This window comes from Rhineura floridana, chromosome 6, assembly GCF_030035675.1.
Source record: "Rhineura floridana isolate rRhiFlo1 chromosome 6, rRhiFlo1.hap2, whole genome shotgun sequence".
NCBI classification, from domain to species: Eukaryota; Metazoa; Chordata; class Lepidosauria; order Squamata; family Rhineuridae; genus Rhineura; species Rhineura floridana.
Window position 1 is genome coordinate 115190180 of NC_084485.1, and position 123946 is coordinate 115314125.

General features: G+C 42.1%; 3 protein-coding genes and 1 long non-coding RNA gene across 6 annotated transcripts; 1 reads left to right on the forward strand and 3 right to left on the reverse strand.

Moving 5' to 3' along the window:
• Positions 1-2790: 2790 nt before the first annotated feature.
• SYDE2 (synapse defective Rho GTPase homolog 2) lies at positions 2791-63779 on the reverse strand. Of its 3 annotated transcripts, XM_061633528.1 has the most exons (8): positions 61878-63779; positions 49503-50210; positions 37989-39085; positions 36798-36924; positions 19406-19587; positions 14249-14480; positions 8350-8406; positions 7703-7784 (listed from the first exon to the last, which is right to left on the reverse strand). In XM_061633528.1, exons 1-7 carry the CDS (start codon positions 63427-63429, stop codon positions 8396-8398), a joined length of 3909 nt encoding a protein of 1302 aa, XP_061489512.1. In that variant the 5' UTR covers positions 63430-63779; the 3' UTR covers positions 7703-7784; positions 8350-8395. The 3 variants fall into 3 exon arrangements, with proteins under 3 accessions (XP_061489511.1, XP_061489510.1, XP_061489512.1); XM_061633527.1 differs by lacking the exon at positions 8350-8406 and having other exon boundaries at positions 2791-7784; positions 49515-50210; XM_061633526.1 differs by lacking the exon at positions 8350-8406 and having other exon boundaries at positions 2792-7784.
• Positions 63780-98206: 34427 nt separating this feature from the next.
• Positions 98207-105842, reverse strand: C6H1orf52 (chromosome 6 C1orf52 homolog). The gene is made up of 4 exons (XM_061633529.1): positions 105766-105842; positions 103504-103901; positions 101482-101695; positions 98207-98797 (listed from the first exon to the last, which is right to left on the reverse strand). The coding sequence occupies exons 1-4, from the start codon at positions 105839-105841 to the stop codon at positions 98715-98717; spliced, it is 771 nt and encodes a 256-aa protein (XP_061489513.1). The 5' UTR covers position 105842; the 3' UTR covers positions 98207-98714.
• Positions 105843-106407: 565 nt separating this feature from the next.
• On the reverse strand, positions 106408-114718 carry BCL10 (BCL10 immune signaling adaptor). Its single transcript, XM_061633541.1, has 3 exons — positions 114503-114718; positions 110543-110831; positions 106408-109391 (listed from the first exon to the last, which is right to left on the reverse strand). The coding sequence occupies exons 1-3, from the start codon at positions 114572-114574 to the stop codon at positions 109033-109035; spliced, it is 720 nt and encodes a 239-aa protein (XP_061489525.1). The 5' UTR covers positions 114575-114718; the 3' UTR covers positions 106408-109032.
• LOC133387850 (uncharacterized) lies at positions 114478-117154 on the forward strand. The gene is made up of 2 exons (XR_009763587.1): positions 114478-114750; positions 115176-117154. It is a non-coding gene; the product is annotated as an uncharacterized LOC133387850 (long non-coding RNA).
• Positions 117155-123946: the final 6792 nt, after the last annotated feature.

Consider the following 123946-nt stretch of genomic DNA (forward strand, 5'->3'; position numbering starts at 1 on the left):
ATTTCTCTGCAACATCTGAACGGGAAGAGGCTGTGCAAGCCCTGGGCCACTGCCTGGACTTAGTGGTGGGCTGGATGAGAGCCAATAAATTGAGTCTGAATCCTAGCAAGACAGAGGTGCTCTACGTTGGAGGTTCCAGAGTTTGGATAATTGATCAATTGCCTGCTTTGTACTCCCTCTGAAAGAGCAGGTTTGTAGTCTGGAGTGCTCCTGCATCTAGAGGCCCAGGTGACCTCAGCGGCTAGGAGTGCCTTTTACTAGCTTTGGCTGGTAAGACATCTGTGGACATTTCTGGGCTAGGATAGCCTGACCACTGTTGTCCTTGTACTGGTACAGGCTGGATTACTGTAATGCGCTCTATGTGGAGCTTCCCTTGAGATTGGTCCAAAAGCTGCAGCTGGTGCAAAATGCAGCAGTGTGACCGCTCACTATGGCAGGGTATTGCCAACATGTTATCCTACTGCTGAAAGAATTCACTTGCTGCCCATTAGCTGCCAGGCCAAGTTCAAGGTCCTGGCTTTGGTGTACAAACCTTTATGCAGCTGGGGACCAGGATACTTGAAATACTGCCTTCCCCCTTATATACCCAGTTCATCACTGCACCCTGCAGGTGAGGACCTCCAGCAGATACTATCTTATCAGGAGGTCCTGCATAACATAAGAAGTAGATCTTTAGTGTTGTGGTCCTTTAGAATTCTCTCTCCTACTGACGATCTTCCTCTTTCAACCAGCCTTGAGACCTTATCCCAGTTTGCATCTGTTTTGGAAATGCTTTTTAAGAAATTTGTATAGATTTTTAAAAAATATGGTTTTTAAGATGTTATTATTATTATTATTTATTATTTATTTCATTTATACCCCACCTTTCTTTTCACAATTGAAACCCAAGGTGGCTTACATACGGTCCCCAAGCAGTCTCCCATCCAGGCACTGACCAGAACTAACCCTGCTTAGCTTCAGCAGGGAGCTGGCCTTATGTGCCTTCAGACCATAGCCTGGGACCTGGGATGTGTTGTTTTGGGGATGTTTTAAGATGTTTTTGCTGCTTTTATTCTTTGTTTGCCACCCTGGGCTCCTTCTGGAAGGGTTGGATAGAAGTTTAGATAATAATAATAATTTTTCAGCGATGTACTGAAAAGAATGGGCCACGAACCATTCATTTACACTGTTGCAGAAACCTAGAAATAGGGCCATTGAAGAAACCAAATGTTTAAAGCATGATTTCCCCAAAGAATCCTTGGAGGAGCTGTAGTATGTTAAGCGTGCTGGGAATTCAGCTTTGTGAGGGGTAAACTACAGTTCCCAGGATTCTTTGTGGAAAATCATGTGCTTTACATGTGCTTTAATTTTTAAGGTGTGTACGCAGCCACAGATTAGCTCTGCTGGCATGTTTGCAGCATGTTGACCTCTCCATTGCGCCCGTCCCCTTCTCTGGCCCGGGATACTTCAGCGGCACAGGCAGAGGATGCTTAGGTGAGCGATGCAGCTTCACCATGCCATCCATTGCTGACTGACCTAGAATGTCCTCTTGAACAACAGAAAATCCTAAACTTGTCTGTACAAGAACATTGTTTCCACTTTCCTGCAGCAAGCTGGTGTAATCCCTACATTTATTGTTGTTTGTATGCAACATGAATCCTAATCATACTCTTTAGGAAGAACCTGTTACAAACCTCTGCCTGACTATTATATAAACTGTTATATAAAATAACTAAGAACAGATTACACAAATATCACCAATATAGGTATAGCATTTTGAGGCACTTTTACAACAGACAGAAAGATGAAATGTGGTGCACAGCAATCTAAGACACCCTTATTATGAAAAAAGCTTATACATGGAGCATACAGAGATGTTGGGTCCTTTTGCATTCATATTTAACCAGCCGCGTTAGTGAGGGGTTGCACTACCAGCCAGCAATATCTTTACGTTGGCAGAATGCAAGCTGTATTAAACTAGGACTGAATCCCAACATTCCTCTGTTTTTAAATAAGACCAAGGAGAGTTTACATGGGATAGATCATTCTAAAAAAGCAAATAAGCACATTGAACAACGTGGGTCATCACAAACCTAAATTTCCACCCATCCAATTTTCAATCATGTAGGCACACAGTCTACCCCTAAGCAGGGATGTACTGATGCTATTAATTTAAAACAGATTTGAAGTCATTTAATACAGGCTATCAAGATTATTGCAGTTCAATTTAACAAATACATTGTTATATTGTATCCTGACAGATTATGTTTCAGGAGACACGTTTTCAAATTTTACTTTTTTAAAAATATAATGTTTCCATCTTTATTGAAACAAGCACAATTAAATTCACTTCAAAAATATTTTTCTTCCTGAAAATGTGTGTCTCCCAAATGGTAAAGAACAATCACTATGAACAAAAGATATAAATACCTCCAGCACTTAACAGACAGCACCACACCACTAGGATTAGGTTCGGTTAGGATTCTGTTCAGGTTTAGGTTCCTGATTAGCGTTATGTTCTGTATCCTCCCTATCAGAGTACATTGAATTACTACATAGCCCTTAAAATACTAGGGGGGGGGATCTATTATTATCCCAGTAGTTTTTGTGCAGGGAAAGCTTTTAAGTGTATTATTTGAAACCAGAAATATATTATACAGAAATATGTACAAGTCACAAAAGCTTCTCTCTTTAAAGAATGGCAACCTTTTACAAAATATAATCCATTTTTATTCTAAATCCAGATTTTATTCAGAATTAACATTTGTATTTCAAAAATAATCCACTTCCTATACATATACTTTAAAAAAATACATCAGCTTATCAATAAATGCTTCAGGTTAAAATTTTCAAACAGTACCATTGTTATTGAGTTGCAATGACTGTATTGTGTATGGCGACACCAACAATAATAAATTAATAAAAATGAGACTGGGAAAAATGCGGTGATATTTCAAAAACATATGGTGAAAACCATGCACCAAATTCAGTCATCCTATTGTAAATAAATAACTAAAAAAATTATAGTAGCCAGACAATATATAAGGAGAACACAAACAAGTTAAAATAGCATTTACACCAGGTCCATAGGCCAAGACGGGCCAATGACACAATAAAGAAGTAAAACAGTATGTTGAGTATGTAAGATACAAAACACTCTTTAACAAACCCTTTGCTAACTCATATTTTTATAAAGTATTTCCATTTAAAAGCTTAAATAATCTACATTACTAAGCCCCCGGCCTTTGTTTTTTAGGAGGCAATTGGTTGTATAATTTTTATTGCCTGGGTCTTATTGCTAGACAGAGGATAGAAGTTCACTTTTAGTTTAGACTTTTAGTTTTAGTTTAGATTTGCATAAGACTTGCATTTGCTTTGGTTAACTACTAAGATATCAAACTTTTGAGGATAAGTTTAAAAAAGGTTTGTCGCATTCATCCTTCCAAAGGCAGGGCTGAGGAGTTGCCAATATCAGCCTAACATAACTGGCAGGATAAAAAGTAAACTGATATGTCTTTTTTGAATATTTCTGGTATTAAAGCAAATATCAAAAACTTCAAAATGTTTTCAGGACTTTAGACATATTATTTTAAAGAGGCACTCTTTCCATTCACATGTCAACCTTTTTTACAAAAAGTGAGCTGGGGGGGAGGCCTAAAGTGGTGTAAGTATCAACAAAGCTTTAAGAACACCTGAAATATCCCACTTAGACCAATATGACTACCTTTTCCTCCCTTCACCCTCTCTCTGTTCATACATCTTTGCATAAGATACCCAAGAGCTGTCTTATTCAGTACAGGAGTAGACCCAGGAGGCTATATTCTGGGGCACTCTTATGTGGACTCCTTCCAATCATTTGCATGCAAATGAAGAGCCACTTGACACCAGAATTTACATGCACCAGGGCATGGGGACCTTGGGCTTATGTATATTTCTTACACACGTAGAATATTTTATTACTACTTACTTTATTATTACATTTATATCACACCTTTCCTCCACGGAGCTCAAGGTGGCATACAAACATGGTTCTCCCCCTCTCAATTTTATCCTCACAACAACCCTGTGAGGTAGGTTAGGCTGAGAGACAGTGACTGGCCCAAGGTCACCCAGTGAGCTTCCTGGCTAAGTCACCCAGTGAGCTCTCTGGAATCTGAACCCCTTGACTGAGTGGGGACCTGGGTCTCCCAGGTCCCAGTCCAACACTAACCACTACATCATATTAGCTCTCCAATGTGTATTGCAATTTGACACATACATTATGTATCCCCTAAATACATACACCCATCCCCTACAATCTGTACACCGATTTTCAAAGTGTACAGACTACTTGGGTAAGATGTGCACAAGCATGTGTTTGATCATAAGGCCTGTTCTACATGCATGTGGGGGTAGGGGCACATACACCATCACAAGACTCCACTCTTTGTACCACCTACAAGTTGTAAACCAGCCTTATAATTTCAGAGAACCTGAACTGTCTGATCTCCTAACTAGTCCATGTCAGCAACTTTGAACACAAAGGTAGACCTGAATTGGCTATGTATAGCACTGTCGCTGCAATCCTAAACTTACTCAACTGAACTCAGCAAGACTCAACTTCTGAATAAATATGTTAAGGATCACGCTGCTAGTAAGCTATAGAATACAATCACAGCACAATTACGGCCCCCCTACAGTAGTATAAATTAATTATATATTTTTATGGGGAGGGAGGGAGAGATGGAGATTCTGTCTTACTTGATCATGCCACGGTCTCTTTTAAAGTCCCATGCAACTCAGTACATAATGGCTGACATTTGACACAGTTTATGGGAGTAATGACCACATCCCCAACTATGGGGGCACTATATAGGGACATCCCCAACTAGCAGCCAGCCTGGTTAGCATGAAATATTGGCAAAACTCTCTGTTTAGGTCAGCCTTCCTCAACCTGGCACCCTACAGATGTTGTTGGATTCGGACTCTGAACAGATGCAGCTAGCATAGCCAATGGCCAAGGATTATGCAAGTTGTAGTCTAAAACATCTCGATTACAGATGTGGGGAAGGTTGATTTAGGGCAAGGCAAGGGAATCGGTGGCCCTCCAGATGTCGCTGGACTACATCTCCTATCATCCCTGATCATTGGCCAGGCTGGTTGGGACTGATGGGAGCTGGAGCCCAACAACATCTGAAGGACCACAATTCCTTAGCCCTGATTTAGGACAAAAATAGTAATATACAGAGTTAGGGCTCTAAATTTGCAATCAAAGGGTACTGACATACAGACCTACCATACATGATTCGGCATAGAGATCTACACTTTTGAATTAAGTCTACTGTATGAGGCTCAAACAAAAAGCAACATAAGTCTTCAAATTCAGCCTAATTTATATCTCATGGGGTTTTTTTGCACACATATGTTCTGAACTTTTGACATTAATAAAGCGATGACCTTCAAACCCGCATGAAATACTACTTGGTCCAGTGTTAGAATCTGGTTGAACTTTGGACAAGTTACAAGTATCTGTATTTGGGGTGGTGTACCTTTCAAACAATATGGGTGGTATTCAACTAAACAGAAGCGTTAGTGCATGGGGATTTCTTCCCCTCCTCCCTGTATGTACCCCATGCTGTCCCCAATCAGTTCCAGAGGGTTGGGGGAACCCCCAGAACAGTTTTAGGGGGCACATAGGGGAAGGAGAGGGGGAGAACACTCAATTGCGCAATATGCTGAATACAATCCTATGCATATTTGTATTAAACCTGGGCAATCATTCTCATTTCTAAAAGCTTGTCTAGAAATTTTAAGAATGTGTAGTATCAAAATAGAAAGCGCACAACTGGCAAAATGATGCAACAAACGCACCATATTATCTGGGCAATAAGACATCAGTGTCAGCTGTCACCCTCAAACGCTTCACAGCTGTACAGCAAGTCTCCTCTGGTCCAGTACATGCCCACCACCGCTTATCTGGTTACTTATTTTGGCATCACACAATGCAGGTCTCTTTTAGAACAGTGTTCTTCAACCTTGGGTCCCCAGGTGTTGTTGGATTACAACTCCCATAATCCCTGATCATTGGCTAAGGTGACTGGGGCATGATGGGAACTGTAGTTCAACAACAACTGGGAAGCCAAGGTTGAAGAGTACTGTTTTAGAAGCTACGTGTGTATTCATTTCTAATATGCCCCTTTTCCAAAATACCTATGCACAAAGGGTTTGACCTAGGCAGCCACAGGCTCTCCCATAGGGCATAACAGAGCTTCCCCTGTCCTGTAAGGTTCTACTTCTTGACTTGAGGTGGGGAAAGGGGAAGGCTGGACACAATATGGGATGCATGGCGTGCCCAATCCTTCTGTTTCCAACAATGGCCTATTATGCTGCCTGCATGAGGTGTTGTCCGCATTTTATGCTCTATTACAGGGGAGGGGAACCCTTGGGCCACACTTGGCCTGCAGCTGGATTTGATCTGGCCCCTTTCTGCTTATCAGCTGGTCAGTGGGAAACAGCTTAGCATGGCCAAAACAGAGGAGAGAGCAGGAAGGAGAGAGAGGGGGCCTATGGTGAACTCTCCACATACAGGCACTGTACCCAAAATGGAGTGGATTGAGCCCAATGCTTTTAAAATATAAATATGTATAAAACAAAAAGTTAGAAAAATATTTATTTTTTTCACGTTTAAATAATTGCAGGAAAGCGTTAATACAGGAATACATTAATATTTGTACAATTAACGTTTTCATATATAGCTATATAGATATATATAAAAAGCATTTAATTTTCATAGCAGCCTTTGCATTGCAAGTGAAGAAGGTGTCAAATATGGTAGAACATGATCTACCTGCAGTTTGTGCTGCAAATTATCACGTAAGCAGCAACATTAATCCTCCCTTCTGGAAGAACATCCGTATCAGGGGTAAAATTTCAGGAACAAGTGACCGTTGTTCCTGTGTAATATAGACAGAGATGATGCCTTGCATATCTTGCATAAATTGTCCAAACTTCATAAGTGCATAGTACCTTGAAGGGGAAAAGGAAATTCTAGAATTATCTCACAAAAAGGAACATTTTTTTTCAAACCCAGAAGGTCAAGCCGATACCTTCTTCAAATGAGAAGGGGGGACGGGGAGAGAAAGGAGGAATGACAAAGCAGAACAGACTGTGTAATATGAATGCACTAACCCTATGGTGAATCAAAACCACTGCACAATGCCATGAAAATATCTGCACCCCCACCAAGGCTGGGCGTTCTCTGCCTCCCCTCTTTTGAGGAAGAAACAGGAAAAAGGTGACAGCAAACAGGAAGTTGTTGCAGAGGGAGATTAATCATTAATAACTGATATTAAGCTTGTTTTTATTGAGTTCCCGTTCCAGGTTTCCTATCAGAGTATCAATGCTTTCCTGCAGATCTTTGAGGTTTACTCTGTGGTCCACTGCAGAATCCATTGTCTGCACTCTCAAATAGGCCTGAAATGTATGTTCTTTGGACATGCAGTGGGGTCGTTCAGTCAGCTTATCTGGACCAACAACTCTGCTGCCATCATCCCCACTTTCTGCATCTTCTGAAGGAACCTCATCGTAGTCTGCTTCATTCAGAGCCTCTTTGGGGCTTATGAAGTATCTCTCCCCACAATCACTCCAGTCTCCAGCATAGCGGTTACTTGAAGGGCTATCCAGTCTGGCTGGCCTGGACCTCAGGATGCCTGACATCTCAGTACTGCTCAAGTTCAACATTTGAGGCCGTTGCTTCTTAGGTCTCAGATAAGTCACAGAAGACTGCTGTTCAGGCAATGCAGATTCTTTGACAGCTGAATGTTGCACTAAGACAAAGAACATTTTTATTACATGTTAGCTGAACTGTACATATCAAAAGAAACTAACACAAGACTTGCATTGCTTCTCTCTGCTTCTAGAATTGGAACATGCATTTATGCATGCATACAACAGCCAATACATTCTACTATTTGGGTTTGGTGCTAGCTACTAATCTTATATTAGGAAGGGAAAGCCTGGTAGAAAAAGTTCCATATCAAAACTATCATGCCTTAGTTTAGCTGCAACTGCAGGAGTCTGTTAAACTTGGAAGTGCCTTGATTAACTTTGCAAGTTAATCACAATCCACGAACACAATACAGTTCAAGTAAGAGCTGAAAAGCTTCCATCTGCCATCCACATTCAGCTGTGTAAGAGAAAGCAAGCCCAGCAATATATTAAACTGCTTGCAAACATAGTCACCACTCTAGAAAGCTGTCTGTTCAAATGGATCCAAATGTGTGCAAAGCCAGCCGAAGCTTTCCAATGGTTTTCTTCCCTAAGCAGCCATTAATTCCAGCTCAGAGGGAGGAAAAAAATACACTCCACATATATTTGGTAATTTTTTATTACCTGAACTCATGATTTTACAGCTCAACAGACTAAGACTTTCCTCTCGTTACCAGCCTCCTATGGTTAAATAGCACAAATGTTTTACTGACCATTAACTCTGCATATTTCAACTGTCAAATGTCTTTGTCCCATGTATATTACTAGTGCTTCTACCACCATGCAATTTTTGTTTAATTTCAACAATGTGCTGGTTGCAATATGGAACACGGAAGGGGCACCATCCCTGCCCAAAATGCTTAAATACTTGCCTAGGAAATTGGGGGGGGGAGGACAGCACAGAATATTGAGAATCATGATCTGAATCATGATCCAGAATCATGATCCAGAAGGAACTTTGGGGCCTTGAAGCAGTGTTTGAATTGAAGGTGGCAAAGGGGGGCTGTCCCTCTTACATTTTGTGCTATTTTTAGAAGGCAACCAGGGCAGGGCATATATGAGCACTGTGGATTTCATTAAGGGCCCCACTACCTTTCCCCCACGTAATTCAAGAGCTGGGAGGGGTGGACTGGTCCAAGCCTAGGATACAGCTTGTTAAAAGGCATGGATATCGAAGAGAATGTGATGAAGAAAAAGGGGAGGCAAAGGTCTTGGATGGCACAGAGGACCCAGGACAGGGAAAAGGGGGAGAGAGAGAGAGACTGGCTGTGTGTGGAGAGTTTTGAGAGACAGAACAGGCCGCCACACTCAGCATTTAGAACAACAGTTTGAGACTCTCAAAAGGATGCAGAAGATAAAACATTCTAGCAAGTGTAGGTTTGGCAATCATATTATACAGAAAGCAGCAGTACAAGAAGCACTTCAACCTCTTCTGTGAAAAGAGTTGGTAGCTTGAATGTGAACAAGCTCCATTTGGGGAGGGGCCATTGCTCAGTGACAGGGCACATATGTTCATGCAGAAGATCCCAGCTTCACTCCCTGGCATCACCAAGTAAGGTGAGAAAAGACCCCAAAGAGCTGCTGCCAGTCAGCATAGATGGACCACTGGCCTGACTCTCTTTAAGGCAACTTCCTAGGTTTCAACTGACAGCGAATGTTACTACTTAGGAACGCAACATGCACATACAGAGAAAGAGGGAAGAAATCCAACTCAGCTCTTCTTTAATGACTGCCCACTTAACTAAAGCATCAAACAGAATTCACAAGCATTCTTTACGTGAGACAGAAATGGGTAAAGCACTAGGACAGCCTGCATAGGCTAATAGCTGAATGCCAAGTAATAGCTAGAGGCTGAAGAGATGTGGTTGGTATGTCATTGGATAGGTGGCATAGAAAGGAGTAGGAGATAGCGTTAGTAGAAAAATTGCCACAAAAAGTAAAGTAGCTCCTGGGATGAAAAAGGACACCTTTACAATTTGTTGGCAGCCATTTTTTTATATACTGCACAGGTAGAGGGAGGTAGACAAGTTCTAGCCCCTTTTGCAAAACTTTGGGCTGCATAATTATGGTTGATTATCACTGTTTTTTCAGAACTTTCCCTGGCTATATAGATGCATATGTTTTATGAGGATTTGGAAGTTCGGAGTGAGCTGGGTGGGTGGGATACACAAAGACTGTAATGATTTATTTGATTACACTGCACTTAGTATGAAAAATAAAATAAAATGAAAAGACATGGGTAAAGCACTAGGACAGCCTGCATAGGTTTGGGAGCCAGGTGGGTACAATTACTGCCAGGTGTAAGATTCTATTTATGACACATCATTGCAAATCAGCAGCTACTTTTCTACTAGAAGGATCCAAAGTTGCATCCAGCATAAAACAACTCAAGGGGCTTTCTTTCCAGTATTGGTGCCACACCTGTGGAACTACTGCCAAGCCCTGCCCCCCCATTTCTAGTCTGATGCTGTTTTTAATTTTGTACTGACTTTTTTTTTTGCATTTATTCTATATCCATAAGGCATTGAGTGAGTTCTAACTGAACTCAACTGAAGGGCAAGATATTTTTTTAAAAAAATAAAGAAAATGTTATAGAAAGTCTGATGGGGGAAGCAACATTTGCAGTAGTATGCCAACAGCCAATTCCTGCCCATAACCATCATGTCACAAGCTGAGAGATCAACATATGCAAACATTTAATGAGACTACCACTATCCTAGACGATCATAAGAACAAGGCAGCTCTTCTTCAAGCTCAAATTCCTCCCTTCAGAAGTGAGCCTTATCATAGGGGGCATGTCTCTTATTAGCCTTTAACAATTCTGCTTTTTTTAAAAAACAGAAAGCCCTGCACCACAACAAAAACTCTTCTGTTTAAGCGTTGCTCTCTTAAGGCAAAGGGGTCAAGTGTTAAACCTTAAGTGCCAGCTTTGTTGTGCTTTCCAACTGAACAAGGAGCATGTGTTCTCCATTAAAAAAAATGTGGAGCTGAACTTGGGCACAAACATGGTTATCAAGTTTTCCAAATCCATTGGAGGATTAATGTTTGAGAGTCCGTGCTCTGGCTTTGGCTCCTCCAGTAGAACAGAGTTCACTCCACAACGTTTCATTAAATTCTTCAAGAGCTGAAGGACACTGTACGACATCATGCTCCTTCTAAAAGATTTGAAACCCTCTGGAAGCCCGTTTGCTTCCTTGGCAATAATCACAACAAAAAATAAACGTTGTACAGAAAAGCGTTCTCTGTACATTTTGATTTTTCATAACTCCCAGTTTCAGTCAGGGACCCATAAATTCTAGCAAACCAGCCACAGCTATCATTTCCTAGGTATTTTACCTGAGGGAGAAGTGGTGATTTGAGACACTCGCAGCACTGTTACATTAACAGCACAGCCATCATGGTTGCAACAGACTTTGAAAGTATGGCTGCAGGCTAGAGTGTGCCTTGTCAAATGCTGGCATTATATATGTGACCACCAGAAGCTGCTGTTGCCAAGGCAGACACATTACTCTGAAAAGCACTTTCTTCTTTCAGATTGGCCTACCACAGCAGTTTGGAAAGTTGGTTGTCTTGAGCGGATACTAGGCTGAATAATGTTCATAAGGGGCTCTGCCTTGAGAGGATTCAGGAATAGCAGTTGGGGAAAAGGTGGTGAAACAACATGTGGAGCAATAAGAGAGTGGTAATAGCTCTCACTAGCAAGGAAAAAAGCAAAGCAAAGAGGGCCCAGGAACAGGGACCTTTTCAAAAGATGCGCTTTGGACTTATAATAACAAAGAGCACAGCTCATGGGCGAGTATCAACAGGGATATTTCATGACACATGGATAGTGAGCAGATGCTTCTAAGTGTTTTGGACCAGTACACTTTATTATCTTCATTGCATTCATGCAATATGGTCCTCTGTCCCTAACCCAGTAAAAATTAATGACAGATCTATACAGTATCCTGCATGCTGGAATGTTAATACACACATCCAGATAGAAAAACTGTTAGGCATCTGATGGATTCGCTGGTGGATAAAGAATAATCCACATAATGCATAAATTGGCAGTGGAGAGGCTGTTATATAAACACTGGAACACCAATCAAGAAATGGAGTATTAAGCACTGGCATCATTATTAATAAAATACCAGTTTCTAAGATATTCCTCCTACTGGGAGGAAGGGGAGGCATTCTGTGCATTACCAATCTTTAACCTACTGTTTCAACCTGTTTTGTTCCACACACCTTTCCTACCATCAGGGTTGATAACAATAGTTGGGATGTGGGCAGATGAAAACTATTTCTAAACATCGTCCAGGGGCCCAAAGGCCAGTTGAAGTAGACCTGCCCCATACAGCAAGGGGTTCCATATCAACATCCAGACAGGAAAAGTGGGTAGCAACAGAGAATTCTCCATCTCCTTAGAGATTCCAATGACTCATCTGATCTGGTGACACAACAAACCTATCATGAAATGGATTTGGTAATATTTCATACACCACAGACATACAGTAAAATTGGAAATTACTAGTAAACTTGCTACCACCCAAAGTCACCCTGCAACAGCTTCACCATGGTAATTACCCTGTGTGAATTCACCTTCTGTGGAGCTTTGAAGTGATACCCTATTCTCATTGCTTTTAAAGTTGTAAATCTAAAGCTGTTTTTATAATACCAGACACAGACCAGAGTTATTACAGCTACCTGGAATGGGTGCAGAACAGAAAGGATACAATTTTATCATTGAAAAATAAAAAGCAAGATGCTTTTAATGCTTGTGTTAATCAAACACACTTAGTGAAGTATCTTACTTTAAAGAAACACAATGAAGATATTTAATGAAAGTACAAAGATGCTGTGCTGTTTCAAATTGGAATAATGTGGTCACAGTTAATTCAGGAAGAAGGGCAGGATATAAACTGAAATAAATAAAAGATTTTAATTTGCCATTAGGCAAACCTCATGATTGGGGCCATGCCTTCTTAATAAGCATGGCTCATTCAGAACTACAAAAGGCAAACCATCAAAAACACACTTATGCAAAAATGAGACTATCCTCCAATACACAGCCGTTCATAGAGTTGCCTAGTTTATTTGCTGTGATCATCAACTTTATTCTTGACTGTTGTAGCAGTTCTGCTTGAAATTGGATTAAGCTCGATATCAAATATTTTTGGCTTCAGCAAGCATTCTGAAAATATTTTTAGGGCATCAGTTATTTGCTGAGACATCAGTAACTGGCAAAGGGGAAAAAGACAGGAAGAAAGAGATTCTCCCACCACTGCCATCCCAGCTATATGGTGATCAGTATACTCAAAAACAACAAGCAAGCTCTGGGTTCATTCCATAAATGGGCATTCTTATTATGTTTTTTCCAGGAAGCGGACAGGAGGAACAATGCTTGAGCCTTCACCTTCTGTTTATTCACTTCTTCTACTGTAGCTTGCAGCCAAAAAAATTAGGAGACATTATTACTATCAGCACTTTTTATTTAAAGTATTTTGCCCCATCTTTCTCACAAAAACTCAAGAACAGTATGCAATAAATAGTGCAAACGAAAGTTAGAACATTTCAACCTTCCCAGGAAACTGTTACTGACCTTAAAGTAGCCATGACCAAGCAAAGGAACTTCAAAAGGGAGACTTACAACTTATTAAGAAGTTCAGTTCTGTCAGCGGAGGCCTGAATCGAGATAACACCTCTCCAGGTGTCATAAGCTTACTAATACCTGGATGTATATTTGTGTTTTCCTCAACACTGCTTTGTGAATTGTTACTGTTTCAGCTCTACATAATATAAACTTTAACATAGTTGTCACACACTATTCTTTTACGAGTTTCATTTACTTTCAACCTCCTTGCTTACAATAGTGTCTTCCGCTCTACAACATTGCCGCCCTAGGCTCCTGTCTGGAGGAAGGGCGGGATATAAATTAAATAATAAATAAATAATGTATACATATGTGCATGTGTGTATTTATATGTATGTGCGTATATGTATACACACACACACTACACCTGCTGAAGTTGACTCTAAGTCTGCAACAGCTTATGCTATAACACATTTGCTAAGATGCCAAAAGACTCTTTGTTGTTGCTGCAGTAACAGGCTAAGACTGCAATCCAAATTTGTCGCTGCCACAATCGAGGCTCTGTGGAGCCACTGCTGCAACCACAGTCCAGCCAGCTACTCACAGTCATGGCAGATGGGGGAAGGAGGCTGACAGATGGGGTCTGATCCCTGCAAAAGCTTCAGGCTGCTTCAGCAATCAGACCTGAATCAGACCTGATGCTGGCCAGCAATTAGGCCCAGGCCAGCTCAGCCTCACCCCTACCCTTGAAATGCCCCATTATGGGGGTGTCTGCCGGGCTCTGGTAGCAGAGATACTATAGAAGCAAGCAGAGGGAAAGTTCCAATCAATCCAGCCCCCCTCCCAACCTGTCATGAGGGGGGATGTTGGATTGTAGCCTAACATGGCTACCCCTCTGTAAATGCAAGTTAAATTCTCTCCACACACACGCTCCTTTAAGACTTTTACCTGGCCACAGCTGGAGTAGGTAATGTAAAACTTCTATGTGTTTTTTGAAGTCCAAGGCACTGGCAAGCTCTTCTGAATCAGTGAAAACTCTGTTGTTATGATTGGTGGTTTCCTGCCGCTGGCTCAGTAACACAGGCCCAAAACATACAGCTAAGTTCTGGCATGTCATTCTGTTTACTTCATGGTATGAAGCCACCAATTTCAGATGGTCCAACAGCATCTTTAGTGTTGCCTAAAATAATTTTTTTTGGAGGGGAAAAAACAGTTGGGGTTAGTGAGCTGCGGGGAACAGGAGAGAGAGACGGGTTTTAGAATCTTCGTCAATGACCGATCCTTTTAACATCATCACAATATTGTCATTTACGCATGATGTCAATAGTCAAGACAAGATAACCTTTTGACAGTAACTTTTGGTGTGTTGCGCATAACTGCACAGAGAACTGGCTTTTTGCAGCTGCTTAGTGCTCTGCAATTCCTTTTTCAGGAAAATTTGCCAGAGGCACTAAGGTGCAATCCTAAACACACTTGCTTTGAAATAAGATTCACCGAATACAGTGGGATTGACATCCATGTAAACATGTATATTACACAATTATGCCGCATGATATATTTGGGGCATTTTAGCTACGGTTTATAAAACCTTTAGAATGGGAGGTATTCAATACTAGCCCTCTCAGGATAAACCCACTGAAGTTAATAGACATATCTACCTTAGGTTCCTTAAGTTCAATGGGTCTGCTCTGAGTAGGACAGTTGAATACAACTCTATGTTTCACATTTCCTGTTTTTTCTCTTTGGAAGTAATATAAAAACACATTGAGCCTTAGAGAGAGGCTTGAACCATTAGCCCCTAATTCCAGGAAATGTGCTACTGGCACAGTAGCCCAAAGGACAAAGAGCAGAATTACAACCATAATGCCAGCAGAGAGATGCCACCTTCACCTCACAACCAGCACTGCCCCCTTTGCCCCAGAACTCATCTCTTTTAGCAGTGGGCACTGCAGCAGCAAAAGCCAGAGCAACTGCTCCGGAGCAGCAGGCACGGTTTCCTTTTGCAGCTGTATGTGCCTCTTGGTATCCTGGCCAAGCCTCCTTTTCTTAATGGGTACTAGTGAATAATTTTCTGCTGTGCCATTGCCAGCAGTGTGCATGGCCTTCTAGATGTTGTTGCGACTCCAACTCCCATCATTCCTCACCATTGGGCATGCTGGCTGGGGATGATGAGAGTTGGAGTCCAACAACATCTGGAGCATTACAAATCCCCTCTCCCTGGTCTACACTGATTGGTAGACATTCTCCGAGGTTTCAGGCAAGGTCTTTCCCTGACCTATCTGGAGATGCCTGGCTCTGAACATGCAATCTTTTGCATGCAAAACATGTACTCTTATCACTGAGCTATGGCATTTCGCTGTCCCTGCCGCAGTTATGGTGGACTTGCAATATCACCATGCAAATTTATTTATTATTTTATTTATACCCCACCCTTCCTTCTAGCAGGAGCCCAGGGCGGCAAACAGAAACACTAAAAACACTATAAAACATCATAAAAAGACCTTAAAATACATTAAAACAAAACAACGTTAACTTGCATTTACAGAGGGGTAGCCATGTTAGGCTGCAATCCAACGTTAAAAACATTTTAAAAACTTTAAAAACATCTTTTAAAAAAGGGTTAAAGATATTAAAAGACATATTAAAAGCAATGCTAACACAGACGCAGAATGGGATATGAAATGTTACACCTTTTTCTTTAAGACGCCTATCCAAGCTGTTTAATGCAAATTTAAAATCCACATGACAAACCCATTGCAAAGCAATGGGGAAAGTAATTTGGTGCTAGTTAAACTAAGCTAGCCTTTTAACCTATACATGCTGAAATCAAAGGGTAATAACTTATGATTTATTTATTTATTAGATTTATATCCTGCCCTTTCTCCCAGTCGGCGCCTAGGGTGGCAATTAACAGCCCAAACGTAGCCACGTTTCCTTGGAAGCGATTCCCATTGATTGCAGCGGATTTTACTGTCAAGAAAGTGTGTTTAGGATTGAAGCCAAAGCAGAGGGATGAGGAAAGGATAAGATGCTGGTGAAAAACATAAGCAGCCCTTTTTATAAGGGCTAAGTAACTCAGCTTAGAAAAAAAGTTGCCTCTCTCTAGCTGCCTGAATGTACAACGGCACAGCTGGTTCTCTTCACAGGCATCCTCCTTGACAGAAGATTAGAATTCCATACTGCGATCAAGCATGTGCTGACTGTATGTGAAATTAATTAAACAGCCGTTTTCATTAGGTAACTGAAAAGTATAGTTGCGCAGTGAGAAAAAGTCACCATATGGCAGCTTATCAAGTCAATAAAGTTACTGTTCCCTGAGATGTTCGCAACAGGCACATATATAATTGTTGAATGATGGTTAAATATTCACCATGTTCTACTTTGCTCAAAATCAATGTGTGCTTCCATCAACATAGTCGAATTATATCCTTTTTTCTTTTTAGTCATTCACATTTTTACAGAAGCTGTACCGTCTCATTCAATTCCATAATCGAAAAGCAACATTTGACCATTCATTGCTTACTATTTGAAAGTGATCATACAATACCGGCCAAAGCTGTTTTGCCCCACAGCGTTTTAAAAGGGGTCATGAATTTCTGAGAGAGAACTGTTGGAGGTTTGCATTTTATTTTCTGCTCCTGAAAGGGCAAGCCACAGTTCTGCTTTTAAAGAAATGGTTTCTCTCTTTGATAGTGGGAACTGTATAAAACAACAACTTAAAAGCAGAGCTCTAGCTGCATGTGTTGTTTGCTACCATGAACATACATTCTCTCATTAGCTCCTTGACCCTCTATTTACATGGGAATAATCTGCAACCAGACAATGCATATGTTGCTGCTCTTAGCGGATTGCTTCAAATATCTACAGTCTAAAGTTCACTTTGCTCCAGTACTGTAGTGGCAAATTCAGAAGTGCAGGGTCCCTTCATGATAGTCATGCCACACACCCCTCACATCCATACCCTCTTTTCTACTTTCCCTTGTCTCCCTTGCTCTTCCTGTCTTCTTCTGAGCCAATCAGCATGAAAGGAGAGGCTGTGTGTTAGCTGTTGAGAAGAGTCTTCTGAGTGGTTGACTCACCTCCTTTCATTCTGATTTGCTCAATCAGCATGAAAGGACAACGACTCTTCTCAGTGGCTAACATGCTCCCTTTTCATGATGATTGGCTTTGGCTCTGGCTCATACATAGGGACCTGGCTAGGACTCTGCTCCCAAAAAAGTAATGGGTCTATGACCCTGTGTCCCTGGACAAGTACACCCTTGCTTTGCTCACTACTGGACATGGTGACAGTAACAGAACACGATTCTTCTTGCAGTGCATAGCAATCTTACACTTTGTTTATATTATCTGTATTTCAAGTCTGTTCCATGACCTAGGGAAGGGGTGGGACAGTGCCTGTCCAATTTTTAAGGGGAGGGAATTCCACAGGGTAGGTGCCACAGCACTAAAGGCCCAATTCCTGTATTTTGTGGAATGGATCACCTTATAAGATGGTATCTGCTGGAGGCCCTCACCTGCAGAGCTCAGTGATCAATGCGTATATAAGGGGTGACACGATCTTTCAGATATTTTGGTCCCAAGCTGTTTAGGACTTTATACAACTAAGCCAGCACCTTGAACTTAGCCAGGTAGCTAACTGGAAGGCAGTGGCAACCAAGGGTTGTGTTCCCTTCTGGACAATCTTCTGAGGGCCACATGCCAGTGGTGGGTAGAAATATGAATTTTTCCTACCAAGAGAGATAGCCCTCTCTATCTTCTGTCCATGAAAGTAAGAAGCATTATCAAAGTCCAAGGACACATTGAAGCCAGGCAAAGACACACAAGGAGGGTGCAAAGCAGGCCAGGGTGTGGCTGGTGAAGGGGAATGGCCTGAGGAGAGTCCTGAGGGCCAGATAGATAGAAAGGGCCACATTTGGCTCCTGTACCTGAGGTTCCCTATTTCTGCCCTAGGGGTTAGAGAGATACGACACATTTTATAAAAGTTATAGCGAACCAAATTATTTTCTCAGCATCAGAATTTAGATCATTCAATAAAGTAACTTCAGGACAAAAAAAGAAGACAGATCTTCAATCAACACATAATTAATAATACTTTGGATTGCTGCAGCATTTCATCAGGTGTCCAAAGCATTTCACATACATTAGCTCTGTCATCATTATAACAGTCTGAAAGTAACGTCCAAGGCCAGAAGCAGTGGTTTGCTCAAAACCAACTTCACGACTGAGCTAATATTTGAAGCACAGACTTCCATTTCATGTGTTTAAACAGTAAACTATAACAAATGAGAACTTACATAAATTCTTTACTGCAGAACATAGTGATGGCCACCGGATTTTAAGAAAGTATCAGATCCATTATCCTTGACAAGGTAGCTAAAATGGAACCTACACTGCTCAGAGACTTGAAGCTCTACAAATGTTGTGAACAAATAAAAGGTAATGGGGCTGCCTCTAGGAGGGATCAGGGGACAGCACCATGTACTGAAAGAACGCAGGAGGGCAGCTGCAAGGCCATTTGGGCTGGTTATACTTCCTGGCACCTGTGTGTCTAAATAACTTAGGAAGGTGCCATGGTACCCCCCTCATACAGAGAAGCTCTATGCACATGCATTGGTACATGTGTACAATACACACATCCCTTCACATGCCAGCTACCATGTAGATGGCAGGGGTGGGGCTAGCCCACATTTTTTTCAGAGTGTGGATGGGTTTGTCATGCTGTATTTATGAGCTGCACAGGGGCATCCTGATTGCTACTTCTCAAGGCAGAATATAGCTTGCAAGCAAGTGCTGAGAATGAGCTAGATTGACATAAATGTGGATAGAAGTGTCAGCCAATACCATTCAGTATTAGAGAAACCCAGCAATACAGAAATGAAAGCACCCTAGTATTACCATGAGTAAGGGTGGATTCACTAGTCTGATCTAACTACAGCCTGTAGCAATATTTTCTGCTACCCTGTTGTACAATTAATGCAGTCCAACATCTTATGAAAGAGCCCCCTTGTCTCAGGTCATGATACAATTTCATGCAAACTTCTTTTCTTTTTTAAACAGATTCAACATTTTATAAGCCATCCACATAGGGCCAATAATAATACTTACCCTTTCAACTTCTGGCAGGCAATCCAAGAGAGTCACTGTATGCTCAGAATCACTAGGGTCATTATCACATCCATTTGCTGTCATTTTCAAGGGTTTTTTTACCATGGCATCCAATACTGCTTCATAGAGTTGTTTGGTTATCAAGGGAGAAGGCAGCTCTCTTAAATAGTCCTTGAGGACACCTTCAGAAGAGATGGAGACAAGGTGCAATGAACAAACTGCAAACACCAGCAGGCAACTCCATGTGCACATTTGGGGCATATGTACAAAGCATAAGGGTGCCATTCTGTGCACTTACAGGAGCATCACAAGATCTCAAATCATGTACAAGAGAATACATATAACAAATGGTCCTTCTTGCATATTATCAAACCATGAAAATAATGCTTGATTCTCAGATCTGATTATTCCTAAATCTGACTTTAACCCTCCCCCCTTGAATTTTATATTCAGTGTTTGCTAATTGACAAATTGCCAACATGAAAATAATATAATATCTAATAATTAATTAATCTGGGTCATAACACTGGACACTGCTCCACGAGCTAGAGGGAGCCCCCAGCTGATGAAGCGTCAAGGTGAGTTAAGCAGCAGAGCGAGAAGAGGGTAAGTAGCACCCATTTATTTCATTATTTAATTGAATTAAAACAGCTCAGAGTAATAAGTAATAAGGGCAGCCTAGGGTCACCCTGAGCTAGGAGCCAAATCCTGAAAGAACCTACATCTTAGGAGACAGATCCTAGGGGTAGGAAGCCTATAGAAAGCTAGTTTTCAACACCACCCTAGCAGGAAAGCTTCAGGGGACACTGTAAACAAGGCTAAATTCCAGTTGGAGAGAAGGGGAAAAAGGAAACTCCACCAATACAGACAGGGAGAGAGTCAGCTCAGTCTTTGCTAGAAAGGGCAGCTTTAGGCTTCCTTAAACACAACCACAAGCTCTGTTTCCCTAGGTTAAAGAAAGGTCAGGCTGTTCTGGGTGGGAAAACAAAAAACAGAAAAGACTCGCCTGGAAGTCACAGCCCCTTGCTTAGATTAAAAGCAGCCAAAAGCTAGTCTAGTTTGTCCAGGCCAGTGTGCAAGGCATCACTTAAAACTACAGGGGAACTTGCACTGATAAAAGTGGTTGTTGTCAGCAAATAAAATAAAAATAGAGTAAAAGCTAGTTAACCTTTCTTAGTACCACTAGTCAAAGTCCTTAAACACACAACCCCCTCGCTAAGGAAGGAAGCCTGCCTTCCTGCCTTCAAAGGAAGGAAGCCTGAGATAATACTAAGGAATTAAGCCCCAGCTGATAGTTGAGCCATCAGCCTCAATTAACACATCATTGGCTGGCAGCAGTAGCTGGGACGGAACAGCCACAAATTCAGAGCATCCTAGCGAGGGAGCCTGCTCCACGAGCTAGAGGGAGCCCCCAGCTGACGAAGCGTCAAGGCCCTAGCTGACAAAGCGTCAAGGCGAGTTCGGCAGCAGGGTGAGGAAGCCAGGGCCCCCCACTCTGCCTGTCTGTTCCCTGACCTCAACTAAACCACAGTCTCCAACCCATTAACGTAATAAACCTTAAACAAAATTATGCAAGTAAGAAGCCAGCAGGGGTGTGGGGGCTTTCCAGTGTTTTGCACTGCCTGCAGCATGTATGACTATCTGCCTGTTGAACAGAAGTCGTGGGTGTGCTCTCGGTGCAATGAGCTCCTGGGTCTCCGGGAACGACTTCATTTCCTTGAGGCCAAGGTGGCTGACCTGGAAAAGCTGAGAGAGGCAGAGAGGTGTGTGGATGAGGCCTTCAGGGACACTATAGCTGTGTCCCACTCCAAGGATGATAGCTCTCCTGCTATCATGCAGAACGATGGTCTCGGGGAAGGAGAGCATCCAGCTGAGGAAGAGGGAAATGATCCCTTAGAAGGGACCCATTCCTTGGGGGATGAGCAGCTATCCTCTTGTGCTGAGGATATATCTCTGGGGGGTGGAGGGATCCTTGTAGTGGGCAATTCGATCATTAAGAATATAGACAGTGGGGTGTGTGATGGGCGTGTAGACCGCAAAGTGATTTGCCTGCCTGGTGCGAAGGTTGCGGATACCGTCCGTCATTTAGATAGTTTGGTAGACAGTAATGGGGAGGAGGCAGTGGTCGTGGTGCACGTTGGCACCAATGACATGGGGAACTGCAGCTGTGAGGTCCTGGAAGCAAAATTTAGGTTGTTAGGTAGGGTGCTGAAAGCCAGGACCTCCAAGGTGGCTTTCTCTGAAATGCTACCGGTTCCATGTGCAGGACCAGCCAGACAGGCACAGTTGTAGTCTCAATGTGTGGATGAGACAATGGTGTTGGGAGGAGAGGTTTGGATTTGTTAGGCACTGTGGAACATTTTGGGACAAGCTGGGCCTGTACAAAAGGGACGGGCTCCACTTGAACCAGAATGGAACCAGACTGCTGGCACTTAAAATTAAAAAGGTGGCAGAGCAGCTTTTAAACTGACTGAGGGGAGAAACCCGACAGGAGCTGAGGAATGTCCGGTTCGGAATAAACCTCCCCCCTGGGATAAAGACCAAAGAAATGATGAAATTTTAAAAGGGGTAGGCCTAGAAGTAGGCATTGTGACAGCAGGGGCACAGGATATTAATTCAAAAGGGCAAAATTACCACAGGCCAAACCAAAAGTGCCAAAGACACTTGAAGAGAGACACTGCTTACAAGTGCCTGTATGCTAATGCTAGGAGCCTCCAAACCAAGATGGGAGAACTGGAGTGCTTGGTCTTACAGGAGAGCATTGATATAGTGAGCATAACGGAGACCTGGTGGAATGGAGAAAACCAGTGGGATACGGTTATCCCTGGATATAAACTATATCGGAAGGACAGGGAAGGACGTATTGGTGGCGATGTCGCTCTATATGTGAAAGAAGGCATTGAATCCAGCAAGCTCGAAACCCCAAAAGCGGCGGACTCCTCCACAGAATCATTGTGGGTGGTGATACCATGCCCCAGGAGGGATTTAATACTAGGAACGATCTATTGTCCCCCTGATCAAAATGCTCAGGGATACTTTGAGAAGAGATAATAAACTGAGGAAGCATCCAAACTAGGAAATGTGGTACTAATGGGTGACTTCAACTACCCGGACATAGACTGGCCGCATATGTGTTCCAGTCACGACAAAGAAGCAAAATTTCTAGATATTCTAAATGACTATGCCCTAGACCAGTTGGTCATGGAACCAACCAAAGGGACAGCAACCCTGGACTTAATCCTCAGTGGGGACCAGGACTTGGTGCGAGATGTAAGTGTTGTTGAACCGATTGGGAGCAGTGACCATAGTGCAAAAGAAACGCAAGAAGACAATAAGGGATGCTAAAAAGGAATTTGAGGAGCACATTGCTAAGAACATAAAAACCAACAACAAAAAATTCTATAAATACATTCAAAGCAGGAGACCATCTAGGGAGGCAATTGGATCCTTGGATGATAAGGGAATCAAAGGTGTACTAAAGAACGATAAGGAAATTGCAGAGAAGCTAAATGAATTCTTTGCATCTGTCTTCACAGTGGAAGATATAGGGCAGATCCCTGAACCTGAACTAACATTTGCAGGAAGGGATTCTGAGGAACTGAGATAAATAGTGGTTACGAGAGAGGAAGTTCTAGGCTTAATAGACAATATAAAAACTGACAAATCACCGGGCCCGGATGGCATCCACCCGAGAGTTCTCAAAGAACTCAAAGGTGAAATTGCTGATCTGCTAACTAAAATATGTAACTTGTCCCTCGGATCCTCCTCCGTGCCTGAGGACTGGAAAGTGGCAAATGTAATGCCAATCTTCAAAAAGGGATCCAGGGGGGATCCCGGAAATGACAGGCCAGTTAGCTTAATTTCTATCCCTGGAAAACTGGTAGAAAGTATTATTAAAGCTAGATTAACTAAGCACATAGAAGAACAAGCCTTGCTGAAGCAGAGCCAGCATGGCTTCTGCAAGGGAAAGTCCTGTCTAAGCAACCTATTAGAATTCTTTGAGAGTGTCAACAAGCATATAGATAGAGGTGATCCAGTGGACATAGTGTACTTAGACTTTCAAAAAGCTTTTGACAAGGTACCTTACCAAAGACTTCTGAGGAAGCTTAGCAGTCATGGAATAAGAGGAGAGGTCCTCTTGTGGATAAGGAATTGGTTAAGAAGCAGAAAGCAGAGAGTAGGAATAAACGGACAGTTCTCCCAATGGAGGGCTGTAGAAAGTGGAGTCCCTCAAGGATCAGTATTGGGACCTGTACTTTTCAACTTGTTCATTAATGACCTAGAATTAGGAGTGAGCAGTGGCCAAGTTTGCTGACAATATTAAATTGTTCAGGGTTGTTAAAACAAAAAGGGATTGCGAAGAGCTCCAAAAGGACCTCTCCAAACTGAGTGAATGGGCAGAAAAATGGCAAATGCAATTCAATATAAACAAGTGTAAAATTATGCATATTGGAGCAAAAAATCTTAATTTCACATATACGCTCATGGGATCTGAACTGGCGGTGACCGACCAGGAGAGAGACCTCGGGGTTGTAGTGGACAGCACGATGAAAATGTCGACCCAGTGTGCGGCAGCTGTGAAAAAGGCAAATTCCATGCTAGGGATAATTAGGAAAGGTATTGAAAATAAAACAGCCGATACCATAATGCCATTGTATAAATCTATGGTGCGGCTGCAGTTGGAATACTGTGTACAGTTCTGGTCGCCTCATCTCAAAAAGGATATTATAGAGTTGGAAAAGGTTCAGAAGAGGGCAACCAAAATGATCAAGGGGATGGAGCGACTCCCTTATGAGGAAAGGTTGCAGCATTTGGGGCTTTTTAGTTTAGAGAAAAGGCGGGTCAGAGGAGACATGATAGAAGTGTATAAAATTATGCATGGCATTGAGAAAGTGGATAGAGAAAAGTTTTTCTCCCTCTCTCATAATACTAGAACTTGTGGACATTCAAAGAAGCTGAATGTTGGAAGATTCAGGACAGACAAAAGGAAGTACTTCTTTACTCAGCACATAGTTAAACTATGGAATTTGCTCCCACAAGACGCAGTAATGGCCACCAGCTTGGACGGCTTTAAAAGAAGATTAGACAAATTCATGGAGAACAGGGCTATCAATGGCTACTAGCCGTGATGGCTGTGCTCTGCCACCCTAGTCAGAGGCAGCATGCTTCTGAAAACCAGTTGCCGGAAGCCTCAGGAGGGGAGAGTGTTCTTGCACTCGGATCTGCTTGCGGGCTTCCCCCAGGCACCTGGTTGGCCACTGTGAGAACAGAATGCTGGCCTAGATGGGCCACTGGCCTGATCCAGCAGGCTCTTCTTATGTTCTTATGTTCTTACCTTCCATTTTAACATCTACGTTTCATCAGTCATAGTATTCTAAGGACAGTCCTGTGCAACAAATATCACCATTAATGAGTGCAAATTTTACTTTTTCGTTATTCAGATCACTCTGCTAGAGGCATCCTACCAAACCTCACATATTCATTCCATAGAGTTATGTCATATAGTAACAGAATTCAAGTAACTTTAGAATTGGGCATTAAGGGTAGAATGGAACAGTTATGACCACATGTTCTCCTTTCCTTTCTCCATATTCCTTTTTCCTGTTTTGCTCTATCCTTTTCGATACTACTAGACAGACTACGTTCTTATGGAACACAGAATGCTACCTTATACTGAGTCAGACCATTGGGCCATGTAGCTCAGCATTGTCCGCAAAGCAACTTTCTAGGTTTTCAGAGCAGGGACCTTCACAAGCCAACCAAGAGATGCCAAGAATTGAACTTGGGACCTTCTGCATGCAAACCAGATGCTCTCCCATTGAGCTACGACCCTTTCAAGATTACTATTTACCATATCATGTGTTGTACTCATTTTTGAAAACTGCCAGAAGAAAGAACAAGTACTGTGTAGCTTCACAGTTGTGACAGTATTTAAAGCCAAAGAATTGGCGCACACGCACGCACACACATACAAATATCACCCACCCACACCCCAGGGGGAAAATGCTTTGTTGTTCTCAGACCTGAACAGTACAGGGAGGATCAATCAGGATGAAAGGAACAAGATGAAGTAAAACTTTTATACAGGGCTGGGTCTATACCTATGGCAGTATGTGGCAGAACGGACTATACTGCTTCAAGCTAGAAGTGCAGCATAACATTTTTGACTGCTCCTCTACCAAAAACAGCAGCAAAAATTATTCTCCATGGAAAAAGAAAACTAAAACAACTGGGAGAACGATTGTAGTCTCTCTTTTTGCCTACTATGCTGATTTTTTTATTTGAAGAAAGTTCCTGACATAGGGGAACATTAAAAAATGTGCTTCCTTCACCCCCATCCCCTGAAACCTCCAGGCTGAAATGATTGCATCGATTCTACCACCCCATCCTGTTGCATCAGAGCTTGGAAAAGTTACTTTTTTGAACTACAACTCCCATCAGCCCCAGCCAGCATGGCCACTGGATCGGGCTGATGGGAGTTGTAGTTCAAATAAGTAACTTTTCCAAGCTTAGCATCTATTGGTCAGACCTAAGATTCCATCTGCCACAGGAAAACAGAGTGTGTCGTGGCTGTGGGAGAGATGCTGGATCAAGGAACTACCAGACACATCACCCACAAACCCACTATTGAAAGGGAGACAAACTTTTAGATGCAGCTGAATTCCTCTGCTACAATTCAGAATGGTTCATTGTCTATAGTTCTCTTCAAATATGATGAGGGTTTTAAGCCTGGTGACAGAAGTTGCAGGGCTATGCATTTAGTTCTGCCCCAAAATCACACAGCACCTCATGCTCCCCCCCGCACACACACTGTTGCTGTGATTGCCATAGCTTCCACAGTAAGAGAACCTTCTCCATGCGCAGGCTATAGAACCCCAACTGCCTAGGTTCTACATTGCATGGGGAGCCTTCACACTTACAACTGGTCCCTGCTGTGTAAGTTATGGCAAACATAGTGAAGGCAGGAGTAGTAGTGTACTGGCAAATTCTGAAGTGCAGGGTCCTTTCAAGATAGTCATGCCAGAGCCCCTCACAGCCACACCCCCTTTTCCACTTCCCGTCATCTCTCTTGCTCGCCCTGTTGTCCCATGAGCCCACAGTCCATTACAACAGATGTCCCTAAGGAGCCCATTGGCATGAAAGGGGAAAGTGTGTATTAGTTACTGAGAAGAGTCTTCTCAGTGGCTGACTCTCCTCCTTTTACTCCAATTGGCTCAAGTCAGCACAAAAGGACAAGGACATTTCTCAGTGGCTAACACACTCTGTTTTCGTACTGATTGGCTCATACATAGCGGCCTGGCTGGGATCCTGGTCCCCCAAAAGGGGCCTATGACTCTCCATAACCCTGAACAACTACACCGTTGGGCAGGAGGGACCCATGCAAATTTAGAAGAACGGCTACGCACTCACCCCTACAGATCCTTTCACCAACTTGCCCTCTTCACTTGCCCTTTGAAGACGTGTTTAAATTTGTACCTCTCATGCCAGCACTAGCACTGTTCTGTCACACTAGGTTAGTCCCCTTCTAATTTAAAGCTAAGACAGGAAACATATAATGATGTGTGTAAATGAAAATATAATGGGTACTCATGTAAAAATAAAACCCAGGTAGATGAATGGTTTATAGAATAGTATCACATGCCTATGCAAAAATATTTCATACTAGCAGAAAGCACCCAGCGTTGCTTGGGAATTCTAAGGAAAAAAATCAATACCATTTTGAAAGGTTCAGCCTGCCTCCTTCATTCAAAATGGCATTCAATTGTACCCAAACACAGACAAAAACCCGCTCCTTGATCTCAGGAACCATCATGCAAAATTTGGTTATGATATCTTAAGAGATGTCCAAATGCATAGTGAACAGACAAAACAACAAACAGCTTTCCAAAATATACAGTAGTTCTCAGACACTTCGTATATGTGTCTCGATTTAAGAAACTCAAATCTAGCATCCAGGTTAGAACAAACTATATGCCCTGGCAGAACCAACATAAAACTCTACAACTATACCATTTTAAACTACTTCATCCTGTTTATTTTAGGAACATCCAAAATCATAAGCAGCACCTATGTTTTGTGCTACAAAATATCTATGCACAGAAATCTAAGCACCTAACTTTATAAACTTAAAATATCCACTCAGTTATCTTGCTTTTTCTTGTACTGTTCTGTAACTTTTTGTATTGTTTATCACTCATGAACCGACTAGGTAAGCACAGCACGCACTTCACTAAATAGCACAACTTAATGTAGAGTGAAAACAAAGAGCTAAAAGTAGGAAGCTGAGATACCAGTTTAAGTATCTGCCAAATAAAGGCCTTGCTAATCCTCGAACCATGACAGAAATACCACTGCTGAGTGTTCCTTAACAAAGCAAAACTTGTTGCAAGCCTTAGTGTGCTACCACAAATCCTGCCCTATGACCCATCTGTAATGTGAACTGTGTTAATGGGAGACTTTGTTAAGAGTAAAATCCTTAAGAGTAAAGCAAGGGATTCCATCTTCACTCTTTATTGAAGGGGTGGTGGTGAAAAAGCCCTGAAGACTACATAATTTCAATGTCAAAGAATACTGAAACCAGTCAGAATGTAAGGGCTAATTGTATAATGATCATGTGATACTAAAGAGCTCTTTATGAATTCCACAGCTACTAAGAGGCCCATCCAACAGTGCATCTCAAAACCCTGCTGGTAAGCGAGAAGAGTTTGATAGTTATTTGCAGACCAAAGGGCTGCATTTTGCACAATTATTTTGAGTCAAGGTAGACCATAAATTAACAACCTAAAGAAACACTGGAACAAAACTGACAGAAACCGGTCCTTGTAAATTATGGGTTTGGGAATGTAGTAAAACTGGAAAAGGTATCTCAAAAGAGTTCCACCATAATGCTGGTAAAAAAAAAACCCAAAAACCCAAAACAAAGTTGTTTTGCAGACAACTCTGGCATCAAATATATAAGCAGGAAGAAAGGAATCTGCCCGATATTTTAAATACAGAGGCACCACTTGGAAGGTCTCTTAATGGCATCAGCATTGAGCTATGCAACAGAGTCACCTGGTATTTCCTTCTCAAAACACTTTCTCTGGCTTAATTCCTGAGCAGGATAACTTGTGAGCCCTCTGACCCCCCCCCACCTCCAAACCTTTCACTAGCTGAGCTGGGTAAGAGAGGGCAGCTACATTTATGGATTTGCCTCTCTTTACAGCTGCGTTTTTCTTGCTACGCCACTGTCCACACAGAACTAATTTAGAAGACACATCATTATTTTTTTCATTTTTCTGACCCACTGAACTATTAACTGTATGGCATGCTTTACTCCAAGGTGAGAATTCACATAGCTGGAAGCAGACAACACGCAGCAATAGTAGAAACCAGCCAGCTTCCAAATCCAGCAGGGCATATTATTCTGAATCACATGTGCATTTAATGACATGCCAGCCAGAGGAGCATTTCTGTCAAGGTTTAATAATTAAGTGTGCATTCCTTGACCAACTGGAGAGTTTTCAAGGTAAGAGAGTGTCTTTTAGAATCTTGGAGGGGGGGGGGAACAGACAGTGACAACCCACATTTAATTAAAAAATAGGAAAGCAGCATGAAATATCAAACGTAAGAGCCAAAAATGTCCCTGAAGCCAGCAGTGCACTTGCACACTTTTCACTCATACAGTGTTTGCACCTCTCAAGTCAGTAAATACACCTACTAAGAACAGAATTTGCTCTTTGGTGTAGGACCCAAGGGATCACAACCTTCAATTTTGCAAAGCAAGCTTCAAGCCCTCATGGTTACAACAGCTTGTAAATGCCTGGAAAGTGTCTGCTGACAGCTAAGAACTCTGAGGAGAGTTGAACTCTCTTGACCTTTGAAAGAGTTAACTCTTGAAGAAGTCACAGGATGAGCTTTAATGAAACATAAGAGTCCCTGTTCCATTCTACTAGTCCTACTTGTCGTGGCTCACCAAAGGGCAATGTCACACTTATTGTGGCAAGCAAGATGGTTGAGATCTGTTTTATTGTGTCTGACTTTGTTAACAATAATAATCTTTAAAAACGCAACTGATGGAAGCAGAATCATAAGCACCCTTTATTCCAAGAATTTTGATCTGCGTAAGAAGCTTCCAGGTTGGGTTTTTGTTACAATGTACAGACAGCCATAATTACTCTCATTCATTGCCACAATACTAAGTTCTGTGCTTGGATGTTGCAACCTCTAATACACACATCCTTGCCTACTATGTCTGCAGAATAAATCACACGCAATGGGCTTTGAAGACTTAACAATTTAGTGGTCACATACACAACGTAATCCACATATTACTGGAAATAACAACAACAACAACTATTATTATTATTATTATTATTAATTAGTTGGGGGCAACTTTTTAAAGGCTGCCTCCTGAATGAAGGATATAGGCATGGCAATGTGTGCTGAAGAAGTGAAGTAACTGTTATTTTTACTAATCTTCAAATACAAAAGCATATTTTAAATGTAATTTATAAACATGTTACAGCCACTAGCCTAGATGGTTATTTTAAAAGTAGTATAACACCAGGCATGGGGAACCTGTGGGCCCTCCAGATATTGTGAATTTATTTATTTATTTATTTATTTATTTATTTATTTTATTCAGCTTATATCCCGCCCGACTAGCAAACAGCTCTCTGGGCGGCAAACATAGAAACATATACAATAATAAAATTACAAGATCAATATAACAAATATAAAAGTACATCATCTAAAATACCAATTACAACATTTACATAAATAACTTAGATTAAAATGCCTCAGAGAAGAGAAAGGTTTTAACCTGGCGCCGAAAAGATAATAGTGTCGGCGCCAGGCGTACCTCCTCGGGGAAACTATTCCACAATTCGGCGGCCACCACTGAGAAGGCCCTAGATCTTGTTACTACCCTCCGGGCCTCCCTATGGGTCGGGACCCGGAGGAGGGCCTTCGTAGTAGACCGTAGTGTACGAGCCGGTTCATAACAGGAGAGGCGTTCCTGCAGGTATCGTGGTCCCGCGCCGTATAAGGCTTTATAGGTTAATACCAACACTTTGAATCTGGCCCGGTAGCATATTGGAAGCCAGTGCAGGTGAGCCAGAACAGGTGTTATATGCTCAGACCGCTTAGTTCTTGTTAGCAGTCTGGCCGCCGTATTTTGCACTAGCTGTAGCTTCCGAACCGTCTTCAGAGGTAGCCCTACGTAGAGCGCGTTGCAGTAGTCCAAACGTGAGGTTACCAGAGCATGAATCACTGATGTAAGGTCCTCCTTACTCAGATAGGGACGTAGCTGGGCTACCAACCGAAGTTGGTAAAACGCATTCCGTGCCACCGAGGCTACATGGGCCTTGAGTGATAGGGAAGAGTCTAAAACGACTCCCAAACTACGAACCTGATCCTTTAGGGGGAGTGTAACCCCATCCAGGACAGGGTATGTATCCACCATCTGACCAGAGAAACCATCCACCAGCAGCATCTCAGTCTTATCCGGATTGAGTCTCAGTTTGTTAGTTCTCATCCAGTCCATTGTCGTGTCCAGACAACGGTTCAGCACATTGACCGCCTCACCTGAAGAAGATGAAAAGGAGAAGTAGAGCTGCGTGTCATCAGCGTACTGATGACAACGCACTCCAAAACTCCGGATGACTGCACCCAACGGCTTCATATAGTTATTAAAGAGCATGGGAGACAAGACCGAACCCTGCGGGACCCCATATTGGAGAACCCACGGGGTCAAGCAATGTTCCCCAAGTATTATCTTCTGGAGACGGCCTGCCAAGTAGGAGCGGAACCACTGCCAAGCAGTGCCTCCAACACCCAACTCCGCAAGTCTCTCCAGAAGGATACCATGGTCGATGGTATCAAAAGCCGCTGAGAGATCAAGGAGAATCAACAGAGTTACACTCCCTCTGTCTCTCTCCCGATATAGGTCATCACACAGGGCGACCAAGGCCGTCTCAGTGCCAAAACCAGGTCTGAAACCCGACTGAAATGGATCTAGATAATCGGTTTCATCCAATAGCGCCTGGAGCTGGTCAGCAACCACTCGTTCCAAGACCTTGCCCAAGAATGGAACATTTGCCACTGGTCTATAGTTGTTAAAGTCCTCTGGGTCCAAGGAAGGTTTTTTCAGGAGTGGTCTCACCGCCGCTTCTTTCAGACAGCCAGGGACCACTCCCTCTCGTAAAGAGGCATTAATCACTTCCTTGGCCCAGCCAGCTGTTCCATCCTTGCTAGTTTTTATAAGCCAAGAGGGGCAAGGATCAAGTACCGAAGTGGTTGCACGTACCTGTCCAAGCACCTTGTCCACGTCCTCGAACTGAACCGACTGAAACTCATCCAACAAAACATGACTAGACTGTGTTCCAGACACCTCATTAGGACTAACTGTCATAAAATGGGAATCTAGGTCCCGACGAATGCATGAGATCTTATGCTGGAAGTGCTTAGCAAACTCATTACAGCGGGCTACCAATGTATCTACCATGTCCTGTGGGCCAGGGTGGAGTAGCCCTCGGACAACTCTAAAAAGCTCCGCTGGGCGGGAGAGAGATGACTTAATAGTGGCGGCGAAATGTTGTTTCTTCGCCGCCCTCACCGCACCTACATACCGCTTGGTAGAAGCACAAACCAGCGCATAATTGCATTCGTCGGGAGTTCGTCTCCAACTCCGCTCAAGCCGTCTCCTATCTTGCTTCATCGCTCTTAGCTCCGGAGTATACCAAGGAGCTGTATGAGCTCTACAAAGGAGAGGGCGCGCAGGAGCGATCGTGTCCACTGCCCGGGTCATCTCTGCATTCCACAGATTAGCCAGGGCTTCAACAGGAGCACCAGTCCTATCAGCCGGAAAATCCCCCAGAGCCCTTTGAAAAGCATCAGGATTCATTAGTTTCCGGGGTCGGACCATTTTAATAGGTCCCCCACCCTTGCAGAGGGAAAAGGCCACTGAAAGTCTAAACTTCAGCAAGCAGTGATCTGACCATGACAAAGGGAGAGATGTAAGACTCCCCACATCCAGATTACTATCCCCATCTCCAGTAGTAAAAACAAGGTCGAGAGTATGCCCAGATGTATGTGTTGGGCCACAAACATGTTGAGACAGCCCCATGGTTGTCATGGCGTCCATGAAATCCTGAGCCGCCCCAGACAAAGAAGCCTCGGCATGGATGTTGACATCCCCCAGTACTAATAGTCTGGGGGATCTCAACAATACCTCCGAGACCACTTCCGTCAGCTTAGTTAGGGAAGCCATTGGGCAGCAAGGTGGGCGGTACACCAAAAGAATTCCCAGTCTGTCCCTCTGGCCCAACACAAGGTGCAAACACTCCAGACCCGTAACTGCATGGACATGGTGCTTGGTGAGTGAGATGGAACTCTTATAGACCACAGCAACCCCACCTCCCCGACCCTCAGATCTCCCATGATGCTGAACCAAATACCCCGGTGGGCAGAGCTGGGAGAGACTAACTCCACCCTGCTCGCTTACCCAGGTCTCGGTTATGCATGCCAGATCGGCTGCCTCATCCATAATCAAATCATGGATGAGGGAGGTTTTATTTTGTACCGATCTGGCATTAAGAAGCAGCAACTGGAGATCTGAGGGTTGGCTGAGAGGACAACCAACAACCCTGCGGATATTAGAGGGACCGGAACAAGGCACAGCCACTACATGTCTGGGCCGTGTTCCCCTTACCTGGCATGTCCCTCTCATAACACCATACCTCCCTCTGCCCATCACTACGGCAATTGGGGCCCCCTCTAGTCTCCCCACTTGATAGAAAGATCTCTTCCCCAGGCACATTGTAAACTATAATACAAAAATACAAACAACCATATATACAAACATACACACTCACACACAACACACACTCACTATCATCCCTAAGCAATAGGCAACAACATCTGGAGGGCCACAGGTTCCCCATCCTTGTATTAGGATCCTTGAGCCGCCCTGGGCTCCTGCTGGGAGGAAGGGCGGGCTATAAATCAAACAATAAATAAATAAATCTGTCAAATTAAGGGAGGATAAATCTATTAACAGCTATTTGCCATGATTGCTAAATTAAACCTCCATGTTCAGAGGTAGCATACATCTGAATACTAAATGCCAGGGACACACAATAGGAAAGATCTATTTATTATCATAATCATCACTACTTTTATATCCCAAATTTCCTCCAAGAAGTTCAAGGTGGTGTACAAACATGATTGTCCCTCTCTCCATTTTATCCTCACAACAACCCTGTAAGGTAAGATTAGGCTGAGAGACAATGACTGGCCCAAGGTCACCCAGTGAGTTTCACAGCCAAGTGGGGATTTGAATCCTGGTCTCCCAGGTCTCTGTCCAACACTCTAACCACTACACCACCCTGGCTGTCTATTGCTTTCATGCCCTCCTTGTAGGCTTCCAAGAGACTTCTGTCTCACCATGTTGGAAATAAAACACTGGACTAGATGGACTCTTAGCCTAAGGCAGGAAGGCTCTTCTATGTTCTCATTACTGCAGGGACCATAAAGCAAAGCCTGTGCATACAAATAAAAGCAGCTGCAGCAGCTCAAATTAAAAGAGACAAAATTACAAGAGACATTCTATTCTCAAAATGGCTATAATTCAAATGGTGTTGCTTGAAATTGTTCATCCCACAGGAAATTCCACTCTTGAGATTTGCTGTCATCCAAAACGGAAAAGGAGCACAAGAATGAATTTTCCATAAAATGAATTCTGTGAACATTTTTAATCAGCTGAGGGAAAGCTTAACTGGAATGAAATTTTAAGACATGAATCAAGAGTTCTAAGCAAGGTATTCCAGTTCATCAACATCGGAGAAGGTGTTTAGAATTGCTATCCTTTATTTGAATAATTTATGTTGAGCTAAGAATGTATGTTTTCTTGGGACAGATGCACTACCGCCTAGACTCAGAAATGCAACATATTCCAAGAGGCCCCTGTAAACACACACTTTGACCCTGATGAGGGCACCGCTTGGAGGTGAAGTGGTAAGATTATAGATGAGGAAAAGGCTAAGTGCTCCCTCTTTCACACACACCCTTCTCTGATCTAAATTCCCCTCTTCCATTTTGCTGTTTTAAACAAGACGTACTATCAACAGGCATTAGCATGCAATGGACTGTTAGACACCAAGATAAGACACAAAGATGTCATAAATGTTGTCCCTGATGCAAAATTGTAAAACAGTTCTAAAATCTCCTCTGGTATTTACATTGATTCATGATACCAAGAGCTACTTAGGGCTCATCCAGACGACTGCAAAATGTGTGACACGCCCGCTATGTGTGTTCATTATTTTTCAGTCGTCCAAATGACGTCTCACGCTGTTATTCATATTCATGGGTTAAATCTGCTCCTTGCAATACCGGCAAAAATGCGATTTGCTGTTAAAAATCGGGAATCATCTGCTGTGCCTTCAGGAGTTAGGATGCAATACCGTGGACTTTACAGCTGATGGGCGGTTTGGGGGCGTTTCCCCTTGCCCCTTCTCCTCATTCCAGCCAATCACGTATCTGCACTTTTGCGCATGTGCGAGAATAAGCCCGGGAAAATTGAACCAATCATCGCAATGGTGGGGTGTTGGGGGGGAGCTGCAACTACTGCGCAGATGCATTTTATTTTTTGCCAGCCTGCAAACTGGGCAGCTGCTCTGGGTGAGATCTGCAATGCACAGCAAGCGAGAAGGGGGGGTCAGTTTCAGTCTGCCTCCGGAAAGCTTTGTCAATTTCATTGTACTTGCTGGGGTTTTTGCTTCAAATCAGAAAAGCATACATTCATTTAAGTGTAATATCGCAAATGCAAACAAGAAAAGGGCTTCTAGTCAGTTTCAAGCCTGCTCTGGAAAGCTTTGTCAATTTCATTCTCGTGGGAAGGAAAGGGAAAAGGAGGGGGGGTGACACGTTTCTTGCTTTTTTGGAGAAATAAGTGCAATTGCCAGTGTGTATATCTCCTTAAATATCAATAAAGGCAGAAAAGCATACATTCGTTTAAGTGTAATATGGCAAATGCAAACAAGAAAAGCCTGCTCCAGAAAGCTTTGTCAATTTCATTCTCTGTGGGAAGGAAAGGGAGAATACAAACAAGGCAGGCGTGAAACCGACCAGCAGCCTTTCCTTCTGAGGTGAGAACTCCTTTACAGCCATATTGTGCTTCGTTGTAAAGGGGGAGAGGAGCATACGTAATTTTTTTGCTGACCAATTGGCTGATAGGGGGAGATTTTAGAGGCAGAGATTGGAAAAAGCGAAAAGAATGTAGGGGTCTTACGCTGCGTGTGTGGGTGCAAAAAAGCATTTTTTTAATTGGGAAAGAGCGAACTAAAAGGCAAAGTGAGGACTATCAGATGACAAACTGAATATGGAAACCATGGATTATCCCGCTCCGTTTGGATAAGCCCTTAGAGAGGACAATTCCAGATGCAAAAAAGCCAAAATGCAAAAGTGCATAAACCTTCCCTATGCATGCAGAGGTCAGCATAACATGGAGTCTTCTTCCTTCCAACCCCCTTCTAAGCTGGCCCTCAGTATGCACTGGTCAGAGAAGTTAGAGGGCTCTGTTGAACCCTAGCTCAATGGATCATGCCCTGAAAATTTTTGGTTTCTTCAAAAACAAAAAGCATACTGTTCATTAAAATGTTAACTTCATCTCCAGTTCACAACAGCCAATTCACCTTTACCCTCAATGTGTGAAACCTACTTGCTCAAGACATTTTCCATTTCTCTAATAAAGTATGAACACATGCATACACAGAGTGGTGTGAGAGAAGCCCACACTCTTCAGGAAAGAGGAACTGGCCCTGAGCAAGAATCCCTAAGCAGCTACTGTCCAAGCTGAAGACCCAAAATTCCATGAAAGTTTAGCTTGGATATCAGGTGACCAATCCAACATTACAGAAAATTGATCTCTTCTGTCTTTGCCAGTTTCTTTGCACAGGACTCCACTTGCGATGGATCAAAGTGTAAACCTGTATGAGAGATTTCACACAGATGGACCATCTATTTCACTTTCAAGAGAGTGAAGAAAATGGACAATATAATATGCTGAAAAAGCAAACATTCCAGGTAGACATCATTTTTGAAATGTTATGTGCTCACAGTTGTTCTCCTCCGCTGAGATGCCACAGAAAGTTATGATATCATCTTTAAGGGACAAACATATCCTTAACTTTCAAGCAAAGAAAGGGTTACTGTAGCAGACAGTCTGAAGGCAAAAAATACTAATTGTTTGGACAGTATTTCCTAAACACTACTTCTGGGTCTTGTTTAGACATGATGATATCTATGGCTCCACTTCTACCATCAAAATGAAAAAGTATTTTCACATTGAGATTCTGCATATTTAAGCATGTATTCACTTCTTCCTTTTAAAAAATCACTTTTTTTTTACCTGTTATCACATTTATATCTGGGTATTGGGTTTCATAGAGAGTAACAGCTTTGCTATCCTTCTCAAATGCCTCTCGGAGCTCTTTCTTGACAGCTGCTGAGCCACATAAACGGTACAGACCTACAACCTAGAAGCAAAATTATAACTTTACCACATGGCACACATTTGCCACCTAAGGAATACTAAGAATGTCAACCAAATATCAAGCATTGATACAGTTTTCAATAAGCCCAGTAGAAGTATCAAGATGTTCATGAAAGATCCCAAAATGAGCTGGGAGACATGCAGACTGTATCATTAGCATACAGTAAAAAAAATTCACTAGAAAAAGAAACAATTGTTAACAATATTGTCTCTTCTACTGTACAATTAAGTACTCAAAGTGCGTAACATCTCTGGAAGCTCTATTAGCTTGGTGGTGGTGTTTCTCTGGAGGCAATGATTGCCTCCTACAAACAGGCGAAGACTACCAATCTGTAGCCCTCAGGCAATAATCTTTAAACTGTTTGCAACAAAGTTGTTTAAATAAAAGCCAAAACGGTTCCTTTTATTGGGAACCCATAAAAGGCTTAATAAATAAGCCACAGGGGAAAAAAATCTCTCTCCACTTCTGGAAATTCAATAATCCCATTATGACTAGAGGATGCAATATATCTGATAGCAGTTACATGCTCTCAGCTTATCATGTGACGACTGCAACTCCCACAGAAGCGATAAAACATGTAAGCTTGCCCTATGAGGAATGTATCCATCAAAACTGTTTACTGCAACTTCAGCTTCCACACTGAAACCGTAAAAACTGGCTGTTCAGTTTGGTCTAGATAAGCACAAGAACGAGGAATTTCACCACCACCACCACATTCCAGGCTTGGAAGCCCCTGAGGCCATAAGAAACAGCAGCGCAACAGATTTGGTGGCATCCCAGAGGGTGCAGATTGCTCTTATTCCTCCACTTTTTGTACCATAACATCATGCTTCCATGACAATGCAGAGCAGGAGAGTGCAGCCACATTCTGTTACAGTGCAGGTAATGACAGCTAACTACTCAAACTAAGGAAGTAAAGGGATGTATGGTGTATCCAAAGGCAACATAATATTATTCATAGCAAAAACCAATAAGGCTACTGCTCCAAACATCAAAAATGAAATGCAGAAAAATACAGTAATCTTTCATTTTTAAATGTACTCTACCTGGCAGCCTCTTTTTTCAATCTCTATAATGCACTTCTTCATCAACAGGGGCACCATCAAGCCTATATTTTCCTTCTCAACAACTTTCCAGGCATCCACCCCAAACATTACTGGTTCTCGTTCTCCATTTAATCCATTGAGAGAGTTCTCCCACTGTTCCAGAAGGGTCAGCTTGACATAAATAATACCTCTAGGCTCCAGCTTTACTGCCAACTGATGAGTCTTTGTCACTCGGAAAAGTGCAGGGAGAACCACCGTACCATGGCAGCAGACCCGATTTTTCCTTGGTGTGGGCTCCCAACTGAAAACCACTAATTTTAAATGTTGGGCATTTTCTATTTCTATATTGAAAGTATGGTCCATGTCTAAAAAAGTTGTTCTGCACGTCAGCAAGGCAGTCCTGGCTTTATTTACTGAATCCACCTGAATTGCACAGAAGACATCTTTTGAGTCCATCCGTGGTGGTTTCAGATCCTCCGCACCATAGAAATGAATGCTCATGAGTCCAGATATGTATTGGGAACATTTGGGTTGGTCAACAAAACTGTAGTGTCTAAAAGCATCAATGTCTATTTCTGTCTTATTACCATTGTTGCTTGGAAATGCTTCTTTTTCTTTCCCAGCCTGGCTTTCAATGCTGTGTTTTCCTGATTTTGTTATAAGCTCAGGAGAGTCTCCATCACTGAGGTAGCCCCCTTTGCTGGATGATTTGGAACTTCCACCGCTTTTCTTTTTGCAGTTGTGTTGGGAGGACACACTGCTATCAAGATGGTACCGGCTTATAACGTTCCTGCTAGCTGCTGCCATAATGTTCCCAGAAGAGGGTAAGGGTCCATGACCTATAACCTGGCAATTATTTTTAAGCAGCGAAGAATTGTCTGTGCTACTATGGCTCGAATTTCCTTTGACACTCAGCTTCCTACTCAGCTCTGGCAATTTTTTCATCTTAATGGAAAGTTTCCTCACCGTTCTCGGGGATTTTATTTTATCAGGGAAAGGCCAGTTTATTGAACCACCTTTTTTCAAAGGGTTAGGACTTGGAGGAGAATATTCTGCTGCTCCCGTCTCAGGCTTGCTTGCAGGCAAGATTCCAGGCCCTTTGAGGAAAAGAGAAGAAAGGAACATATTACAAATGGTGGGAAGGGGAGGAGGGAGAATTTTAAAATAAGAAGCTGCAGCTTTGCCAGGATCTGAAAAAAGATGTGCTTGGCATTCAATAAGATGCTGAGCATCAGCTACACCCTGACACACACTCCTCCCTGCACACTGTACTCTTCTGCCTTGTGCTGCCAAAATCAGAAACACCAGGAGCCTGTCCCATCCTTCCCTTAAGAACCTGCACAAGAGAAAAAAGAAGCAGGCACAATCTAGGAACAATTAACCAACTCTTGCCCAGTTATGTACTACAGTAGGGCCCTGCTTTTCGGCAGCCTGCTTTTTGACATTCCGCTAATACGGTGGTTTTCAGTTACAGTAAGGCCCCACATACAGCACTTGTTCTGTTTTTACGACATTTTTCAGGCGTTGGGCACCACTTTATTGACAGAGTTCAGCTTTTTGGCAGGTTTTGCTTTTAGGCGGGGGTCTGGAACATAACCCGCCATATGAGTGGGGCCCTAATGTATTCTGTTTGTCTGCATTGTCTTTTCGCACATGTTCTTTTGGAGGAAGAGACCCTTGAATGCAACTGCTCTGTCTGAGCAAGTCTTTTGAACACAGAATTCTATGCCTTGTCTGTAGTCCAAACTACTGGAACAGAATGGAAAATTAAGAGGACTCATTTTTGCTTTGTAGTACCCATCTCTTTTAACAGTTGTGCCCTGGCCTTTTTACCGTCCATTCAAAAATATATCCCAAATGTTTCCTCTAATTTCTCTAAATTCCTCTAACTTGTTTCCTCTTGGCAAACTACCATGTACCCCTCTGCTTATTATGGCAGGGTGGAGGTGGTATGCTTTTTGAATTTATCCCTCTCAACAGTTCCAACTTGTCTTGCCTCTTCAAGCCCCAAAATGTTTCCTTCCTTTCTTGCACAATGCCCTTTTATGTGTGCCAATGAAAGTTGCCTGCTCCCAGGTGATAGCCACCTAGGAAATAAGAAAGTATCCAGGGGATTCAGCAAAGCATTACCAGCATGTGTGCTGATCCAGGATAAGTTTTTTAAAAAAACATTAATAAGAGAAAAACTGAAGGTATTCATCAGAAGTCTTGAACAGAGTGGCTGCATGAGGTTATCATGATAAACCATATTTTATTATACTCGGAATAAGCATAGGTGAGCTTTCAGGAGGCGATTAATAGCTTTAGTTTCCATTTTTAACTAACTACAGGGTTTGGATAACCTCAATTCTAAACTGTGGTTAATCTTAATTATGGTTTTCTGAAACAAGCTAGTTACATATTGGAGAAACTATTTTTAATCTGTTTTAGGGAGCTTCCAAATGACCTTTTTATTCAGCATTCATTCTGATTTGTTTGCAGGGAAATTAAACTATGTTGGCTATTTAATGAACATTCACTCTGATTTGTTTGAAAGGAGCCTAGATGACATTGCATCAAAGCAAGTATTATCCCACAGTTTCTATCGTGTTTTGCTTATCTCAAAAAGTCAGATTTTGGGGCGAAGCAGGTTGGTTGTGCAAAGCTCCAAGAGCTTTAATTGCACAGCCTCAGTTTGCCAGTATGTAACTGAATCTAACTAGAAGCCTGGAAGCGCAGTTATTTATTGTTGTAAATTGTTATATTTGCTAGTGTTTAGAAGTCTGTAAATTTTCCAAACAAATAAAATAAATAAATATGGTTGGAAGTTACTTTGTTTCAAACAAACCATGATTTGTTGGGTTCAGACAAAACAGCAAGCTACAGTGAATCAAAAACAAGTGTCTGATCTTGTAGCTTAACTACAGCTTAGTGAGATATCTAACTGGCAAACTAAGGTTTGAGATCAGTCAGCAAACTGGAATCAGAAGCCACAGAATTAGTTTGTGCTAACCATGGTTTAGTGAAATGTTTGAACTGACCATATTTACAGCTGTTGCTCTGCCTCTGGAAGCTCTTGCACCTAGAAACATGACTTCTGAGAAGATGGAAAGCAAAAACAAATATGCATTTCTATACCACAGATGGCCTGTATGTTGGAAAGCTGAAACCACAATTTGGGTTCTAAACTATGGTTTGTGCAAGCCACTATTTGGTATGATGTCTGAATTGAGACAAAAACACTGGCTTTATTCTGATTTTCTTTTAGGTACACTGGGGAGTAACAGAATTACTCCAAAAACATAATGCACAGTTCTATAATTCACAGCAGGTGGTGAATTCATAGTTCCACAATACATAGAAACTGGGCAGGTGAGTTTCTAGAATATATTAGCAATATTTTTCTAACCATTTCTCTTTAGCATCAGTTGTTACCATCTGCTTTCTACTTTTTGATATCAAAGCAGCCTCTACTGAAGCTTCTATTTCATAAAAAGCTGCTAACAGGCGAGTTGCTCTAATGCAAAGTTATCTCCATCAGTCTTTTAGGAAATCTTTTGGACCGGCAGCTCATAAGTGAATACGGTGTTAAGTTACAAAGAATCCTTCCCTTATCACTGTCCCAGTCCAAAAGTCCCAAGTACTTCTGAGGACAATATACTCCTGAAGCCAACAAAATTATCTTATGAACTTGCATCTCCTACTTTCACAGACCAATGGGTTATCAAATGCCTATTTATCTAATATGAGTAAGGCCCATGTTTTGAACAGAACAAGAGCTGAAGATCCAACAACATTAGCAATGCTCAACACACTCTCATGCAAACTGAGACACAGGTGAAATATTCTTTAATTTATTCCTTTACCTATGATGTATATCTACTGCTCACTCCCAACACACATGCAAAGGTCATTAGAAAACATCTCGCATACATGGTCGGGAGAGTGTTCTTAGCATCCTGGGCTGTGCAAGGGACAAGTCCCAGGGGCCAGCCTCAGCCTCAAGGCCATCGCGTGCTCATTCCTGTCCTAGGCCTATAATGAACATACAGACTGTAAAAAGTCTGGCAACAAGCTCAAATAGACAGCATTCCCATTTTTGGTGACATAAATTATATAAACAAAAGTGCACCCCCCCTTTTTAAAATCACATTCTCAAATATTCCTACAAGTAATTATACACTTTTTTATGACACTTTACTTGGGAACTAGTTGCCTATTCACAGAACTAAGCAGACACGATTCTACAGCATGATTATACAATACCCCATCACTTTTCCAGTTACAAATTGAAGCTCAAAAAGTTAAAGCTCATCAAAATCCTGCAGGATCTAGTCATTTGCCCTTTATTTACTGAAAGCTGAATAACTTAGAAATACACATTCACAAGGAGCTTCATAAGGAGCTTCAATTAAAAAAAAAGTCTAGGAAGGCAATCCTGCACAAAGTCTGTTTTCCAAAAGCCTCAATGAATTTTCTTGTTTCTCCCAGTTGCTACGTTTCTATTGAAGCTGCTTCCTTGCAGGGAATAGACTATTTCTAGCACGCCTGCTGTGCTTTTCTGGCGAGCAGCTCGTAAGAAATGCGGTGTTTGATAAAACTGGACAAAGGCTTCCCTTGTACTGCAAATCACAGCATAGTCCCACTGGTGGGCTGCTCTGAAGCATTCTATAGTAATCAGTGCCATGCTTTAGCTTGCTAACATTAATCTTCCCTTTCTGTCAGAAGCCTCTGGCAAAGGCTTAGAAAAGCCAGCCAAGATATTAAAAACTTTCCTCGGCTCCATTACAAGTAAGAAGTCAATCTAACATTCTTGACATTTTGCGACTAACTTCCGGTGACTTCAGCGCTTTCCTTTTTTCTTTTTTCCCCTTTCTTAAGTGTTAGAATGATAAATGATATTGAAAGGGCAATGGGATCCTTCCTGGCAGTGTGGCATCCATTTATTACATACGTAGATGGTGGAGACTTCTCTGCTGCTAAACTATCAAAGTTGGTTTTACCTTTTCTATATATATTAGAGGAGGTTCAGGCTTTCTTAAGGCCTACATGCATGTTCAAGCTGTTATATAAGACTGATTTTATCACTATCTCACAGCATGCATGTACACGCATACAGTCAAGTGTGCTTGGTATTTGTTTTATTTTGCTACTTTTTACTTTATTTTTTACTGGGACATGTAGTGTTTCCTCCACCTTTGAACTATCCTTTCCTTATTTTATTGTAAAACGTCATTCAATTATTGTAAAACCTCAAGAAAAATAGTATGTGTCTGAGTAAAAGGGAACAGAATAGTGATAAATGATATGTGACTGTATGACAGTCTCAATATAAACATAAGAAGGTATTTCTCCCATGAGTTGCAAACTATATGGTTGTTCTGAGTCAATCAAGAAAATCTGCTTAAAGCATGAGTGTTCATTTTGAATACAGTACATTGAACATCACTTAACAAAAATGCAAAATGTAACTTCAGTAAAGATCTTCATTGCACTCACTCAACAGAAACCTTATTCCTGAAACCCTATTCCTAGTGCCCCTAATATGGTGCCTGCAAGGCTCTTGCTGTCCCACCCAGACATCCTCACCTGAGCAGGCAGCAGCACTTCTGTATGAGAGTCATTCGTCTCTCATCCTCATGAAGCATTGGCCATTTTGAAATGGCTTCCACTTCAACAGGATGAGAGTCTCCAGCTGCTTGAGAAAGGATGGGAGTAAAGAGGGACACCATCCTCAGCCAAGGACATTGGGGACCCAACTCAATGGAGACTTGAATGGGGGAAGAAAGGGTGCATGCCTGAAAACATCTGGGGGGGGAGCCTGAAATCCACCCCCCATCAAGAACCCAAGGCACAACAGGGTCCCTCAATCCTCTAAAGCAAATTTTTGGGAGGTACAGGGAGTGCAGGGGAAAGAAGGATTTGGCAGCAATTGACCTCCCCTCCTCTCTCCAGCAGGAGTGCCCTATAAGCAAGAGTTTTGCTCATGGGAACTCTTGACTCAGCTCCCCTATTTTTAAAATTTTTGTTTTTGCAATATAGTGTCCCTAAAGCACATTGCTGTAAAGGTGAGGGGGAAAACATTAAGGAGGAATATACTGGAGAATTCTCCTATGCCACTTCCACTGGGACAAAGAGAAACACCACTGTGCTTTTTCCTCCATCTTGTGTTTTCTTTCAGTGAGGCTTAAGTGCAATATCAGAAATTTGTAATGAAAAGCGAGCTCTTCAAATATTCTTACAAGTCAGCTTTTGTGGCTTTTTGCCTTCATAAATACATGCACAGGCACTCATACACAAGGAACCAATAAAAACAGGTTTTATGGTTAGTTTAAATTCATAATTTTGGCACAGAAATGTTTGCAAGCTTTCCTAGATGGCATTAAATGAGGGGAAACAATACACAAGATTATAAACTGCCTTCTGCATTTAACACAAAAGGTAAAGATACGCGTGTAGGCCTACAAGTGTTATATAGTGTTTTAAAAGTTGTAGAGCTTCTGCAATAAGGTAATTGCATGCACATACACTTTTTTCATAACTGAAAGCCAACAAGCATCACATGGGAATCATTGTACTTCAAACATTCATATCTGGTCTCCTCTACTGAAGCTTCACCTACTCAGTCTATGTCTATTTAATCCATCAAGTCAATCCTAATTAAATTAACATGCACACAACTCTGCTCAGAGGAAGAGAGAGACTTGCTCCAATTAACCCCAGAAGTCAGTACTCAAAAGTCCTCAATATATTTCTCCTCCCCCCCCAACCCCCACCCCGACTCCTGGTGATATGAAACTGACACATCTATTGTCTTGCCCAGAACACTTACATTTGGCATAACACAAATGGGCAATATAAAGTTGTGATCAAAAGCACCAGCCCAACAAGTTTTTCTGTTTTTTTAAAGGGACTTCCACTGACATTTTTTATCTTTTTGTCCTCTTATTGTAAGCAACATATTGATACAAACAGAGCCTTACAAACTCAGAACCTACAATTCTTATATTAAAAAAGCAACACATTCAGATAAGAACAGAAACCACTTTATCTAAATATGGACTACTTGAATTCAGGATGGAAAACAAATGATGTTCCTTTCAGTCCTCCCTGAACTAAAAATACTATTTTTCCTTCAAAAACTTTTTTTAAGAAAGTCTCAAGGATGCTAGGTATAATTCAGTAAATATCTCTGAAAACCTGAAAATTAGACACTATAGTTAAGATAGAAATAGCAATACCAATGAAGAGGCATACTTATTTTCAAAAGGCTTGCAATTGTCTAAAAAAAGGACTTTCCTCTAGGGCAAGCAGTTGTTAACTTTCTTCCACAAGAAAGGCCTGTGCTTAATTCTGGAATGTTTAAAAAAATATGGCACAGCATACAGGAGAAATCTGTACCAAGAAAATAAAACAGTAAAATTTAAGTGACTTAAGAATGAAGTGTATTAAATAGTTTGATATCTGCTGAGAATCCAACTCATAAAGGTTTTCTGTGATCACACAGTTCAAGACCTGTTTTTCAGTAGTCCTTCCAGAAGGAATGGTTAAGTTGCCAGGGTTAGAAATACACATGCAAAGTTGGAAGAGAAAGCTGCATTCTTTAAAAAGACGAGTCAGTACACTATTTGCCTCTCGTTGGTTTTAAGTCAGGGAGAAGAGTAGAATGGAAAATGGGCAAAGCATGTCACTATGAACAGCATCCTTGTGTCACATTCATCCCCTGCCCTGGGTAGCAAACGTATCCCATGTCCTAACATAATCACATTTTGTGCCTCTCCCCCAGCAATGATGTGGCACAGTGGCAGCAAAACATACAACATGATGGCATCATAACCTGGGGTAGGTTTCCCAATCTGTTGCAGTGGAGGAGAACATGATATAGAATGCCATATTTGATGGCAGCCCCAACATATAGCTCTACCCTGATATGCAGGAAACTTAAAATAAAGAATGTACTTCGTGCAAATCAGAATCCGGAAAAGAGATTAAAGACATTTACTAGAGAGTAAGTCGCCCTGAACATGCATGAAATGCAAGTATGTACACAAAAGTTAAGCAGCTGAGGACAAGAAGAGATATTCCAGAAAGCTGTATCCACTGTCTATTTTCCAACTATGGCTAACACTCTTCTATCATTTAAAGCAGTGGTTCCCAACCTGGGGGCCAGGACCCCCAGGGGGGCCGTGAAGTAATCCAGAGGGGGCCGTGAACAGTAAAGAAATGAATTGTTTATTAATTTTTTTAAAAAAGTCTTCACTCCTTCGACACTGTCCGCTTTCCACTGGCGCTGCAGATGACACCTCCCCCTTGCTCCAAATGAGAGGGGAGGCCTTTTGCTGAAGCGCCAGAGCGTCTTTCAGGCGCACCGAGGGCAGGCATCTGCCTATAAAATACATGGCAGATGCCAAAGGAGGCTGAGGGTGGAGCTACTAGGAAGAAGAGGGGATTACTATCACTGATTCCCGTCTCCTTGCACTGCCGCTACTGGCAACAGCCTTACTTAGAATGAGAGGAGAGGGCTTTTTGTGAAGCAAAAAGAAGCAAGCCTGCAAAGAAAAGCTGCTTTCCCCCTTCCTTCCTGGCAGCCAGCCTGCCTCCCTGGGGGGAGGGGGTCACAAAATTTTTTTCAGCTTATAAAGGGGGTCCCGTGCTCATAAAGGTTGGGAACCACTGATTTAAAGCTTTTCTGGGCAGTATAGCAGCCATGCCTATTCTACTACAATGGGCAGAGGTAAAGTAGGACTGGGAAAATGTTTCAAAATCATAAGACACTTAGCATAAAAATGCAACTGCATTTTCCCCCCAGACCAGGGTGGGTGGTGGAGGTTGTTTAGAAAATCACTAGGGGGCAAACAAGAATTACTAATTATGATTCAATCCATAAAGACATATAGAAACTTTTCATAGCAACTGCGAGTGCTATCTAGTACCACACATTCATATAAACACAGCTAATTTGTCCTGCTGCCCTTTATGCAGTAGTTTTGTCTGGATGAGCTGTCATTTTAGCTTAGACTGAAATTAAGTGTAGACACCTTAACAGGATTAAAAGAATCCCCAAGTACCCCTTAGCAATAAAGCCAATTACTTAACAGCAGGGACTCTCCTCACCAATTATTGCTTTCAATGTGATCATTATTCAATGCACACCGTAAACACAGAGGCAAAGCTGCATTTCAAATAGCTACATTAACTTAATACACAAGGAACAGTATACGAAAAATTCACTATCAATTTCACCAGGGTTCATTATAGGCACACAGCCATGGACCAATCCCAATTTAGTTAAGCAAAGATTTTCCTCTGGGACTTGGAAGTCTCTACATAATTTCCCTGAATACAAGAACAAATTTACTACACCACAACCCCTTTGTTAATACTAGTGCGAGCTATATATGTATTAAGAAATTAATCCATGCAACAAGATACAAAATGTACGTAGCTTTCCTACAATGATCATGCTTACACTTTCTCAGCTGGCAAATAAAATATATTATCAGCAATTCAGTAGAAGGTACAAGAAATAACTAGAATTTCTCAAGAAAAGTGTAAGCTCCCAAGGATACAAAAAATGGAATGCACCCTCCCCACTCCAATTTTTTTAAAAATCCCTAAGCAGCCAAAGCCAATTGAGAAATGTTAGGCATATCCCTATTGACAGCACTATTAAGAAAAATATGTTCAGTAAGTAGCAAAGGGTTATTTGTATTATACAGATTGTTCTAAGAACTAGACAAAGGATAAAACATTGTTAATGCTAGCCAAACAAAAATCAATGGTGGATGTATTATTGTATGTTATGTTTAATTCCCGATAAAAGAGACTGAAAAATCACAAGATGCTGTAAGTGATTTTATTTGGAAAGAAACCCAGTGCATTATAGCCTGCATACACTCTAGGCATTCAGTGGTTAGTTCAAAGCGAAAACACAAATTTCAGAGATCTCTGGCAATACTTTAAATCCTTGATAATGTGTTTTTTTCACTCTCTTTTATTGGTTTTGCTTGGATACTCACCTTTTTTTTTTGCATTTCATATGTTTAATTCCCAAGCATGACTGAAAATATACAATTGGTTCAGAAAACCTACCAGAACTCTTGGGGAGATTTTTCCAAATGAAAGTTTTAGAGTTCTTTACAGAAGAAACACAGAGAAGCCAGGTGAAAATAAATCTCAGACATCAATACAGTGATACTAAATGAAAAATTTAAATCACTTAGATACAGCAATAGCACAATACATGCAAAAGGGATTCAATCTTACCAATGTTTTGACCAATTTATATTATACACTGCTTTATGAACACATGCATCACTAAAGAATGGGATAAAACTGACTGGTGTCATTTTAGCTTAGACTGGGAAAACTTGGGTTGAAAACTTCATACAGCAGATCTCTAAAAAGTCACCATCTTTCAGCCTAACCAACCTGACCGTGAACACAACATGGAGAAAAAACTATGCAAGTTGCCCTGAGCACCTTAATGGAGATATAGCATATTCTATTCTAAAACATTAGGATAAAATGTAAGGCACATATACGCTTCCTGTCAAAGCCATAAGTTCACAGATATAGCTATCAGCACTGTCCTTCATCAGTGATATATCTTCATGGTTTTTGTTTATTTTGTACTACTTTTTCAGTTGAGGATATATTTTAGGACCGTAGAATAAGATTATTCTCTGGCACCAAAATATTCAAACTTGGATGTCCAAAGTTAATCACCAGTAAAAGGAATAAGTAACTAAACTTTTGGTTGGATTACCACCTTACCAGCAGTCTCGGCCATGTAAATGGGTATAAATCATCATTCAGTGAGTTGGTTTCCATGTCATGCCAAATCATGGCTATGGAACCTTTGGCCCTTCAGATGATGTTGGAACCTCAATTCCAATTAGCCCCAGCCAGCAAAGTCATTTCTATCCATTGCCCATACTGGCTGGGGCTGACGGGAACTGGAGCCCAACAACACCTAGAGAACCACAGATTCCCCTGCTTTGTGACAAATCACAGTTTAGCATGACAAGCACAAGCTGGAAAGCAAGCTTTAGCGCCACACACTCACAATAGCTGTCATCCAGCCCCAAAACTATGGTTAAATGAGCCAGATTCAGAAGACACAGCTTGAAGTTGCCTTGTTTTAAACTAACCATAGTTAATTATTTGTCTTTCTGGACAACATGCCAAATCACAGTTAACTAAAAAGGAAGCAAAAGCTTTTGACCTTCTCCCTATGGCTGCATGGGAGAAGGAGAGTAGAGGGAGGAGCACACAAGGCCAAGGCTTACTCAATGATCATGCTGTATGAGTGGATTAATATGTTACTAAAAGTGCAAATAATTGCTTATGCGTGTGCTACTCACATAAGCAGACATTTGCACATTTAACAGCATATTAATTGGCTCCAAGTAAGACTTGAACTTTCAGAGAAACTCACTTTCAACACATTAAAATGATAGCTGGATGACTTTGGCATGAATACTAAGTGTAATAACATAATCACTATAGGTGAAACCTTTACACTCTCCTTACCTCCCAAAGTACCTTTTAATGTAGGACTATCTTCCATTGCAAACCCAGTTTGAATACTGCATGCAGGCTTTTGCTTGTGTACTTGCAAATGTTCCATGGAATGTATACAATCTATGTGATTAATTTCCCTGGGTAGAGCATTTCCAACAAGGTCTGAGAAGCATGGAGGGCCTTCATTATGTCCTATGACTTTAACCAAGTCATTCCCAGAGGGCATCTTGTAATTCATGGCTTGAGAGTCCAAACGATCAGCATTACCATGAATAAAACAAGGGAAATCAGGCTCATCATCTTCAGGGATAGGATTGTACCATATTTCTCCTTCATCATCTGCATCATTATCATCACCAAAATCTAACGTACAGTTTCGCAGTGCCAAAGAGCTCGTCCCATTCTCAGCAGCATGTACAGAGCCAACTCTTCTTTTAGGGCTTTCATGCCCTAGAAGTTTGGAAAAAGTCTGAGACATCTTCGGCTCAAGCAAGGGACTAGGAGATTTCAGTGTCTGGTGTATTTCCCTTGACATTTTCTTATAGGAGTTTCCTTTTTCCAAATTAGGCACTCTTGGGGAACTTTGATGTAACCAGTTACGTTTCTTGGATACTGTGATGCTAGCAATCCTAGGCCTGCATTCAGAAAGTTCAGTGGATTTAAAGTTCTTAAGTTCTCTTCTGCTCACAGAGGGTATGTAAACAGTTTCAATCAAATCTGTAAAAGGGGGGGGAGAGAGAGAGCATTATTACAGATTTCAAGCATGCATTGTTAGAATCAAGCTTACATTCAATGCTTTAAAAAAAGTTACAATGTGCCACAATGCAATCAGCTTTCAGCTATCAAGGTTGTAAAAGACCAGTTGCAAAATGGAAGGTCAAACTTATTCTATAATTGTAACGGCAGTATACACTGTGCATAAACACTGATGTGAGAGGATCGTTATCGCTCAGAGCCATAATCTTTTACAATTCAGTAAATACAAAATATAAAAAATACATATAAAAACACAGGTCAGCTTCAAATACTTCCTCAAGTGTATTTCATCAAACATAGAACATACAAAAATACTAAATGTGAATGTTTTGCTTAATAAATATATCAGACAATAGCTATTTTTTATTCTGATAATGCACTGCGGGCATCAGGCTAATGTGATTGTGCCACCTGGTTTTTACTGCTGCTGCTGCTGCTGCTACCAACAACAACAACAACAACATCCCACCCTCCTTCCTGACAAGCCCAGGACAGTGAAACTAGCTTTTTTCTTATTTAGGTCCGAGCAGCCCTCCACGTGTTTTGGACTATAACTTCCATAGGCTTCAGCCATCATGACCAACAGTCAGGGATGACGGGAGTAAGTTGTCCAAACTATCTGGAAGGCACAACACTGACTGCCCCTCATTTAGGTACACATTTTTTCCCTGCCCATGTGACTCACCAGCTCTGGTTTGTAGCAAGATACCCCATAAAACAGGGCTACTCTGAAAATGCAGCATTGTGTGGTGCCATTCCATTTTGGTGTGTGTGTAGAACTGTATCAGGAACAGAGGCAACACATCCCAAACCTAGGCCACCATGACGCACAACAGCAGTGTGTAAAACTTGCAGCCTGCCATGGGCAATACCAGAACAGCCCATTATCAAGTCCCACATGACTGTGAGCAGCATTCAGCTTGTTCAGTCACAAGTGTTGCAGGTCTCATGAAAGAGTTTTACCCCTTAGCATAGATTCATAGCATTCCCCCTTATCAGCATCTGTTCTCAGAATTTGAAACATAATATCTGTAGGTATGACTTTTTTAAAACAAATATTTTTAAACAATTTTACCTGTAGGTATTACTGAGACTACATGACAGACGCATGGCTCTTCTAACCATGTTCTTCTAACTTCTTCTAATGGCTCTTTCATTTCCTGCTCTCTCATACAATCTGAAGTTATTGTGGTTTGGGTTTTTTAAAGCACATAAGAAGTATGTGTAATTAAAACATTGCAAAAGGTGTTTATGAAGGAAATACATTATACTGAGATAGTATATATGCATGAAACTGATATTTTTCACAAGAGGGCTGCAATCCTAAATATTTTTACTAAGAAATGCCATAGAACTCACTGGGACTTCTAAGCAAACACTGAACCAGACTAGGCTGCAAAACATCTCTAATGCTGAATCCAATGCACATTTACTCTGAAGTCCAACTGATTTCAGTGGAACATATACTAAGTGTACACAGGATTACAGCATTCCACATAGCATAATGCTAACCATATCTACTCAAAAGTAAGTTTCATTGTATTCAGTGGGGCTTACTCCCAGTTAAGTAGGAATAGGACTGCAGCTTAAGTTTTACGGAAGGCCAAATTCAGGTCATATTGAAAGACACTATGCAAAGAACAGCAGGGAAAGCAGCACATTAGAAGCCAATGAAGACTTCAATAAACTCTTCATCATTTTGCACTGTGTGGCACTTTTTAAATGAAACATTTAGTTACCACTGAGGTCATTACGTACACAGCACAGTTTAGCAGAGTACTCAAACGTGCTTTTGTGCCACTTCAGGGTTTAAAATAGTTGCCACTGAACTGTTGAGCATGTAAGATAGAACAAATTAAAATGTAAGGTAGAGCAAATTAAAATCAGTTGTGTGCGTGTGTGTGTGATAATTCAAAGGACTAAAGCAGCACACTGCATCTGTCAAGAAGGCCTGAAAATAGCTACTGTTTCATACACATGTTTACATGTCTGATCAAAACAAAACTCCCTTACATTAATTTGGTTTTGTTTTCCCTTTTGAAAAACTATATAAATATTACATAGGTATATATCAACACAGATTATAGCACTATGTAAGCATAGTTCAGCATACAGGCATTTCACTAGGATATCAAGGGATGGGGAGAGGGGAAGAATCATATTCTGATGGCTAAATATTCAGATCTGACCCAATTCAGCAATGAAAGTATTTGACATAACTACAAACGATACTACAGTCGTGCCCGAACTTGCATCACATTCCAAATGTACAGACATAGCAAAAAGAGAATCTACACACACGTACATGCACATATCAGACATTGCTTACATCTCTTGATAAACGTATATTTAGGGAGCATGCTGTACTGCAGCTATCATGGCCCACCATGGGACAGGATTCTTGACTAGCATAGCTTTTTTCATCCTTCTGGGAGAGGACTATTCACAGTATATAACTAAAGATCTGATATCCAAGATACATTTTAATGAAAACTTGGTCTTCCTACTTTCAATAAACCTAATAGTCTCAAAGAGAAAAATGTTTTAAAAACATTGATGCTCTAAATACAGTAGCCCAGCAAACTGATGCAATTATTTAATCATGTGATCATATTTTTAATACTTGCATCCTGCTCTTGTCCTAAGACCCCAGGGCACTGTTACAGTTATAATTATTATACAGCCACAGGAGTGGTTGTATACTATAATTACCATGGATTTTTCGCATTCTGCAATATTAAAATGAAAACATGCCCCCATGCCATGCTGATGCTTCCCATAAGCTCATTTGAAAACAAAACCTTACAAAATTTATAGTCCTGAACTCAGAAACGCTTGCTTAACAAAATTTTAATTTTTCATGGCGATACACAAAACTGTCAGAGAGAATCAAGAGTTCAAAGTGTAAAAAGAGAGAGAGAAAAACCAGACACCTGTTGGACTTTCTTCTGTCAGAGGTCTCACAATTTGTTGAAATTAATTAAAAACCAGCCATGTTCACTGAGTACCTGTAATCCTAATACTGACCTTGCCCCCATACTCTGACCTTCATCTTCCGTAGTTTAAAGGTTTCAAAAATGCCTGGCTGATTTTTAATTAATTTAAGAAATTTAACATTACAGTCAATGATAACACCGGGTATGCTCAGTAAGAACCAACTGTCAGTGTTTTAAAAGTCAGACTTGCAGCTGCTTGGCTAATCAGGGGGCCACACCCACACCAGACCTTTATTTCACTTTAGACCATCTTGGCTTCCCCCAAAGAATCCTGGGAAGTGTAGTTTGTGAAGGGTGCTGAGAGGAGACTCCTATTCCCCTGACAGAGGCCCAGTGGCCAGAGTGGTTTAACAGTCAGCTGCTCTGATTGAAGCTCTGTGAGGGGAACAGGGCCTCTCCTAGTAACTCTTAGCACCCTTCACTAACTACACTTCCCAGAATTCTTTGGGAGAAGCTATGACTGTTGAAAGTGAAATAAAGGTCTGGTGTGGACGTTGCCTTTGTTTTAAATTTGTGTGGAAGACTACATGTGCCTGCTGTAGAATAAAAAGGTGGGGGAAATACTGAAAAACAATGATACTGTTCACAATGTTTTCCTTTTGGAAAGGAAAGGAAAGGGGCTTTCCCTCTGCCCAATGTCCACCCACCTAAGCCCCTTCCCCCTCCCCTTCCTGCCCTCCTCCTGCCCTCCTCCTCCCCTCCTCCCCTAGGTCGGTTTCACCTATCCTATGCATGATTACACAGGAGTAAATCCCACTGAACTCAATAAGTATGCAAATGATCAGACCTGCCTTTCCACTTCTTCCCTGCTCCCCTCCCTTCCTCCTCCCTTCCCCTCTTCCTTCTTCCACCTCCCCTGCCCACTCCAGTGCTTCCTCCCTCCCATGATCAGTTTTACATATGCTAAGCATGATTGCAGGGAGTAAATCCCACTGAACTCAATAAGCATGCAAATGATCAATCCATTCTCAGCAAACTTGCACAGGATCCAATTTCTTACCTCCCAGATTAAAACGCAGAGAAATTCACTAATAGGCAAAAAAACCTTGCGGTTTAAGAATGTACCTCTATAGCTAACAGATATTTCTATCAAACTTTAAAAAGCAGAGAAATAGGGCAACTATAGTGAATGCACCAGGGGAGCAGGAGATCTGACCTCCTCTCTGCGATATTATACTGCCCTACAAATTTGTAAAAATACAACCACTATTTGGGTTGGTCTTTCACAGTCCACTTCCTGTGTAGCTTGGAAGAATTTGGTGACATGTTCTTAACATTCTTAAACCTCAAGGAGTTTTTGCCTATTAGTGAATCTATAAAATAACCAGATCAAATGTGCTTAAAATACACCACTGTTGTTTCAATTTAATCTTGAGTATATCCAATAGCAGGCCTTTGAATCGCACTACAAAACTTTGTGTCACTTATCAAAATCTGAACTGGAACCCTGAATTAGTTCCTTTATCTATTTGGAAATATTATTCCGGTACTAAATTTCAGCCACCTTTATTAAATGTGCCTGTTACCCTGCTCCTACTGGCAAGGCATCTCAACTTGGACTGTACCTACATAGAACATCTGAGGATACCTTTGCCTCTTGCATCTGCCACCAGGAGACAAGTCGTAGACCAGGTGAGAAAGTCTTGCCCTATGAGGGACTAACTTCTGGCTGCTCTGGCAGCCTTTTCCAGACCAGGGCTATTCCCTCTGAGGTCAGTTGTGGCTGACAGATTCAGAAACAGAGCGGCAGCTGGAACATGTTAGGAGTGGCAGAGGTTTGTAATCACCTTTGCTCTTCCAGTCCCTCTTGCATCTGCCTCCAAGAGCAAAACTATAAGACTCAGCAACAGCAGCTCGGGTGATGAAGCCCTGCCCATCTGACTACTCTGGTAGCCATTTCCAGGCCAGAGCTATTTCTTTTGAGATCTGCCACGGCCCAGAGATTCAGAAGCAAAATAGCAGCTGGAACATCTGATGGTGGCGATAAAAAGGGACTTGTACATACATTTGCTTCTCCTTAGTAACTCTGTTTTGTTGTAAGCCACCTCCATAACTTTGGTTAGTAGCTGGGGTATAAATACTCCACACAAATAATCTATTGGGTGTTTTATGGGCTCTAATCTCAGCTTGCCTCTTTAAGATTCTGTTCCTGCACAAACTTGTTTGCCTACACATATGGCTCAAACCTTGTGAGTGAGAGAGAACCAGCCCTAATCAGATTCCCCAACTGACACACAATGCAACCTTTTATGACCCAAGCTTCAGTCATAAGATTGTAGACTAAAAAACTGCAAGTATGCTAAACAAACACTCACTCGAAAATCAGCTCCTTTAATTTGAATACAGTGTTGAAGGGTGTTTAAGAAAGGGAGAGTGTACTATAATGCAACCTAAGGAACATATTTGAATTTAACATTCTTGAGCTAAAAACATTTTAAAAAATGCAATTTGGTAGTACAATTCCCACCAGTCAATCAAACTTAAGGTGACGATCCATAACAGAATATAACTTCAGTCTATTTAACTTTACTCAGCCTCCCTACCACACTAATAAATGCAATGATTTCCCTATTTAAATAGTCAGAATTCCTTCAGTCTATTTTTTAATGCAAACATATATTCTTTATAAAAAATAATTGCTCACTTCATTGGTTTTCATATTCTGTTATTGCTTAACCCCAAGAGAGAAGCCACTATTCTATTCAGCAAGAAAGATTCCCTATATATCAACCCACATTTCTGGAACAAGTCTATTTCTTTTACTGTGACTGCTCAAGTCTGTACAATTAACAGATACCTTGTAATTATATGCATTTTAATGTTCCTGTGTCTGTAAAACAATACACAGAATGTAATAGTATTGTGCAACCAATGTTTAGAATACTTTTGCTAATTATATTTTTCTGAAGGAGTGTTTAGCAATAAATCTAAGAGGATTTAGTGCAATGAAACTTTAAACCAGGCATAATCCTAAAACAGAACTTAAAACAGGGGTGTGTGCCAACCTTGAAGAGCATTTTCCCATTGCAGCTATTCAGTATGCACTTGTGTGGAAAAGTTAAAACATGAAAGAAACAATGCTAGAAAGTAACTATTTCTTACAGGTAAGAAGAGACCACACACTGTTAAGAAGGAAAGACAAGGAATATTTGAATAATTAAGTTATTAACATAACTTAGAGCTGGTTCATACATTATAAAAAGCACAGACACCTGCTAATGCAAGTGGCCTTTTCACACAAGCACTGTAACATTGGAGGAGGGGACCTGAATCACAGGTTTGCTTAAGTGCTTGGGCTTTCCAGCAAGATCTAGGATGAGCTCAGCCATAGCTGTGGAAGAAGGGCCCATTTGAGGGAGCTGGGGCCACGTGCCACGAGTTGCCCCAGGGGGAGGGGGACATGTACAAAAGGGAGAAAGAATCCCATAGCTTTAACTGCCCCATAGAAAAGAGAATTTTGGCAGGTGCAGTTGCTGAAATTTCCTTTCCTGCACAGCCAATAACTCTCATCTTCCTTTGCAACTGGACAACTTAGCAAGATGCCAAACATACGTGGTCAGCTTCGCACACTGAGGCCAGTTAGCGAAGCAATCTTTCAGCACCAGTTCTAAGAGCACATACTTGGAAGTCATCATTGAAATAACTGGGCATTAGTTCCAAGTAAATTTAGCTAGGTTCAGATAATATGACAAACATTATCTTCAGGCATAAGATGGTGTGTTAAGATGCAAGGGGGGGGCTCCAGGATGACTACTATCTGAAGTAGGAAGCCCCCTCTGCTTGTGGAAGCTCCCAATGCAGGTACAGGAGGCTTCCAGCTTCAGACACTCACCCTCCACCTCATGGAGGTCAACAAGGATGATGCAAAGGGGCAGAGCCGGTAGTACATTCATCCCTACAGCTGCCTATCATGTGTTGACTTAACAAGCCACCATAACTCTGGAAGAGCGCTATTGTGTGTTTGTTGTAACAATTCAAAAATGTTCATGTTGTATTAAGGATATGTTAGGAAAGCTAATAGCCCTCTGGAGAGTAGATCCTCAACGCACAACTCATATCCATAACTATTCGTATTAATTACACATATACAAACTAGACCTAAGGCTATGTCTAGTTTTAAAAACAGCAGAAGTCAAGTTTAACAATTCAAAGCACTACAGTGATCCTGTAGGTTTATCTCAGTAATCCAAGTTTGACGTTCTTTTAGAAAAAACACAAAGCTTCAATTACAAAATATGTTCAGACCCCATTAATAACTTCTAATTATGCACTTACCTGGGAGTAAGCCCCACTGAACACAAGGAAGTGTGCATACAACTGACTACATTGTAATACTCCCAGTCATACAGAATTTACAATTGTACCACTGCTGTCATGAGAGCCAGTGTGGCGTAGTGGTTAAGGTGTTGGATTATGACCTGGGAGACCAGGGTTTGAATCCCCACATATCCATGAAGCTCACTGGGTGACCTTGGGCCAGTCACTGCCTCTCAGCCTCATGAAAACCCTATGGTCGCCATAAGTTGGAATCGACTTGAAGGCAGTACATTTACATTTTACCACATCTGTCCATTTCAAAAATACTTTCATTCTGAAGGTCTTTCTTTAATCGTCATAGCATGAAGTCAGCTTGCTAAGTACTGGTATTTTGAGGTGACCTGGACATTGCGGAAAGTGTCTGACATTTGAACTGGTAAAGAAAACAATGTTTTAAAGACAGCTTTCCTCTCATACCTAGCACTTAATATTTGTCTCTCCCCACACATTTTATCCTGCGGAATTAGATGTGGAAATACAGAGTAGGTTTGCAGTGAGCGGTATTGTTTCTTCATTGATTGATCTTAAAAAAGAGGCTGATTGTGCAGAAAATTGTCTAGAATAACACAACTGGCCACGTTAGGTGTAACAAGCGCACTGCATTGGATCCAGTCTTTGTGACACTTAGAGTAGACCCAACTCAATCAATAGGACTTTAGTCATCTATCTTAGACAGCTCTTTGATTAAGCAGCTTATAAATCTTAAAACAAATAACTGAATTCCCAATTATTTTAATGGATCTACTGTAAGCATGGCTTGGTCTGGATCCAACCCAATGTTCTGCTGAACTTTTAAGAATTTAATGGGGCAGACTTGCTATGGGCTTCTGGCAGCAACTAATCAAGCATATAATTATTATTGTTATTTTGTCCAATCTGTAGCTTCTCATTTCTACATTTAATCCTGGACCATATGCAATAATTTGGAATTTAGAGAAATAAATATACAGACACTTGGGAAACTGGGAGGTTGCTTCACATAAGCGTACTTGAATAAGTGAGTTATTAACTCAGTTTAGCAACATGTGTAAGATTAATATATAAAAGAGAGGCATTTTCCCAAAGCGTCCATGTTGATTTGGCAACCCTTCTTGGAATTTTTCACCCCTCAGGGCCAACAGAAATAAATGAGGCAGTGGTGCTTGACCAGGTAACATGAACACTCTTTCCTCTATTTTCTCCCCATTCCCCTCTGCTTTCTTTTGTCAGGAGAGTTGTGACATGTACTTCTGAGCCTGCACTGGACAGAGGATTTTGGCAGGGGTGGGGGCAGGGAGAAAGAAAAAGAGGGAAGCATCTTCTTTGATACTTCTTGCACTCAAATAATCTTACGCTATTGCAAGATTACGGTTAGTATGTGTCACATTTATTAATTTTCATGTAGATATGAATGCAGATAGAACAGTAATCGGTGCAGGAGGTGAGGTTAGAGAGAGGTAAGCTGAGAGAAAATGGTTTAAGACCAAAGATGACATTATATTTGGAGCATGAGAGGTGCTATTGTGCAAGCTCTTTCCTCTGCTACTTGGGTAAAATGAGTTCTGCAAGTGGACACTCCTCTCCATGTCAGCATCACTCCTCCCCAAGTTTGGAGCTGCACTGACATGGAAAGAACTGCCGTGTGGGCTGGTCACAAAACCTGAACAGCAGAAAAAGGGGCTGCACTGCAGGAGCTCCAGTGTTGCAAACATAATGTGAGAAGGAACCCTCATGTTTCAATTCTACCCCAGCTTAAAATAAAAAAGTCCCTACACATGAAAAGCGGCATGTCAGGGAGAATGTAAGGCTAGAATCTCTCCTTGTCATGTAAACTTTCCATCAGTAGTAACAGTTGCTGTGCAACAGCATTTATAGATGCCCAGGACTACCCAATTTACATTCTGACAAGTGCTTTCCCCTAACTCTTCCCCTTAAATGTGTCATTTGGCTTTTATAAACAGAGGGTACAATCCAGCAAAAAACAAGCATTCTTAAGTCCTTCTGAATTTGAATGGGTGAGATTTACACAAGTGTTTAACATTCCAGTCAAAGTGTATGGGATATACAGTGCCTTGCAAAAGTAATCAGACCCCTGACCAATGCTCTCATATTACTAAATTACAAACAGTACATTGTAATTTTGTTCTGCATGATATTTTATTTTGAAACACTGAAACTCAAAATCAGTTATTGTAAGGTGACATTGGTTTTATGCTGGAAAATGTTTGTAAGAAACATAAAAAACTGAAACATATTGCTTGCATAAGTATTCAGCCCCCATACATTAATATTTGGTAGAGCCACCTTTTGCTGCAATAACTGCTTTAAGTCTTTTGGGGTAAGAATCTACCAGCTTTGCACCCAGTGTCATAGGGATTTTGGCTCATTCTTCTTGGCAGATTCGCTCCAGGCCGTTCAGGTTGGTTGGACGTCGCTTGTGGACCACAATTTTCAAAGAGTGCCACAGATTCTCAATGGGATTGAGATCAGGACTTTGACTGGGCCACTGTAGGACATTCATCTTGTTGTTCTTGAGCCACTCTAATGTTGCTTTGGCCTTGTGCTTGGGACCATTGTCCTGCTGAAAAGTGAATTTCCTTCCAAGTTTCAGTTTTTAGTGGACTGAAGCAGGTTTCTCTTGCAGTATTTCCCTGTATTTTGCTCCATCCATTCTTCCTTCAATTTTAACAAGATGCCCAGTCCCTGCTGATGAGAAGCATCTCCACAGCATGATGCCGCCACTGCCATACTTCACTGTAGGGATAATGTGTCTTGAGGCATGGGCAGTGTTAGGTTTGCACCACTCATAGCGCTTTGAGTTTTAGCCAAAAAGCTCTATCTTGGTCTCATCTGATCACAAAACCTTTTCCCACGTGGCAGTTGGGGCACTCTCATGCTTTCTGGCAAACTCCAGACATGCTTTCAGATGGTACTTTTTGAGCAATGACTTCTTTCTTGCCACCCTCCCATACAGGCTAGTGCTATGCAGAGCTCTTGATATGGTTGACTGGTGCACCATTACTCCACTCCCAGCCACTGAACTCTGTAGCTCCTTCCAAGTGATTGTTGGCCTCTCTGTGGCTTCTCTCACAAGTCTCCTTCTTGTTCGAGCACTGAGTTTTGAGGGACAGTCTTTTCTTGGCAGTGCCTGGGTAGTGTGATACAGCTTCCACTTCCTGATTATTGATCCAACTGCGCTCACTGGGATATCCAAACACTTGGATATTATTTTGTACCCTTTTCCAAATATATGCATTTGTATTACATTATCTCTCACTTGTGTAGAATGCTCTTTGGTCTTCATTTTCCTTCAGATCCAGCCTGACCAATGATCCTTCAATAGTGGGTTTTTTATCCTGACAGTGTGACAGCAACTTTAATGGTTCACAGATGGAGGCCAATGGTAAGGTAATTGTGTCCTCGATAGGGCAATTTCTTTCATCTGTATAAACTGGGAGCTTCCACAGCACACGGGTTGAATACTTATGCAAGCAACATGTTTCAGTTTTTTATGTTTCTTACAAACATTTCCCAACATAAAACCAATGTCACCTTATAATGACTGATTTTGAGTTTCAGTGTTTCAAAATAAAATATCGTACAGAACGAAATTACAGTGTACCATTTGTAACTCAGTAATATGAGAGCATTAGTCAGGGGTCTGATTACTTTTGCAAGGCACTGTAAATGATGTTAAATTTGGCTGGCTCATGCAATGGGGTAAGAACTTATGCCAGAACTAGATCAACCGTAGTATTCTTCCTAACCTACATACACTCTCCTTTCCTTTATCAAACCTTCTAGTCTTGATCTGCAGCTGTGAGCATCATCATGTATGGCGTTTGTTTCATCCCCCCCCCATGTGAATCCTGCACACTACCTGCAAAGTAGTATTTGTCACAGAAAGTTTGTGGAAGTCTGGTCTTTTCCTCAAAACGCTGCATATACCTTTTATGGTACACATGCTATTTTTATGCAGTCCTGTGGAGAGGGTTCAGTATGTTTCACATGTCATTGTCATAAACAATGGATTCTATCCATCCCCTAAAGTGAGGCTCCTTTGCCTTCAGCACTTCAGCCATTTTTTGTAGAAGGCAACAGAGCAGACAAGGCTTTTTTTGCCACTTTTTAAAAAAGGCAGGTCTCATGCACCTAAAAGTAAGTCAGCCAAGTGAAACCTTTTCTAACTATGGCGATGCAAGGATAAGGCACTGAAGGGCTTTCTACCTATCAAGCAGCTGTTAAAGCATAGAACCACTGTCCATAAAAAAAAAAGATGCCACCTTAGGGGCTTGCAAAACCCCAGGAAAGGGAGGGGGGTCACAGAAGCCATTACCTGTCAGCAAGATTCTTTGGTCTGAAGGGGATACTAAGGCTTTGTCGCCTTGCCCCCTCAAAGGGGCAGGAGGTGGAGTTGCTGGCCCGCAGGTCCTGGTGGCTTTTGTGGGAGAGGAAGGGGAGGAAGGCCCAGCTGCCCCACTGCGGCCTTTCATGCCCAAGGAGAGGAGGCGTCCTTTGTACATCCATTTCTGCAGCTTCCTAACCGTCACCGCTGGAGGCTTGAAGGGGGCCCCAGGGGCATTTGCTGTGGGGCCCTCATGACTCCTATCGCTGCAGGCCGCTGCTGGAGCCATAGTGCCCTTCAACGCCACTGCCTCATCCAGGGCGGTGCAGAGCTTCGGGCCAAACTTCGGGAGCAGCATCTGCGCCAAGTCATCCCGGGGCGCCAACGGATGCGTCTCGCAAACGCGTCGGCTGCTGGGGCTTTGCTCGCAGCTGCTATCGCCAGAGCAGGCGGCGGCAGCTGCGAGGAAACAGGCTTCCCGCCTTGTGCCCGGCTGCTGTAGTTGCTGCAGCAGGTGGCCCTGGAGCGGCAAAGGCTTTTGGAGCAGGGATCGTAGCGCGCTGTCGCTGCTGCACCTTCGCAAGGACGGCGGTTTGGCGGAGGGCTGAGCAAAGAGGAGGCTCTCCAGGCTCTTGCTGATGCCCTGGCGCCAGGCAGGGTCCCTGGCTGAGGCTTGGAAGCCAGGATTGGGTACTTGCAGCTGAGATGAGCCGCCGTCTGCGCACGAGAAAGACTCGGGCAAGAAGGAAGAGGGTGGGTGGGCAGCAGGTTGAGGAGAGCGGACCCCGACCGTGGGGCTGGCCGGGGGCAGGTCGTGCATGGCGTGGATCAGCAGGTAATAGGCCTCCTGCAGCTGGCTTCGTAGTCTGCCGGTACTCTCCCGTGCCCTGGCTCGGTTGTGGACGCCGCCGCCACCACCATCAGCAGCAGCAAAGGTGGCCACGCTGCCCTCCATGTTTCCCCGCGCCTTTTCCTGCGATCGGGACACTTTTGGGCAGCCCCAACCGGGTAGGTTCTGGTTATCATAGTAATCGTCTTCTTCGCTCCCGCCGCCGCGCTCCAGGGCAGATCCAGAGTCCGTGCCCCTCGGGAAAAAAGGGGAAGAGGAGAAACAGAGCTCGGCCGCCGGAGGCGCACGGAGCCCTTGGGGGCTAGACGGCGACAGCGGGGTCTCTTCCACGCAGTTTCCCGGAGCGCAAGGATGGGCAATGGTGGTTCCAGAGAAGTCTTGCCCAGGCATCACCGCCTTTCCCCGCCGGGACCAAGCAGCCGACTCCCGCAGCCCCAGGTCCTCCAGCGGGGACACGAGGACCTCGCCGCCGCCTGCTGGGCTGCCCAGAAGAGCGCACGGCGTGACCGTCATCCCGTTTTCTTGCTGCTGCAGACTCTGCTGGGCTTCACCTTGAAGGACGCCGCCGCCGCCGCCGCCGCGGCTACTGCCTCCACCATTGGGGTGCCCGGAGGCTTCCCCCGCGCCTCTTGCATCTCGCTGCGACCGCCTGCCCCGCAGCTTGGAGAGAGTCCTGCGCAGAGGGTCAGCCATGCCTGGTCGCCGCCGCCGCTCCTCCTTCAGTTAGTTGCTTGCGGTTGCCGCCGCGCAGAAGGGTACCGCTGGGTGATCCTCTGAAGCAGGCGGCAGCGACAAGCGCAGCAGCCCGTCCTCCCGCTGGCAGGAGCGCCCCATGGTCTAGCAGTTGGTCCGTGCGCGCGTCTCGCTGTTCTCTTCTGCTGCTCACATACTTGGCATAGCTGAGAGGGTGAGAGGGCGCCCTGCAATGCGCATGTCTTGCTGCCAGCAGCTGGGCTGAGAGCTCTTCCAGGAGCCTCGCACACGGCCTCGCTTGCCTCCTGGCTCCAGCCCTGAGGCTGCACAGGCTGGGATAGGACGTCGGAGAACAACAGGAGAGGCGAGGTATTACCCCTCCCCCCTCCCCACGCGGAGGGGCGGAGCGACGACAGAGGTGTTCCAGCACTTCTCTCTGTCCCTCCCCTGCCTCTTCTGAAAATTAACTCTTTAACCGGCCCTCTCACAAATCCATTGGAGATGAGCCTCAGTGGGCCACATTGGGCACAACTGTTGGCCTTAGCTCTAAGGTTGCCACTTTTCTTTTCCTGGGAAGGCTCCTCTGCCTTTGATAGCCAGCGCCTACTGAAAGCATCCCTTCCCACCCACTGATATCACCGTATCTCAGTGAAAGCAAAAGGTGAGCCAACTCAGGACACACGTCTGTCATGTGGCACAAGAGTCTTGCTAGGAAAAATATGACAATCCTGCATGGATCTATGTGGGCTCCAAGTTCAGATCCCACTCTTACTTTTGAACAGATCCTTAAGAGGTTGTGTTGGCCACCATCTTGGATGGCTTTAAAAGAGGATTAGACAAATCCATGGAGGATAAGGCTATCAATGGCTACTAGCCACAGTGGTTATGATCTACCTCCACTATGCCTCTGAATACCAGAATTGCTGGGAACAGCAGGAGGAGAGAGTGCTCCTGCACTCAGGTTTTGCTTGTGGACTTCCCATGGGCATCTGGATGGCCTCTGTGAGAACAGAATGCTGAACTAGCTTGGTCTCTGGCCTGACCTAGCAGGACTCTTGTTATGTTTTTATGCCTCAGTTCCCCATCTGCCCAATGAGAATAAAATGGCCTACTTACAGGGTTGTTGCAAGAATGAACTGAAGTATGATTTTCAAGTATTTTGCAAATATGCAGGTGCTTTGGAGAAAGACAGCCTAGTAGCAGATAAAATGCTAACTCTGGTATGTTATTGTGCTAATAGGTATCCCACATGTTTACCCCCAAGGTGCCCAATCAATAGAATTTAATCAATATCTTTTTAAATTCAGATGAGACTGAATACATATGTGCAACTGCACTGGTTAAATTGGGGGGAGGGGTATATTTGTTTTGGACCCAGCTTCCACATACACCTGTAAGTTTCTTTGTAGTGATACAGAAAAGGGTTTCTATAGCTTCAGGGGCTGCCCAAAACCATTTTCTGCCTGAGGTGAACAACAAGATGCCCTACCCATTTCACATACAAATCCAACTGGACTGTCAGTTTAATCTTAATACTGGTGAGGGGACAGCATTCTCCCTTGCACCTGAGGGCAGCAAGCCAACTTAGGAGGCAGAGGAAATGCTGCATGGGGTAGGGAACCTGTGGCCCTCCAGATGTTATTGAACTCCAATTCCCATCAGTCCCAGCCAGCATGTGGTCAATGGTGAAGGATGGTGGCTGTTGTAGTCTAATATTATTATTATTTTATTATTATTATTTATTAAACTTATATACCGCCCGACTAGCAAACAGCTCTCTGGGCGGTGAACATAAAAGCATATACAATAAAATTACAGGATCTAATATAACAAATACATAAAACACCATTTAAAATAAGATTATAACATTTACTTAAATTAACTTAAATTAAAATTAAAATGCCTCAGAGAAGAGAAAAGTTTTAACTTGGCGCCGAAAGGGTAATAGTGTCGGCGCCAAGCGTACCTCCTCGAGGAGACTGTTCCACAATTCGGGGGCCACCACTGAGAAGGCCCTAGATCTTGTTACTACCCTCCGGGCCTCCCTATGGGTCGGGACCCAGAGGAGGGCCTTCATAGTAGACCATAGTGTACGAGTAATAATAATGTTTGGAGGACTACCAGTCAGCCACCCTTGTGGAGACAAACACTTCACCAGCTCTCCTTGGCCCCCAACATTTGCCGTCTCACTCTAACTGCCAGTCCGGCCTTGGTGCCTTCCATTTGGAGAGATGCTGTTCAGCAAGTGTGGCTTCTCCATAAGGCAAAAGCTAGATTTCTCCCTGCAACATGCTGTTGCAGAAGTTGAGGCATTCACTGCTTTGGGGGACTAGAAAAAGGGAGCCCTAACCTGACTTAGAAGTTGCACCCATTGGCTGTAAAAACATGGCAATCTATCCTCAAAGAGGGAGGAGGCGGGCCCTGTCCCACTATTTGGAATCCATTGCAACTTGCAGTATCTCCTTTCAGGGCCACAACACAAGGAACAGTGGACAAAATATGCACAGTATGGTGGTGGCAAGTGCCCCTCCGCCTATCCAGCATAGCTACCAGCCTTTCTTTTTGGCATTACAGTGCCACCTAGCTGGCAAGAGTAGCCTTTGGGGCCAGCTGCTGTCCCCTGGCCATGTAAGGTTAGGCAAGGACACTGCACTGTTACATAGTGTCCCAAAGGGCTGTAACCCTCTTGCCAAAGAGAAATTGCAAGGTAAGGTCAGAGACTATTTTTCCATGACCTGGAGAGGTAGATCAATTACAGATTCCTGTGCAACTTTAGGAATTCTGAAACCCATAGATAAGAATGAAATAGCTGTCGGGATCAATCATTAAGAATTATGAAATAAAATCAGTTTGTTGTTTTCTCTCCTCATTTGGAAATGCCTTAGTGAGGGAACAAAAGAGCTGATATTGTTCAGGGTGATATTATGAATCTCCCAGAAGGAATTGGTATTATTATTGGCTGGTATTCTAATTGAGTTTATAATTTTAATTACACAGTCAGTATAGTTTATATTATACAATACTTACTTAAAGCATGGAGGACAATGTTTAATTCTCCCTTCTTCTGTTGCATATATTCCTTAAATTAACACATTATGAACGATATCCATAACTACTATTAAAAATGTTGGATTAGAGCCAGCTTGCACAGAGTAGACTTAAGTTAAATCAATTGACTTGACTGGGTCTGCACTGACTAACATTGAACATTACCCATTTTGATAGCCAGAATGGATTTTTCGCATTCCGCAATGTTAAACTGAAAATACCCCCATGCCATGTTGATGCTTCCCATAAGCTCATTTCAAAACAAAACCTTACAAAACGTATAGTCCTGAACTTAGAAACGCTTGCTTAACAACCCTCTCAATTTTCATGGTGATACACAAGACAGTCAGAGAGAATTGAGTGTAAAAAGAGAAAGAAAAAATCCAGACACCTGTTGGACTTTCTTCTGTCAGTGGTCTCATAATTTGTTGAAATTAATTAAAAATCAGCCATGTTCACAGAGTACCTGTAAGCCTGCTGCTGACCTTGCCCCATACTCTGACCTTCATCTTCTGTAGTTTAAAGGTTTAAAAAAATGTCAGGCTGATTTTTAAATAATTTAGGAAATTTAACATTAAAGCCAATGTTAAGCCCGGGCATGCTCTGTAAGAACCAGCTGTCAGCGTATGCCAGACTCACAGCTGCTTGGCTAATTGGGGAGCCACACCAACGCCAGACCTTTATTTCACTTTAGACCATCATGGCTTCCCCCAAAGAATCCTGGGAAGTGTAGTTTGTGAAGGGTGCTGAGAGGAGACTCCTATTCCCCTGACACAGACCCAGTGGCCAGAGTGGTTTAACTGTCAGCCACTCTGATTGAAGCTCTGTGAGTGGAACAGGGCACCTCCTAACAACTTCCAGCACCCTTCACTAATTACACTTCCCAGGATTCTTTGGGGGAAGCCAAGGCTGTCTAAAGTGAAATAAAGGTCTGGTGTGGATGTGGCCTGTGACAGCTCTGGTTTAAATTTGTGTGGGAGACTACATGTGCCTGCTGTAGAATAAAAAGGTGGGGGAAATGCTGAAAAACAATGATAATGTTCACAATGTCTTCCTTTTGGAAAGAAAAGGGGCTTCCCCTCTGCCCAGTGCCCGCCCGCCCGCCCACCCACCCACCCACCCACCCAGTCCCCTCCCTCCCCCCCCTTCCCACCCTCCTCCTCTCTAATGGTCAGTTTTACCTATATTGTCAGCTCTTCACTGAGACAGCAGTGTCGGTGGGGGTGCAGGCAGGGCTGGAGATTCCTTGGTAATTGCCAGGCCGTAAGTCCTCAGCCGGCAGCTTGGCTATAAATCTGCCAGGCTAGCAAGGAAGATGCAAGATAAGGGCAGAGGCCGTTCAAAGCTTACGTGCCAAGGCAGAAATCCAGAAGAGACGTCAGTGAAGGTCCGGGTCTAGTTTGCCGAGAGATCAGTCCAAGTCAAGGTTCAGGGGATAGGAAGACACACAGTGGTCACGCCTGACGTTGTAGTCAGCAACAAGCTGAAGCCAAGGTTTGACTTTTAAGGAGCAGGTTTGTCAGCAAGTGTGAGCCATCAGTGTTTTGGCCTTAAGTGGACAGGCCTGCCCCTCTTCTGCCTGACCTTCTGTTGTCTACGTTCTGCAGGTGAGGGGGGAGTATCCTGTTCACTGTCTGCGTCTGGCTGACAGGCTTCAGCTGTGTCTGGGATGCTCTGCAGCTGAGGGGGAGAAGGAGCTGGGTTCTCAGGAGTTTCCTCCATTTCTCCTTCTGGGTCTGCTGCTTCTGGGTCTGCTGCTGTTACTCCCGAGTCATCCTCGTCTGATGAGTCCTCTGACGGGGCCATGACATATATTAAGCATGATTGCATGGGATTAAATCCCATTGAACTCAATAAGCATGCAAAGGATCAAACCTGCCTTCCCCTCCTGCTCCCTCCCAACACCTCCCTTTTGCCCCTTCCCCTCCCCCTCCCCCTCCTTCTGCTCCCCTCACTTCCTCCTTCCCTCTCCTCTCCCATGGTCAGTTTTACCTATCCTAACCATGATTGCACAGGAGTAAATCCCATTGAACTCAATAAGCATGCAAATGATCAGACCTGCCTTTTCCCTCCTTCCCTTCTCCTCTCCCTTCCTCCTCCCTTTTTCCTCCCCTCCTGTCTTCCTTCTTCTACCTCCCCTGCCCACTCCAACCCTTTCCTCCCTCCTTCCCATGATCAGTTTTACATATGCTAAGCATGATTGCATGGGAGTAAATCCCACTGGACTCAATAAGCATGCCCTCATCCTTCCCTCCTCATCCCCTGTGGTCAGTTTCACCTATCCTGAGCATGATTTCCTCCCTTCCCCTCTTCCTTCTTCCACCTCCCCTGCCCACTCCATCCCTCCCTCCCATGATCAGTCTCACATATGCTAAGCATGATTGCACGGGAGCAAATCCCACTGAACTCAATAAGCATGCAAATGAGCGATCCATTCTCAGCAAACTTGCACAGGATCCAATTTCTTACTTCCCAGATTAAAAAGCAGAGAAATTCACTAATAGGCAAAAAAACTTGCGGTTTAAGAACGTACCTTTAACCTACAGATATTTCTATCAAACTTTAAAAAGCAGGGAAATTGGGCAACTATAGTGAATGCACCAGGGGAGCAGGAGACCTGACCTCGTCTCTGAGATATTATACTGCTCTAGAAATTTGGGTTGATCTTTCACAGTCCAATCCACTTCCTATGTAGCTTGGAAGAATTTGGTGACATGTGCCTCAGAGCATATGACAAGTGGTGGCAACACCTTCAATCAGTCCAAATAACAGAAACAAGACATGTGCTGTGCTGATCCTGTTTTAGCAAGGACAAAGCAACAATATTAAGATAGTTGATACAGTTCAGATAGTCACTTTAAATATGTTTGATTTACTTTGCAATTTTAGTGCAGTTTCCTATAATAAATCATTTTCTTTTGCTTCTGTTTCTGTGAATATGTGAAGTACAGCAACAGTTTGCAATGCTAAAAAAACTCCAGAAACAATTGTGGAATAATGGCACTGACTATTCTGCAGAATAGTTTCCAGTGGACATGAGGAGTGTCTCAGTTTGCACAAGATAAAACAGTGGGAGGTGAAATATATTTTAGCAAAATTCTAGGTGTGCTCTACATTTTTAATTAACCATGTCCACCTTTCCTTAAGTGGAGTGGTTTAAGCATAGCAGGCTGAAAACATGCATCTTGGGCATGCCAAGTTTGTTTTTTCCAACAGCTGGAGTAGTTGCTTAAGCAGCAACATATTGTAATCAGCTGATTTTACATCAAACTGCAGTTTCAGATTCAACTGTTAATGCACCCAAAATAGAAATAGAACATAACCTCCAGTTTGAAACACAAAAGGATGTCTTCACCATCATATGGGATTGACCAAGAAAAAGATTTTGAAATTAATAAAAATAAATTTGGCACAGATTTCTAGGATGAATAATGAGAGAAATATAATATTCTAGGTTAGATTCTCTTTAGAAACAGTAGTAACACAGGAAAGAAGCAAAGTAAGAAGAACACCATCTTTGAGATGGCAGGTGTTGCCACCACTCACCATATGCTCAGAGGCACATTACCAAATTCTTCCAAGCTACACAGGAAGTGGATTGAACTGTGAAAGACCAACCCAAATGGTGTTTGCATTTTTACAAATTTGTAGGGCAGTACAATATCTCAAGAGAGGTCAGGTCTACAGTTCCCCTGGTGCATTCACTATAGCTGCCCAATTTCCTTGCTTTTTAAAGATTGATAGAAATATCTGTTGGTTAAAGGTAAGTTCTTAAACTGGAAGGGTTTTTTTTTTGCCTATTAGTGAATATTATTTAAAACTAGCAAAAATTCTTACATGCAATATTTATCTATGTAATATACTGTGAGCAGTATATATCAATTATTTATTTTTGTGTCCAGTATTTATTTCTCAACCAACATTGCAGACAAACAACAACGAAGCAACAGGGGACAGTGGCACTGCAGAGAATTTTTTTTGTTTGCTTTTGTGTGAGGATACGAAGGGAGAAGACAAACAAGTGCAACAGCTGGCCTTGTATAACAGCAAATGTGCCATGGAATTGGTCACAAAGTGGGGTTTGAGAAAGAGCCTTTTGAACAAGCTTCACAAACTGATCTTAAAAATTCTGCCACTGTTCTCCCACTAACACAACTCCATCTTGGGAACTCATCTGATTGAAGGCAACTTTGAAATAGGAATGCCAGATGTCCCTTATTTAAAATGGATAGCCTTTATGTACACCCTTTTATTGTGGAATGCTGTCTCCACAGAACTCCCTGCAGCATGCTGATTTACCATCAGCTGGTAAAAATGTTTAATGCAATCTAAGAAGTCAGCTACATGGTAAATGGTGCCAAGAGACCAAATTGTGCCACTGTAGGTCATTCATTCATTCATACGCCCATCATTCATATGTCCATTTTCAAGACTAAAGAGTCAGCATTAGGTACCACTTTCCCTCAATATTCATATGGCAAAATTACCCTGGAAATGTGTCCCCAATTATAAAATTGCAAATTTAAAAGCGCTTGGGATTTGTTTTGTGTTTGCATTTTCCTAGGATGTGGTAATTTGCTAGCTTGCTCCTAGGAGGCACCATTTTCATTGGCTCACATTATTGTGCAAATATGAACTTTTAAAAAGTCTAGAAAGACCTTTCTTTCTTGGCCCTGGGGCTTAGGTCTAGTTCTCGCAGACAGTTAATGAGGGAGTAAACCTGTGTCTGGATTGTAGAATTTCAAACTGCAGGTGAGGTCTAACACAATTTAAAGCTTCTCCAAAAAAAGAAGATAAAATAAAATCCCACCACTTGGAAAATTATCTCTTCAGGAAGGGTTCAAGCCTAACCTCCCTAACACAAAGATTTTCTATATATAGGAATCTTTTTTGTGAGGTTATATTCCACCAGGTACATCTTCACTTGCAAATTGAAGTGGTCCAGGCTAGACACAGGTTGATAACCTCATCTGTTTGTGAGAATTAGCCTAAAGGCTCAGGGACCTAAATAGAAAAGCACAACACAGTGTGCATTTTCACAAAATAAATAGCAGAAGTATTCCATCTACTGAATAAATGCTGACTTTGTTACTGCAACCAATATTTCTTTTAAAAATTTCCAAGCCATTATTCATAGCCAGAAAGGCTGTTGATCTTTCTCTGGGACAAGTAATGGCTTCAACCTGTCTTTCCCACAATATCCCTTGGTATTTGAAGGAAAACATTGATCCACATCTTTGTTTTCTTTCACAATGCAGAGAGCTTGGAGGGGGAAGGAAAAATTAGATTTGTATTTACCTAATGTGTATCTTTGACTCTGGGTTCAGGAGAAATGTAATGTGGTGTGACATGTGTCAATGGATGCATTATAATTCACTCTTGGCAAGGCTGCTAATGCATCTTGCTTTCATATAGGGTGATCATATGCCCTACTTTCCAGTGGACAGTCATCTAAATGAAGGCATCCCCTGTTGAAAAGGCTGTCAGACCAAGTCCACCTTAAAAATAAAGAACCAGAAGAAGAAAGAAAAGGGCCCTTAAAGTTACCCATTACCAGTAAGGCCTGGAGGAAAGGAAGGTAGAATTTTTGCAGATTCTCCCTTTTTCCCATGTTGCTTTCAGAAGTACCTCCCATGCTGTTCTGGAGGATTCCCTGGCACTCCAGAGCAGCTTTTCAGAGGGCATAGCCAAGGATTCTGGGAGGAATCTGTGAAAATTGCCTTCCCACCCCCTTCCTCTAGCACAGGGGTGGAGAAACGTTTTCAGCTTGAGGACCGCACGCAAGCCCTTCTGGGCCTTCCAGATGCCAACGGCCAGCTTTGTCCAGACAAAAGTTGGTGTAGCCAGAGGAAAAAAGGGGGAAGAACAAAGAATGAGACTTTACCCTTGGTACAGTAGGTTGCATTCTGGCCATGCAAAAGCCAGCGGACGGTATCCATGCAGAGTAGATGCACTGAAATCAACTGACTTAAGGTTGTCATGAATACCACCCATGCAGACCAATGTTCAGCTCAACCCTTGCGCTAGCGGAACAACTTCAACTAGTGCAAGGAGACTCTCCCCTCCCCCCCATGGTGTCCCAGAACAGATTTAAGGGGCACATGAGGGGGAGAATATTCCATTGTACAAGGAAAAATTTATTTATTTATTTAATTTCATTTATATACCGCCCTAAGCCTAACAGCTCTCTGGACGGTGTACATAAGAGATAAAACAACACAGTGTATAACTACAATAAATATAACAAAATCAAAAATCAAAAACAAACAAACAACAAAAAGACCAAACAGCATCATAGTATAACACTAGTAAAATACTATTAGAATACACTTTAAAAGACAGATTAAAATACACTTTAAAATGCCTGGGAGTATAAAAAGGTTTTCACCTGACGTCGAAAGGATAGCAGCGTCGGCGCCAGGCGCACCTCATCGGAGAGACTATTCCACAATTCGGGGGCCACCACCGAAAAGGCCCTAGATCTAGTCACCACCCTCCGAGCTTCTCGATGAGATGGCACTCGGAGGAGGGCCTTAGATGTTGAGCGCAGTGTATGGGTAGGTTCATATTGGGAGAGGCGTTCCACCAGGTATTGTAGTCCCATGCCGTGTAAGGCTTTATAGGTCAAAACCAGCACTTTGAATCTAGCCCGGAAACAAATAGGAAGCCAGTGCAGACGAGCCAGAACAGGTGTTATATGAGCGGACCTTCTGGTCCATGTCAACAATCTGGCCGCTGCATTCTGGACTAGCTGTAGTTTCCGAATTATCTTCAAGGGCAGCCCAACGTAGAGTGCATTGCAGTAGTCCAGTCTAGAAGTTACCAGAGCATGAACAACAGAGGTGAGGTCATCACCGTCCAGATAGGGACGTAGCTGGGCTACCAATCGAAGATGGTAGAAAGCATTCCGTGCCACCGAGGCCACCTGAGTCTCTAGTGACAAGGAAGGATCGAAAAGAACTCCCAAGCTACGGACCTGTTCCTTCAAGGGGAGTGTAACCCCATCGAGAACAGGATGAACATCCACCATCTGGGCAGAGGAGGCACTCACCAACATCGTCTCAGTCTTGTCTGGATTGAGTTTTAGTTTGTTCGCTCTCATCCAGTCCATTATCACGGCCAGGCAACAGTTTAGAACGTTAACAGCCTCACCTGAGGAAGATAAGAAGGAGAAATAGAGTTGCGTGTCATCAGCATACTGATGACAACACACCCCAAAACTCCTGATGACCGCACCCAGCAGCTTCATGTAGATGTTAAAGAGCATGGGGGACAGTACCGATCCCTGTGGGACTCCACAATGGAGAGTCCAGGGTGTCGAGTAATGTTCCCCAAGCACTACCCTCTGGTGACGACCCACCAAGTAGGAGCGGAGCCACTGCCAAGCAGTACCCCCAACTCCCAACTCCATGAGTCTTCCCAGAAGGATACCATGGTCGATGGTATCAAAAGCAGCTGAGAGATCAAGGAGAATCAACAGGGTCACACTCCCCCTGTCCCTCTCCCAGAACATTTAATTTAGTGCTACATTGAATACAACCCCTTGGGCTTCCAGTGAATATGATTTAATCAGATACCACCCGATTTACACACATACACATGTGTGGGCACATGCACACACAAACACATACCCCTCTCAATCCAGGCAAGCAGGAAGCCCTATGATCGTTCAAGGACACATTTCTTGCAGGCAAAAACACTTGAGGACCGTGTGGAGCACGATGTGGCAGTGAGGGGTGTAGGCTAGGGACAGGCATGGTCTGGGGGAGAGTCCTGAGGGCCAGATCAAAGGCCAGGAGGATTCAGCCCTCCCCTCCACCCAGGGCAGAGGCTTCCCAGCCTTGCTCTAGCATGGATGGAACTTTGCTCATTACAAGTCTGGATCAAACCCTAATTAATATATCATTTTCATTGAATAATTAATATAAATTTCATTTTGGAAACAAATCACAATTAGGGAGTTGTGCTTGAGGAGGCAGAGGGAAGGCAGACAGGGTCAGTTAGATAATATTTTATGAGAATCAACCAGTGTTCAAAGTGTAGACAGAAGCTGTCAAACTGCAAACCTTGGAAATAATATTGTTAGCGGTTACTCTGACATTTTGATAATCACATGATCAAAGTAGGGACACATTAAAAATCAGTGTTGCTTCCTTCTTAATGGTGGTACTGTATTCTTTTGTGATTTAGTGTTAGGATGCCCTCTATGGGTGAAAGAAATGTTTATGGACATAAAGTAAGAACAATCAACATTAACAAAAAAAATTGAAACGTAGTGCAGATCCAAGGGCTTAAGCCAGTACGTAGCCTAGAACCTGTTTTCAGTGGCAGGGCAGACATGCTTGATGCATTAACTAAGAAAATAAATGCTTCTGAGGACATGCAGAATATTCTTCCTTCATGTATGAATAACTACAACCAGTCCCCTTCCCATGTTCCCCGTTTCTTCTGTATTTTATTTGTCAGTGTGGAGTTAGTTGAGGCTGAATTCATGGAATTCCACAAAGTATCCTCAAGAAGAGGAAATTGAACTCGCAACAATCATTATTTTACAACTAGGGAGAAAAACAGTGTGGGATCTTGAAGGGAAAATGTGTTGTGGACAAAATAAATGAACTTTTCTATAACACAGCCATGTTCAACTCATGCAAGATGCTGTGCATTTAAACATGTCAAAGCCAGCACTTACAATACGAGACAGAGTTCAGTCTTGGAACACATGAAGCAAAACCAAGAAGGAATTATCAGCTTGATTGATTGATTGATTGATTGATTGATGTCTTACCTGCCTTTCATCACAAGCTCCCAGTGCAGGTTACATTTTGAAAATACAGTATGGAAATCAGTGAAAACAAATTACAGTCAAGTGAATAGGCTAGGTCCTAAAATATACCTCTTAGACGTCAAAGGCCAGGGTAAAGAGGTGCATCTTCAGCATACAACAAAAACAACCTAATGAAGTTGCCAGCTGTATGTCTGGGAAGGAAATTCCACAGCTTAGGAGCTGCCACATAGAATGTCCTCTCCCAGGCCTCTACCCCCCAAAAGTCCAAGGACAATGCAACTGCCAACAGGGCTCCCCTGAGCTAACCTTTACACTAAAAGGGTGTTCCCAAGCTGAGCTCAGGCTTATGTTATGGCCTCATCATTTTCACCAGCACACATATTTCATATACATACCTTTATTTGTCTGAAGACAGGAACTGCACATGGATGAACAAATAAATATTAAGCTATCACTTTATGATGATTTGGCATTATATTTCAAATTTTTAAAACTTTGTTTAATGGCTAATGTTGTGCAAACATTGAACACTATTAATACTGTAGTTCTCAATACATGATAAACAAATGATCCCATGGCAATAAATGGAACTTCCCAGTAAGTTTATTTAGCAACATGGTTTAAGTGAAAACAATGGAATTTTTGCATTGGCACAACAACAAGAGGTGTTGCTTCAGTCCATAAACACAGCTTGAGCCGTACGAGCATGATCCAGCTAAAGTTAAGCATGTTTAAGTCCCACTGGTTAAGCTCAAATGGGGAGAGTTCACAGCTGCAATCCAATATGTACATGTTGTTGTTGTTATGTGCCTCCAAGTCAACTACAACATATGGCGACCCTATCAATCAGCGACCTCCAAGAGCATCTGTCATGAACCACCCTGTTCAGATCTTGTAAGTTCAGGTCTGTGGCTTCCTTTATGGAATCAATCCATCTCTTGTTTGGCCTTCCTCTTTTTCTACTCCCTTCCATTTTTCCCAGCATTATTATCTTTTCTAATGAATCATGTCTTCTCATTATGTGTCCAAAGTATGATAACCCCAGTTTCAATATGTACATGCCTGAGACTAAGTCCTGTTGTGTTTAGTGTACCTTTGGACTGCTGTGTGTAACTTATGTTTAAATTATTTCCACTGGAAGCAATGGGATTTTTAAAACGTTGAATGTTCATTGGTTCACTCTCTGAATTAGCAGACTGGAGAGTGGTAATTACAGAGTATTCTGGAATCATCTTAAGTCACTGTCTTCTAGTACAGGTGCTGCAAAAATAAGGCTTCTGATGACCTAGCAGCACTCTGGGAAAGAATGTCTGCCAGTTCTGAAACTCCCCGCAGAAGCTTGTGTCTTGATTCATTAATACATTAAAATAACTATGCTACATGCCTGAATATATATTCAATCACATACTTCTCTAATAAGATGCAGGTGGAACTTTGTCATATAGTCCCTGCTTGCAGTTTTGGGTGCCTAAGCTCTCAGATATGGCACCAATGAAATATGGCAGAATACTGATGACTGCCACGGGCATGAAATTCAAGATGGATGCAGTGATTAAATTCTTCAGCAAAGCAAAACTGAGGGCTCATCCAAATGGAGCGGGATAATCCACGTTTTCCATATCCGGTTCGTCATCTGACAGTCCTTACTTTGCCTGTTTGTTCACTCTTTCCCAATAAAATAACTGCTTTTTTTGCGCCCACACACGCAGCGAGAGGACCCGTACTTCTCGCTTTTCCCCAGCTCCGCCCATAACACTCCCCCCTATCAGCCAATTGGTCCACAAAAATATGACGTATGCTCTTCTCCCCCTTTGCAGCAAAGCACAACATGGTGCATGCGCTTGAACATACGAGCGCGAAAGTTTGAATTTCCTGATGGTTTGGTAGTAGTGGCTGTAATGGAGTTCCTTGTTGCTCACCACTCTGGAGTAGCGCCGGTGGGGGGGGGTGTCTCCAGGTGCCCCTGACCATCCAGGGGGATTGTGGGCAGTGCAAGGGATCAGCGCTTGTAATCGCCGGGCGAATCTCACCGTAACCCTTGGACTCATTCACTGCAGGGTTCAGCCCTGGACCATTATGGAATGCTGCCCCTGAGGAAGCAAACAGCCCCCCCCCCACAGGTGGCCGCTCTTGGCTCAGGCAGGGAATGAGGGCAAACAGCCCCGCGTGCTGCTGTGTCAATCTGCGCTGAAGCGACCAGCACAGGCTTTGCGGTGTTCCCTCTGATAAAAGAAACATGCAAACCACTTATATGCCCATAATTCCTGTATTTTTGTTTGTTTGCATTTGCGATAGTTCGCAAAACTAATTGTATGGTTTTCTACCTTTACTCATATTAACTTTTCTGAAGATACACATGATTGCAATTCCACTTATTCCTCCAGAACAGCAAGTAACGATGTGTCATGTCTAGGAAGGTAGACCACCAGTCTCTATGGTTGCTGGTGGCTGAGACGCTCTAGCAAACCACTTATATGTCAATAATTCCTGTGGGTTTTTTGCTTGTATTTGCGATATTTCGCAAAAGCGACTGTATGCTTTTCAGCTCACCTGCGCTGCGAGAACCTGCAGGTTGTGGTTGAAATTGACAAGACTCAAAGAGAGTAACCTTGCAGGCAGGAAAGCGAAATTGACGAAGGGTGCATGAGTGTCTGTAATCCAAGAGGAAAGTCTCTATTTCTCTTCTCCCCCACCCCCCATCTCCCTCGACTCTGGATGCCTGGAAGCAAAGACCAATATGTTCAAGAAGGACATTTGGGGAGGGGGGGGGGGAGGGGGGAGGTGGAGTTTAGGCAAAGATAAATATTTTCTCCCTTGAAAAAGTTTACAAACAACCACAATTGCAGATCTCACCCTGAGCGGCTGCCCAGTTTGCAGGCTGGCTAAAAATGAACCGCTGTTGCTGCTTCTGCGCAAATGCGCTTTTTTGCATCTGCGCAGTAGAAGTTGCAGGGGGGCCCCCAACACCACACCATTGCTCTAATAGGTTCCTTTTTCCTGGGCTTTCCCCGGACATTCATGCACATGCGCAACAGTGGAAATACGTGATTGGTTGAGAATGAGGGAAGGGATATGGGGAACCGCCCATCAAACGCCCACAGCTTTAAAGTCCGCGGTATTGCCTCCGAGCGCCTGAAGGTACAGCGGATGATTCCCGGTTTAACAAAGCAAATCGCATGATTTGCGGTATTGCAAGAGCGGATTTAACCTTGCGAAAATGCGCAAAAGCACGCAGCGTCATATGGATGACCAAAAATAATGAAAACACAAAGCGATCATGTCACACATTTTACAGTCGTCTGGATGAGCCCTCAGTTTTACCTGTTTTATTGATTATTTTAATATTTCTTGTAAACTGCTTAGAGGTTTTGTTACAATCAAGTGGTATATCAATTCTATTACATAAAAAAATTATAACTTGGATCTTTCCTCACGTGCAATATATATCTATATATCTGGTTGTTGTTTTTTTAGTTTTGACTATTTAGAAGAGCAATCAGTTTCCATGCAAATCAACGAAGCATGAGGTTTTTACAAGCAATTGATTTGGCCTGAGAGGAGGTCTGAGGAGGCAATTTAAGTATCTTGACCTTTACTGTAACTTGATAGGTATGGGGGATTTTTGACTGAGGCTGTGAACACACTAGTCATGTACAGCAAAGTGTTTGCATTGGCCAAACCTGGAGAGGCAACGGGTTGATCTGCCGATCAGCTGCAAAATCTGTTTGAAGCTAATTTTTTTAAAAAAAACTACAACACTTGAGTTAATCCCACCAGGTTTTACAGTAAAAAGGGGTGGGGTTTGACTAGCGTCGTGTACCCCCATTTTCAGAAAAGGGAGGTGGAGATGCACTGGAACTGACAGAACAGTAACTGTCTCTACTCTGGGAATCCAAACCAGCTTCTGCTCCACCTCTGACCTGCGATATTATCAGTGGAGTACATTGCAGGGCTGCTGTAACTGACTGTCTCTCAGCGCAGCCCTCCAACCTGCAATACAGATATAACAGTAAACTACACTGCTGAGTTGATGGATCTCAGCTCAACCTGCACTGCAGAGGGAAAAAAAGGATAACATTACAAGGTTGCTGCATTTTCTGTTTCACCCCAATCTGTCTAATACTGCTGAATAAAACACTCTGGAGTCTGGTCGGCAGTATTCAGTGTGAACTAAAAATGGAAATGTACTGCCTTCAAGTCGATCCCGACTTATGGCAACCCTATGAATAGGGTTTTCATGGTAAGTGGTATTCAGAGGGGGTTTACCATTGCCTTCCTCTGAGGCTGAGAGGCAGTGACTGGCCCAAGGTCACCCAGTGAGCTTCATGGCTGTGTGGGGATTCGAACCCTGGTCTCCCAGGTCATAGTCCAACACCTTAACCACTACACCACACTGGCTCTTCGCTCAGTGTGAACTACGCTGCAATTTTCTCCACAATACCTTCTAGCTTTCAGAAGAGAGAATTATTATTATTATGAATTGCATTTGCTTTGGAATTTGCATTGGAATGGCAAGTTTTTTTTTCTAATCACACTAAACAAAAATGGAATTCAAAGGAGCAGGAATTATTTTATTTTCTGCTACCTTTGGTGCTTTTTTTTTTTTAGTGAGTGGGACACACACTGATGCCCAATCTCAATTGCATTAAATCTTGGATTTTTCCATTCATTTGTATGGACAGCTCTCATTTCTATCCCTTGGGACATTTAAAAACAACTTTTCATTGTGAACCAGGAAATGACCTATCCATACAGTGAAGCCGCTCATTCTACAATTTTTATCTGTATGACTCTCTTCCTCCCACCACCCTTTCCAGCCACTCCATTCCATTTCCCCTCCAATCCAGTTGCCTGTTTTTTTCTTCCGCACTGAGAACATTCTGTACCATTAAGTCCATGTGGGGCTGTTCTGGGCTTCTCCCTGACTCCTAACCTTTCCTTTAAGATTTTGTTTTGTCCCTGAAAACTTTGGAGTTCTTCCGTGTCTGCTACTGCTTCCCTTTTGTGCAGGGGTCCTGCCATTTTGGCACTGAAATTCAGAAACAGAATAGAAAATAAATGAGACCTGCAATAATATCTTGCAATGTGAAGTGCTCCTGTTCGGTGTTCCAGTGACCCATCCATGCTTTCTTCCAGGATACTCCATTCCACTCTTCCCCTTCTTGATTTGCATATTTCCTCCAACAGACATTCAGCATTCTGTAGCCACTAGGTATGCTCAGTCAGCCACTGGGTATGCTCATTGGCCTGTTGCAGCTGGTCTCCCGTTAAGTTTTCCTCCCCCCTAAAGCTGGTTTGCATTTCTGCAAATCTTGGGGTTCCACCAAACCTACTGATTACCTCCCTCTTGTGCATGAATTTTGGCTACGTAAGGATTGGTACTTGGAGAATGAGTTCATTGTCAATATAATGTATGGATGTTGAACCGAATCCAGGTTCTCCGTGCAATCCTTGGGGCTCTCCTGAGGCTATACTCTCTTTTCCAAGGCCACACCCCTCACTGACCCTGGCCCCGTCTCCTGTTCTCCTTGAGTGTTTTTGCCTGGCTGGAATGTGCCCTTGAACTGTCATAATGCCTCTTACTGTCATGGGTGGATGTGTGCGTGTGTAGAAACCTCTGACTTGCATGACTTAGCATGTAGCCTATTATGCAAAGGTCAGAGTCACATCCCTTGCTCCACCCTCTTTTACCTCTGGCCCCACCCACTACTGGCATTCAGCCCTCACAAGGTTGCTCAGGAGGGATGTGGCCCTTGGCCTGGGAAAGGTTCCTCACCCTGGTATATAGGGTAATGATCAGGGAGACGGTGCTATGGGGTACAGAGCACCTACAATTTCCACTGCACTTGCAGACAAAATGAAACCAAATCTAAGGGCTAATCTACATAGGAGCATTTCTTCGTACCAAATACACTTCTTTTACCTTCACTGTTGATTTGCAACATTTGCAGTTCCTGCTCAATGGTAGCTGCCAATCAGTTTTTCCCATTCACACAAATAGGTATTCCTCTGGGAAGGACTAGTCTCACGGTTTCCTTATGGCCCCTCCCTCTAATTATACAACTCCCTCTGGTTGCTAGGTGACCAAGCATGCTCAGTCTGTTCTACCAGCTGCATTAGATTCGTTTAAAAAACTCAAAAGTGTGTTTTCTGTGCCAATGGTTGGTAGGATACAGCTGAAGTACAAATCTTTGTTTGAGTAGTGTTACACTTTTGCACACAGGTTAGGAGGAAATGAAAACAAAGACACTGTTTGCAGCAACAAGGCCAGCAGAACAGAGGACAGCAGCCGCAAGTTGCTTGTCAGCCCACAGGAAACAAAATGAAAGAAGGGAGGAGATAGTGGGCATGGAGAGGAGAATGATTGACATAACCACCTAAAAGCATCAGAGCTGCAACCACTAGAAAAATGGAGTGGAGACTTTTTTTTCTCCATTTTTTGTGTTATCATTGGATTGGGTTAGTACAGATTTACAGGGGAAAACTGTGTCATAGCTTCTGTTTGCCAGTATTATCATGTGAACCATGCAAATTTAAAGGAGATATGAGTAGCACTAAATACTCAGTAAACCATCGTGTAGATGGGCCCTAACTGTACTACAGAAGGCTTGAAACAAAGAAGAATGTCTGATGTTGCTGGCACAGGGAAGGCTGAGCTTTGAATCAGTAAAACCTCATCACTTCATCTTCATTTAAGGTTGGCCTTAACAGAAGCTATTAATGTGTACTGGAGTGGACACCCACAAAAACTGTGTAACGTAATGTTAATTTTGTACCCCATGAGACATGCACATGCACACAGACATAAATGTTTGCTTGTTACTTAGTTCTGTTTAATAAACATAACCTAATTAAAAACAGAAACAGAAAATGTAGTTATGGAGAGAAAGCCTTGCCTGGAGCATTCAAACCACTGAAAACCTTATGTTGCTCTCTGTTTAGATTAATGAAAAGTGTTATAGTATTAGCTAGATCCAATTGCCATTGCCACCACTAAAAAAAGCTTGTACAAAAGTTTCCTATGAGAGTTTCCTATGAGGGCTTGGAGGAGAAAACATTTCTATCACCGTCTTTCATCATTTGGCTAATTAGGGAGTGTATTCACTAGGTGCACATTCACAGGCAGTTTCAGCAATACACATACAAGGGTTGTGAAGCCAACAAAAAGAGAGAGAAGTAAAAAGCTAGCAAGCAAAGTCCAAAGCTTAAACTCAGACTGCCTGGAGGCATGTGGAATTCTATGTCTGTTTACTCTGCCATGCAATTAAACAAATGAAATATTTCACATGTGAGTCACAGCTATATTAGAGATACAAATGTTCAGTTTTTTAACAACAAAACAGAAAGAAAAAAAAGGGGGGAGAGTATTTCTTCACCGAAACCAGAATGATGGGGGAAACCCATTGCATAGACATTTATGAGCATAGACATGTTCATTCCTCGCCTTTGGACACACCAGTGCTTCTGTGTAATAGGAAAGAGCTACAAAAGCATTCTGGATATTGGCATGTAATTGCACAGAAAGTCTTTAGTGTGTTCAGCAGCTACGATAAGAGTAGAAATAAGAACACTTGGCATTTGTACTGTAGTTTTTGAGAGTTCACAGTTCTTCAAATACATTATCTCAGCTCTCTTTACAACACAGCCCTAAAGGTAGCCAGTACTGTCATCCCTGTATCACCAATGAGAAATTGAGGCTGAGAACAATTATCCTGCTGAAGGCCACCTTCTCAGCTGATGGCAAAGTTAAGATTTGCACCAAACAGGGTTAAAAGGGAAACAGAGTTGTCTGACTAGTGGATCATTTTTGTTGACTTTGTGTTGCTAAGGTCATGCCTATGCTACTCTGAGTTGCCACATATAGTACTAGGGAATGGTCCTGTGCTTTTAAAAGCTGCATAAAAGGAGAAGGCTGAACAGCAAAGTGTCTGTTATCAGAGCCCGCAGTGCTCTGGAAGGCAGTACCTATCAAAAATCTCCCTTTCTGTATAACCATTAAAAGCGTTTGAGCTCTGGTTTCTTTTACTGACTGTAGCTTCCTAAATATATGGGAATTAATGAATTAAAACTTTTCTGCATAAGCAGCTCTTACATCACTACAATAGAACAGAGTCACAATAGAATCAGTCAAACATCAGGATTTATAACCTGGCTGTGCCTAGTTGTTCTTTTTAATTTTGCTCATTTTATCTGTATTTTTTAAAAAACAGTTATGAATAAGAAATGTGGGGGAGATGCCCCTGTGATTCCATCCTAAGCACTAAAATGTATCCAGCTGGCCCTTTTGTGCATGTGTGTGAAGACACACACATACACGTCCTGTGCTTTTGCTCCCCAGAATCCTCACAGTAAGCCTGTTCTTCAGATGATGATTGCTGTTGAGCAGTATTGGAGATCAAAGATATTCAAAATATTTGCATTCCTCCCCTGGATAAAAGCTCTGGTTTATTCTAATCTCTGCTCCAATAGTTTGATTTCCCAGGCATCTCTCGTCATAATCTTTCCTATTCATTCCTAAAGTAATGGCAACACTTTAGTGTGATGTTTGAAAAAGGGGGAAATGCCACATAATTGGGGATGTGCAGTAATCTCTGTTTATAAACTAATATGCTATTTGAAGGATTAGGGCTGCAGTCCAGAAACCAGGAACTCACAAATAGTCCATTTGGCTTCACTGGTGAATAGCTTGTTTCAGGCTTGCAACAGCTGGAATATTTTTAGAACTTCTGTTAATCCTAATAACTGAAACCTGTTTCATAAGTAGAAAAAAACCCTTCTCCCTTTCTGGATAAAGATGGAAATGAATGAGTTAGGAAACACTGACAGTTTTTAAATGATTTCTTATCTATTATCTAAAGCACATGTGATTGCTTCTAGTGCTGTTTTTACTTTTTGGCTGGTATTCCCATTTTTCTCTTTCATAAGGAAGATTTCAGCAAATTATTAAGTGCTTAACATTTTCAATATTTATAGACACATACACACAACCAATACTTTGATGGCTTACCTATAATCATGGATATCGTTAGGGGGGTGGCCTAAGGGGCCTGAGCCTCGGGTCTTTTGCACTGAACCCCGGGTTTCCTGCCTGTTCCCTCCATTTTAAGAGTGTTTGTAAATTTTACTTTGCCCTCAGGATAGGTGTGCACACCTTAGGGAGACCTCAGCCACCTGCCATCTTAATTTGTCCAGAGGCCTCTCTCTCTATAAATTAGCATTTGCCCTTGCTACATATGAGCGTACCTGCTATAAACACCAACTTCATCTGGATACATATTTGGACATTTGGATGGCATATATTGATCTATATGTGCAAGCTAAATGGATGTATAGATGTTTTGTTAATGTGAGCTCACAGGGTTCCCCCACCCCCATCTTTCTTTCTTTTTGTCTGATTGTTTAGGAAGTTCAAGAAACTTCCAGGGTGGGGTGGGGAGGTGAGATCAGATGCATTATACTAGAGAAAAAAGAAGTTGCCTAGTTTTCCAAGAATGAGTGACTATTCTTACAGACATGTTAGCACATCGGAGGTGTGCATACAGTATAGGAAATAGCTGGTTGCAGACACTCACAAATGCCATGTTCTGGGTTAAGATCACAGCACATGGCATCTGCAGGAGCCCCCAATCAGCTTTGATAAAGGATGAAGCCGATGGAAGTTGACACAGAGTTGGCTTTTTCCATGGCTGCTATATCCTACAATCATTGCATAACTTGGCTCTGAGTGTGGCTGGCACTGACAGTAACAACAAAATGCTAGAAGGGAAGGAACATACGTATATCCCAGATGTGGAGTCCGTGCACTCTTCAAAGCAAGGTGTGGCAGAGCTCCATCTCTGGTGGTGTCAGGGCTCAAAGGGATTCCAAAACAACAGTGCAGCAGGTAGGTACTAGGCATAAAAGGTTTGGAAATTCCTGCAATACAAAGAGCCATAAGAAAAATGCAGAACTTATTGTTTTATGCTGATGAGCTTTCATCCTGCTTGGGTTTTTACACCTCTAAGCACTTAATTCTAATCATATTCCAGTTATATCACATGATTATTGAGAACTGCAGGCTGTACTGTGATAAGAGGCAATCTCTACGTTGCAGTCATTTTGACTTGATGTTGCTGCATACCTGTGTGATGGATGGGTCCCTGTTTGGGCACCTATTAGCAGGTCAAAGCCTGCAGGCCTTGAAAGGAAGAATCTTGAAGAGACACAAACACAACTGTCTTAGGCAGCTATAACCTGCTGAACCTGTTTTGTAGCTTCCCTCCTACTAACTGTTGGAGCAGACAGGTAAGACCTCTGCCATTAAAAAAAACTGAAATAGCAAATGTGGCTTTTGAAAACTTTTAAATAATTTTTTTTTAAAGGTTATATGTTTTAGACAAATCTGGATGATGGTTTGAGAGGAAATAATGTAGATAAACCATGTAAGAAATGTTTTGCTTTCAGCTGGAGAACATTCAAGTGAGACAACCATTTTTACAACCAATTCAGACATGGTTTTCCATGAATAGACTTGCCTCTATGTAGCCTAAGCTTATGAATGGGTAGTTCAAAGCTACAGTTTAAATGATCTTCATTAATATTGATCTTGCTCCCCATCCTACGAAGTCTATAGAGCACAATCATGCCCCTTCTCTTAACCTCTCTTTATAATTAAACCCACTTTCTCCAATGTGATTAATTTCTTTAAGGTTTTGCCCTCCATGTTCTACAATATGATTCTGAAACAGCATAATGTTCCAGGCTCCGAGAAGTGAGCATACATGGTTGTTTTTTGTGTGTGCAATGAATGCTAGTATCGGTATGGAAAAACACAACTCCTTAGAGGTTATTTATTTATTTAAACAATTTATATCCCGCCCTAGTTCATAGAATTCAGGGCGGCGAACAAATAAGACAAGTCTAATACAATCCGATATAAAATTAATAAAAATAAAACAATTCAAATATTAACTATAAAAGCTTGACGAAACAAAAATGTTTTTAACTGACGACGAAAATCCGTGAGTGAGGGAGAACATCGGATGTCTGGTGGCAGGTTATTCCATAAGAGGGGAGCTATGGTCGAGAAGGCTTTGTTCCTAGTGTTGGAATGGCGAATTAAAAAGGTAGAGGGAATAATAAGAGAGTGTTCGAAGAATACTCTTGTCGGTCGCTGAGATTTATACTCCAGAATACGGTTTGATAGATATGTTGAAGCTAATCCATGTAGAACCTTGAAAGTTAATACCAAGATTTTAAACTGGTGACGAAATGAAATCGGTAGCCAATGAAGTTGATAGAGAAGAGGTGTGGTATGCATTTGTGGGCCAGCTCCAGTCAGCATTCTGGCCGCCGCTCTCTGTACCAGCTTAAGCGGACGGAGTGATCTTGCAGATAGTCCAATATAAAGAGAATTACAATAATCCAATCTAGAGGTCACAAGGGCCTGTTAGACTTCTTAAAGCATGTTCCTGATAGGGAATTACTCCCAAGAGGAATCAGAGGTGGGAAACATTTTTAGCCCAAGGACCACATTTGATTCTGGACAACCTTCTGAGGGCCACATGCCAGAGATGGGTGAGGCGGCCAGAGGCAAAAGCGGATAGAGCAACATATGTACATTTTACCCTTGTACGGTAGGCTAATTTCTGCACACACTCACACACCCCTCTCTATCCTCCATCCAGATAAGCAAAAGGCATTATCAGCTCAAGGACATATTCCACACAAAGCATTCAGGTCCAAAGCAGGGCCAGTGAGGGGTGTGGTCAGGGGAGTGTTCTGAGGGCCTAATATAGAGGCCTGGAGGCCCCAGGCCTGAGGTTCCCCACCCCTTTATTAGATAATGAAAAGCATGAGACATAAATGGCTTCTATAGATTTATTACTCGATGATACTGAAAACAGAGTTTCTTAATCAACTAAAATGTTGCGTATACTAAAGCAAGATTTATAGACTGCTTAGAATCATAGAACTGTAGAGTTGGAAGGGGCCTTTAAGGCCATCAAGTCAAACTCCCTGCTCAATGCAGGAATCCAAATTAAAGCATATCCAGCAGGTGCCTCTTGAATGCCTCCAGTGTTGGAGAGCCCACCATCTCCCTAGGTAATTGGTTCCACTGTCATACCGCTTTAACAGTTACAAAGTTTTTCCTGATGTTCAGTCAAAATCTGGCTGCCTGCAACTTGAGCCCATTATTCCGTGTCCTGCACTCTGGGACGATCGAGAAGAGATCCCGGCCCTCCTCTGTGTGACAACTTTTCATGTACTTGAAGAGTGCTATCATATCTCCCCTTAGCCTTCTCTTCTCAAGGCTAAACATGACCAGTTCTTTCACTCGCTCCTCGTAAGGCTTGGTTTCTAGTCACCTGATCATCCTTAATGCCCTCCTCTGAACCTGTTCCAGTTTGTCTGCATTCTTCTTAAAGTGTGGTGTCCAGAACTGAACGCAGTACTCAAGATGAGGCCTAACCAGTGCCAAATAGAAGGGAACCAACACTTCACATGATTTGGAAAATATACTTCTGTTAATGTAGCCTAAAATAGCATTTGCCTGTTTTTGCAGCCACATCACACTGTTGGCTCATATTCAGCTTGTGATCAACAACAATCCCAAGATCCTTCTTGCATGTAGTATTGCTGAGTCAAGTGTCCCCCATCTTATAACCGTGCATTTGGTTTCTTTTTCTTAGGTGTAGAACTTTGCACTTATCCCTGTTAAATGTTATTCTGTTGATTTCAGCCCAATGCTCCTGCCTATCAAGATCCCTTTGAATGTTTTCTGTCTTCCAAACTATCCCTCCCAATTTTGCATCATCTGCAAATTTGATAAGCATTTCCTGCACCTCTTCATGCAAGTAATTAATAAAAATGTTGAAGAGCACTGGGTCCAGGACCTAGCCCTGACTTAATGAAAAAAAATGTCTAAGTGGTTTACATAATTATATAAGATTTTTGTTTTTTGAAAAACCCACACACAATGAAAACAGATTTAAAACAGATGACAAAATTATCAAAATATAGATAAAATAGTTTTTAAAATGTACCCCAGTTAATTAATGCAAGGACTTAAAAGAACTGTACTGCGCACCATCAAACCTACCATGGTGGAGAAGACTGGGACCAGGAGACCTAACAGATGCTAACTGTGGATGGGCATCTTCAAGGCCTGTGGTTGCCTTTCTTTTGGGTCAGCTTCTTCATATTTAAACCAGACAGCTCTTCTGATAGCATGTTCCTTAAAACAGAGGGCTATCTTAGGACACATGGCCGCCCCACAACTAGGCATTACATTATTCCCATTGTTTGCTTTTGAATGTCTGATTTTTAAAAAAAGATAAATACCTGCACAGGGGAGAGCAAGCCAGATCAGGTCCATGGCATTGGAGGAGGGGGAGATTTAACCCTTTGTCCCCATTATGATCCTGCTCTGAATTGGGGGGGCCTGTGTCTGCTGTTTGCAATGGGAGGAAAGCTCCCAATGATGCTTAAATCTCAATGATTTCAATGGGAACTGAGTGTGACTAACCTACCAACCCACTGGTTTATTTATTTCGTTATTGCTGAAGGAATTTAACAGCTGCATTTCAAGCATTTTAAGCCACAGGACAAGCAATTATGGACTTCAGTCAACAAATTTATAATTTTCTGTCCTTCAGGACCCCTTGTGTGGAAAAACTCATTACTGCATTTTTGCTCTTAAGAGTGCACATTGCTCATCAAATGAGACAGATACATTGCTGACATGCAACTCCCAAATGCCAATCCCCAAACACAAGGTCCAAGCACAATATTACTTCTGTGCAATGAGAAAGTGGAGGGGGGGAATCACAAGGTTTGGGGTATTATTAGATGCAGAAAGTTCTTAGCCAGCCAGAGCAAGTCTCCATGTACCACACTCTTTGTCCACTGGGGTGACACCCTAACCCCTAGCAGGACATTCGATATACCAAAATGTATGTAATTCCATCTGCTGGCTGAGCATGTTCTTCTGCTTCAACTGTTCTCCATCCTGGCAGGAAAAAGGTTGCTGAGCCATGCCCGCCCCCCCTCAGTTTAGACTCTGTGTCGGAGATGGAGAGGAGCGGTATGGAACAGCTTCAAAGAGGAGCACTGGAAGGAGAAACCATTTCCCACCTTGGAGAAGGTCTGCTCTTACCAAACATCAGCTGATGGGCAATTGGGAGCGTATCTTGCTCCATCAAAGGAACAATTGGGAGCCCACTTTAAGCTCCTGATTTTTCCTTTGAGGCCCCACCCTTACGAATGATGTCAGGTGTAGAGTACATGGACGTTGCTTCCCCAAAACGGTCTGGTCAGTCCGTTGGGGATGTCTGGCAGGCCACATTTGGCCCATAGGCTGGAGGTTCCCCACCCCTGCTGTAACTCCACCCTCCATTATTTCGTCTTATTCACAAAGAACAATTCAAGCAATGGTTTTTTCAGCAAGCATCAGAATGGCTGCACCCACAGCTCAGCTGCTGTTTCTGATGGACGCCTCTCCCTAGTCTCTGTCCCGCCACTGTGGGCAAACAACTGGGGGTTGGCTCCAGAGGGACATCGGAAGCACAGTTCTCTTGCAGTCTTACTGTTTCTCCTTGTGCTCTGCCTCTTAGCAGAGGCCAAGTGTGGGGAACCTTTCTTCCTCAAAGAGCTGAATTCCACCAGGGGCAAGGAAGAGGTCATGGAAGTGCATGTCCACAGTCATCAAGGCTACAACACCCCATTCACAAGTACACATTACACACCACATTCTCTCTCCCGCATTCACACAAACAGCATCAGGAAAAATGTAAATGAGGCTTGAGATGGAGAGCTCACCTGCACTATGCATATATGTGGTGTTTCCTGTTCATCTTCTTTCTGACCCTCAGAGACTTACAATTTTTTTTATTTCAATTACGTGAATCCCACTTGCTCCTACTGTCTGGGCTTCGAGTACCAGTCAAACGAAAGGAATGGGAGTTCTCTTCCCCTTGTGTTCCAGTTTCCTCATTTTTTGGTACTTCTCTCAAATTCCTGAGAGCCAGTGTGGTGTAGTGGTTAAGGTGTTGGTCTACGACCTGGGAGACCAGGGTTTGAATCCCCACACAGCCATGAAGCTCACTGGGTGACCTTGGGCCAGTCACTGCCTCTTAGCCTCAGAGGAAGGTAATGGTACCCCCTCTGAATACCATTTACCATGAAAATCCTATTCATAGGGTCGCCCATAAGTTGGAATCGACTTGAAGGCAGTCCATTTCCTTTTTGTCTCAAATTCCTTTCCCTCTCCAACTACAAAAGAGGGCTTGAGTTGCTTTCAGCTAAGTTTATCTTGTTCCAAGACTGCTCAAGTAGCCAAACGGAATTTTTTGCGAGGGTTGTAGAAAGAAAACAAAAAGAGAGGCAGCTGCTTGTTCATATGTTCATTGTCAGACCAGCAGACACAAAGGAATCATCACCTTACCACAGTCAGAGTGAAGTCTCTGGCATTGGTTTGTTGAGGAATGCAGGAAAATCATGCTAGAATCCAACACAGCACAGCCTGGTGCTCACCCTCCCAAATCAACCGGATCCTTTGAGTGTTCCTGATGAATGCTCAAAACCCTTGAAGGACTGTTTTGAACAGTCAAAAGAAATACTTGAAGAACTCAAAGGATGCTGGCCCTACACTGCCAGCCTCCCACCCCTGGTAAAAAAAATCGCACTGGGGAAAAGGTACACAGGAACACTGGAAGTTGCCTCATTAATTCATTCAATTTTTATCCCACTCTTCCTTCTAAAAGGCACCCAGGGGAGCAAACAAGGGATAAACAATAATTAAAAAAAAATTCCAATACAGAAGCAGACTAGATAAAGGTATCTACTTAAAAGATTGTTGGAATAGGAAGGTCTTCAGGAGAAATAAAAAAGACAACAGAGATGGTGCCTGTCTAATATTTAAGGGGAGAGAATTTCAGAGAGTGTCACAACACTAAAGGCCCAGTTCCTATACTGTGCGGAATGGACCTCCTGGTAAGATGGTGTCGGAAGGAGGCCCTCACCTGCAGAGCACAGTGATCAACTGAGTATATAAGGGGTAAGACGATCTTTCAGGTATCCTGGTCCCAAGCTGCATGGAGTTTTATACAAGCAGCACCTTGAACTTTCACCAAGTTAGACCATTAGTCCATCTCTAGTGCATTGTTATTGATGCTGACTGGCAGTGACCTTCCAGGGTTTCAGAGAAGGAACATTCCCTGTCCTACCTAGAGATGCAGAGAATTGAACCTAGGACCTTCTTCATGAAAAGCAGGTACTCTGCCACTGAGCTATGGCCCTTCCCCTGCAGCAGATGAAGATAGGAGGGGGCCAGTGGGCATAGTTTGCTGACATCATCTATTGCCACTGGGCATCAGTGATCTCTGAGAAGACCATGAGTCCTGACAGAAGGATTTTAGCAGTGTCACCTGCATGAAGAGGCCAAATCTTCCATCTCTGCTAGCATCCTCTACTGATGGCTCCCCCATTCCCTTTCTTCAAGGTGGGTTGTATGTGTGTGGTTTTGTCTCTAAGTGACAGGGTAGCTGTAGGGTGGCCACTTACAGGCTGTCAAACAAGAAGATGAAAGAGGGTGCAGATTTGCCTAAATTTTACATATGCTGGTTTATATAGATGCAGGTTTAGAAATAATGACTCCTATTCTATGTGGGGCTCCCATTGCACTGAAAACTATAGTTAGTGTAGAATGCTGCAGCACAATTGCTGACAGGAGTGAGACCCTGTCAACATATTACACCTCTGCTCAGAGTTCTGTGCTGGCTGCAGATTTGTTACTGGGCCAAGTCCAAGGTGTTACTATTAATATATAAAACCCTCAACAGCTTGGGACCAGTTTACTTGAAGGATCACCTTACCCCATATGTGCTCATTTGTCCACTTCAGTCTGTGGAGCTGGTGATTTTCAAAGTGCCACATAATCCCCGTTCTGCATTTGCAAGGAATCAGTCCTTCTGTGTGGCAACATCTACTATTTGGAACTCCCTGCCGACTAATATTAGGCAAGTGATTTTGCTATGCTGTTTTGCCAAGGCTACCCAGGCATCTAACTTTTAACATAAACTTTTACAATGTATAATAGTTTTTAAATGCCTGATTTTATTTATGTAGTGATAAAATTTTATATCAATTGTTTTTAACTGTTGCTTTTGCCAGTATTTTAAACTGCTTAGAAACTTTCTGTTAACAGTATATAAATCGAAATAGAAAAACAACATATCCCACCATACTAGCGAGGAACTGCTTTGGGTCTTGATCTTTAAACTGGACTTGGAGTAGACAGCTCTTCAAATAGGGGACTGTCCACTGTAAAATAGGACACATGGACACCCTAACAGTTGGTGTACAACTAAGAGAATGAGCAGAATTGAGCGAGGGAGAAGGTAGGGCACGGCGAGAGATCAAACTGGTACCAAGGAAGGGGGGGATTTCAAATATTAAATGTGCAGTAATGAGTCAATTCTTTGACTGCAAGCTTCTAGGTTTATTTCTGAAACATCTTTAAACTGTACAATACATTGAGAAAATGACAAATCCCTGCACCCAGGGAGAATTTTCTGACATGGTTGTATATAGAAATACTTGTACACATAAAATAAAAATATAAGCTGAGATGGCCAAAAAGGAGAAGCATCCCAATTTAGTTTTAAATAGAGGTGCTGGCTGCTGCCATCATCAACTCTTTGGTCTGCATGTTGTATTTTGGCCCAAAGTCTTCAGGTTTGTCTGCACCTGGGGGGGACCCAGACAACATACATAGCCCAAAATAAAGAAACAATACTAAAATAAGTGGAAACGCACAGTGCAGGCATACCAAGAAGCAGAGTTTGGAAAAGTTACTTTTTTGAACTACAACTCCCATCAGCCCCAGCCAGCATAGCCACTGGATTGGGCTGATGGGAACTGTAGTTCAAAAAAGTAACTTTTCCAAGCTCTGCTAAGACGTTCTGCCTAAAAGAGGGTATCTGTCAGTATTTGATTTCTTCATACTGTGCAGCACTTAAGCTGCACAACACAAATATGATAAAATACAGATAGTGCTCCCTGTCACCAGCCCTCAGCCAGAGAGCAACAGCAATATAGTAATTATGGTGTTTTTATTGCCTGAAGTAAAAAGAGTCCCCTTGGAGGAACAGCAAGCTATGCCAAACTGTTAAATCCTTCACACTTCAGAACAAATGGATGGAAAGAATGTCCTGAAATGGGGGGAAAAACTGCCACTGCAAGCAAAACAGACTGGCAAGTTTCCAGATATGGATGGACCACAGCTTATTTACACAAAAATTAAGTCGCTTCCAGCTGTCCTCCTCTTGAGCATGCAGGTGCAGCCTCAGCATGCAGCCGTCTTTGATGAGCTCAGCCAATGGTGATGGAGCTTTTCAAGGACTGAGACCTGTGAACTCACCCCATCAGGGCAGAATGATGTGAAGGCACAGCAGAATCATATTTCTCAGCTGTAGCACCTATCCAGAAAGGAGACTTTCAAAACCTCTGCCACCATGTCAAGGATCAAGTGAGCCACTGTGGTGGTACACTTAGAACAGGGGTTCCCAGATTGTGTCCCATGGACCACTAGTGGTCTGCAAGCTTCGTTCAAGTGGGCAACATCATGTGCACATGAAATATTCACATTGATTTTGAATTGTATTTTTATGGCCTCTTTTGTTTTATTATTGTGTTACAAATTGAGTTCTATGGAGTGCAAACTGTAATTCATTAACACACTATATAAGAAATAAAAGAAGCAATAAAATACAATTAAAAATCACACAGCATCGAGCACAGCCCATTACAATTGCTACAACAGGCAGAAAAATCATCAAGTGGTCCATCAAAGAAAAAAAGTTTAGGAACCACTGACCTAGAGCTTAAGGTTTGGATATGGATCCTTCATGCCTGAAGCATTGCTCAGCTGTGAAGCTCACGTCATAGCCTTGGGTTGTATTGAACGCAGCACTAAGCCTTCCTTCAGCAGCACAAGGATTTCTCCTTGCACAACAAAACACTCTTCCTGTCTCCCCCTCCACACCCCCTAAATTTGTTCTGAGTTTTTTCCCCATCCCTCCAGAGTACATTTGGGGATGATGCAAGGCACTGGGGGGGGAGGTGTGCGCCAGCCCAACTTTTTCGTTGAATACCATCCCTTGTCTTTCAGCCTAACCTACCTCTGAAGACCTTAAACGTGGTCTGGTAGCATATTGGCAGTCAGTGCATGTTATATGTTGTCAACAGGGCCCTTTCAGCAGATTTCTGCACCAGCTGTACCTTCTGGATCAGCCTTAAGAAAAGTTCCTCTTTGATGGAAGTAGCTGAGCAGATCCTCCCTAGCCTTGCTTCCAGCATCATGCTGTCCACACACATGCATCTTTTGCATGTCCTTGTACTGTGCTGGATTGCTGCACCAGTGTGACATCTTAGATGATGGGATATAGTAATGCAAAATCACAAGCCGTGAAATTGCACTAGTCAATGCACCTGGTAACTTTTGGGTTTGTGGACAAAGGCAGACCTCAAGATTGGAGTGGCTGGTCAGATCCAGGTGGCAGTACACAGTTGGAGCAAGCTCAGAACCAATTATGGATCCAGTGCCTGAAACAATGATAGCAAAAAAGAAATACTAATATTTCCATTGTTGTTAGAGTAGTGCTAGTTCCCAGGATATGGTTCAGGACAACCTTACCCCTCTCAGTGACTATTAAATGAGCCATGGTTACTTTAAGAAATTGTCAACAATGTTGCTGACATTTTAATTGTTGTGTTTTCTTTTGGCTTAATTGTGTTTATAAGGAGTCAAACAGAGAGAGAGATACAAAATAAAAATGTTTAGTTAATGAATGGATGTATTTAGTCCTGGCCTACTTAATAGCAGCCACAATACACATATAAATATGTTAAATAACCTGATACAATTCAGTTTTATTGATTTCAGGAGTGACCAGATTGGTTTAAATCTAAATCTAGTCCATGGTTCTGACAAAGAGAGATTTGTCCAACATTCCATAGTTGCTTCTTGGGACATCTGGTAAGACATTCACAATTGCCCTAGGGGGTGCACTGCTTTCATTAACCTTTGGCCTTTAAGTCACAGAGGCAGTTTCTCTCACACATATTTCATTCCATCGCCCAAGACAATTTTACTCCAGGCCTCCCTAGGTGAGAGAACCAAAGTGTGCCAAGTGAATGGACAGCTAAGAAATTGAAAGGGGTGGCAGGGGGAGGGAATCCCCAATGAACAAAATTTGGATTAAATATTTTGAAGCTGAAAGAAAACTGGATTCAAAGCTATCCATAATCAGACTGTACATTTCTTTCAAGTGTTTGCTCCACTTCAGACTTTGGATGCTCTAGCTCAGTAAATTGCACAAAACGTTTGTGCAGGAGAAATAATCACGAATTACTCTTTGTGAGCACCTCTTCCTTTCACTAATATTGGCTTCATAAGTATCCCTGTGTGCCCTGACACAGAAAACAAGATGTAAATAAGGAACTGAACCACCAAATACCATTTTCAACCTCCACAAATAACTATAACCTACAAATGACATGGCTATCTCAACATATTTCTTGGGTGAAGAAATACAAACACAGCCGTTTGAGACACACAAAAGCCATTGCAGGCAACTGGCTAGAACAAACAAAAATGGAACATAGCAAAGACAGCTAAACAGAAACAACAGCTTTAGGTCAGACAGAGCACGTATTCAAGACAGCAGGTGTGTACTTTCAACAAGGAGTTAGTTGACTGGAAAGTTCTTTTCCTCCCCTCAATCAAAACAAATGCCTACCCTGTTAAAAGTTCAGCTTCAAACATAAAACATTATTAACTTATCACCTCCTAGTGGACTCTCAAGGAAGTTCAGAATGAAAACTTTGCAAATATCCTATTTCCTGGCCAAACTGTCTCAATTCTTTGCTTATTAATTTCTGGTATTTTATTTAGTGATTTGGCCTGCAGTTTGCAGCATTACAACTCTAAGTGGCTCACACCTTAGCATATTGCAAGCTAGACTGCTGTTGGAGTGTAACAGGGAACAGGGGCTTAGGGAGCTGCCTTCTACAAGGTCACACAATTGGTCTGTTTAGCTCAAAATTGTCTACTACACTGACGGGCAAAAGCTCTCCAGGGCTTCAGACAAACATCTTTCTTAATTCTACCTAGAGATGTTAAGAATTGAATCCGGGACCTTTTGTAGGCAAAGTATGTGCTCTTAGAGTTACGCCTAGCACATCGACAGTATCTAGAGCCTCCTTTTCTTGTCTGAGTGGGGAGAGAAGTTTGCTTTCCAAGCTGATTGGCGATTCTCATTGATGCCTGAAAGAACACATCCAGGTTATTTATTACAGTTATTGTTCTCCCAGAACACAGACTGCTCCAGGACAACATCTGTCACTTACAAACACACTGAGCACAAGCAGTTAGAATTTCTGTGTAAGCCAAAGCTCCCACGTCAGCTGTTAGAAGTCAAACCAGTTTTATCTATCCTCCTTTCAGCAGAGGCATATGCTACATGAATGAGCAGCACCTCTTAGACAGACACCAGATTAGCATTTCCTCTTACTCCTGTGTACCAGATGGAGGAGGGATTGTGTATTCATTATGACAAATACTTGCTAGAGCAGACAAAGAATTGCAATTCAAGTGCAGAATTTTAAACTGCTAAAATGTCACAGGTACCAAACAATGACAAAAAAAAAAATTCGGTCCACGCAGCTAAGTCTCTTAAAAATACAAACTATAGGAACAATTTCCTGCCACCTTCTATTCAATGCCACAAGAGTATAGCATGGGCAGAATTTGCTTTTGGTTTGAAGTTCTAACAGTAGTTAGAACTGGATTTGGTTGGCGGTCCCGATCCAGGAGTGTCCAGCCCTCTGCAGGAGACTTTGACATGTGTACAGGGCCACCCATCAATCTCCTGATGTCATATTGCATCAGGTGATTTTAATTTCAATCCTCAGCAGCCATGGCTTGAATTCAAAATGAACTGAAGTGCCAAACTGACAAAGTGCCGAATTCAAGCCATGACTGCAAAGGAAGAATCAGGAGCATTCTTATAACACGCTCCTGATTCTTCCTTTTGAATTCAGCTTCACTGCAGCTTTATCTGTCTTGCACCTGACATTATATGAGACAGGTAGATGTTATCTTGGCCAAAAAGGCCTTCTGGGCTAAATGAGGAGGACCTGGTAGGCCTAATTTAAGGCTGCAGGCTGTAGGTTCCTCACCACTGTACTATAGTCTGGATGTAAGGAGCCCAATCTTTGATCAGCTTCATCACCTGCCTTCAAAAGAAAAATCCTGTAAAACCCATGCGACTCAGAGATAACAGAAATCTAAGCAAAAAAGTTATTCTTTTTGAATGGTTTTGAGTAATCTGGGTTTCAACCCTACTCAGGACAAAGTGTAACTATTGTCTGATTTTGTCAACATATAATCTGTCTCACCTTCCTGGTTCTCAGAAAAGAACACACAGGCATGTTATAAGAACAGTTGTTGCAGCGAACACAGAAACTACAAAAGCTTGCAACACCATTTTAGACAACTAGTTGGTTAAAATCAAACAAAGCAAGGCAGGGCTACCTACCATTAGAGAGGGTGAGGCAACAGCTTTTGGGGTACCAATTATCAGTTATTTTAGAATACTATTGTGTGTTTGTCAAACATCCTGCTGCTTTCTTGATTGTGTCCTAACAATGAGCTTTGTTATAAAGTCCAATACATTTTTGGAGTCTGAGACAGAAAATCCAGATGGCATCTCCATGGTGGTAAAAATGTACAATGGTACATGTACAATTCACCAGGTCTAGAGATTTTTTTATACTAAAATCAAATTCAATGCTTTGTGTGACTCAATACAGACACCTTTGATTTCTAGTACTACAAAGAGAAAAATGTGGAGTGTTTCTACTTTGTGAATTTAGTCAGATTTGTAGTAAGGCCACTGGATATGCTTCCAAACATATAGTTTTATTTTAGTGACCTATTTACATACTTTACATACATTTCAAAATAGTATCACTATAACCACAGTACACTGCTTAAAACTCCCCCCCTAAAAATGTCATTTCTTGATTTGAAAAAAACAAAAATCTTCTACCGTAATGGTAGTTCAGTAAACAATTCTCACATTTTTCAGTTTCATGGATGTACAGAACACTGTGAAGTTCCATAGTCTGCATTACCACAAATATTTACCACAATATTCTAAAAAGTTGGGTATGAGTTAAAATAGTTCTAATTAAAACATTGTGGGTTTATGGATATGACATCTAAAACAATACCAATCAATACATTCCAGAATTTCCTCTATGATAAATATGTCACACACATTACAGACTTAGCTATGCTATATTGTTGGCAATACCTTTCCCCCCTGCTCCAGCAGTGAAATCAAGGTTCAGCAGCTGTCCTACATGTTCAGTGACAACCCTTTTAGCAGTGAAACTTTTGTCCAATTCATTGCTGTTGCTTCTTCTTCATCTGCTCCTCAGGGTCTAGCTTGCGTTTCTTAAATGAAACTGGTTCATCTTTTTCATCATCTTCAAATAAAAAAATATTTGTAAATACAAGTGTATGTATAAACTTAAGATTCCAAAAGCCACATATAAAAAACCTGGTTTCAATTTATCAGAATGATTGATTAATTCAGTACAGATATGAAGTTTAGCTTGACAAGAATTTCAGGATTCCTACCAATTAGCTTGAGTCAGCAGCGTGACGCAATTGCAAGAGAGACTAATGCTATTTTAGACTGCATGAATAGAACCAAAGTTTCCAAGTCACAGGAAGTAACAGTTCCTTATATATTTATTCATTTTTGCACTAGTCTGACCTTGTCTACAGTACTGTACCCAGTTCTTGACATCACATTATAAAAGCAGAATAAAGACTGGTTCAGAAGGTGGCAAAAAATGAGCAGAGGTATAGAAAACAAATCCTATTAGTAAAAGTTGAGGCAATTGGATATTTTTAGTCTGGAGAAAATTGAGGGGGGACATGATCACTCTCTTCAAGTACCGAAGGGCTTGTTTTCTGATTCACCCAAAGGCAAAACTAGCTCTAATGGGCTTAAGTTACAGGTGGGAATATTTTTTGGCTGAACATCAGGTTACATTTTTTAAGTAAGAGCATTTATTTAGGGTGGTGATGGGCGCTCTCTCACTGGAGATTTTCAAGCATAGGTTCTTTAGCTTTGGGTTTCCAGCATCAAACAAAAGGTTGGGCCTATAAGGCCCCTTTAATTCTAGTTTGATGATTATATATGTAGCTTGGCCTTTAAAAAAATGCAGTTTCACTTAAGTATAAAACTGACCAATTTCAAAGCATCAGCTCAGCTGCCTTTGGACAGCAGACCAGAGGCAAAAACTATGTTTTAAGGTTTTTTTAAAAAAGAGTTTGGTACAGGTAGGAGGGAGCTGGCAAATCTCTGTGGCCAACAAGGGTCCCAAGTCTCATAGTTTTTACTTGTCAGCAACACCTATTAAGCCAGGAGCTGAATGGAGGTAAAATTTAATATATTAAACACCCAAATCAAAGTTTGCAGCCCTAATAAGAACACGTAAACATAGCACAATGGAACTGAAATGAGACTGAAGGAAAATTCAATAGTCTTGTAAAAGAAGTTCTAGAATAAAGCCACAAACTACCCTGACTAGCGCATGGGGGGATGGGTGGGCCAAAAACATTTATATAAACAAAGCATCTAAATGTAGAAAATTAGAGCCATGTTTTTTTGAAAAAGGGAAAACGCACAACTGATTAGATGTATTTCAAGCCTCTGGAGTTATACTTTTAAATGGTAGGCAAACAAAGAGTACATACTGAAGCAAAGGTCCAGAAGAGATTTAAAAAAGAACAAATTGACGTATTTATTGAAAGTAACAACATCCTAAAGTGATTTAAGTGACACAAACTCAGAGTTAGTATCAGAATATTCACAGATGGCCCTGAAGAAGCAGCTACTTAAAATGTTTTTTAAAAACTATTTCCCAAGATTACACATTCATTCAATAAAGAAACAGTACACCAAGAGCATCGGTAGAGCACCAGACAAAAGTGGTTTTGAATGTTATGGAAGGGAAGGGGGAAGAGGAGAAATAAAAACTATAGTCTGAAGGCACATGAAGTTACCCCCCTTACTGACGCTAAGCAAGTCTGGAGCTGGTTCCGGTATGGGTGACTACCTGGGGACCACATGTATGCCATCTTGCAGGGCCGGCTCCAGGCATGCTGGGGCCCTTGGGCACCAGCCTGCCCTGGGCCCCTCTGCTCCCCTTCTGTGATCCGCGGAAGCAGCCGCAGGAGGGATTGCAGGACAGCAGCTTCTGAGCTGCCCACCATACCCCCCGCTTCACCCACCTTTCTCTCCGCTGTTTTTTGCGGCTGCCTGCACTGCGCGCGCAAGGTTTGCCATCAATCAAGATGGAGGCCAATGTTTCCCTAAGGGGCTGAAGCCTCTGCTGCCATCTTGGTTGATGGCAGCAATGCACGTGTGTAGCACACATGCGTGCCATCAACCAAGATGGAGGCAGAGGCTTCAGCCCCTTAGGGAAACCTCAACTGCCATCTTGATTGATGGCAAACTGCAAAAAACAGCAGAGAGAAAGGTAGGTGAAGTGGGGGGATGGTGGGTGGTTTGGAAGCTCTTGTCCCATGATCCGCTGCTCCTGTCCTGTTTCCGCGGATCGCAGAAGGGCAGCAGAGAGGCCCCTGTAGTTCCAGGGGCCCTCGGGCCAGTGCCCCACCTGGCCACCCTTTAGAACCGGCCCTGCCATCTTGGATTCCAAATTAATAAAAGAAGTCTTGTATTTCCCCAGCATTGTTTCACTATATTGTTCAAAATTGCTCTCATATGGGGGGGGGAATGCAAAGTCCTATTATGGGCAATAAAGAGAAGCATACAAAAATAGGAAACACTTTGTATTTCCTGTACCCTATGTTTCATAACAAATGATTAAAACTACTCTCAGGTTTTAGACAATCATAGGAAAAACCATGCTACCTTTAATATGTGCATCATATAAAAAGCCATGGGATGCATTGATGGCTAAAATTATGTTTGGATTCAAAACTATACTACAGAAAATGGGATCAATGGAAAATAGAAATATCAAATTGTGGTAAGCAAACTTTCAAAAGGGAAGAATAATTTGCATTAGTATTCACATACAAAGAAAACTCAGGAGTTGTGCATTTTCTTAGCCATCAAATCAGATGGGATTACCTGATTCTACTTGCTCTTGCTCCTCTTCTGCTGCTGGTAAGAAGTTAACTTTGTTTGTGTGCCTTGGAGCATCATCACCATTATCTTCATACATATTAGACCATTTGATTGCCATATCAAGCTCAGGAGGCGGCGGTGGCTTTGTTTCTTTGACACTGTAAGTCTCAGGGGGTGGCACAGCATGTGTAGTCCATGCCTTGAACTCCTTTGGAGGCTGTTGGAATGAATACACTGGATTAAAATACTGCGTTGTCAGAAGATCAACTGCAGAGGCGTGTCTTGTACCACATTTTAAAGACATAGATGTGATCAAGGATATAAGCTGATCCTGTATCTGAAAATATATCCAACTTCTAATAAATGACAGTGTCATTGAAGACTTAATAAAGCAGCACATCTTCAGTTCCACAGCCACTTAGAATTGAAAATGGTTTAACCAAACAAGGTAAGCCACTTGTCATAAGGAAAAATGAAGGAGGAAACAATAAGTAACCCTGATCTAGGAGAAAGATTCCATTTTGATCCCAAATAGTATTTCATATTGTGAATACAATAAAGAAAACATATCGACCAAGACTTCAGGGAAGAAGTGACACATTACCACTCAACCCTTGTTAGGCTTTAGAGTAGCCTCTAGGGCAGGGATGGGGAAACTAAGGCCCGCAATATGTTCTTGGACGACAAATCCCATTAGCCCCAGGGATGATGGGAATTGGAGTCCAGTGGAGAACCACAGGTCCCACATCCCTCCCATAGAGGAAACAACAGCACACACACACTGGACATATGTGTCAGGACTGTCAAATGCTTAAATGTTTTAAATCTAAAATATTTAAAACTATGAAGTTATAAAGAGACAAAATGCTGCAGGGGCCATCTCTTTTTATTGTAGGCTGGCAGACTTTCAAAGAGGGGTAGCCAATGCCAGGATGTTTATGTTGTCAGATACTACTTTTTGTGAACAGCCATTGTTATTAATGTAATTAACGCTATTTTTTGCTTTCCCTTTCCTTCTGATCTCACTTTTTAGACACTCTCACCTCTCCAATGTATATGTGCACCTGAAACTCATGATAACATCTGATGAAGCAGACTGTAGTGCACAGAAACTTATGCCATAATAAATGTGTTAGTCTTTAAGGTACCACAAGACTTGTTTTAATCCCCTACTAAACACAGTTGACCTATAGAGCCAAAGTGTTCTGAACAGAGAGAAACCCCTTTATGCTCTAGGTAGCTACAAGGGGATTTTGTTGTTGTTATATGCCTTCAAGTCGATTACGACTTATGGTGGCCTATGAATCTGTGACCTCCAAGAGCATCTATTATAAACTACCCTGTTCAGATCTTGTAAGTTCAGATCTGTGGCTTCCTTTATGGAATCAATCCATCTCATGTTTGGTCTTCTTTTTCTGCTCCCTTCTGTTTTTCCCAGCATTATTGTCTTTTCCAGTGAATCATGTCTTCTCGTTATATGTCCAAAATATGATAACATCAGTTTCATAATTTTAGCTTCTAGTGATAGTTCTGGTTTAATTTGTTCTAACACCCTTATTTGTCTTTTTCGCAGTCCATGGTATGCACAAAGCTCTCCTCCAACACCACATTTCAAATGAGTTGATTTTTCTCTTATCCACTCTTTTCACTGTCCAACTTCCACATCTATACATAGAGATCGGGAATACCAGGGTCTCAAATGCACTTTCAAGCCAGGGTCTCCCGAGGGTCCTAACAAGCCTTTTAGACGAAGGGCCAGCAAAAACAAACTTTTAAAAACTGCCGCACATACCCACAGCCGGAAAAACTACACGCCCTAGCACTCATACACGATGTATACCATTCATACAAAGAAGTCTTTCATGAGTATAACACCTTTGCGTGTCCTCCGTTCGCTGCCCAGTCTCGCTGTTGAAGGAAAGTCAGAAGCGCTTGCTGAGCCACTACCGTTACAGTCGCACCCAAGTACACCACTTCCCTTTCAGGAAACGCTTTCCCTCAGAACTCGCACGCACACACACTAACCTCCTCAGGAGCTCGCACGACCCGACTTTCCCAATCGATCTCCTTGTGCAGAGGGTTATAGAGAAAGGCCGGCCGGTTAACACTGCGGAAAAGCTCGTCGGGCCCGGGCAAGCGCGGCCTCTCCTCAGGGGTCTCCCGCTGCGGATGTTGCGACGATAGTTTGGCCTCCCGCCCTGAGCCAGGCGTTTCTTCGCCTTCGGAATCCGAACCTCCACTCGAGCTGTCGTCGCTGCCGCCGTATGCAGCGAAAAACCCCAGCGGGTCCTTCCCCTCCGCCGCTGCCATGGCAGGGACTGGTGCAGCCGAGACACCAGCCCCACGGAAACGGAGATGCGCAAGGCGGAAGGTTCCGGCGCTGTGGCGTGTGTGGGAAAGCACACTACTCCCACCACCCAGTTCTGAAAAAGATAAGGAGCCCCCCCACCCCGATCACCACAACCTTCACTCGGAATAACTCTCCTCGTCTTAGCAACGTGCTAAGGCAGGAGCGCACCAGCTTCTAGTTTGATTAAACTCAGTTTTGTACTTGATTTATCAATTCCTTCATAATATCCGACAAGTCTCAGGCAGTCCTGCTGCTCTATTAGGAAAAAATGACACTCCAATGTTAACGCTAATTGTATTGAGATCAACGGGGCTTACTCCTAAGTGAGCGTGTGTAGGGTCTCTTTTTCCTCAGAGTAAACGAGCATTTCGTTCAGACGAAATGAATTTTGAACATAAGCTCTCCGGATCAAGCGGTTGGGAAGGGCAAATATTAAATAAAATATTATGTTCAGATGAGAAGGTCGTACACAGCTTATTATGTGACCTACACGTCATTGTTGGTGCGCAGTATTTCAATGCTATTAGGGGAGGCTGCTTTGAAGGGAAGCGCGGTATTTTTCTGTTAGCTGAAAGGAGACATGGGTTTAAAAGGGTTGAGAAACACTAAAGTTTATGGGTTGTATCCGCCAAAGTTCTGCTCAGAGTAGAGCATTTGAAATTTGAAAGCTAGCCATGTCCATTAATTTTCAGTGAGTCTACTCTTGTATTACTAATGTATGCTCCTGAACCCCATAATAAGCAATGGTCTACTCTAGCCCATGTCATATACCTCCATGAGTGGGGGACTCCCTTTTTCAAGATCCACAAATAAATTTGTCCAGTCAACACTTTAGTATATGCCCACAACACTCATAAGTATGTCATGACACAAAATAACAAAAACTAATAAAGAACTACCATACCAGTGTGCATCCCACAATAAGCTTTCAGCCACCCCAAATCATTCACATCTCCAAGAGAGTGTCTTCGGCACAGGACACAGTGAAATAATAGCCAAAATATTTATAAATTACCTTCCACCTGAGTCTCATGGCGATTCATATTATAACTAAAATTAGCTTTAAAAACAGTACAAAAACCTAGCTAAAGATAGGTTTAAGAACAATACAGAAGAAACAGCAGTATAAATATGCAGAAAAGAATAACGACTAGGAGTATTCACTACAAAACAAGCTTCAAACCACTTCATATCCTATACCTACACATCCAGGACAGTGTTCTCTATAAGATGGCATTGAATTGTATTTGGACCAATAATTCCTTTGGGTGTAGGACACTGTCATGTGCCTATGGTCACACCATCAACAGCCAAAATATGTCAAAAAGGATATGGAAGTGGAAGTGTACACTCCAAAATAACCTTTGGGCCACCACAAACCATACACCCGTATCTCCAGGAAAGCGTCCTTTGAAATGACATTAACCGAGTTTCAAACATTCATGCAAATAAAGAACTGGGAGCTAGTAACCAACTTCAGCATTGTTCGTTTGTGGTAGAGGAACTGGGCAGAATGCAATCCTACCTATTCCTCAGGGAAAGCCTTGGGCTGACTTCTGAGTGAACAGACTGCTGTAAGTAAAGCAAAAATGTCAAATCTATTGCTGTGGCACTCTCTGGCATAGTTGCTCTGTTAGTTACATAAAGCAAAGCCTTATCCTTTAGTAGTCAGTTTTCAAGCTTGATCCTATGCATGCCACCATTAGTCAAGTCATAATGTCTTATAATTACGCATTTTATTATGAGAGCCAGTGTGGTGCAGATATAGGATTGGAGAGGGCTAACTTCAAATCCCTAGTGATGGAGCTCATTGAATGACTTTAGACAAGTCACTATCTCTCACCCAAATCTACCTCAAAGAGGTAGCTGTGCTAAGATTGGATTATTACAGTTGTGAATTGTCCCTGCTTCTTTTGCATTCATTTAAGCTTTAATACCTTCATTTTTCAAAGCAGCCACCCCATACTGTATTCTAACACCGATGGCACAAGAGACAGGCTTCTCCCACAACATTTTCCACCATATCTTCCAATAGAAAAAGATGGTCAGAAAAATTATTTCACTGTTAAATTCATTCTTATATAATTGATTCTCAAGGACAACAAAAGCCGGTATTAAAGGAAGGGAGCAAATCTCACCCATCCCCAAATTCATTGATGCACAATCCCAACAAGTCCTCTGGCTAGCATAATTGTGTGGAGCCCCAAAACATTCATGGGAGGATCTAGTCAGACATCCTTTTTCCAACAGTAGCATGCCAGATTTTTCAAGAAGCTCACAAGCTAGGTATGAAAGCAACCAACCTCTTGCTGTACACCCACCCCCTTGCCAGCATCCAGGATGCAGGGTACATGGGCTCTGAACATGGAGATTATTTTTAATTATCACGGTGAATATACAGTGTCTTGTGCTGTTTGGGCTCTGAACATGTTTTATTGTCATGTGTCAACAACTCTTGAGCAATCAACTGCTCACTTAAGACATTAAACAACACTTTTCCATTGAACAGAAAGCAAGATTAGCACATGAAGTGTACTTCCAAAAAAAATCAACTGAGTTTATTAGAAATTAATGCTCCTCACACTGCTTGTTTCAAAAGTTACATTCTAAAAAATAAATGGGAAATATTTGTGAAAAATTAAGTAATTAGCACAAAACTTACCAACAATTTTTTCAGTTCAATAGTTTTATATAAAAGCTTTTACCGTATTTTTTTTTAAAAAGTGTAAGTTTCAAACATTGTAAAAATACAGTAATTCCCAAAGATCTCCATTTAACAAAACATCAGTTGCAACTGGCCCGCAATTTACACTGTAGTACATAATTATATTCAGAATGGTCTAAGTGGTACTATTCACATAAGTTAAGTTTTGGCTTATATGGAATCAAGCACATGAGAGAGGGAAAATCCATGGCAAAGTCATAAAGCTTTTCAGAGGGAAACATCACACAGTAATAGGGATTATTAGTCCATGGTTGTATAAATATAAGATTTGCTTATAATTCAGCAACACCTAGAGTAGGAAAGCAGATAAAGGAAGTTAATGCCCTGTAAAACATCACCGTGGAAGTCTGAGCTGAGGTCAGATTCAAGGCAAGCAAACACTTAATAGGAATGGTCACACTGTAGGAGAACAGAACAGCCACCAGATGAGTTTGTGCTTAAGATAGCACACATCAGAATTGTGTTCTAAAGACAAGTGACCAATGTGACAAATAATTGACCCATTCCTCTCAGATCAAATGTTTTAAAATATTGGACTGTAAGCCTATAAAGTGGGACTCACTTCTGAGTAAACATGCACAGGACCAGGCCATTAGTGTAATTAAACCTGGTAATTTATTGCACATTTTAATCCAAGGGCTTGTGAAAGAAAAATGCAGATACCAGCGTATTGTGAATGTATCTCAGAGGCCCCACAGAAGACAACTTGGGGTGTTGTTTTTTAAATTAGTACAATATTAATTTCAAACTATACAGTAGGGCCCCACTCATATGGCGGTTTACGTTCCGGACCCCTGCTGTAAAGCGAAAACCACTGTAAAGCGGAACCCATTGAATAGAATGGTGTGTGATGCCCGAAAACCGCCGTAAAAGCAGAACAAGCGCTGTATGAGTGGGGCTTTAGTCTAATTGTGTCTAATTGAGACTGCTGTATTAGCGAAGCACTGTAAAGCGAAGCACTGTAAAGCGGGGCCCTACTGTAAAAGGCATTGCTTTAAGAAAATAGCCACACAATGTCTACAGAAGATAGCAAAAAACAAACACACACTTGTATGCTACATCCCTGATAATGCCCAGTGTGTATTTCTTTTACATTATATACATCTGACATTTAAAATATCACATTTTCATTTAGTCATATGTTCACAAATGTTAAGTAGTACACATCCTCAATAAAGGTGTGGATCAATAGTGTGAGAGCAGAAAAAGGGTTCAGAAAAAAATAAAAATAATGCAGCACGGCAAATCCTGGAAGTTCACAGGAAAGCAAGCCCTCTCCCTACTGCACTGTCTTGTTTACATATTTTCCCTGTTTCCTAGCCATGAGAACTTCCTTTGGTGGATTGAAGGGAATTTATACACCCTGTTACCACATGGTGGAAAATTATGTCTACAGCATAGCAGTGCTTCACCTTGAAGAAGGAGGTTAAGCGTTTAATTTTAGAAATATATTCAGCATTGTAGAGGAGCCTAAGGCACCTGCACTAAAACTAAATTAAATGCCTAGAACATTATCTTGCGAAGTACACACTTAATTCCTTTTGAAGTTCAATAGCAACAAAAGATTATTCAGAAGATCATGCCCTATTCCGACAGAGAGCATAACGCTACAGCTAAGAATTTGTTCCGATTACACAAAAAGTGGGCAAGAGAGACACCGCATGGTATGTTACAGAGCAATCCTATACACATAAACAACTGTTGCAACCTGTTCCAAGGGCTTTACTTCCGCCAACAGTAACCAAGCAGAGCTCAATTTCTCTTCTTCTCACACAAAGATCAAGTGTTATTTCAGGATGCATTCACTTTTGGATATTAACCAATGTAGCCCAAATGAAAGCTTGTTTTCAATGCAATGCCACCAACGACGAGATAGAGGACACTCACCCACCCTAATCATGACTTCTATATTCATCTCAAAATTTCCCTCTGTGCTAAACTTCCCTCCTTATAACTGGCCAGCATTAATTTACATGTTTATTTATTTATTTGATACATTTATTATTTATTATTAAGTAGGGAAACACCTAAGTAGTTTATAGGAATCAATGTTTGAGCAAGTCTAAAGAATTGCTAGATTAAATAGTTGCCACAGTGCAGAAGTTATGGTTTCTCAATATGAATTTTATGCACACAGCATTTTTAGAAAGGAATATGTAAATCCTCTTTTAAAAAATATTCCATTAAGCATCATTTTGGCTATATTGGTTTCGAATTTAAAAAAACCCTTTAAAGGCTTTTAAGTTGTACTAGTCAATAAAAGCAGCCTAATGAACATTTAAAACATGAACTTATGGAAAATACAGTTCGAAAACAAAAAATACTTATTAAGATTCAATGAGCTGTTTTAAAAACAGGTTACTTTCAACACTTTCTTGATCTGTTGTGACTTTACAGTTTAGAAACTCCCTCCCCCACCCCGACCTGCAAAACAGTTTAAGGCATCCAGCATATTCCCTTTAATCAAGGGAAAATATCACTATGGAAGAAGAGAGCGGGATCTTAAAGGCAGGAAGGGACTGTCATTTGAAGTGGTACTTATTTCCTCTTGTTCATTTTGCAATTGTGGTGGAAGAGATGGTGCTCCAGAATCTCCAGGTCCAGGAAGTGTAGCTGAGAAAACAGAGTTTTCCGTATTTCCAACTTCCGTAATAGGTAAATTCATTGAATGAAGAGAAGTAGCAGATACAAAAGCAGATGTACTATACTCTTCTGGATGAAGGTAGGTGGTTTCTCTGTCTTTTTGTTGCTCAAAGAAATTAGATTCATTTGACTGTGACCTAGAGAGATTGTTTGATTGCTCACATATTGAAGCCATGCAGTTGCTACAGCTCAGTCCTGTAACAAGATATAAACCAGATCATTTGCATACAATTTACACAGTATGACATTTGAAAAAGGCCTACAACACCACCTCTTGGGTCTATGCATGTAGTGGCAGCTTATTGGTTCTTGTGCATGGCTCCTCTTGCAGCGTGCGGGGGCAATGCATATTTGGTCCAATAGCCATACCTACTACTTTTTCAACTGGCAGATCTGTCCCCCTTCATTCCAGGTTCAAGGGAAGCGATGGTGGCAAGGAGATTGGCCTTTGTGCTCAGTTCCCCTGCAGAGGCTAGCACACATCGGAATGCTTGCCGCTGCTACCTTGTACCCAGAACAAAGAGGGAGCAGGCAAACAGAGCATGGGATGCACAATAGCATCCCTCAATTCACAGGGCTGAACTGAGATAAAATTAAAAGGCAGGAACCAATTACCAAAATAATCTAAGGCAACTACCAAAACCACCACCATAATTAAAACCTGCTGTCAAGCCTGAAGATGTCACTATTTAAATGGCACGATATGAGAGTAACACATCCAGTCTTGTGCTCAGTGAAGTTCTACTCATGACAGAGGTAAAGAATAGGATGAAAATTTATGCTGATTCCTCCTCCCCTCTGTAGCCCCCAATAATTCTAGTTAATTAAGCAATTAGATCTGCCTGATGTGCATAAGAGAAAACAAGTAACATTTTTTTCTTTAGATGCTCTGTACTACCAGCATCTCAGAAGAAGCAAGCCTTCTCTCACAGGAAACAATGCCTCTTCTCACATGATGCTTTTCTGCAGTCTTTATATATTGTTGTATTAAAAATAGTATTTAAAAAAAAATCTGCTATGCAGCCAGTTTTTGAATACTCAAGTTTTTCCAAGAAACACACATGAAGATCTTCCAAATATTCTCCAAAGGACCATCATCACACTTGGAACAAATTAATTGTATGATCCGTAACTCATGCCTTGGTTTACTAATCTTAAGTACAAAGAGGACTAAAATCCACAGCAGACACAAGTGAAGGCAGAACATTTTATACACAATTACCTGGAGTAAGTTCCCTGAATTCAGTGAAACATGCTTGTGAACAAACACACATAGGATCAGGTTGCACAACAACTATTTTTATAAAACTTTTTGAAATAGACTAAAGTACACATATTTGCGTTACCTTTAAGGCTTTCCAGTTTTTCATTTTTTGCCTTCAAGACAGCATCAGTTATCTTTTCTAACAGGAAGTTCTGTGTTCTTTCGCATCTAATGGATTCTATTAGTGCATCTAGTCCTTTTGGATGCTCCGCCAAGTAATCCAGCAGCTTCCCAGCTTTTTTCCTACTTGAGGTTCGACAAGAGATTTCTTCAGTGTCCTCCCTGCTAAGTATTTTTTTTGAACGTAGATAATCAAAATGTCTTTCTGCAATTATTTTGTCACACAGATAACGACGCAATCGTTCTAAAACCTAGCACAAAGATAAGACTATATTAGCAATAGTTGGATTTTATCATCTTGTATTATGAATTAGCAAAGCTCAGATGCAATGAACTAAATGTGCTATACTTAAGATTCATGCAGTAAGCTGTGTTTGATGCCTACTTCATTCCAAATGATTGTCTGGGATGGCAGTGCTGGGCTTAACAGCTGGAGACTAACTGGCCTCCAAACATGCAACATTATACTCCTGTCATGAATGTGCACACATCTCAGCTCACCCAGTATTTGAGTCACAATAAAAGTATCAGAATGGGCTGCTATAATCTTATACTTTAAGAATCTGAAGTAGTGTTGTGTGGCCAAAACAGTTATAGAGTAACGTGAAGATGCACTTGATTAAATAAGGAAGAACGTGGAAAGAATCAGATTTGCTTACTAATTCAATAACTCTGCTTACAGCCATAGAGGCAGAAGCAAGAGTTCTGTAGGCCTGGGTAGACAGGAGTAGTAAATGTCAGTATAATGTCAATATATAAAGGGTATATCTTCATTCTAACATGTCTCTGGATATTCTTCCCATTTTGTTTTTAAACCCCCCTACCTTAATTGTAGTAGTGGAAGAGAAGCACTAGGAAGGCAAGCTCTGTGAAAGCAGGACAGAAAGATATAGCACAGATGGAATTTCATTCCAAGCACTTCTCATCACACACTACTTTGCCATCAAAGATCTCTTCCTGCTTTCAATACCACAAATTGAAATTGACAATTCAAAGCTAAAGCCTCTTGTTAATTTAGAACTCACTCACTATTGATATTCTAGGAAAAACATCCTATGTAGTTAGTCTATGCCTTAGCATTAGGGATACCAACCCAGCGCCTATGAGTGTTATGGCACCCATGAGGGCCTTCAGTGGTATGTCCAGCGGATGTCCCAGGCTCTGAGCTTTCATTAAAGAAAAGTAAGTCTCTAGCCCTCCTAGAAAGTTATGGAGCAAAATGTGCAAGTAACTTTCTAAGTGATTTCTGTGAAATGAGTCAAACTGGCTGCTCCTGCCTACCAGTGTAAGTAGCCAGTGAGTGAAGTCAGAGCTGTGATTGATAAGCAAGTTATTTGGACACTAGGCAATAGTGGTCCCTGGGGTCTTAAAGAGCAGCTGTTTTCCCCTACACTTTAGTGGACTTGTCCTGGTTCTGTCTTTTTTCCTCCTAGTCCGTGGAATCTCCATAGTTTGCCCTTCCTTTTCCCCTAGCAACCAGGATGTATCTTTCCTATGATGGGTTTGCCTGAGATCAGGTAGTCCCTAGAAGGAGTTTTCTGAAAATAATGGTAACCAAGAGTGTTTTATCTGACCATTCGGTTGCTACCATCCGGAGAGCCGCAGTTCCAAGGGGAAAAAAGCACACACACAAAACTTAAAATACAGCCCATATCATGTGCCCTGAAGATTGTCAAACATAGTGCTTACAGGTAATAAGCTACAATGAAGCAATGTGATGTGCAGACTGAATAATTTGCAAAAGATCTCCCAGTATGTTTAGCTAGATCAGTGCTTTTCAAAATTTTCTACCTTTAGGGAACACTTTCTACATTGACTTTTCAATCAAGCAACTACTGTAAGTTGCTGATAATTCTGGGCATGTTCTGGGGCTAAGTGATCAATGGCTGGGCCACTGTTGTTATGAACCAAGTATAAACCCTACAGCTGAACCATGCAAAACAAGATCAGTAATGATAGATAAGTTGCTTTTCAAAGAAACTGATCAACCATTACTGATCTTTTAATTGAGGAATCTCAGGAATCCGTGGAACACAGTTTGAAAACCACTGATTCATATCAGCAGTACTCACTATGAGATTACTGCAATGCACAGTGAATACAACTGATATAAAAGTTCTGATTTCCCCATACCATGCTGTTTTTTATCATTCATTAAACACTAAAATAAGACCAGCAGTTTATTTAATTACCTTTCTTCTTTAAACCAGAAAGGATTACATAAAATAAAATATTCATTAAAAATCCATTCACACAAACACAAGCATGGGCAGCAACAAGAATGACAATCAACCCAACTCCATAGATCTGAAAGAACAAAAGTGACTTGGTCAATTTTCTGAAGTCCTTAATGTCTGTTGTAGGAGCTTCTCTTTGGAAGGTGTTCCGTAAGTGAAGCACCACAACAGAAAAGGTCTTGCAATGTGTCACCATTAGCTTAAGCTTTAAAGAAAAAAGTATGTGGAAGAGGATGTCCCCAGAAGTTAGGGAAATTCCAATGTAAATAGGTGTCCCTTAAAAGATTAAAACGACAGAAGTATACTTTTAAAAATAGCCCAGACTCCCTCATTTGAAAGGATTTTACTTTTAGCTTGAAAAAATACAGCACCAAATACTCAACTTTCAAGTGACAACAAATCTCATTCATAATGAACAAATGTTCATAGTGCCATCATCACCCTCCAATGAGGAATCAGATTTGTTTTCCAGTAAGGTGAAACATCATTGTGTTTAATATAAAAAGAAAGGAAATTCCCAGAAAGATGTTGACATTAACTTTATTAGCTCTCTGGCCACTATTCCAACATAAAACAATAACATCTTGAGAGAATGATTTATAGTCCTGAACAAACATATTCCATGCACAGTATGTGGACTGCATAGCAGGAAAAAAACTGGAGCTGACTACAGCAAAGCAAGAGCTATTTTCATTGACTCATACATGTGTTAAGCTCAGAAACCGAAGAGGGGAATTCCTATAAACGCTCCAAGAGGAACTCCTATGTAGAAATTTACAAACAGGGACAGAATACATGCCCTTTGGTAGGCCTCTCTTCCCTCTCTAATGTTCTTTCAAGCGGCCAAACAGTCCTACCCCAAGACTTCTCTGTGATTTTGAATGAAGGGCCGAAGTATTACTATTTTACTATTTACGGAGACTACTGCTGAGGATGTTGATTGCGCGAGAACACGCCTCACTGTTAGGAAGCTGAGAATGCGAAGTGATGCCCTTCTGCTCGCAGCTCTTCCCAAACACACCCAATATTCTTCAGACTCGTTTATACAGGCTGAGAAATGGGGGGGAGGAGGCAACGGAGGACAAAGGTGTGCGTGAGCGGAATACAGGAAGTTGTCTTACTCCAAAATCAGCCTTTTCCTCCATCTAGCCCGGTGTTGTCTGCTCTGCCTGGCAGCGGCCTCCCAAAATCCCAGGGAGATCTCTCTCTCTCACCACCAGCTACCCAGATCCAGAATCTTTCAGGGGCCTCATAAAAGGCAGAGTTTCACCAGCGGGTGCCTCTTCCTCTACCCCACCCCCGCTATAGTAACAGGAAAAGGCACGCCGGATAGAATTTCCCTTTTCTATGAGATTACCAAAGTACAAAAAGAATCCTCTCAGGCTCTTGAGACACGAAAAATTCACAGCCATACAATAATTGGCCCCTCGCTTCCTTCTTCACATTACAGATTTTTGTTTTGCTTTGTTTAAAACGAAGTTCTAACTTCCGTTTCTCCTTATAGACCCCCCCAGCCAGACTCCAAACCCCTCCTTCCCCCAAAGGTGGCCCTCCTCCCCACCACTCTTCACAATGCTGTTTCCATACACGACACCACGCACCCTTCCTCCTCCTTTCGCGCTCTCTCTCTCTCCCCCTCCACCCCCCCCTTTGTGACTCGCGGCGAAAGCGCCTCGGTCGCTTACTTCCTTTTTCACCTCCGCCATTTCGTCGTCGGTGAGCGCCCGCCCGGGAGCCGGGAACCCAGAGTCCGCCATGGCAGAAACGCCACAGTGCGGTTTCGAAGGACGGGCGAGAGAAGGAAGTTGGAAGAAAGGGGAACCCTCAGCTGAACAACACGCCAAGGTTGACTGAAAACGGACTAACCAAAGTTTCCGGCGCCGAGATGATTGAAACCACTCCCCCACTCCCGCGAGGCCACGCCCATTCTCTGGTGAGTATTGTTAAGAGGAAAAATGGTGGCGCAATATTGTTTGCGCATGCGGGCGCCTTCCTCCGCCCCTGGCTTCCTACTAAATCAAAATACTCTTCCTTTCGGTATTTTTATTTTTATTATTGGTACTACCGGTGCTTATGATAATAATTTACACTTGTTTATATTTACTGTATTTTAAATTTATACTTGTTTTATTCACTTGTTTTGAACTTAGCACATTAATGGCTGTTATGAGGCATACTAAGTAAGAATTCCAATCTGTGTAGCATTCCATGTTTGTTTGTTTTTAAAGTTTGCCTCTTTGGAGTAGGGGAGGGTGAGTATATGGGAGATTGTTGGTATTATCAAAAGAAGGTACAAGTCAAATCCAGAAAATCAAACATGGATCCTCTTGAACTCCCATGGTGTTTTTTTTTAAACAGAGTTTACCCTCAAAACCATCAAGTCACATCTGTCTCCACAGGCTGAACTGTAAAAAATCACAGCTCCAGGATTTTTTGGTGCTGTCATAATGAAAGAACATGGATCCGAAGTGTGAATTGTCATGCTTTTAACAAGATCTGCCTGAGGCCACTGTCAAAATACAAATCACATTTGTATGCATGAACTGAACTATAAAAACCACAGATTTTAAACTTCATGGTGACCCCATGCCACAAATTCATGGATCCTCTGGATTTTTACAGAAGACCACCCACCCACCCAAAAAAGCCCATCAGGCACAGACCACATGTGACCCCACTGATTACACCAGAAAAACAGATTCGGTGATTCGCTGCACTGCCATGGCACAGAAACATGAATCCAAGGCATGTGGTGCCATTCAATGCTAGTCCTACTCAGAAGAGACCAACAGATTAATAGACATGCCTAACATAGATTCATTAATTTCAGTGGATCTGCTCTGAGTAGGAATTGGTTGAGTACAACCCCTAGATGATTTTTGCACAGATTCACCACTAACCACCATAAAATTAGAGCTCACATTAATATCCATGACTGGAGTGAAAAAATAAGCAATGCAGTGTTTTCTGACGCAGCTGTTATGCAAAACAATAGTTCAGGGCACAGATCCTCATGGATCTATGCAATTTTATAGAGGACCTCCCCCCAAACCACTGTCATATTGTAGAAAACATTCCTGCCCATATACCAACTGAATCATAAAAACCACAGATCCTGGACTTCACAGTGTTGCCACAGTGCAAAACATGGATCTTACTGATTTTTCAGCAGATTCCCCCCCCCCAAACTACAATCAAATCACAGAACATATCTGTACTGAGCCATAATATTCATGGATCCCAGGCTTAATGACAATGGTGCAAAAACGTATATCAAAGGCACCGAAAAAATGGAAATGGACTGCCTTCAAGTCGATTCCGACTTATGTCGACCCTATGAATAGGGTTTTCATGGTAAGTGGTATTCAGAGAGGGTTTACCATTGCCTTCCTCTGAGGCTAAGAGGCAGTGACTGGCCTAAGGTCACCCAGTGAGCTTCGTGGCTGTGTAGGGATTCAAACCCTGGTCTCCCAGGTCATAGTCCAACACCTTAACCACTATACCACACTGGCTCTCAAAGGCACAGAAGCTCACAAAATCCTCTGATTTTTTTACAGAGGATGCCATGAAAAACATTGTCAAGTCATAGATAAGGTTCATGTCCATGGAACATTACAGCACCACCATGATGCAAAACATGAATCTGAGGCATGGATCTTCTGAGTTTTTACATTGGATCCCCCAAAACCATGATCAAATCACAGTTCACTTCCACACCCATGGACTGAATGAACAATAAAAATAATGGATCCCAAACCTCACAGTGCCCAAATGGTTCAAAATATGAATATATGGTATGGATTCTCATGGAACTTCTGGTTTTTGGGGGGAGGGGGAGGATTCTCACCAAAATCACCAAACACATTTGTGTCCATAGACTGCACAGTAAACATCATAGATCCAGTGCTTCGCTGCAGCACCATGACACAAAATCACGGATCCAAGCCATTGATGCTCAGGGATCCTCTGGCTTTTTACAGGTATGCCATGAAATACACTGTCAAGTCACGTCATATATCAGACTCACACTCGATTGCACCATTCTGCTTGACTCTCCATGAGAACTATTTTGACAAGTGGGAGGGGCCTATCAGTGAGTACCTATGAGAAGAATTGCCAATCCTACAGTGATGTAGACCTATTCACAACTATTGAATAATACAGGAGAAAGAGAAGCTGGAATGAAACAGTACATAATTTGTAATTTACAAAGAGAATAAACCCTGCTTCAGTATATTTTGAGGCTAGTAGTACATATAAGGCTAAACATCTGACGGATTTGTCTGTTGCAACAAAATACCTTAAAGACCACCTCTAATAAAAGTATTGTGGCATAACCTTTCATGCTGTAGAGTCCACTTCATCAGATGAATACATGTGTTAATCTTTAAAGTACCACAGGTATCTGTGTTTTGTGTGTGCATGTATATTTATTTATTTATTTATTTGAAACATTTATACACTAGCCTTCATTCTATTTGGATTTCAGGGCAGTGTACATATATATGTCATTACACAATCAGACACAACAAAAGAGCAAAAGTGTGTGGGTTTGTATGTAAGTGCGTCCATGCATGCGTGCGGGCTCAATCTGAAAACTGTTCAAACTGAAGGCACATGAGGCTAGCTCCCTGCTGAAGCTAAGCAGGGTCGTCAGTGCCTGGATGGGAGACCGCCTGGGAACCATATGTAAGCCACCTTGGGTTTCTATCATGAAAAGAAAGGCGGGGTATAAATGTAAGAAAGAAAGAAAACTTTTTTTAAAAAAATTGAGAGCTTTAATAGATGGTGGAGCCTGGCAGTTCTATAAATGAAAAAACTCATTCTGGATAATGTCAATCTTGTTTTGAAATAGTGACAGTTATACTAAAATATGGAAAATGGAATGATGTGCCCACCTCTTAAAGCAAATTTGAGCCACTACTAATTATTGACTACCCACTAGAGGTCTCCACTGTTTAACGGTTTATGTTTTGTTCACATACCCGCACACATTTTGTTTTTATTTCCAGCATTATCTTTAATTGTAATATCAGTGTTCTACCCAATTTACATTTTGCCTACTTCATATTAATTCAAAATTAGGTACCATGCAAACCAGGGATTCTTAACCTGTGGTCCATGGACCCCTACGGCATCCATGGATTGGCTTCAGGAAGTCTATGAACTGGGTGCGCATACACACACAAATGATTTCCAATGCAATAAAATTAATGGTATTTCTTTATTTATGAGCGTCCATAGCTTCCATTAGATTCTCAAAGGGATCCATGACCCAAAAAATGTTAAGAACCACTGATGTAAACCTATTCAGGAGAAAGAGAAGCTTAAAAGAAAGAAGTATGTCTTAAGGGTTGGTTTGTTAGTTTTTTTGCATTTTGCTACAGTACATAATTTGTAATTTACATAGAGATCTATTAACTAAAATGATAAGTTGGTGATATGTACCAGAAGCATAAGCAAATGCTTTATTTTTGACAATATTCATCTGGAGATGATTGAGGACCGGGTCTGTATTATTGTTAAAACGCACTTCAGATCCTGCAGCAGTATGCCCCACCTTTTGATCTGCAATCAACAAGGCTGCTAACAAGTTACTAGGGATTATTTTGGGGTGCAACCGTCATCCCAGTAATTTATGCCTAAGTGTTGGCCTCGGAGCATACAGGACAAGAACAAAGCTTTGGGACAGAGCTGCTTTCAGAGATGGGGCTTATTGTGTTAATTTAACATATTAAAATGGAAGTCCTTCTGTCCTGATTTCTAAAATTCCTTTCACACTGCAGTAGCTGTTGTATTAAGGAACAGTAGCTTTTTCAGCCGTTGTACCGGGATTTCATGCAACTGTCTTTCGCATGGCTGCAATGAACATCTTGTTTTCATCCCTCATCCATTATACACATGTGCACTGTAGCTCTCCACTGTTTAGGAGGTCTAAGATCTCATCCTGTCACCATGCAACCCCTCTCCCTTTAGTATCTGATTTTTTTGTTGTTGTATAGACATAGGGGTGTGTGTGGGAAATTCTGCTGCTACCCATGCCTGAACTGTAAAATGTAAATGTATTGCCTTCAAGTTGATTCCAACTTATGGCGACCGTATGAATAGGGTTTTCATGAGGCTGAGAGGCAGTGCCTGGCCCAGGGTCACCCAGTGAGCTTCATGGCTATGTGAGGATTTGAACCCTGGTCTCCCAGGTCATAGTCCAACACCTTAACCACTACGCTACACTGGAATGCCAGTACAATTTTCATCAGGCAAAACCACCCTGTGCCTCTAGAAGGCGGGAGTGCATTGCATGCTAGGATGCCTATCACATAAATGGGTGCAGCTAGCAAAAAATGCCAGCGATTTTCTGGGTTTCTAAGCTTGCAAATGGATGATTTCTGGTATTATTTAACATGAAAATTAGAGCTAAACCCAGAGCTTGGAAAAGTTATTTTTTTGAACTACAACTCCCATCAGCGCAATCCAGTGGCTATGCTGGCTGGGGCTGGTGGGAGTTGTAGTTTGAAAAGGTAACTTTTCCAAGCTCTGGCTAAACCTGTACTATATTCCACAAGTTTTCCAGAACTAGCTTGTATGTCATGTGAAAAATAAAATATAATGCACAAATTACGAGGTAAGAAATCATCAGAGTAATAGAATAAAGTGCAGTGTAAAAGCAACCAGAGACAATGCTGAGCCAATTTGAAGGAAATTGTCAGTCACGGTGTATATCATTTGGCATGGCTCTGTTTATTTGGGGGTGCAAATATATGTATACTTTGGTTCCTTGATGAAGATGCTCGTGCAGCTCTGTGTTGAATTAGGACCTGGGAACCAAGTACCAAGTTCTCCAGATTCTTGTAACAAACAGCCTCCACATCCCACTTTTCATACCATCTCTCAGAAACTTTCTATAGTTCTGTATGACATCAGTTAATGATAGCAGTTTTCCAAATCAGAATGAGAAAGATTTGTTTCCTCCATCAATTCTTTCTTGGGAGGAGCTCTGAAACTAGACTGCTCAGAATGATTTCTGTGTCAATGTCTGTCACATGTCATATTAATGGCTCTTTACTATAACTTTCTTTCCAGCTGTCCTATCTATGCAAGTATTGGTTTTATTACCACCCTATTGCTTTTACAATAATGTGATTGCTCCTGGACAATATGAACTTCTGTTGACTTCACAATCAAAGGTCACCTTAAAATAAATGCTAGGCTTTTTTAAAAATCACATTGTGCATGCACATTTTTCTAAGTGCATGTAACATTTGTAGCCTTTGACTGTTCTGCCAAAGATGTTTTCCAGGAAATGTGGTAATAGCTTTCATCTCTGCTTTTGCCATTGTTAAAGTCTGTTTTCTTCCACATTAGACTCAACTCTGCATCATAATATGAACCTTCTGTTTTTTATTTCCTGTCTGATGCAAAACTCATCTTTGTGAAAGGGGACCATCTTCAAGCTTATGCTTTTCTACAGCCAAGATGTGACTGCAGAAAGTAGTCTCTCACTTTACAATATTTTCTTTTGCACACCAAGGTGGCTCTTTAATCCCTATACAAGTGTTATGGAGTACCCAGCAGAGGTCTTATGGAAGCTGCAACGTAAACACAGAACTCAACCTGAAAGTACAGTGTAGGAGTGGCCTATAGGACACTATATTTAGTGTGTAGCACAGGGGATGGTCCAGAGCAGGAAAGGACCAGAAAGCACACAACAATAAAAAATGATTTAAAATCAGTTGCAAACAGCTGTAAATCAGCTGTAACAATCCAAAATGAGAACTAAGGGTGTTTACTACACATCTAAAAAGAAAAATTGAGGTAGCCAGGTAAGCATCCTGTCTTGTGAAGCCACAACAGAGAAGTGTTCAATGTATCTACAGACAAAACTGCATGTGATCATGAAACTTAATAGGGCATCCTGTGCAGTTTTTAATAGCTGAAGACATTTATATAAGAGCAAGCATTTCCTTTGAACTTACAAGATATGAACAGGGTGGTTCATGACAGATGCTCTTGGAGGTCACTGATTCATAGGGTCGCCATAAGTTGTAATTGACTTGAAGGGACACAACAACAACAAAGCATTTCCTTAACATACATGACACGCAGTCTACTTAATGTGATAACTAGTACTTTAAAGTAGTATACTGGGAGCCAGTTCAACCGGGACAGATTTGATTAATATGGCCTTTCAGACTGCAACAGTTAACATGGAAGGCATACCCTGGATCAGGCCAGATAACATTTCTAAAAAGTAAGGATGAACCCTCAAAGAGAGCACTACAGGAAACAGCCTAAGGAATGTTGGTGGTATTGTGTCTGTCCTCTGACCAAGATGGCGGCAAAGGCTTCAGTCCCTTACGGAAACCTCGGCCGCCATCTTTATTGATGGCAACCCTGCGCGAACAGCAGAGAAAGGTAGGTGAAGCGCGGGGGATGGTGGGCGGTTCGGAAGCTCATCTTGCGATCAGCGGGATTGCGGAAGGGAAGCAGAGGGGCCCCGGGCAGGCTAATGCCCAAGGGCCCCCGCATTCCTGGAGCCGGCCCTGTATATCTCCCCTCAGTCTTCTCAAGGCTAAACATGCCCAGTTCTTTTAGTCTCTCCTCATAGGGCTTTGTTTCCAGTCCCCTGATCATCCTCATTGCCTTTCTCTGAACCTGTTCCAGTTTGTCTGCATTCTTCTTAAAGTACAGTGTCCAGAACTGGACACAGTACTCAAGATGAGGCCTAACCTCGGAGGACCTCGGGTCCTCCTCCGTGCCTGAGGACTGGAAAGTGGCAAATGTAATGCCAATCTTCAAAAAGGGATCCAGGGGGGATCCCGGAAATTACAGGCCAGTTAGCTTAACTTCTGTCCCTGGAAAACTGGTAGAAAGTATTATTAAAGCTAGATTAACTAAGCACATAGAAGAACAAGCCTTGCTGAAGCAGAGCCAGCATGGCTTCTGCAAGGGAAAGTCCTGTCTCAGTAACCTATTAGAATTCTTTGAGAGTGTCAACAAGCATATAGATAGAGGTGATCCAGTGGACATAGTGTACTTAGACTTTCAAAAAGCGTTTGACAAGGTACCTCACCAAAGGCTTCTGAGGAAGCTTAGCAGTCATGGAATAAGAGGAGAGGTCCTCTTGTGGATAAGGAATTGGTTAAGAAGCAGAAAGCAGAGAGTAGGAATAAACGGACAGTTCTCCCAATGGAGGGCTGTAGAAAGTGGAGTCCCTCAAGGATCGGTATTGGGACCTGTACTTTTCAACTTGTTCATTAATGACCTAGAATTAGGAGTGAGCAGTGAAGTGGCCAAGTTTGCTGACGACACTAAATTGTTCAGGGTTGTTAAAACAAAAAGGGATTGCAAAGAGCTCCAAAAAGACCTCTCCAAACTGAGTGAATGGGCGGAAAAATGGCAAATGCAATTCAATATAAACAAGTGTAAAATTATGCATATTGGAGCAAAAAATCTGAATTTCACATATACGCTCATGGGGTCTGAACTGGCGGTGACCGACCAGGAGAGAGACCTCGGGGTTGTGGTGGACAGCACGATGAAAATGTCGACCCAGTGTGCGGCAGCTGTGAAAAAGGCAAATTCCATGCTAGCAATAATTAGGAAAGGTATTGAAAATAAAACAGCCGATATCATAATGCCGTTGTATAAATCTATGGTGCGGCCGCATTTGGAATACTGTGTACAGTTCTGGTCGCCTCATCTCAGAAAGGATATTATAGAGTTGGAAAAGGTTCAGAAGAGGGCAACCAGAATGATCAAGGGGATGGAGCGACTCCCTTACGAGGAAAGGTTGCAGCATTTGGGGCTTTTTAGTTTAGAGAAAAGGCGGGTCAGAGGAGACATGATAGAAGTGTATAAAATTATGCATGGCATTGAGAAAGTGGATAGAGAAAAGTTCTTCTCCCTCTCTCACAATACTAGAACTCGTGGACATTCAAAGAAGCTGAATGTTGGAAGATTCAGGACAGACAAAAGGAAGTACTTCTTTACTCAGCGCATAGCTATGGAATTTGCTCCCACAAGATGCAGTAATGGCCACCAGCTTGGATGGCTTTAAAAGAAGATTAGACAAATTCATGGAGGACGGGGCTATCAATGGCTACTAGCCATGATGGCTGTGCTCTGCCACCCTAGTCAGAGGCAGCATGCTTCTGAAAACCAGTTGCCGGAAGCCTCAGGAGGGGAGAGTGTTCTTGCACTCGGGTCCTGCTTGCGGGCTTCCCCCAGGCACCTGGTTGGCCACTGTGAGAACAGGATGCTGGACTAGATGGGCCACTGGCCTGATCCAGCAGGCTCTTCTTACGTTCTTATGTTCTTAACCCAGAAAGCTAAGCCATGTACTACAGGGAAAGGCAAGCCAGGATTTCTGGTCAATTGAATAACAATTTTGTTCCCAACCTGAAATAACTTCTTGAAAGTGAGCAAACCCACTGAGTATTGGATGTCCATACAACCCAGCATTCTCTCAGCGACCACTGGATTTTCCAACAGAGAAGTAGGGAGATTTTTTTTAAAAAATCACAGTGTTTGGGGATAAAAATGTAGTAATAAATCAATCTTTTGATAATTCTGAGGAAGCCTACACTAAAGGTGAACAAAGCTGTCATATAGTGTAACCTTTAATAGTGCGTTTATATTCTCACAGGCCACCAGTTGTCACTAGATGGCACTATATTGCAGTGAGAAACACAATATATTATTAATCTTTCAGATATATTGTTGTCAATTTCTTTTTAATTTTAACAGTATTATCCTTGCTCTTTAAAGTGGCACTTCACACACTTATTTGAGAGTTGTTCCATTGAACTCAGTGGAATTTACCTCCAAGTAAACATTTGTAGGACAGGATTGCAAAAGCTGCAATGGTATGCATATGTTCTCCTGAGTTAACACAAGATATTCTGTCTTCAAAAGATATCACATGAAGTTGTGCATATGGAAGCTGATGTTCATGAAACACAAGTGATTTTAGGGCATCTTTTCCTAACAGCTTTCTCCTTGTTTTTCTCTCCTCCCCTCTTCCCTAGAGCTCAATTTAGTATCAAGTGCATATAAATGACACATCATTGGTTCCTGGTGAGGTACAAGCAAGCTTACATTCAAAGAATAATTTCCCTTGGAAATAGGAG

What these genes read in the sequence shown, in the direction of transcription:
- BCL10 (XM_061633541.1), bottom strand. Translation starts at nt 114,574, where the DNA reads ATGGCGGACTCTGGGTTCCCGGCTCCCGGGCGGGCGCTCACCGACGAC. An exon ending in TGGCGGAGGTGAAAAAGGAA is followed by an intron (nt 110,832 to 114,502) that starts GTAAGCGACCGA and finishes TCTTTGTGCTAG; the next exon opens with GTTTTAGAACGATTGCGTCG. An exon ending in AAAACTGGAAAGCCTTAAAG is followed by an intron (nt 109,392 to 110,542) that starts GTAACGCAAATA and finishes ATCTTGTTACAG; the next exon opens with GACTGAGCTGTAGCAACTGC.
- SYDE2 (XM_061633526.1), bottom strand. Translation starts at nt 63,429, where the DNA reads ATGGCTGACCCTCTGCGCAGGACTCTCTCCAAGCTGCGGGGCAGGCGG. An exon ending in ATTAAAAGGTACTTTGGGAG is followed by an intron (nt 39,086 to 49,502) that starts GTAAGGAGAGTG and finishes TTTTCCTCAAAG; the next exon opens with GGCCTGGAATCTTGCCTGCA. An exon ending in TTGAAAAAAGAGGCTGCCAG is followed by an intron (nt 36,925 to 37,988) that starts GTAGAGTACATT and finishes TTTTGCTTCTAG; the next exon opens with GTTGTAGGTCTGTACCGTTT.
- C6H1orf52 (XM_061633529.1), bottom strand. Translation starts at nt 105,841, where the DNA reads ATGTTGTGGGAGAAGCCTGTCTCTTGTGCCATCGGTGTTAGAATACAG. An exon ending in GGCTGCTTTGAAAAATGAAG is followed by an intron (nt 103,902 to 105,765) that starts GTATTAAAGCTT and finishes TATCTTTTTCAG; the next exon opens with AACTGGGTGGTGGGAGTAGT. An exon ending in TCGTGCGAGCTCCTGAGGAG is followed by an intron (nt 101,696 to 103,503) that starts GTTAGTGTGTGT and finishes TCATTCCAACAG; the next exon opens with CCTCCAAAGGAGTTCAAGGC.